At 43.3% G+C, this 112,975-nt stretch overlaps 2 protein-coding genes across 8 annotated transcripts; one reads left to right on the forward strand and one right to left on the reverse strand.

The window, feature by feature from the left end:
* Positions 1-2,529: 2,529 nt before the first annotated feature.
* BRD7 (bromodomain containing 7) lies at positions 2,530-22,439 on the forward strand. 4 transcript variants are annotated; one of them, XM_035117188.2, is made up of 17 exons: positions 2,530-2,688; positions 5,029-5,237; positions 6,658-6,787; positions 7,692-7,749; positions 9,086-9,230; positions 10,594-10,704; positions 11,474-11,652; positions 12,709-12,832; positions 13,065-13,140; positions 13,914-14,027; positions 17,074-17,206; positions 18,484-18,595; positions 19,326-19,388; positions 20,251-20,365; positions 20,464-20,607; positions 21,728-21,871; positions 22,250-22,439. In XM_035117188.2, the coding sequence occupies exons 1-17, from the start codon at positions 2,640-2,642 to the stop codon at positions 22,315-22,317; spliced, it is 1,974 nt and encodes a 657-aa protein (XP_034973079.2). In that variant the 5' UTR covers positions 2,530-2,639; the 3' UTR covers positions 22,318-22,439. The 4 variants fall into 4 exon arrangements, with proteins under 4 accessions (XP_034973079.2, XP_034973081.2, XP_034973080.2 ...); XM_035117190.2 differs by having other exon boundaries at positions 13,920-14,027; XM_035117189.2 differs by having other exon boundaries at positions 2,531-2,688; positions 22,253-22,439.
* Positions 22,440-22,496: 57 nt separating this feature from the next.
* On the reverse strand, positions 22,497-107,149 carry ADCY7 (adenylate cyclase 7). Of its 4 annotated transcripts, XM_035117184.2 has the most exons (28): positions 106,911-107,148; positions 97,327-97,391; positions 74,928-75,494; positions 73,614-73,823; positions 71,769-71,930; positions 62,224-62,373; positions 61,015-61,160; positions 59,901-60,012; positions 56,793-56,920; positions 55,516-55,674; positions 52,874-53,006; positions 47,903-48,091; positions 46,645-46,688; positions 43,381-43,461; positions 41,222-41,303; positions 39,830-39,927; positions 37,707-37,791; positions 35,754-35,891; positions 34,677-34,718; positions 33,813-33,878; positions 32,986-33,158; positions 31,741-31,822; positions 30,412-30,567; positions 29,886-30,032; positions 28,460-28,567; positions 27,832-27,946; positions 27,168-27,292; positions 22,497-26,782 (listed from the first exon to the last, which is right to left on the reverse strand). In XM_035117184.2, the coding sequence occupies exons 3-28, from the start codon at positions 75,096-75,098 to the stop codon at positions 26,645-26,647; spliced, it is 3,240 nt and encodes a 1,079-aa protein (XP_034973075.1). In that variant the 5' UTR covers positions 75,099-75,494; positions 97,327-97,391; positions 106,911-107,148; the 3' UTR covers positions 22,497-26,644. The 4 variants fall into 4 exon arrangements, 3 of the variants coding, with proteins under 3 accessions (XP_034973075.1, XP_034973077.1, XP_034973074.1); XM_035117186.2 differs by lacking the exon at positions 97,327-97,391 and having other exon boundaries at positions 33,813-33,875; XM_035117183.2 differs by lacking the exon at positions 97,327-97,391.
* Positions 107,150-112,975: the final 5,826 nt, after the last annotated feature.

Consider the following 112,975-nt stretch of genomic DNA (forward strand, 5'->3'; position numbering starts at 1 on the left):
TCAGTACACAATGTCTTGTGACGCTGCTGTCCGATGAAATCCAAAACCTGGATTCCAAAGCACTAACTAGCATTGACAAGTGATGAAGACATTGTGCTAGTTGTCACCTACAGATATTTAAAATGTATAGATTTCTGCTACAGTGGATTCAGGTTTTGTTGCTGTTGAAAGGAAACCACTGTATACAAAAAGGAGGGGAAAGGGGATTTCGATCTGGATAAGTATTCCAGCATTCTCGTGTTTACATCTGTGGCATTACTTAATGCAGGCATCCCCAAACTACAGTCCCTGGGCCAGATCCGCACACAGGGGAATACGAAGCAAGGGCGGAGGGGGGGCGGCATGCCCCAGGTGCCATCCCTGAGGAGGGCACTGCAGGGCACACACCCTGCCGCTGCTGCACATCGCGCCACCGCTGCCACGCATGGCTCGCCCTGCAAACCCACCCACCCCGGGTGCAGGCATGGCTGCCACTCCGGCCAAGCAGCTAACTCTGCCACTGGCGGGAGGAGCCGTGAGAAGGCGGCCAGATGCACCCCCCCCTCAACTCTGGAGCGTGCACCCCGGGTGGAGCAAAGCATGTGGGAATTCTCCTCCTTGGTTTAGCCGTGGTCGAAGAAGGCGGGAAGGCGAGCGGCTGAGGCGTGCCGCTGGGACGAAAGGCTGAGGCGGAAGGAGGTGACGGGAGCGGCGGGAAAGCAAATGCTGAGCGCGTTCCGGCAACGGAGAAGGCGCTTCTGCCCCCCCCCCAACCTCCCATTCCTTCATCATTCCAGGCTCACTTCTCAGGAACATTTTATGTGGAGTTGCCAGAGATTGAGCCTAGGGCATAGGAGCCAATTCCTAGGGGCCGAGGGGGCTCCTCCTTCCCCCAATAAAATATTGCACTGAATGGGCATTGCCATTCAAATGGTGGGCATGCACCATGTCATGTGATTGATTATGCAGGGCAGGCCCCCCCCCCCAATATTTTATTCAAGTTGGCACCGCTGGCCTTGGGTCTTCTTCTGCATGCAGACTATGTGCACTACCCCTGAGACATTGGCCTTTTTCATCACAAGGCACTTCTGGGTATGCGCCAAGGCACTCAGTATGATAGTTACCAAAATTCTGGGGCAATAGAAATTAATTAAATTTCTATACTGCCCTTCACCCAAATATTATAGGATGGTTTACAATATAAAAATACATGACATCCTAACAAAGCAGAAAAATAACCTGCTCCCCACAGTTAAAGGACATAGATTGCTTAGTTAGCCAAAGGCCTGGGAGAAGAGGAATACTTTTGCCAGGTGCCTAAAGATATGTAACAAAGGCACACAGGTGAGAATGAATGGGCTTAAAGGGGCGTGGGATGCAGAAAGTTCATGAAAAGTAAACTGTACACTAGGGTCAATTTATAAAAGTATTTATGAGTTGCCTATCGGCTCAAAAAGAGCCTCCAAGATAACTTATGATTTAAAGACTTTAACCTAAAAACTTTAAAATAATCTGTTCTTATCCAGACGAAAGAGCAAGCAAGCAAGCAAAACCCCACCCTGAAATCTTATCTATTTCCCACAGACTTGATTTGGTAAGACTTGTATATTGCTTTACACTTGAAAAAGAATTCTCAAAGAAATTTACAATGCACTTAATTCAAGAAAAACAATCAAAGGGCATACAAATTAAGTACTGTATATAAATTTGAAGTAAATAAATGAAAACACGAATGCACCATATAAATTGCTTGCTGTGTGTCCCCACAGCCCCTTTTGGAAACCCTAGAGCTTAACTCCTATCCCCCAAATCAAGCTTCCTCTCAGTTGCAGTCTGATATGATCATAACCTAGCATTCAGAAAATAAGATTTTAATATACCATTAAAGAACCTGCTTGAAATATGGCAACCCTACAAATTAAAGCTCTTATCAATATGGATAGGCATATATGTATCCATGCAAGATAACTGATTATATATAATTTTATATGTTATATAAATATAATTTTAGCCGTCTATCTTATACTGTATATGGTAATTGAGTCTCACCTTTGAACAGGGAAGCGGGGAAGAACAAGGCTCAACCGGCGACTGAGCCGCTGTAGTGGCGCCCTGGAGCCGCCAGGGGACACCATTCGTCTTCTCAGGCACCTTACTAGTGCCGCTCTCTGCCCCGGTCTCTTCCTTATCCTTTTTTTCTTCCTCCTCTCCCCTCTTCCCCTTCGATTCGGGCCCACTGAGATAGAGTTTTAGAAGGGCACACAACATCGGCTTCCGAGTTCTGTTACCCTTTTTTTCCTTTGGCTTTATTTGAACTGTGGTATGTCACGTTGTCAAAGCACAACTGGTCTCTGTGGGTACTTTGAGCAGCCCCACTGAAATTAGTAAGTCATGCCCCTTAACTTCAGCGGATCTACTGTGAGTAGGACGAGGTGCGGGGAGGAGACAAAGAGAGAGACGGCTGCCAATGCGAGCGCGGAAGCTGCTCACCCGGACACGGCGTTAGGCCGCTCTTCTATTTATATCTATATCTGTGCTTCCCTCTCCCTCCGCTTTGTGCTCGGCCTTCCTCTCACGAGAATAAACCAAGCGCAGCGGGCGGACGGCGAGACTTGGCGGAAAGAGGGAGGGAGCGTCTCGGCGGCGTCTGCGTTCGGGCCATGGGCAAGAAGCACAAGAAGCACAGGGGGGAGAAGTACCCGTATGAAGGTGCCGCTCCTCCTTCCTCCCGGGGCTGCTAAATAGGTTGATAATGAGGGGGCGGTGGGTTGTGTGGTGCTGTTGTGTGGTGTATATATGTGTGTGAGAGAGCGTCTGGTGTGGTTGTGGTCCTCCACCGTCCTCTGTGAGGGAACCGGATTCTGAGGGGGCTTTTTAGGGGGAAGGGGCCTCCTCCTCTTGTGGGTGTGTGGGGGGATATCTATATCTATTTTATTGCATTTGTATCCCCCCTTCCCATGAGCTCAAGGTGGCGTATACATGGTTCTCTCGCCTTCCTCATTAAAGCCACACAACAACCCTGTGAGGTAGGTCAGGTAAAAGAAAGGTATGTGTTGTGGAGACTCTCACAGGGCACCTGAGGGTCTCCCACACCCTGTACCTGTTCCTGCAAGTATTAATTAATTAATTGAATTATTTTTGCCCCAACATACGCCCACTCCCACCGCTTCAATCTGTGGATCTGGCGCCACTGCCAGTGCCACATAATGCCCCACTTGTAGGAAATCAATCTTTTCAAGTGTGGGTGGTGCCCTGCCCATTGGAACTCCCTGCCTGTTGACGTCAAGCGGTGCCTTGACTTGTACCCCTTTCAGCGCACCTTTCTTTGTAAACGGCTTTGAGGGTTGGCTTGTTTTTGCAATCAAGTGGTGCATAATTTTTATGAACAGGAAAAAAAGAAAAAGAAAAAAACATTCGGCCTACCCAGATATGTAGAATGTTGACCGTGTCTTTTGATCTGGTTTTGAGCTTATGACACAGTAGATAATATGATATTTATGCAATATAAAAATTGAATTGATTCTATGAATACAGTTATAAAACTAAGAATGACATAATAAAATACAGATTCTCATAACAGTGACAGCATAAAAAGGGAGGAGCAACCAGCAGGATATTTCTATCTTCACTTTGTAGGAAAAATTCTTGGCATGGAAGGAAATGTCCATGAGCACTCCAAAATGTTTATTTCTGCTGTAGTGGCTGTTCTGTGGTGTGGGAATATTAATATTAATATTTTATCTTTTTTTTAATTGCTGAGATAATGACCTTGGTTGCATGTAAAACATCAGGGCTAACCATGGTTTAATACAAACAAGCAAATACCCTGTTTCTCAGAGAAAGGATTGCTGCTCAAGATTTATTTCACCGCAGAGAAAACCACGAGCTGTGGCTGAGGTTTGTCCTATGGCTTAACATCTGTGGTATGCCTGGGGCACAGAACCACAAGCCTGGATTCTGGCATAACACAAAGTCACATCATGACTTAGCTCACAGCAGTGCAGCAGCAGCACAGGACCAGAGGAGCTGCAAAGGAACCTCAGCAATCTCCAGGAACTCACACAATTGCTCATTCATACAAAGCCATGGTTTAGCTTGTTGCTATATGAATTGGACCACCACAGAGTTTAGGGCTTGCCAATCAGAAGGTTGGCAATTCAAATCCCCGCTACGGGGTGAGCTCCCATTGCTCGGTCCCAGCTCCTGCCAACCTAGCAGTTCAAAAGCATGCCAGTGCAAGTAGATAAATAGGTACTGCTCCGGCAGGAAGGTAAACGGCATTTCCGTGCACTGCTCTGGTTCGCCAGAAGCGGCTTAGTCATGCTGGCCACATGACCTGGAGGCTGTCTGTGGACAAACGCTGGCTCCCTTGGCCTGTAAAGCAAGATGAGCACCGCAGCCCCAGAGTCGTTTGTGTCCGGACTTAACGGTCAAGGGTCCTTTTACCTTTTTATATGTGAACTGGACCATTGTTTTGTGAAGTGCTTTGAACACTGAAATACTTTGTATCAGGGATGAGGAACCTGCAGCCTTCCAAATTTTTCTAGATTAAATATCCCATCATCTAGAGCTGATGGGTGCAGGGAGTCCAATAACATTGGGGGGCCCAAAGGCTCTCATTTGTGTTCTGTATGAATGCTGAACAAAAGCTTCAAGACTTAGCACTGTCTTCTTAAATGCTATGTTATAACCTTTCTGTCTGACTAGTTTGTTCATTGTAGCATTGCAAAAACCAAGTATATAGCTGCTCTGTGACATTCAGATATTAATGGAGCTAAGGTCTACATGAAACTCAGTGGTTGCACGTAGAATAGCTGGCTATACAGAGAAAGATACATTTTTTCCTAGTAACTAACTGACACCATTAAAATAACCCTTAGGTCAATATTTTGGGTTCTATATATATCTTAGCTATATATTCTTGGCTGTACTTTCATCAGTTTAATTGTTAAAAACTTTTGTAAGCTGAATTTAGCTAGACTATTAGGGTATGTAGTGCAAGTTTATTTCTAGTACTTAAACCAGGTCTATTTCCTGTGCTTTTCCTAGAATATGTAGAAAAGCCCTTAAAGCTGGTTTTAAAGGTGGGAGGAAATGAAGTCGCGGAACTTTCCACTCAGAGCTCAGTACATGATTCAGCCCTATATGAAGACAAAAATGACCACGAAAAACACAAAGACAAGAAAAGGAAGAAGAGGAAAAAAGCAGAAAAGCAAGTTCCAGGAGAAGAAAAAGAAAAAAGAAAGAGAAAAGGAAAGGTAGCTTTCAGAGCAGTTGTTTTGTTTTTTAACTAAAATCTTTTCCTTGTGCTAGATTGTCTTTGGCAGGCTTCTCCAATCTGGTGTCCTCCAAATGTTTGGGCTGGAGCTGTTGGGAGTTGTAGTCCAAAACTTATGGTGGGCATCAGGTTGGTGAAGGTTGGTCTTTAGGATAATCCTCTTCAATCCTTTGGAAAGACCTGGGATGCGGCGTAAGGGGCTGAGTTGGGACTGCGGAATTAAAACAATGGGTAAAGGCAAGGGTGCCGCTGTGGGTTAAACCACAGAGCCTAGGGCTTGCCGATCAGAAGGTCGGTGGTTCGAATGCCCGCGACAGGGTGAGCTCCAGTTGATCGGTCCCAACTCCTGCCAACCTAGCAGTTCAAAAGCACATCAAGGTGCAATTAGATAAATAGGTACCGCTACAGCGGGAAGGTAAACGGCATTTCCGTGTGCTGCTCTGGTTCGCCCGAAGTGACTTTGTCATGCTTGCCACATGACCTGGAAGCTGTACGCTGGCTCCCTCGGCCAATAACGCAAGATGAGCTCCACAATCCCAGAGTCGGTCACGACTGGATCTAATGGTCAGGGGTCCCTTTACCTTTACCTTTAAAGGCACCTTGCAGAAACAGAATTGCATGTGCAGCTTTCCACTTGTTCAAATTTAGCCCATAGCTCAAAGATAAATCACCTCCTTTGCATGCAGAAGGTCCCCTGTTCAGTATTCAATTTTAAAAGGAGCAGGTAATGGGAAAGACTATGCCTAAGACCAGGCATCCCCAAACTGCGACCCTCCAGATGTTTTGGCCTACAACTCCCATGATTCCTAGCTAACAGGACCAGTGGTTGGGGAAGATGGGAATTGTACTCCAAAACATCTGGAGGGCTGAAGTTTGGGGATGCCTGCCTGGTCAAGCTACACAATACTGGGCTAGATGGGCAACAGGCTGATCTGGTAGAAGACAGCTTCCTATGGAACACATCCTTTAAATATAAATAAGCTTGTCCTGACTTAGTGTGTATTCCAGTAGGTGGAGACAGCACATAAAGAACATACAGTGGTACCTCGGGTTAAGAACTTAATTCGTTCTGGAGGTCCGTTCTTAACCTGAAACTGTTCTTAACCTGAGGTACCACTTTAGCTAATGGGGCCTCTCGCTGCAGTCATGCTGCCACCGTGCAATTTCTGTTCTCATCCTGAAGCAAAGTTCTTAACCCGAGGTACTATTTCTGAGTTAGCGGAGTCTGTAACCTGAAGCATCTGTAACCCGAGGTACCACTGTATTTGTAATGTTTTTTGTGTACCTTTAGTATTCTTACAATGAATTTCTTCACTGAGTAAACAAATCGTAATCTGAGATTTCCAACCACTGGTATGGATACTTCTCTCAACAGTTTTGCTTATATTTTATGTCCGCAGGATGATAAAAAGAAGCGAGATAGGGACCGTGGTGAAAGTGAAGGAGAAAGAGAATTGAAATGTCAGACTCCTCTAAGGCTAGACTTGCCACCTGAAAAACCATTGGCAAGCAGTTTGGCAAAACAAGAAGGTAAAAAAAAGCTGTTTTGTTGTTTCTTTTTAAGAAGTAAGTTGATCTGTTCTGCCTTGCTTCTCAATTTATGACGTTGGCCACCTTAAGTGCTTTGTTGTTGAAGAGGAAAGCTGGAATATGAATCCTGAATGTTAAAAATAAAATAAAAATTAAGATCAGTCTCAAAATAAATCTGAAATAGTGGCAGCACTGTAGCTATTAGTTCTCTCCATTACTAACATGTAATTGGCCAAAATCTGAAAAGCTCTGAAGTTTGCTTTCAAATTGTGAGAGGTTTCTTAATAGGCTGAAATGCTTCATACGCCACTGTTTCTAAAATTAAAATAAATGTATGTTTGAAACTATGAGATGAAAAAATTGAAACAGTCAGGAATACCCCACAAAGATGGTCCAAAGAGTTATGGCAAATGCATCCCATGGCTGGATGGGACACTTCTGTGGCCTTATTCTCTTGATGACAGGGTGATAGCGAGGCACACACCTGTCTTTGGCCATACAGCCTCCCTGCTGACCAGGTATAGCCAGAGTTAAAAAGACTGGCTCACTTTCCACCTCAGCTAGCTAAGCTGAAGAAGGGAGAAAGGCAGAAGTTCCAAAGGTGATTGAAGCAGCAGCTCTGAAACAAACCCCTTGCTACGGCATAGGCAGAACTAGAATCGGGGAGCGCACCACCACCTATGGAAAAGGTCTAATTTCTTTGTAGTGGGCATAGTCCTTCCCGTCAGAGCAATTGAGAGAGCTAACCAGCTTATGGAAACTCGTGCACAGAAAAAGTGTTGTTAACAGGAGAAAGCAACTCTTGATGTGTTTATTACCTTGCACAGCAGTACTTCATTTGAAAATATAGCATTTTCTATTTAGCATTTCTAATTAATATTTTTCTTTCATCTTTTTGTCCTAGAAGTGGAACAGACACCACTTCAAGAAGCATTGAACCAACTTGTGAGGCAGCTGCAAAGGTGAGTTTTTGTCAGACTCTGAGCATTTATGATACTGCTAGTAGAAATTGCTAAAGACTAGAAAATGCTGTCGAACCATTATGTTAATTTTTCTGAGCTGGATCTTTTTCTTTCTTTCTTTCTTTCTTTCTTTCTTTCTTTCTTTCTTTCTTTCTTTCTTTCTTTCTTTCTACATGCGTTTGTGTTGCTATACTGTCAACAACTGTAAAATCTGCCAAGCGAATGCATATTGAACCCAAGTTCTTTTAGTGTTCCTTCCTTTAATAATGGTTTTCACTTTTAATCATTAAATCTTTATTGAAGTGGTTCTAGAAAGTTACTGATAAATGGGTTGTGTTTCTAAAATTGCTTACTCTGGAGTAGTTATGGAATATCCTGTAGCTTTATAGGATCTTGGTTTGTGGTCTAAGTTTATCTTTCTTCAGAGGGCATTAGGTTCTCCTAATAGGAGAAATCTGTCTGAAGTATACTCTTGCTTAACCCATCTTTTCAAGCCTCATAGGGTTCATGTAACTTGACCACAGATTATATGAAGCATTGCTCCATTAGGGCAAAAATATACTTTCTTTTTTTAAAAGGAGTTTATCAGGGAAAGGGTGGAAGTAAGCAGTAGTTACTGGAGGAAGTTCAAATTAATTTTGACGATTCCAGGCCTATTCTTGTTTGTGGATTTGGCCAAAAGCTAGTGGCAATCTTCTCAGTGAGTGCAGTTGAGTTATATGTATGATTCGTGACTGGCTTGGACAACTCATCTTTTGTAGCTTTTAGGTATCTTGCATACTCATGTGGACCAGAATGAGGATTTGATGGCTTCTCTCTTAGTTTTAACTTACACTTGGTGAGGCTTGGACTATTGATGTTTGAAGGCTTTGCTCTATGTATTAACACTGCTTGGGGTTTTGGGAATGCTGCCAGTCTTAACAGGACCCTTCAATTGAAGGTGAGAGTAAGATTTTGCAAGCATTCAATGGCATTGTAAAATAAAATTGCTTTCCCTGCCATTGATATTATAATCCATTTTGGTGTTCTAAGGAGAGACCAAATGTGGTACCTGTGGTTTGGTTTAGAAATGTCAAACATGCTTTAAAAATAAAATCCCATCAAAAGTAAAAAAATAAAATAAAATAAAAAGGGAGGGTGAGACTGCTTCCAGGCAGCACCTCTACAACTTTAAAGAAATGCAAGATTGTATTATTAGGGCAAACGCTCTCTTGTTTCAGTTCAGTTCTGTGGTTTCTTTCAAGTTGGAGTCTTCTCTCCTATTTAATACTAAGCTCTGTCTGTTCTTTGTTATAGAAATGAAACATAAAGGGCTCTTCTTTTCATTTCTTAACAGAAAGGATCCAAATGCTTTCTTTTCATTTCCTGTGACTGACTTTATTGCTCCTGGCTACTCCATGATCATTAAACGCCCAATGGATTTTAGTACCATGAAAGAGAAGATCAAGAACAATGGTTACCAGTCCATAGAAGAACTAAAGGTGCTTTTAATTTATATTTTAACTGCAGAGGGGGGATTAGACATTGACACTTGCTGGTACTAGCAATTGCATTGTGCAGGTTTTTTCAATATTTTATTCATTTTGGGGCTGCACTTTCATTGTTTATGAACACATAGAATAAAAAATTGGCGCATCTGGCTTTCAGAGTTGTTCATTTGCTTTCTTTAGAGAAAGTCTTTGTGAATGTTTTCAGGAGACATTTTTCATGTTCCAGGGTGTTGGAAATTTTGTGTGTGTGTGTCAAGGAGAAAAGACTGAACAGCAGAAGTACTTGATCTTTTAAAACAAGAATGTGAAATGAACCTGGTCATTAGTTCATCTGAGTAATAAATACTTAGAGCCATAATTAAGTGACTCTTCACCATTGTACTAATAAGGTTGAGGTTTTTCTGTGTTTAAGAGAACTACTTAAATCACAGAAGCATGTAAATATATTTGTATTGTTGTTCTTGAGAAATGTAGGAAAGAAGCTTTAGCACACAGGACAGTAGTAAAAATCCCTTGCATTCTTCCAGAATGTAATACAATTGCATTACTGAAACAAATATTGTGTATATTGACTCTCACCCTCCACAAAAAAAGTTTAGGAAATTTTAAAAAATGCAACTTGCCCCTTTCCTGCCTTATATAGCACTATTTATTAAAATGCCTGCCCAAACCTTTTATCCTTTTATTTGCACATTTTAAAGAAAAACACGTGTGGTTCCCGTATTACTGTTGTCATCCTGACAAAAAGAGCCCTCTGATCTCTTGGGAGTACTGTCTGCATTGAGCATTGCCTTTATCAGCACATTAATATGAAAAGTGTAAAGTCAGATGTCTGTCATAAGCATCTTTGGTCTCAGATCAAATCTGTCATCTTTAACACACATCAACTGCTGGCCTAGTGTTTTGCAAACTAATATCTAAGTAAAAGGATACCAAATCCCAACCAGAGACTCAGCCTGTCACTCTTAAGAGCTTAGAGGCGACAGAGAATGCAGGCCTGGTGCCTCTTCTGCCAGCTAGTGCAATGATTTCTTAACCTGTCCTTTTCTTCTATCTGCAGTAGTACTGCAGTTAGAGGTGGGTCAGGAGAGAGACTATTAGAACAGTGGATAGAACCATGGAGCAGCAATGCTTCCTATCTACATGTGTATTATGATGCATCATTCCTTTATCCTCCATATCATGAGGATACTTTTTTTGGTCAGGCAGAACAAACAGTGCTTATGTTCTCAATTACTAGCACCTGCCATCTTGTCCACAGTACAAATTTCCATACATAAAGGGGCAGATATATTTTCTGGGAAACATTCCTGTCAGTTCCTACTTATGTGTCTTACTTCTTCTGTTGATACAGGAGAACTTCAAACTGATGTGCACTAACGCCATGGTCTATAACAAACCAGAGACCATTTATTACAAGGCTGCTAAAAAACTCTTGCATTCAGGAATGAAAATACTCAGCCAGGTAACTGAATTAAGGAAATCATTCAAGAGGTATTGGAGTTTTGTTGGCTTGTGTATGGTTTCATCATATTTCCATTTGTGTTGAATAGAGAAGAGGCCATTCTTTTCTAAGTAAAGACTAAGTCATTGGGTGAATTAAATAAGTAGTTCTTTCTTCTTTATCTCTCCAAGAATAGCTATAATTTAAAATTAGATTGCTTGCATGTTATTTGTATTGGAACCCTACCTAGGATCACTATGGTTGCAATCCTAAACATGTATTAGGGACTAAGTCTATTGAACTCAGTGGGACTTACTTCCCTACACCCCATTTTCTCTCCACCTCTTACCTACCCAGTGGGCAGATGGGGGAAGCACAGAGCATACTCAACAGGAATCTGAACTGATAGCTTATGGTAGGCTTTTCTCCCCATCTCCTCCATTGCTAGCACACAGTGCTGCTATTCTAGAAAAAGAGATGCCAGAACTCACCATGAACACCTCCTTCATCCTTTTAGAATGGCAATGGTACCCACCTGAGAGGTGACGGGACTGAGTTCCTGTGAGTTCTCCCTGGGGGAAAAAGCACTGGTAGTACAACTGCTTTTACAATATTTTATTAGCTCAGAATGTGGACCTTCAGTTTTGGAAAGAAAGACTGCAGATTCTGCAGCCCTCTTTCCCCCTCTGAAGACCCCATGTAACTGAAAGAAAAACACTTAATGATTAGGCAGTTTTAAAATGGGGGACTCAGATATGAAGTTTTAAACCTGCATGCTTTGTTTCCTTAGGAAAGAATCCAGAGCTTGAAACAAAGCATTGACTTCATGGCAGACCTTCAGAAGAGCAGGAAGCATAAAGATAAAACAGGTCTCCAGTCAGGTGACGATGATGATGGCTTTGGGAAAGATGCAGACTCCATGGACATAGACCTCAGAGCCTTTAAAACACCAAGCAAAGAACTCAAGAAGTAATTACTCTGCAAAGGGCTTACATATTTCTTCCATTTCAGCAAAATTAGGAGCAGGCAGCCCCAGGCTGCATTGAAAGCAACTACCGGTATCTCCAGTAGCTCTGAATAGGGATTAAACAAATACATGGAAGAAGACTGGTCTGTCAGCAGCACTTGGCCATGATGGCTACATGGAACACCTCTGTACAGAGGCATCTATAGGGATCTACCATTTTTGGGTAGCCTTAGCCAAAGATCATAGTCACCAACCCTATTCTACCACCACCCACATTTTTTCTGAGGGAAAGGTCATGTGTACCGTTGGTTACTACTTCCCAAAGGTGCACAGAATCTTCCGGCACTGGCACCCACCCACTCACCCACTTGCCTTTCCAGCTTCAGAGCAGGGGAAAGGCCTGTTGGGAGGACTTGCTAGATTAGCCATGCTTGGGTGAATTTACCACACAGCTGCCAATCAATCCTCAGCCAATCCTGGAGCTGGAGAGGCATCAAGGGTTTGCTAGAACTGCCAGTGGACAACATTTATAGTAGAAACTACAATAGTAAACACAATAGTGAAATGCAATTTAATAATAATGAAAACTACCCTATTACAGAATTGACTTGTCTCATTTTTTTTGTACTTATTTGCATTCCGGTAAAACTTCAGGTTCAAATTATGTTGTCCTGTTGTATAAGACAAATTTCAGAAACAATGGGTTGTATCCAGCTAAGTTTTACTCAGAACAAAACCATTGAAATTAATGGACCTATATTAGTAATGACCTGTAATTTCAGTGAGACTATTCAGAGAACAAACAACATTGGATACAGTCTCTTCTGCTTGAAATCATACTTTCAGACTCAAGGGTGATGACATGCACAATGAAGGAAGCAAATTACTGGCAAATGAATTCCACCTTCACTGCCAAATGTGCCACTTTATTTTAAATTGATGAAGAACTTGGAATTTACCAGTTACTGACTGCACATATTCTAAAACAAGGTTTTAGATTTCGTGGTATTAAACTCTGGGTTTTTTTTGTCTCTTTTTAATGTATGTTTGTTTTCTAGGAAAGAGAAAGAGTTACTTGAAGAAAAAATAAGGAATAGTAATTTAGAGAGGGAACAAGAACTGATTGAACATATCATCAGAGAATCAGGAGGAAAGTTAACAAAAAGACCTGCTAATGCTCAGGTAAACGGAGAAAAGGATATGGATGATGCTCATTATCTAGAACATAAATACGTTTCAGTCCCTTTCATTTGATGTTTCAATGATTGATGTGATTACAAATCCAAAGTCTCATAATATCCATTCACTGAAGCAATAAACAAAACAGCCTGCTAAATTATGTATGACTCTTGTCATCCTAGCTTTGTAGGCTGTGCACAAAAGACACATTTTAATGGCTTGATCTTTATTTCAGTGTGAGTTTGAAAGAAGAAAACCTGATGGCACAACCACCCTGGGACTTCTTAATCCAGCAGAAAATAACACAGGGGGTAATTCTTGCACTGAGTAATTTTAACAACCTTTCCCCTTGGTGGTGTATATTACTGATGGATTTCTACACTTAGTAGAGGTGCAGAGGAAGTCTCTTGAGGCTGTCCCACATTCCTCCCATGCTAGCTTTTCTTAGAATTCCCAATGAGCATCTGGCTGCTTCTGGTCCCTGCTTAAATGGTCCCTGTTTGAACAGTTAGCCCAGAGACAGTCAGAATGGGATGTCCTTCATGAGAATGCTGTTTGATTTAGGGAATAATGACCTAACATCTTTGAATATTCCATGGCATTTTAAAACAAATGCCTTCCAGAAGCATGATTCCTTATCTAGCAGAGATGGGGAACCTGTGCCTGCCCAGATGTTGCTTAACTTCCCACCCAGTATGCCCAGAGCTCAGGGATGAATGGAGTTATAGTCCTGAGCCATCTGGAGGGTCTCAGGTTTCCCATCCTTGCAATACAGCTTAATATTTTTTGTGATAAGGTCCCAAATTCAGTTCCCTGCCTTCTTCACTTGCTCAATTAAGTAAATAAAAATGGATTCGCGTGGACATTTATGTTTTAGGGTTGTTATTACAACTACCTTTTTCTTCCTTAGTGCGTTTTTATAACGTATTGTTGAATCCAGGACAAAGGTGTTTTTAAGGGACGATTTTTTCAGTGTTTATGCTCACAAAGGCTTTAGAAAAACCTAGTAAATACTCAGAAGGGAGATGTTGTGTGGATGTGGCTAACCTAAGTCCTATAACTTTCTTTTTGTTCATCTCTTGAGTGGTAGAACTCGGACATGGCTCTGCAAAATTGGGTGTCACAGCGGGAAGACTGCAGTCCGGTGTAAATACGTTACAAGGGTTCAAAGAAGACAAAAGAAACAAAGTTACTCCTGGTAAGTGTGACTTCTAATTTATGCTTAGTGGCCCTTGAATGCAACAAGGCTGGCAGAAATTACTCAGGTCAGTTATGAACCACTGACTGAGTGCCCTGTAGACCTTGCCACATTTAACTATATCTAGGCATGTACTTATATGTTACCTGGAGGTGTGGAACAGACAGATAACCTCTTTGAGTAGCCACACGTGGAAATAGCCAGCACTCTCAACAGGGTGCGGCTCCCTCTGCCCAGGCACACCCTTATGTATTAAGCTAAAAACCTGCTTCTTTCCTAGAGGAAATGAGCACTGGGAATTTAAGCTGAAATAAAGTATGAAAGTTAGAGGTTTGCTTAGCGGTGCACTATTGTAAACAGCCTTTTGAGAATTTTTCTAAAAGGTGGCCCACTTACTACAGATGCCACATAATACCTGTTCCACATTTGTAAGAACTCTATCATTTAGTGTGACAGCACCTGCACTTCGGAACTCCCTGCCTCTTGAAATCTAGCAGGCGCCTTTGCTATGCTCTTTTTTTGCACCTGCTTAAAATGTTCTTGTTCAGACAAGCCTACCTAGATGCTTCAAAAGTTGAGGTAAATTTAATCTGTTTTAGCATTTTAGCTTTTGGATGTTTTTAAGTATGGTCGTGATTTTCTTAATTTTATTGCTTTATCTTTTTCCAAATTGCTTCGAGGTTTCTTTTAAAATCAAGCAGTGTATAAATTTTATGAAATGAATAAATAAATATTACATACCAACATGCTTGCAAGTATAGTCACATATAGTACAACTTAGTCCTAAAATAGCAGGCCCTCGTTTAAACTACTACAGATTGTTTCAGTTCTGTGGGACAACTAAGAGCAGGTTTATGCTTTTAACAATTAGTCATTTTTGTTGTTTAATGTGGTTTGTAGAGGATACCAGGCTGCCTAAGAGATTCAAAGCAGAATTTATGGCATTGGCAGCCTGAGCAATTTTAGCAGTCTCGCTCCTGTACTGCAGGGGTGGACAACTCCCAAGAGACTGCAGTCGACTCACAGAATTAAAGTCTGGCAGTGATCTACCCCCTTTTGGGGGGTTCAGGTCAAAGTTGTTGAGTTATTTAAACATCATAAACAGTGTAATTGTGCAACATGGTATGTGTAAGAGACAACCAATGTGAACTTAACTTCTAGGTGGTTTTTCCTCTCATAAATATTGAAAGCTACACAGTATATCAGATCTCCGTATATCACCTAGTGCCTTCTGCAGTTGTTTGTGGTTGATGTACTAAAAACCCCATATAAAAAGGAGATTTTGCATATGTGGGAAATAAGTAGAGGAGAATCTATTGTGTAACTTGAGCTATAAAAAAACAAAAGAGATTAGAGCTAAATATTTTGCTCATTTACTACTTGGCAAGAGTTGTCGGTCCAGTCAGCAGAAAACCGAATTGTTGCTAGCTTGCCGAAACAGAAGTTTTGTTGAACGATCACATCATATGCTTTGGCAGCTGCTAGAAAAGCTCAAAAGCTTTTAACAGTATATGCACTAGACTGTTTGATCCCTGAAAATATATGGGATTTGTATCCACCATCAGAACAATTAAAAGCTTTACACATTATTAGTTTAGTCCTTAAAACTCAGCTAATCTGATCAGCTAACATAGTTCAAAGCTGAATCTGGGTGATACGCAGTTGCAGTATCCCACTTGTCCAAATGCAGCTCTCTCCTCCCCTTTGCAACTCCCTGCAAATCAGGGATTTGCAGGATGTTGGGGGACCCTCTGGAGCAAGATGGGGAGCTGCATGGGGGGGGGAGGGGAGGTCCCCTCATATCTGCTGATGGAATGTTGAATCTCGCTCTGTATCCACAGTCTTTTCTCTTTGCTGATGTATTCATTCTTGAGACAAACCACGAACTGAATCACAGAAATTAGCACCACTTGATTCATACAAGAGTTGAAACATATGACTTGAGGCTTTTAAGATATCTACACTGTGTGGCATAATAATATTTTCACACTCTTATTTAAATATTGGGGCACTGCATATAGCCACATATGTACCTGTTAAACCAATTTAGATTTGCAAAAGCAGTTTTCTTTGGGCATGTATGCTGGTTGAATCTGGGTTGACAAGCAATTAATAGAAATGCCAGTTTTAATAAACCAGTTGTTGTTGAATGTAGCTCTGGTGTGGTATGAATTCAACAACCTAGTTGTGCAAGGTAAAAGTGGATAGGTTCAGGTAAAAGACTTGCACAACCTAGATGGATGAGATTGGTCAGAATTGTGGCAATACTAGGCAGACTGGGGCTGGTAGGAGTTGTAGTATCTGGAGGACACCTCATTGGCTACCCCTGAATTATGCATTCTGTCCTCTTAGTTTGTTGTGTTTGTTAGGGCTTTGCTTCTCCCTAACAAGCCAGGTTTCATAAGCAAACAGCAAACTCTGGCTTAAAGCTGGTTAGTGTTCCTGGATTGCTAGGGAGAATCAAAGCATGGTCTCAGATTCAGATGCTGTGTGAAACTATCCCCTTCCTGCTTTGATTAGCAACTTGCATAAAGGTAGGAATGAAGCAGCAGTTCTGCCAGCCCCCAGCTCTTGCACAGTTTAGTTTATTAAGCCAAAATCCTTATGAACATGACCTTTGAGTGAATAAAACCACCTCTGAAAAAGCATTTCACACATTCCAAAAGAAATATTTAATGTCAATTGTTTCAGTTTCCCCAACACTTATATTTTTCTGTTGGAAGAAATAGTGGCTGGCAGTGGGGAGAGGAGGCACCCCCGGCCCAGGAATTAACATCTCTGGTTGCCTGGCACTAAGACAGCTGTAATTGAAACAACAGTTATTTCTTGGCACTCGTGGAACTGGGCTCTTGGAGCCCAAAGAGGCTTTCTTTACTCTGGCCAGACCAGGTGCAATAGATTTAAAGTGCTTTTAACTTTAAATTGAGAAGTTTTACCTCTTCTTCCAACAAACAGTAAACATCTGTGAAGAGCAAATTTGTTGTTCAAAGGGACATTCAGTCTAACACGTGTGAGAATATTAATTCCGGTTCTTATTTTTCATTAGTGTTGTACTTGAACTATGGGCCCTTTAGCTCTTATGCTCCAGCTTATGACTCCACATTTGCAAATATCAGCAAGGATGATTCTGATTTAATCTATTCCACCTATGGGGAAGATTCTAATCAAGGGAATTTTAAGTAAGTACTTCAACAAATGAACAGGCTTACTTTTGTCTTTATCCTGATGACTTTGAATTAAAAACCTCTTTTAGAAATGTTCACATATTGGCAGGTGGGGGGGGATGCTTCTTTTCTTGTTACTGGCATTGGCACTAACAAGAGAGTGGAACTTCACTGCAGCTTTTGTATTCTTTATTTTTGACTAGTTGATGTGGGGTTTTTCCTGGAATAACACGAACTCAACAGGGAAGCTAGTGAGTTCTCAGTAGTTCGATTTTTACATCCCATCCATTCCAACCTTTGTCCTAATACAAATTAAAATCTAAATTGTGGTATGATTCTGAGAGATGCTTTTTCTACGCACATAAGTTTCCCTTGGGGGTCTCAGTTGGATGGATCTCTTCTTGTGTCTCAGGTTTCCTGACTGGTTCATAGAGTTGGAAGGGACCCTGAGGTTCATCTAGTCCAACCCCCTGCAATGCAGGAATATGCAGCTGTCCCATACAGGGGTCAAACCTGCAAGCTTGGCATCATCACTGCCATTCTCTAACCAACCCAGTTCTCCAGGTTGCCGACATCAGCCTAAAATTTTGTGAGAGATGTAGGAATGAGTGCTGTGGTTGGGCACCTGCTGGAGTGGTATTTGGAGCGTTAGGTGTAACCACATCATAGGAACCAACTCTTAAGGGCCGAAGGGGCTTTGCGCCCCGCAATGAAATATTTGAGGCAACTGGGTCCCCCCAAAGTTGATGGGCATTGTCATTCAACTGGTGTGTGTGCACAGCATCATGTGATCAATCATGCAAGGCAGGGCTTACCTGACCCTCCCCCAATATTTTATTTGTTGGCACCCCTGAACCCCATATTCGTAGAAAGCTTCCTTAGTGTTACTATATCCTGGTTGCACCTTGCCTTTTCCAAGACAAATTCAAGTTGGCATACATTAGGGTATAACATACTCCTCTCTCCCACCACCGCACATACAATTCCCTTTGCTATCAGCCTCCCACCAAATGGAGCGCAGGGTACACAGACTGATTAAAATACCACCTTTTGCATTCAACATACATAGCTTCAGTTTTTACTATTTCTAGGAAACACCAGTGATAACTAGCACTGCAAATTTACACAAGTTATGAGCCTAGTGGTTCTGATATTACCGGTATAAAACTTTTTTAAAAAAGAGAACAAATCAAAACCTCAAAGGTAAGTACCAGTAGTGATTTTATTTTTATTATTTGTAAGATCGTTTCTTGTAAACTAATTGGCATGCAATTTGTTGCTTTTATCTTCAGCATCAATGAGTTCCTGGCAAAATCTCAAGACTACCCATACGTAATGGCAGACAGTTTGTTGGATGTTTTGACCCAAGGAAGGCATTCTCTCTCACTCAGAGAACTTGAAAAGGTGAGACTGCTTGTGTGTAAGCATCTGTATCAGGGGGAAGCAATAGGTAGTGTCCTCCAGACTACAACTCTCCTTATCCTTAACTGTTCACCCTAAAAGCTGAGGGTGGTGGGAGTTTCCCTCCCAATGTTGTTGAACTTTGGCTACTCCCAAGTGTAAATGGTGGAGTGGAAATCATGGCATTAAGGTGTCCATAGACTCCAGGGACAATTACCCTGGACTGCAAAAAGAATCTACATGACAGATATTACTTATGAGACCAGGTACTAGTTCTCCTTGAGAAAGCATGTTGGAGGTAAGGCATACCTTTAGAAATATTTCAAACTATGTTTTTATGTAAGAGCATTTAACTCAACTGGATCCCACTGGTGAAGTTGTAATTGAGAAATTTATTCCCTATAATGGGGTTAATTAGCAGAAAACTAGCTTGATAAGATGTGTGTGTGTTATAAGTTAAGCCTGAAATCATGTGCACAGGCTGCTTAAAACCCATCAGCTTTAGGTCAGATTTTTTATGTCCCTTCAGTGTCATAGGACCCACAGTAGTGTTACTCCTTCCTGTATCACTGTGGTAATATGAAAAGCCTGGGGTTACATAGGAAAAGCCCCCACTGTCCACCTCAAGCAAGTATAACCAAAATCTGGAAGGCACCCACCCTGGAGTGTTTTAAATCAGAGGTAACCAATTGAAGGGGTTGAGCAGCTTGAAAACCTTATCCTTCTTTTCCAGTTGCAGCCAGCAGAAGAAGCTGAACGTCTGTGTGAAAAGTCTGCTACAACCAAGGATGTAGAGGTGATACTCTTCTGAATTTGATTGAGTCTCTAGGCAGTGAAAGGGTCTCATGCAAGCCAGTTAGAATAATTTGTTTCAAGTGCCAAATTTTATACTTCTACATAAAACCGGAACAACTGACTTGCTCTTTACTGTGCAGCATTGGAGATAAACTTCCAGCTCTGTGTTGCGACCTTTCATTCATAGCATTAAAATCAAGTTGTGTAAAATTTACTTTATTGTTGTGCCATGGTCAGATTTTAATTGCAGTCATCTGTATTCTCCAGTCACAACTTGTACTATATAAAGAAACCTGTTTTAACTCCTTAGTACTTTGAAAGCTAAGCCCTCACAACTTCATGCTGTCGTGCAAGATAGTTGCTGCTGCCTGTTCAAAATAACTGTTGTAAACAGGAGACATTTTATGAAGGAGGTGTTCAGGTATAAATGTATTACTAAGGTATCCTCATCTGTCTCATTGGCAAATGCATGAGATTCTGCAGAATAGTTTAATTGCCTCTCTTTTGTTGTAAATGTTGAAGATGGAACATAGCCCCACATATTACAGTATAGTTGACCAGCTAATATTGGAGTAGTTCTAAGTCTATGCTTGAGGAAAAAGAGAACCAGTTGTAGTGGTTTAAACCATCCCACTTAGCATATAGCAGGGATGGGGAATATGTGGCCCTCCAGCTGTTGGGCCACAACAGCCCCAGCCAGCATGCCCAATGGACATTTGGGGGGCCACCCATTCCTGATGCCTATTTTTGATCTGAAAAAAAAGGTTGAGTCTCACCACAAATGCACTGCTTGGTTCAAATATTTTGTATAAATTTGGATTTTGCTTGATTTTTAAGAGCCTGCATTTGTTTGCCAACTACAGATTCTGGAAACGGCTCTACCCAGTAAGTTTGACTCCTCTCTTAGTAAGGAGAGGCTGACAGCACTGAGAGCAGTAACCAATTTTGGAATGCCTGTGGAGGAGTTTGACTCAGAAGGTGAGTGGCATGAGCTGTGCAGTTGTTGCTTTGCAAGGCCTCTTGGCACATTCCAGCCCAGCTGATGTCTGCCCCAAACTTCACTTTCGATTCAACAGAAGCAGAGGTCTTCCAGAAAAAACTTGACGAAACCACAAAATTGCTTCGGGAGCTTCAAGACGCTCAGAATGAACGACTAAGTACGAAACCACCTCCAAACATGATCTGCCTTTTGGGCCCATCTTACAAAGAGATGCACTTGGGTAAGTGTAGTGCTCCTGGCACATGAAACCTTTACATTTTAGACACGTCCTGGTTCTTTAGTCTAACCTCTGCCCTGCTAGTAACTTCTTTAAAATGGATGCTGGTTGTCTTGGTAACCACATTTATCAAATGGAGCAGCATTGCCACGACAATGTAGGGACATCACCTTCCTGGATGTCATAGAAGAGCGGAAGATGTGTGGTTGCTGGCGGGGATTGAAATGCTAGTTACTGCAAGCTGAAGGGGATTCCTTTGTGCCTGGCTGGCTGCTGCAGGCAGAGGGACCAAGCCTGGAAAGCTAGATGAAAGCAATCCTCCCCTGCCCCCACTATCTGAAGTCATAATGGACAGGGCAGGGCCAGCAAAGACTCTGCAGCTAGTGCACAGAGCAGGTTGGATACGGTAGCCACAACGCAAGTAAAATACATCTTACATTGCATTCTTAGAAATGCAGCAATGGGAAACAAGGTAGTGCGTTTCACTTCCTCATTGTTCCTATTGTTATAGTGTCTGGAGGACTGCATGGCTTACTGTGCATGAGGTGATTGTGCCTGCTTTGCTCCTCTGTGCTAGAGCACTGGCCCCCTAGCCACAATTCCTGGGGGCTTAGTGATATGTCAAAACCAGGGATTGTGGTTTGTTTGGAGTGAAGCAAATTAGGACCTTCTCAGTAGTAGCGCCCGCCTGGTGGAATGCTCTCCCATCAAATGTTTGATTTCTAGAAGACATCTGTTGCCAGCCCTGTTCAGGGAAACTTTTAATGGTTGATGTTTTATTGTGTTTTTAATATTTTGTTGGGAGCCACCCAGAGTGGCTGGGGCAACCCAGTCATATGGGTAGCATATAAAAAAATTAGGATGATGACCTTTGACTAGGATAGTACTAAGCCAGTGACCAGGGTTTGTTCCCATGCACCAGTAGAGAAAATGGCCCAGATAGGTGAGCGATTCATCGTAAATCATTAACTCTGCCCCACTTTACATGTCATGGAAAACCAATGTGTGCAAACTAGTTTTATATGACAAAACCCTGCATTTTTAGGCTGTTGGGGGGGGCAATTAACAGAATTTAGATAAACCTTATGAAGTCATATCAATGTTTTACTGTTAACTTTTTCAGCGGAGAGAGTGACAAGTAATCTAAAAGAGCTTGCACAACAAGTGGCTCCAGGAGATATTGTGAGCACATATGGCATCCGTAAAGCGATGGGGATTTCAGTTCCTTTACCAGATGCCATGGACAGCTTTGTTGACTTAACAGATGGTGAGTAACCACAGTGCATTTCAGCAGGTTCCCCCATAGATTGGTTGTCCTGGATGTGGTTCATGAGTTGCTCACCACATGGAGTAACTACAGTAACCATATTCTGTAAACTAGCACTTGAGAGGTACTTAACCCACAGAAGAAATAAACAGTGAGAAAGTCTGACTTCTATGTTGACCCTATCCTATTGGACAGCTGGAAGCTGTGCCTAAATCTGACTTTGGCACAATTTCCCCCTTCCCTGCAGTGAGAGCTGCTTGTTAATTCTGAAGCAGATTCTCACCATTGTCTGTCTAAATAGAGAAGCTAATATACCCCCCCCCTGTTTCCTTAGCCAAAACAAGCAAAGTAATGGGCTGTTAATGCTTTCTCCCCCAGAAGCAGAAGAACCTCCAAAAGCTCCTGTTCTCATTGGAAATGAATGTGAACCAGTTGGTGGTACATGACGCTTCTAATATTTAAACTGGTTTTAAGTCTTTCCTTTTTTAAAGATTTGCCCCAGTGCATGCATGGGCACTTTGTACACTTGTGTTATATTTGAATTCTTAATAAAAACTTTAAAACCAAACCAGTTTTATTTTCCTGACAGATCTAAGAGATGCTTCTTGAATGCAATGCAGAATGAAGGAAGTTGCAGTTTACATCAGGCATCCCCAAACTTCGGCCCTCCAGATGTTTTGGACTACAATTCCCATCTTCCCCGACCACTGGTCCTGTTAGCTAGGGATCATGGGAGTTGTAGGCCAAAACATCTGGAGGGCCGCAGTTTGGGGATGCCTGGTTTACATTCACACAAATCTTGTTACATTAGATGCTGCCTCTATTCTGCAGGCATTACTTGAGTCATACAGGACTGGGGTGACAATGGGCAAGAAAGCCTTAAATTTGACATTTAAAATGGTGCATTTATTATTACAGGAAGTCACATGACGAAGCAAAAGGAAAGCTTATGGCCACTGGAAATGGCTGCCGTGGGGAACAATGTTCAATTTAAATTGAGTTCTGGGTCTCATATACAGGAACATATGTAAATGAGTCGCCCTAGACAAGTTTTCACATCACATCAGACATAACAATGCCTTATTGAGTTTACTCACATCCAGCAGAATCCATTTAGAGATGTACACAGGGCAGCAGCCTTAGACTGGAACAGCTGACTGCTTTCCCTTGAACATGCTCCAAAAGCAAACTGGTAACATAAAAAAGAAACTAGCAAAGAGGCCTGCTTTGGGTTTTTTTTTTTATCTCAGGCAGCACAATGTCTTTCCTTTGTTGACAGTTAAATGGAGGGAAAGAGGTGCTTCATGTAATGTTGCCCATTCATTATAATAGCCTGGGTAAAGTGATCATGTAAAGCAAGAATGAAAGATTTACTTTTCTGAAACTCATTTGAAATGATACAAAAGAAGAGCAATTAGGCAACAAACGCACCCTAAATTTTTAATCTGGGAAACTTAGAATTAAAACAGAAGGTAGACAAGTTACCTTGACTTGCAGTAGAATGTGAACAGAAACAAACATTAATACTTGCATTTCTCACGAGTTTCTGCTGTTGGCATATGACGATTGATAACTGATGCCAAACAATGGCAAATAGTTGCAAAGGTGGATTAAAGATTAAAGGTGGATCCTTTGAACTAAAGCATTCTAACAAATGCACAATAAAGTAAGAACTGAAAGCAGTGTTATCATATTTCACATTAACTTGCTGCTATAACAAAATACAATCGCTTAAGTTTCCTTTTTATCCTACCTAGGACTACCCTATCTTGCTACTTTCCAGTGTGACCTACTCTAGACAGCTAAGACTTTCCTAAAGCCACAGTAGGACTTTACTAGAAGAGTTTTGTTCCTGTCATGAAACATAGGCACTTCAACCTCTGCATAAGTTAATTACACAGTAATTATAATGAACACAACAGGGCTGCATCCAGGGCAAAGAATGCCAGAAATCTTTGCACAGTTAGTCACATTCTACTCTGAAAACTTTTTAAAAAATACTAGAGTCACAGTCCTCAAGTCTTGGAATTGTTTCCATAAACTTCAGTTGGATTTCAGTTAAATTACTCGAGAGAGTGACTTGCAAATTGGAGCAGAGCCAAAGGCATTCTACAGAATCTCAATCACAGGGAAAAACATACAATTTCAAAATGTTTCATGGTATTCACATTTAAATTTATAGAACACTTCAATGCAAAGCAATTCATTTTGCTTTCCTAGGATATGCCCACATATTAGTCAACACAGTTCAGTTGTGCTCCACATAAAGTCAGACTGCAGTTCTATGTGCACTTACCTGAGAGTAAACCCACTGCCCCAGTATGACTTACTTCTGAGTACACATGCATAGCACTGCGCTGCTAAGCTTTTTTTCTCCCATGGGGCACATAAACAACTGTTTCTTCTTTTCACATTGTAAACAATTTACACCTTTTTTTCCTTGCCCCTAAGACTTAATGGTTTGTTTCTGGTTCTCCTGTGCCTGTCAGACAGAAGTAATTTTCATAAGATAAAAAAAGTTTCAAGGTTAGCCCCTGTGAATACACCTAATGGCAAGTACAGTGGATTGGATCCCAAAAAAGATTGAGCATAAGCTGATGGCCCTGATTTGCAAACAACTCAAGAGTTTACCCATTACTAAAACAGGTAGATTCTAGAGTCGTACTTAAAGCTCCTGCAACCAGCTGGAAAAGCAGATCTCAATCTTTTGCAATTTAATAAAAAAATTCCTTCAGTAGCATGCACACGAAAGCTCATACCAAAATAAAAACTTAGTTGGTCTTTAAGGTGCTACTGAAGGATTTTTTTATTTTGTTTCGACTCAGACCAACACGGCTACCTACCTGTAACTAGAATTTTGCAATTTAGTTTCTCTCTTCTTGTACAAGGCTCTACTGAAACCTGTACCTTCTGCATCTTTGGATCCAATCCCATATCATTTAAGCAGACTAAATGAGTTCTACCTGAAAAATCATTTTGTTCAGAAGCCAGCTTTCTGTGCTTTCCCTACTCCCAATTATCATGCCTCACACAGATCTTGCATGGTGGCTGGTAACAACACACTGCTGTGAGGTGTTTCCAAAATGAGTTCTGAAACCCATAGTATTTTTCCTTCCCCTAGTTAGTTATATAGGTTAGTATTCAGGTGGTCAATTTTGGAGTTGCCTTATACTGACTTAGTTTGTGCTAAATATCACTGAAGCTAGAACGAAATAAAGCATTTGAATACTCAACACAAACAACGAGGGAAAGAATAATAATTAACAAATAGGTTCCCCCCCTCAAATTGTCTAATGGGACTGGAGCAAAAACCCATAGCATAGCAAAAGGTGATAAACATACGAAGTTCAAGTCTGGCTCAGGGTGGACATTGTATTTGGTTGTGCCCTGTCTGATAATTTTTTCATAAAAATGTGGAAACAGGTGGCAGCCTCTTGCCAATGATGAAATCCAGCAATACAATAGTTTGGAAGGGAGGGAGGGGTTCACTAATTGTACAAAACTTGCACCGTGGCTGCCAATGGGCTGCCCCATGGTTTGTTACACCCACAAGAATGAGAGAGATCTGTATCCCCAGAAACTATACTTCTTTTTATCAGGAGAATTGAGGAAGACACTGGAAGTTTCCCTGTGCCATATTTTAAAAGTGTGTATCACCCAATTCTGCCTGCCATATAGTACTGCCATGCCAGCAGCGAAAACTGTATTTGAAGCTACTCACAATTATATGAGCAGGGTTACCAAGAATCTGGATTTTTACACACACACACACTGCTGATGTTAAGCGTGTTGCTGTGGGGCACTAATAGCTGCTGAAATTAAAAAGCACCCGGTGAAGTGCAAAAAAACATTACAGCACAAGCAAAAGGTGTACGAGGAGAAGCCACCCACACATTTCCACCCAGAGTGGAAAGCACATTCAAGAACCAAGGCCAAGAATGCTTCCAGACCCAGGCAACAGAATCCAGAAAAAATAAGCCATGTGAGCAAAATATAAGCAAGTTCCTCACATCACTTGTCTTCTGCTCCAGTAGGGAATAGCACAAGCATAAGCAAAAAAGATGTGTATGATATATCCGGGTATGGTTTAGCAGCAGAACAGGACTACCACCACAGAAATGTTTATAAGGACCAGGTTGTGGTTGTAGAGAAGAATACTGGCAGTGCAACAGTTCCTGGTACTGAAATCCAGTTCTAGAGCAGAGCTGCAGCTCGAAGGTCAGGTGGGAGGGTGGGGGAAGCACAACCAAATGATAAGAGCACAAGCTTTGTGTACAGTTGATCCCAGAGTCAACCCCTGACATCTCCAGTTAAAAAGTTCTCAGGCAGAGGAGTCTTCAGTCCCATTGCCTTATGAAGACTGCTGCAAACTCAAGGTGGTGCTGTGTCCATGTGCAATACTGTTAAACCAGGTCTGAAAGGAGGAGGCAGTGGAATGTTTTAATGAGGTGATTCGTTCAACTGGGGATCCATGAAAAAGGTGCAGAAGTGGAGCTCTGTCCTGTGGCCGCATGGCAGGGAAAGGAAAGAATAGTCTGCAACATGGACACCTGCAAACTCTTTTGACAGGCACAGCTGTAAAGAGCTTTCCCACAATCCTTTCTCTTGAGATAAAAGTACTAACACTTCTAGTCCGCATTCGTTTTTGTCATAAGCTCCTTTCCTTAAGGAGGCGGAGTTTCCAGGCTTTCCGGAAGGGAAGTTATTTTAAAAACAACCAAGCCCAGCAAGACACAACTTTTGACCGAACTTCTCAGCAGTTCCTTGCTCGAATCAAAGCGCTTGGGATTTGGCTGTATCCGTGCACACAAAGTAAGTCACCAGTTCTCCTTTCCCCTTGACGTTAATAAGTCCTCGGCATTCACAGGCATATCCCAGGTTCTCCAGTATTTTGCAAGTCTCTTCTGTAACCTGTGCACAGAAAACACACGAGTCCATTCACAATTCAAAGTGAGCATTACATCCCTTTCAGGCCCAGCTACTACTACTGCTAAGAGCTTGCAAAATAAATAAACAAATAACCACAAACATCAGAAAGAGGAGCAAGGAAGCCTCCACAACAGGAAGAAACTATACAGTTTCCCCCCAACCTCTTTCCTGCTGGACAGTGAAAGATCTGGGCTGCTCCTGGGGAGAAGGGACTCAAGAAGCAGGCAGGGTAGGTGTGATGAGATTAAAAGGCAGTGGAAACAGTCCCAATGACCTCCTTAGTTCTGGGTTTGGAGAGGGACTCTTCTTATGTTCTAATCATTGAACAGGTTTCCTTCGCCCCTCTGTCCACTTTTTTTTTTTTTACCTGGATTTTCCCAAGTTCGCCTGTACTCTCCATTCTACTGGCAACATTGACTGTGTTTCCCCAGATGTCATACTGCGGTTTGCGAGCACCAATCACACCAGCTACCACAGGGCCATGGTTTATGCCTGCAAGAAAAGGAAAGAGAAGGTTAAGATGAAATTTTGCTTTCAGCTCCCATGGCTTCTGAGACCCTGCTGGTCAGTTGAGGCAGTGCACAGCTAGGTGGACCAGCGGTCTGAATGAGAACAACATAGCGCCTCGTGTTTCTGTGCTCTGCTTGCAGGCCTCCTACAAGCACTTGATCAACTAGTGTGGGAAACAGGATTCTGGACCCTTGGGATAGATCCAGCAATTCTCTTTTTATGTTCTTGGTTGTTGTTCTTAAGCAATAGTGTAAATCACGCTAGCTCTGGAGGTAGTAATGTTTCCAAATACCACTTGCCAGAAAACAACGGAAAGGAGAGCACCCTTGTGCTCAATCTTGCTTGCGGGCTTCCCACAGATATTTGGTTTGCTGCTGTCAGAACAGAATGCTGGATTAGATGTTCTTCTAAGATGTAGTGATTTTTAAAAAATCACTGAATATGGAAGAAATACAGTGGTGTCCCCAAGATAATTCAGCCTGCCCTACTGCTTTTGGGTGGGGGGAGTGGATTGAACTTACCAACTCTGAGACGGAAATTGTTGAATGAGTGCCTGTTGATGCCATCCAGCTTAGTCATCAAGGCCATCGCAAATTCCACCATGATGCCAATTTGAGCATGCTGTCTTTCTTGGTCCTAAACAATATTTTGGGGCAGGGGGGAGAGTGTTATTAGTGCAGGGGTGGGGAACCTGTTGTTTCGGCACTCACAACTCCCATCAGCCCCAGCCAGAATGGGTTTTTTTAGTCCAATGACATCTTGATGGCTAGCGGTAGCTATCCCTCCACTAATGGAGTGCAGATATATTATAGGTGTATCCTAGAACTGCAGGTAAAGTCAGTGGACACCTGCATTCCTCTCTTTGCTTAAAGTAGCTGGTAACAAAACTCACATTTCTTTATTTCATTTTCTTTATTGCATTTATATCCCACCTTTTCCTCCAAGGAGTTCAAGGGGGCACACATGGTTCGTCCCCTCCTTCTTTAATCCCCACAACAGCCCTGTGAGGTAGGCCAAGCTGGGAGGTAGTGACTGACTCAAGGTCACCCAGGGAGCTTCATGGTTGAGTGGGGATTAGAACCCTGGTTTCACACACACACACACACACACACACACACACACAACCAGGTGTTTCAGCAGGTGACTTACCAGATTATTCTCTTGGCCTGGGGTAACACAGAGTCCTGATGCTGCCATGTATGTACTCCCAATAGTTTTGATTTTTTCAACACCACTGAATTTAGGTTTCAGCAACAGCTGTTTGGGGGGTAAATGAGAAAACAATTAAAATCCAGGACCTGGATGATTCTTTGTCCTGTTACAGTCTCCTCACAGGCCAGAGTTTCCAGTGGAATAAGCTAGGCAAGAGGAAGAGGCTACAGTGCTCAAGACAGGGCTGGTTTTCCAGCTACTTTTTTTTTTTTTTACTCATACTGATCACCAAGTACAAAATACATAGGAAGGATGCGTGGGTTTTAAGATTTGGTTGTGTGTTTCTGACTTCCCCAATAGGTTGATTAATATGCCTGCATGAAGACAACCACCCACACCCCTTTCATTCTGTTTTGACCCTTGATGGCAACCCTTCCAAAATAAGGTTGTAGAAGTAGGTGCGTCATCCTGCTCAAGCATGCAAGTCAAACCATGGTTCTCTGGTTCAAGGATACTTTTCTTCATATGACACACTCCACCCAACCCCCTTGAACATAGGAAGCTGCCTTATACCCAGGTCGATTGAAAGGAAAACAAGGCTCTCAATAGCTGCTAGTCAGGATGACTATAAAGTATCAGAAGCAGGATCAGAACCAGCATGCCTTTGAACATAGTTGTTGGGGAACAAGAGCAAGGGAGGGCTACTGTCCTCCTGTCCTGAATGTGAGCTTCCCTGTGGGGAAGGGAATGCGGGGCTAGTTGGACTGCTGGTCTGCTGGTCTGATCCAGCAGAGCTCTCAGTATGTAAGAACTCTCAGGCTCCATTAAGCCCAGTGTTGTGTGCTCTGACTGGCAATGACTCTCCAAGGTTGCAAGGCAGAGGTCCCTCATAGATCCTTCTTACTCAGGGGTCAAGAATTTGTGGCCTTCTACAGTTGCTGCTGGACCACAAATCCCATCCTCTCTGTCCACTGAACATGCTGGCCGGGGCTGATGGGAGTTGGGAGGACCACAGTTTCCTACACACAGGAAGCTGTTTCCTACCGAGGCAGAACATTGGGTCCATTTTGCTCAATATTTGTCCACGCTGACTGGCAGTGGCTCTCCAGGGTTTCAGATGGGATTCCCATCTGTACCTGGAGATGCCAGGGATTGAACTGGGGACCTTCTGCATTCAAAGCATGTGTTCTCCCACTGAATTATGATACACCTCTCTGCTGCGTATCCAACCAGTCACATTTTTTAAGTGCTGCCAAGGACCTTCCTAACATGACTCAAGAAGCCAATTCTCTCCTCTGTGGAGAAGATCTCTCTTCACTACACTGAAGCCTTGAGGGGAGGGGAATACTCATTTCTGGCTATTCAACACGGGGTGGAGGACCAATCCCAACACCAAGAGGCCCACACAATCCTCAAGAGGTACCTCGTCAAAATCGGCAATGATTTCATTGAGGAGTCGAAGGCACTCCAGCCCTTCCTTGTTGACATCACATTCTGTGTAGAACACCTTGAAGTCGGGTACTGAGGCAAACATGACACAGACACAGTCATAGGATTGATGGTACCAATCCTGCAGGAAATGCAACAACAGTTTGAACAATATAATTGTTCGCTACCAGCCACTTCCATCTCCCCATACAACTAAAGCAACACTCTAAGCACATGTAAATTTCAAAGAAGTGTCAGAAATCTCAGGTCTACAATTTCCAGAGTGGTTTAGACACCAACAAACGACAGCTCCCAGAAGTCTTTGGGGGAAGCCATGACTTTAAAGTGGTTGGGCACTTCAGGTGTATATTGTGAATGAGACTTAAGATTTATTTTGCTTTTTAGACCATGGGGCTTCTACTGCTTTGTCCTCATGCTGTTTTCAACATGCAATCTCTTAAAGATTAGCAGAGGAGTGAATGAAAGCACAATGGAGCAATGTGAATCTTATTGTTCTATACCTCGTTTAATTTGTCCCCAATAAAATGGGCAGCGACGTGAGCTGGGAGCACATTCTCTAGCAGCAGCCGGTTTACGTTTTCCATCGTTTCGAACGACTCGTGTTCCTGTTTAAATTTATTCTTTTGTAGGCAGTCCAGACGACAGTAATAGTCTATCTGCAAAAACAAAACAAAACAAAACCAAGGAATTACAGTATGAAACCCACCCTTAATATCAACAAGCAAGGATTCTCCACGCTGCTGCTGAAAATACTATACAAACAGCTTTGTGTACTTGGCAGCAAACTTGTTTAATGCCTTGGGGGTTCAGGGGCTCCATGACCTTTTTAATGTCCATGAAATACACTGTTCTTCCTTCAAAAGCGTGAAATCTTTTAAAATGAGGGACTTGACCGATAAGTCAAGTATTTAACCCCTGGTGCCCCAAATTGCACCCCACATTTTCTTCCCCATGCATGCCAAGCGTAGTAAGCCACAAACAAATGCCCATACTCCTCTACACGTGCAGCATTCATTAACTGTCTAACACAGGGGTCAGCAAACTTTTTCAGCAGGGGGCCGGTCCACTGTCCCTCAGACCTTGTGCGGGGCCAGTCTATATTCGGGGGGGGGGGAGAAACGAACGAATTCCTATGCCCCACAAATAACCCAGAGATGCATTTTAAATAAAAGGACACATTCTACTCATGTAAAAACATGCTGATTTCCGGACCGTCCGCGGGCCAGATTTAGACGGCGATTGGGCCGCATCCGGCCCCCGGGCCTTAGTTTGGGGCCCCTGGTCTAACATGCTCCCACAAGCCACATTTTGATTTTAAATCGTACCTACGGTAATTATCCCAATTCATTGCGCTGTGTTTCCCAGACCTGCCTCAGCTGTCATTAAGACATCATCATCACTAATAATAACCTCGCAGATTTGATCTCCGTGCAAGTGGGACTTTCCACCATTGAAAACCAACTGAGGAAGCACAACTCGCAGGCAAAGAGAGACTGTGCACTTCAGAACAAATCCTATAGTGTCTGATTTGCTACAAAATGCAGCAGATCTGGAAAACGCTGCAAAATAATTTTGCAGGGATATTATTTCCATAGCGGAGTATTAAAAAAAACCAAAAAACTCCCCACCCCCAGCTGCAGACTAAAATGGTACCATCCATTCTACCACATGAGAACTATTTATTTATTCAATCTTATTATTTTTTATTTAATCTTCCCACATATCACAGTAAGAAGAAAAAAGTTTCGGAATGTCACACCACAAATAAACTGAAGACAGAATGTTCTGGGCAAATCACACACCTATGAAGACAATACTGGGTTGCCTACCTGTTTTGACAGCAGAACCAAGGTTATGTAAAACAGAGCGAGGTATAAATTTGTCATTGTTCTTGGTTCTTTCATAAAAAACCTAAAACAAAAAGCAAACAAAAACAAAAACATTTATTACAAAAGCTTTTGCAACTATGTGTGAAACACCCATGCTTAAATGTTTGGAAATGCATCTCTAAAATGTTCAAAGTTTCAAGCGATACAGAGGACTGCAAACAAGAGTTTGCCAGATTGCACGTTGGAACCATTCGCAAGACACAAAGACACCCATCCACAGTTGAAAAGAAATTAAATTACTGTCAAATGTTGTCAAGTATTTAGCGTCTCCCGCAAGGGGGGTGGGGCAACCCTGGGTTTGTAGGGTTAAGTAAACGCCACTGCCATCCACCTCTGAGTTTGATACTCGGATAAATACTACTATCAAGGGCAAGAGGTCAAAATGGAAGACAGGCTTGCAGCATTTCCAGCTCATGAAACAAAAATTATCTGATGGGGCTTTTTCCAGTTTGAAATTTGATTGGGCAAATTCCACATTATGCACCATCTTGAACGGGTGTCAGAGAGAGAATAAGTTTGTAAACATAAAATAGCGGGTCCCCCATTACCCTCATAGCACTACAATTCCCAGAGCTCCCTGTGAAGAGGAATTGGTTGTTAAACCACCCTGGAAATTGTAGCGCTGTGAGAGGGAATAGGGGTCTCCTAATGCTCTAAGCACCCAGGATTCCTTGCAGGAAGCCATGGCTATTTAAAGTCATATCGTAGCACTTAAAATGTATGGTGCAGGTAGGCCAAGAGATAAAAGCAACTAGGTGACCTCCCAAGTTCATCACCAATGAACGCAATGATAACTAAGGAGGCCATTTATGGTCTCCTCTAGTCTGACTTGGCACAAGGCAAATTCCTGTGTTTGAATGAAAAAGGCAGAGTGCTTTAACACCTGAAAATGCTTCCCGTGGCAGGAAGAAGGTATTGTGCGACGTGTTCCAGTGACAGCAAAGGCACTGCGACACTAGTGTAATCATTATCCACACAATACCCATTACCTCAACTTTTTCACTGGTGGAAAAGGGTTCCTAACGTAGCTAAGGTCACCATGCTGCAGCATACTTTGGGTCTGCTCCCAGCTTCTTAAGAAACTGTAATCTATGAGTTCACTTCCTGGAGAAGCAGTTTGCAATTCCACTAAGCTCACCATGAGCTTACAGAGTGTTGTTACCATTGAGAAGCAAGATACCGTACCTTGTGGTGGAGTCATTGACGTTGCTGCGGCTGGAGCACAAAAGCAGGTTGCTATTAAATACAATGAAATACCCAACGACGGCTCCTGACAAAAGGATAAGCTTCAGTTCAAAGCTCATTCGAAGGAACACAGAGCATGCGATGAAACCCAGAAGACAGCAGTAGGTATAATACTGGAACAGAAGAGGAGCAGCTTTAAAAATAAATGTGTGCGTGTGTGTATGTGTGTGTGTGTGTAATATCATGGCACATTGATTGCTTATGTAGTCATGTCCTAAAAGGTAAAGGGACCCCGGACCATTAGGTCCAGTCGTGACCGACTCTGGGGTTGCGCGCTCATCTCGCATTATTGGCCGAGGGAGCCAGCGTACAGATTCCAGGTCATGTGGCCAGCATGACAAAGCCGCTTCTGGCAAACCATTTACCACCGTTTACCTTCCCGCTGTAGCGGTTCCTATTTATCTACTTGCATTTTGAAGTGCTTTCGAACTGCTAGGTTGGCAGGAGCTGGGACCAAGCAACGGGAGCTCACCCCGTCACAGGTTCTGATCAGCAAGCCCTAGGCTCAGTGGTTTAACCACAGCGCCACCTGGGTCCCTTTAAAAAATTACAAAGTCCTCATGAAAATTCATACATATTTACATGAAATTTTATCAGCCCCACCCCCACCCCTACCCAGTGGCCACATCCATTAGAAATCAAGCCAGCTCATTCTCTGCATTGCCCTAACTTGAGTTGTTTCCTGCTTTTGCACAAGTGTTAGTCTTTTTTAAGCAATTCTCTCCAGCTTGTATCTAAACCCTTATTTTAAGTTCAAATTTACTCACTGAGTAGGTCTCGGCTTCAATTCTCAGTATGTCGCTGTTTTCAGAAGAACTGTTGCCCACCTGCTGCTTTGTTAGAGCAGGAGAGAAAGAGAGACACAGAGAGAGAGACTATTGTTTGTTGTCTATGGCAGGCTAGGCTCCATCAACAGGCAGAGAAAAATGATTAATCGACAGGACTGTCTGGTGGTTGGGCTAAAGAAAACATGGAGCTGTTGTGACTTGAACCATAGTGCGCATGTCAGAATGGAGCAGCTCAAGGATGAACATCGGGACACGGGAAGCTGCCTTATACTGAGTCGAACCATTGGTCCGTCTTGCTCAGTATTGCCTACACTGATGAGCAGCAGCTCTCCATGGTTTCAGGAAGGGGTCTCTCCCTACCTGGAGATGCCAGGGATTGAACCTGGGCCCTTCTGCATGCAAAGCAGATCCTTTCCATCTAAGCAATGGCCCTTCTCCATGCCTTGATTGTGAGGTGGGCTCTCTCTCTCTCTCAAGTGTCAATTTCATTCATTTATTTTTGACCGCTGCCACCACCACACTTTTTGGGGGCCAAGGGTTCTGCACGTGGATCATGAATAATTTAAAATACAACCAAAGGATTCCAAGACTGGGAAGCTGAATAGATCGTTAGGGTATTTTTTTTAAAAAAAACCCACCTCGTTTTGTTTTATTGTACACATGAAAGGATAATTAAAATGTAACAGTCAAATGCAAAGAGAAAGGTAATAGAAAAGCTAGATGGTTAGAGCACCAGTAATGTTTAAAAAGTTTGCATTTTAAGTAAGAAATAGATCTCCAATCTTGGGCTACTAAACCAAAGGTTATTAATATAGCAAACAAAACTTGCTTTTAAAAACTCACCAGATTTAGGGTAGTACAGTTTCCAATAGTCGGGTCCGTGTACTAATTAAAAAAAATTAGAGGCTAGTTAGGAATTCAAATACTGTACATAGCTTTATTACAAAACAATGGCAGCTATCAACAACGCGTCCAGTCAGTGAAAGGATTTCCACTTGTGCCGTGGGACTTCTCCTCCCGACCTCTCCTGCCATGTGTGCCCTGCATCCTTCCCCAAATCTGCTTTGGAGAACTGGGAAAATGCCTAGAAAGATTTAGGTGGGATGTTGGGAGAGGAAGGGGGGAATTATATTGCACTACTGTAAATCCTTGCACTGATGGGACAAGTTAGTGCTACTTAGGACACAACCCAATGGATAAGAGTCTTAGCTAAAACAATCTGCAATCCTGCCCTTTATGGTGAAGTTGTTGAAGCTACTGGTCACCATCACAGCTTGTGGCAATGAATTAAGCTCTTGAAATCACTCTTAGACCCTTAGTCTTACTTGAAACGTTAAGAACATAAGAGCTTGCTGGATCAGTGGCCATCCAGAGGCCGGTGGGAAACCAGCAAGCAGGATTGGAGCACAAGATCACTCTCCCCTCCTGTGGTTTCCAGAAACTGCTTTTCAAGAGCATTACTGCCTCCAACCGCTGAGGCAGAGAATAGCCATCAAGGTTAGTAGCTGTTGAGAGCCCTTTCCTCCATGAATTTGTCTAAGGCTCTTTTAAGCCTTCTAGGTTGATGATCATCGCTGCCTCCTGTGGGAGTGAGTTCTACAGTTTAATTATGTACTGCATAGCTTAAAATTCTGCAGAAGCAGAACATTGTTGTGCAAGAGAATGCATAGGGCAGGTTGCTGGTAGCTCTGTTGCACAACAGATTGTGCAATTCCTCAGTTGCGTAATATTAAAACTCACCTGTCTGCTAGTGCAAGAGACCTTCTGCTAGCAGGCTGAGAATGCTGAGGAAGTCTATTCATTTTTTATTCTCTTTGCAAACTGCTTTTTTTTTGGGGGGGGTTGCTTTTGCCTTTAGAGTCAAGTGGTGTATAAATTTTATGAAATAATAAAGAAAAAAAGACTAGTGAAAGGAATTACCAAGTTAGAAACAGCTAGGATTAACAGAGAGCCGATTGCAATACTGGCTAGCGGGAGCCTCACGGCAGGCATCGTCTCCATTTTCTCTGAAAGCGTGCGGAGATAGCGGGCTGGGGGCCACTGCTTTGAACAGGGTCTCTGCAAACAGATGACAGAGGCACAGCATGACACATAAATGTGGTTTTGTGTTATAAGAATTTTGAGGTCATATATATACATATATACATATACATATACATATACATATACATATACATATACATATATATATATATATATATATATATATATATATATATATATATATTGTTCATAAAACATGTACATGAATGTACAGTACAGGCACATGTCTGAAGCAGCACAGGCCTGACTGACACCATTTTGACTCTCTCTCTCTGACCAGGTGTTCCTCTGCAAGGAAGAAGGGGGGTGGGGGGAACCTTCTCATTGTCTCAGGAATTAAAGTGATAATCCCTGGCATCCTGATACCTGAGTGCCAGACAAAAGGGTGTGATTAACTTGGCTGGGAAACAGGGAAATGTAAATATCTCTCTCTTTTGTTGATTAGGTTTTGGGGGCAGGGGGCAGGGTCCAGACTGCTCAGATTACTGCCACCAGACCTCCCCTTTCATGATGTACCTATGATGAATCTAGGGAGGGGGGTCTTGGGCTACACCCCTTCTGTGACATATGGATGATGCTTCTGGGGGGTGGGCTGAAACCAATTTCAATTTTTTTAAGGGCAAGACACCTTTGTTTGGGGTTCCTTCCTTGTTCTCCTGCGTGAGGGGAAGGACCCTGTTGCAACAGCGAAAATAAAGGCTTTGCTTCTCAAACTTCTCTGGTTGGCCTCTGTTATATTCTCCAACCGATGGAGAACCCAATAAGGGAATAAAGGCAGATTTTTGCCTATATCATTTTGTATAACAGAAGGGGGTCATGTGCATAGCTGCCAAGTCTCCCGTTTTTCGCGGGAAACCCCCGTATTTTAAACCGTTTCCCGCTGGCAGCCCGGATTGGGAAAAATCCCGTAAATCCCCCGGATTTCCTACCTGCCAGGGAGGCTCCATTTTGGGTCCTGGCGCTGCCCGATTTCCGGTGCCCAGACATGGGTAGCGCGGCACCGGAAGTCGCTTCTACGCATGTCCAGACATGCATAGAATAACAACAACAACAACAACAACAACAACAATAATAATAATTTATTATTTATACCCCACCCATCTGGCTGGGTTTCCCCAGCCACTCTGGGCGGATTCCAACATAAAAATGAAATAAAATAATCTATTAAACATTAAAAGCCTCCCTAAACAGGGCTACCTTCAGGGCGGCGACTTCTGGTGCTGCGCCGCTGCTGATCCCGCATTTTTCAGTGGTAGACTTGGCAGCTATGATCATGTGGCTTCCCACTGCAATATGGGAATGGGAAGACAGGTCCTTTCCCTAAGGGGTGACTTCCCCAATACCAACCACAATGGGCCCTGTGATTGGCAGGGCCTGGCCTCTTGGTGGTAGTGTCTCCAGCAGCTGCCCAACTGCAGGGCCTTCTCGGTGGTGCCTCCCTGTGTTTGTGGAATGCCTTACTTGGTGAGGTGTGCCTGCCTCCCCCACTACTGATGTTCAGGAGAAACCTAAACACATTCCCACTTAATCCGGGCAGAAAATGGCTGATAGATATTGGCCATGGCAACCTTGATATTAGTAACTGTAAATGTGGCCCTCATGGACTTGGCAGTTCTTAGGATCCAGACCAACAGCCCCACGTAGAAATATTACATGGAGATTTTTACAAGCATGGCTGGTATTAACATTTACCCCAGTGGATAAACAAATTTCAATGCAAATGCATTTAAGGCAAACACATACTATCTGGCAGCACAATTTTCTTTTCTTTTCTTTTAATGCTTTGGACATTTTTTTCGTCCTTTTCTTTTCTTTTTCTTTTTTACTTACCCAACAGTCATCAGCAAAGCACACACACAAAATTAGCCCCATTATGATAGCTACGACCCCAAATGGAATCCCTAATTTTGACGTTCTGAAAGAGAGGAAGGGGTGGGTGGAAACAGATGATGCAGAGCTTAAGAAAAACGTTATTCATGCTTCGACAGTCGTGAGTTCCTCGGGGAATATATAATCCCTTTGATAGCCAAGTTGCTTGCAGGCTTCGTTTCTGACTTTCAAAGCTAATTGAGCAGCACTTCCCCCAAACCTGAAATGTTAGAATCTCTCCAACACTCTCTGTTTAAAGCATTACATTTGCCTGCAATTAGCAAGGCTGGTGGTTCAGGATACTACCCAAGGCAATAACACCCTAGTACCAAAAAGATAAGGAGGCAAATTTCCTTGGTTCTGCATCTCCAATTACATACCGTCTCTCTACTCATTCCTGTCATCTAGAGCGGGAACATGGGCTGCTAATCGGGGCCATCTGGACTCCCATCTTGGGCACAGAACCATAATCTGGTGGAACAGTACATGCTTTGCAAGCAGACGGTGCCAGGTTCAATCCCTTGCGGCTGCTGTTAAAAGGATCTCTCACGTCGAAGCGATATAAAAGACCTCTGTCTGAAAGCTTCAAGAGCCAACTGCTGGCCAGAGGAGGCAGCCCTGAGTCTGTAACAGTAATACTGTTTGCCACTGCCTGGGCCCACTCGACCGCTTCAATCGGCGGAAGTGGAACTACTGCAGGAGGCCCCCCCATTACCCGTCTCGCCTTTGTAAGAACTCGATCATATAGTGAAGCAGGATTTGCACTTTGGAACTCCCTGCCTGTTGAGATCAAGCAGGCACTTTTGCTATACCCTTTTCGGTGCCTGCTAAACACGTTACTGTTTAGCTGTTTAAAAGGCTGAGGTGATTTTAATCCGTTTTAGTATTTGAACTTTTGTTGTATTTTGAAGGTAGGGTTTGTCCCCCTCGATTTATCTTTTTGTAAACTGCTTTGAGGATGCGGTTTTTTAAAACAAAACAAAACAAAACAATGAAGCATTGTACAATTTTCGTTAAATAATAATTAAAATCACAAGCTATAATTATGATCTCTTCATGATTCTCACAGCCACACACCCTTCTAAGATCATGCAACCTTCTAAGGTTACACAATAATAATACTGTAATAATAATATTGTTGTTTCCTTGGTCCTGGTATATCTGAAAATATGGTTTAAAAATTAGATAATAATCAATAGGGATGCATTGCAGCAATCAATGTAAATCTCCTTTCAGCTAGATGGACTGTTTTCTGCACACATACACGAGCAAATCACCTGGGGTACCTTCTACTGGAGTGAATTTTAGTTGTGTTTTCCTTGAAGTTCCGCTGTATGGAACAGAACTTGCACACCAGTCTCTTGAAACCGAAGCACCTGGCGTCTTCAGTGTTCCTACATGCTTAGCTTTGGAGCATATGGAACAACTGCCTCAGCTTGCCTAAATGTTTTTAGCAGGGGCTGAAAAGAATACAGTGGAGGAGCCTGGCTGATATCAATAGGCAGGGAGTTCCAAAGTGGTGGGTGCTGCCTCACTATATGATCCAAGTCTGGGGCCAGGGAGCAGCATTAACTACTTCAGTCTTTGGATTGGCTCCCAGTACGTTTCCGAGCACAATTCAAAGTGTTGATGCTGACATTTAAAGCCCTAAACAGCCTTGGTCCAGTATACCTGAAGGAGCGTCTCCACCCCCATCATCCTGCCTGGACACTGAGGTCCAGTGCTGAGGGCCTTCTGGCGGTTCCCTCACTGCGAGAAGCAAAGCTACAGGGAACCAGGCAGAGGGCCTTCTCGGTAGTGGCTCCCGCCCTGTGGAACGCCCTCCTACCAGAAGTCAAAGAGAAAAACAGCTACCAGACTTTCAGGAGACATCTGAAGGCAGCCCTGTTTAGGGGAGCTTTTAATGTTTAATAGATTATTGTATTTTAATATCCTTCTGGAAGCCGCCCAGAATGGCTGGGGAAACCCAGCCAGATGGGCGGGGTATAAATAATAAAATATTAATATTATTATTATTACATTAAACTGCCCCTGTAGCAGATTTGTATGCAATGTATTTTAAAAAGGAAAGAGGGGGCACTTACCCTTGGATTATGGAAATCTGTACAAGGAACATACACAGCAACACAATGCTGGCGCAGGCAAAATAACCCCTCAGTTTGGGGATCGGGATTGTGCGATACTGGAGATGGGGAAACAAAACAAAGACATTAGCTCAGATTTACATAATTTGGGTCAGCTCAAAAGGACTAGCTTCCTTGGGTGCTGTATGCAACTTCTAGACAGAAAGAGCCTTATATGAAACAAAGTTCTTTGCTACAGCCACAAGAAGACATGAATGTTAGAACCTGACAACTTTAAAAAGGCAAATTAAATGAATAGTTCTTATTCCTCCTCTCTAAAGGCATGATGAGGAAGAGAAAGGAGGAAGATCAAAAATAAAATCTATGTTGTCTCCCAGTTTGTTGTGCTATCCCTGCGAGGGTTTGGGCAGGAGGACTGAGTTCCGGTGTTGTCTTACCATCTCAGCATTTCAGAAACGAGCATTGGTGTTGGTGTGACACCAGGGACAAGCAGTGCACCCAAGACACAACGGGTACTTGTACAAGAAAGGTGGGAAAGTCAAGTGGGTGGGGCAGAGGCAGTGGGGCAGAGGCAGTGAAGAGTGGAAGTGGCAAGAAATGATGAAGACCTAAGTAAGCTTTGCTTTCTGGGGAGATTACAGAGCGAAAGAAAGGACAGATTTATTGAGTCGGAGAGCAGTCATTGTGAACACTTTGTCCTCTCTGATGAATTAAGTCCTCCCTAGGTCAAGGCTGGGAGTTTGGCTGTGTACACACTAGCCTGTTTATAGCACAAAAATGTAGTTTTTCCTCAATCCAGAATCAAATAACTGAAGAGCTGGAAGGGATCTCTTGGGCTCATCATTCTAGACCAACTGCTTGCAATGCAAAAACCACAGCTAAAGGATTCCCTGGGCCATCCAACCTCTGTTTAAAAACCTCCAATTAAGGAAGTCCACCACCTTCTGAGGGAGTTCGTTCCACCAATAAACAGCTCTTACTGTTAGTAAGGTGTTCCTAACGTTTAGCTGGAATCTCCTTTCTTGTAATTTGAGTCCATTTGTTCTGTCACTACCCTCTGGAGCAGCAGAAAACAAGCTTGCTCCCTCTTCCATGTGACAGACCTTCAGATATTTAAAGTTAGCAATCATATACTCTGAGCAGCCTTATCAGAAAAGTGGTTCTTCAGACTTCCCGAAAAGTGTTTCTGGTGGTGCTCAACCTTTCAAAGGGTAAGATGAGGAGAACCCAACAACTCGAGTAACAAGGTGATGCCCCGAGGAAGAATCAGGTTGCTTCTGTGTGGTGCCAATGAAGGATGGATGCACGGAAGTTCCTGCCTTAGGGGGGCTGGACCACCTTCCACCCCCGAGATTCTACAAACAGGAAGCCCACAATGCTTCGCTTACTAACCTCTTTCTCAAGATCCATTTCTACGAAACATAGCAAGAACCCACACAGCCCACGGAAGTCGTCTTTTTTACCACACCACGGCCTGCATTGAAGAAGAAGAAGAAGAAATGCTCGTTGAAAACATATGCACGGGAGCAGGATTAAACGATGCAGAGCAAGATGGAACCGCAAAAAGGTACGTATGGGGAGGGAACTTTGGACTCCCCAAAGCACAAACGACTTCGAAGACCCATAAATAAGATTCACCACTGCCATCAACTCAGTAGGCAGCCTTAGGAACGTGTCCCCCACTCCAGACTAAGGCTCACCCCACACCTATGTTATATGGAGTATCTTACAAGATTATTGTTGTGAAAATAACTAAGATAAGTAAAGCACTATGAATAGCCTAGAGCGGGTATCTTCCAGCTTTACAAACCCAGGACCCACTTTCTACAACTAATCCAGAATGTGGCAGCTAGACTGGTGACTGGGAGCGGCCGCCGACACCACATAACACCGGTCTGGAAAGATCTACATTGGCTCCCAGTACGTTTCCGAGCACAGTTCAAAGTGTTGGTGCTGACCTTTAAAGCCCTAAATGGCCTTGGTCCAGTATACCTAAAGGAGTGTCTCCACCTCCATTGTTCTGCCCGGACACTGAGGTCCAGCACCGAGGGCCTTCTGGCAGTTCCCTCATTGCGAGAAGCCAAGCTGCAGGGAACCAGGCAGAGGGCCTTCTCGGTGGTGGCGCCCGCCCTGTGGAACGCCCTCCCATCAGATGTCAAAGAGAAAAACAACTACCAGACTTTTAGAAGACATCTGAAGGCAGCCCTGTTTAGGGAGGCTTTTAACGTTTAATAGATCACTGTGTTTTAATATTCGGTTGGAAGCCGCCCAGAGTGGCTGGGGAAACCCAGCCAGATGGGCGGGGTATAAATAATAAATTGTTGTTGTTGTTTTAATTATTATTATTATTATTATTATTATTATTATTATTATTATACATCCGGGGACCATTTCTTAGTCTCCTGGCATACATTTGCGTGGCTGTGACCCAGTGGTGGGCCTCAATTCTTCAGTGGAAGACCAGCGCTCTAAGGCACCAAGACCATTGTTATTCTAAGTCAGGGATGGGGAACCTCTGGCCTCCTAATTTGGCCCTCAATGTGATTTTCCGCACCGCTACCCCTGGCCACACACATGTGGAGAAACAATTGAGAGCCCTAGAAAGGGCTGGCGTTTGTGCCGCTGCAAGTGGGGTTTGCCTTCACCATGTACTTAATTTGGCACCAAAAGCAAGCCCTGCTGGGGTTGGCTCTACCCAGGAGTTCTCGACTGGAGCCAATCCCTGCTGAAAGTGGGGGTCTTTGCACCCCCACCCCCTTGAACTCACAGAAGAACCCTGAATTCAGGCCAGGGCTGCAGCGGTGGGAGGAGACCTTGCAGAAATTTGCAGAGAACTCTGGAATTCCATTTGTGTACTTCTGATTTGAAGTTTGCACTGTGCAATTTTTCAAAAAGCTGCATTTCTTAGGATTACCTAGTATCGCCAGAGACAATAAGCAGCAGGCTGTCATGGGAATCCCTTGACATCTGTATTGTGTTAACCTGAAGACTCTTACTCTGAACTCGAAAGGCTTCCTGATTTCACAAGTGCTCTTAAGGAGCCGGAGTAATAAACCTCCTAATTAATAGTCATGTCATAAGAGGACATTTCTCAATTTCCTGTTTTGTCAAGCCCACTTCTGGTTTTCTACTTTTTTGTTCTTCTCAAAACTGAGCCAACCGAGGGTTTTGTAGCAGTCAGACAGCTGTGAGCTGTGTTTTCAACACAGGGTAATTCTGATTATTTAAACCAGTGTTTTTGGACTACAATTCTGGGAACCTGAAACCTATGCAAAAGTGCAGTGTTCTTTACACTTAACCCCATAACCTGTTTTCCATGTTACAGTTCACTGAAAAGGCAGCAGCAGAGGAGTGTGTTTGCTTATCACTGAAGAAAACACAATCTGTTTTCTCCCCACACGTTTATGATGAAGGCGAGGTGTTTCTAAGTAGGCCTGCACTCTCATGCTATAGAAAATAAGCATGGGGAAAATCCCTGGTCTTCTCTGCCCCACCCCTTCTGCAGATGAGGCAATTCTCTCAAGGACAGGAAGAAAAGAGTGGTTCTTTACTTGGCTGAACTGAGGCCCTCGATGGTTGACATCATTTTGTCGTTAATTTCTTCTTCCATCCTTCCTTTCTGAGAGGTATTCCTAAGGACAGGCAGAGAAACATCATCCAGATGAAACGTTTCCCCAAAATGCAGAAGAACAGGTGCACTGAGTAATCATTACATACCTTTTAATTACATTCTGAAGAAGCAAAAGCTGAAAATGCACGCTGGCCAATTTTAAATAAAGGAGGACCCAACGTATCTCAAATATTGCTTAGATATAAATATAATGCAGAGAGGAGAAAGTAGCAAGGGAGTATCCAGTTGTTCTACGGCACATAGCACACACAGAAAGCAGAAGAAAGAGAGAGAAACTCACTTATAGCTTACAACTGAAGGAGGACACAGTGGTTGTTGTCTAGACCTATCCAGACTAAGACACAAACACAGGGAAAGAGAAAGGAGAGAGAAATTTGATGTCATGCATTGATTAGAAATGATCAGATTAATCACCTATGAAAAGACTAATGTTATAGCAACCTGTCTTCATAAGGTGGAGAAAATAAAAGCAAACATCGCAAGTTTATTTATTTGGGGGGGGATCTCTGTGTTGCGTCTTGAAAAAGTGTGGAGTCCTAAAGTAATGTGCAAGAGCGTATTTGTAAAACAAAAATTTGACTTGTTTGTTGTGGACAAAATAACTAATGAGCATGGAGTAAACCTGTCTGTTTCTCACCTGAGATGATACAGCAGTTGGAAGCTCTACCTACACCTGATATTGCAGAGCAACCTTTGACCCAGAGGTGGTGCATGATCTAGGAAGGGCTGGGAGAAAGAGCTGAAGGATCTAGAACACTGTCTTTCCCTCTTTGCCCAGCCCTTGTCTGATATCACTTGATTTGCTCACAGATAATTTCATGCTAAGGGATGAAGGAGGAATCCATTTTAAACCAATTTATACACAGAACTTGGTGGTTCCAGCCTGATTGAGCTTTGCTCACATCAAACTGCCTCTCGTATTGAGACTGTGGTTATATCAGAGCCGTTATACCGGTATGTGAAGCTATACACACAAAATACAATTGTTACATAAAAGTCAAGGCTCATGCATAATTTTACAAATGTATTGCCAAATACATACACATTTTTGCATGTACTTGTCTGTGTGCCAGTTACTTCAGGAAACCTGGAGTGCATGCACATATAATAGTATACATATAATAATGTGCATGAGAGCACTGTTAATATTTATAGCTGACGCTCCAGGGGGCGAGGAGGCTTCCAATCTAAATTAATGAGCAAGATGCGATTAGAAAAAAATCTGCGCAGAAAAGCTAGATATTGAGATTTTCAGAAAATTCCATCCTTACTCATGCTTCTGCTGCCTGGCTCTGCTGAGGAGTCTAGAGTATGAGAGAGAAACAGAAACAGAAACAGAAATATAGAAATAGAAGTAGAAATAGAGATGGAAAAGAAGGGAGCAGCTTGCTAAGTGCTGTGGATTTCTTCTCTTCACTTGCCTTGGCTCACCCAGAGCTCAAAGTGATACCGCTCTGCTTGAGAGACTAAATTCCAGGACTGTGTGTGGAGTTGGGGGTGAGAAAGTGAGAAGAACCACAGCTGCCTGAACACTGGGTAAATAAAGTGACAAAAGAGCAAGCACAGGAGGAAAACACCACCCAAGTCCATTTGCTCACTTCCTCAGACACATTTGTCTGCTTCTGCCAGAGCTAGCTGCACATATAACATTTAGTCTAGCAGTTTGTTTGCAACAGTTTGCCAGGTAAATGCAGAATTGTGTGTGCTCCCCTCTTGCCTGTTAACAGCACCGGATTTTCAGGGTTATACGTACTGCCTTTGGGCTTGGTTCCATTTAGCTATTAGAGCTAAATTGGACAGACCTCATCTTCCAGGAATTTTTCTAACCACAGTGGTGCCTCGCTTAACGAATGCCCTGCTTAACGAAATTTCCGCTTAACGAAAGGATTTTTCGAGTGGAGGTTGCCTCGCTAGACGAATTCGTTTTATGAAAAATTCGTCTAGCGAATCGCAGTTTCCCATAGGAATGCATTGAAATTCAATTAATGCGTTCCTATGGGCAAACATTTTTTTAAAAAAAAATCAATGCATTCCTATGGGATTCTCTAGACGAATTTTGCGTTATAAGAAAAGACCCGTGGAACGAATTAAATTCGTCTAGTGAGGCACTACTGCATTTTAAAAGCCATCTCTGAGCCTAACTATGCAATGTAATGGAAGTAAACACTGACTGCTTGCCATTTTAGGAGTGGGGCAGATTTTCAGTGGAGAATCAAGTAAGGAGAGGTGTGCCTAACCCCTCCACAACTCACTGTAACTCCTTTCCCTCTAAGCTGCTCACTGTCCACCTGACAACTTTGTTTTATTTTGGAGGATAATGTCTAGGGAGGAAATCCAAAAGGTGGCAACCCTAGTATGGGGCGATTTTAAAAAATAAAAATAATATTTCTCGCATGAAAACCTTCATGAGGGCACTCCTCAGCTAAAAATAGTAAATCTGAAGTCAAACAGTGCAGAGAGAAGAATCAGCCAAATCTAATACAAAAGTCAAGACAATAATATGCAGCCTACTTCTGCTTAAGTCACGGAGGAGTATTGTGCAGAATAAGAAGAACATTCCAAAGAAAATGATTCAAAGACCACATGCAGTGGAGTTACCGAGCCTTCAGTAAGATCTGCAAACCAATTTATGTGCTACACAAGACAGGGCCTTCTTGACAGGAGCACCAAAGTTGTACAACTCCATCTTCACTGACCTTTCAGATGCTTAGCAAAAGGGCTTCTCTTCCAGGGAGTTCCCAGAGCTTTTTATTACTGTAAACATCTTATATTACAGTGGTACTTCTGGTTAAGAACTTAATTCATTCCAGAGGTCCGTTCTTAACCTGAAACTATTCTTAACCTGAGACACCACTTTAGCTTATGGGGCCTCCTGCTGCTGCCGTGCCGCCGGAGCACAATTTCTGTTCTCATCCTGAAGCAAAGTTCTTAATCTGAGGTACTATTTTTAGGTTAGCGGAGTTTATAACCTGAAGTGTTTGTAACCTGAAGCATTTGTAACCCAAGATACCACCGTATGTTGGTTGTGCTGGCTTAGTAGTAGTAGTAGTAGTAGTAGTAGTAACTTTCTAGCTACCTTGTTAATCACAGTTCTGGAAGGTGGGGTATAGTTCTGGAAGGTGGGGTATACACAACACCACAACACAGCAGGATCTAACATGTTTTATAACCATGCATGACTTGCCTCTCTGTAGTCCTCTGACGGCTCACCAACTGCAGAGCTATCTCCTAAGCCAGAGAGAAAAGGTAGGGGATTAATGCTTTCCCAACCCTCCCTCTTAAAGCATGTAAATATAATTTAATGAATTCAACAAGCGAGATATGTTCAGTGCTGCACAGAGGAGCCCCTGACCTGTGAGTTTCCCATAACATAGAAAGTCTATTAAACGGCTGGCTGAGTTTCTGCATCTGTAACATAAGGGGCTGGCTTCCTCTCAGGAAGTGGCATGACGGGGGAACAAACCTAAGATTCGTGTCATTTGCAAGACTGCCTAGGTAGGGAAGCAGATGCCCTATGTGACCTGACATTTATAGCTTTATTCATTTTTGCTACGAAAACATCTACTGTATATTCCTGTGTATAAGACTACTTTTTAACCCAGGAAAATCTTCTCAAAAGTCAGGGGCCGTCTTATATGCTAGGTCATATTTCTTATACAGCAAGTGTATCCCAAACTATATTTTAACTGGAAAAGTTGGGGGTCGTCTTATACACCCAGTCGTCTTATATGCCGGAATATATGGTATTTTATATTTGCTTTCTAAATGTAATTTTATGGTTGATCTTATGCTGCTCTTCGCTGTGATATTTTCTGTTAACATCCTTAACATCTTAACACAGGATTTTGTTGCAATAAAATAAAAAAATAATATATATATATATATATATATATATATATATATATATAAAATGTATAAAATAAGCCACAAGTGGAAAGGTGTTAAAAAAGGTCTGTGCTTCCGGATATATTTATTTTTACTTTTTGTACACCCTATGACTGAGACTGAGACTGGTGTCAAAAGGAGAACTGATATGTAGATGTACATTTGACCCCAGCTATTTAAATCACCTCAGAGAGGACCTGGGTGAGTGAAGTCTTCACCCAGGTCCGTTGTGACATCCCGCCCATCAGGTTGGTTGCCCCCCAATATCTCATGCGATTTCCCAGCTAGCCATGCAGGAAAACACCTTCCACTGCTGTGCTGATGCTGGGAAATGGCTGTACCCGCCCACTCCATAGCCACACTGGGCCACAAATCCCGCTTCCCATAAGTAAAGTGTGTGGGGACGGGACGGGACAGGACAGGACTTCTCTCCCTTTTTCTACCCTTTGTTTCCAATATTTAAGGTACTTCTAGCTCCTTGCAGCAGCAACCAAAAGCCAACCAAGTCCAAACTGAGGGTTTTTGGAAAGAAAGAGCAACGAGCAACAGAGCCTCACCCTCCTATGCCTTCTGTTTGGTGCAGATGTCTCACTGCTCACACTCTCTCTGTGGTTTAGGTGAGCAAAAGGCCGGGCGGCCCCCCAGGTCTCCAAGAACCTCGACATCCGGACAGAGGCCCTCATCTTCAAGCCATCGTGCACTCTGGTGGTTTGTGGGAGATGGTTGTTGGAAGTGCGCTGCTTAGACTGAACCCGGGGAGAAACAAGACAACCACGCGTACATTTTAGAAAACTGGATATAACGAACAAATGAAATTATTTATTTGACAGAATTTATATACTGCTGACTAACAGCCGTAACCTCTAAGCCAAACAGGCACCCTCTAGGATGAATAGCTAGATGGCTCAGTTGGTTGGAGCGTGGTGCTGATAACGCCAAGGATGCCGGTTTGATGCCCGTAAAGGACAGCTGAATGAATATTCCTGCACTGCAGTAGAGGGTTGGACTAAATGATCCTCAGAATGATTCTATGATACTTAAGATGTTCAAAGCTACAACTTCCACCAGCTTCAGCCAAAATGAGTTTGGAAACATCTGGAGGGTGCCAGGTTGGTGAAGGCTGTTCTAAGCGGTGACCATGAGGCGTTTGTTAAAAAATATTGGTTAAAAACTGAACGTTAAAAGCAAGCTAACAGTGTAATTTATCAGTAAAATCAGAAGTTATTGAAGAAATATACACATTAAAGCAAACGTATTTAGATTATACATCTGAGAAGTCTTACAGAAAAGTCTTAACAGGTGCCAGGCACAATCACATGGTGAAATATACAGGAAATATACAGGAAATATACAGGAAATGATACAGTAAGCCTTACAACCTATGCCTACCCAGCCCAGAGATGGGGAGCCTCTGGTACCTCTATATGTTGCTGGACTCAGTCCTTGCTTATGGGTCAGCTTGGCCACTGAGAAAACAGGAGGATGCTGGACTAGGTCAGCCTTCAGTCCAACCCAGCTGGGCTCTTCCTATGACTCCAACTCCTATCATCCCTGGCTACTGGCCATGTTGGCTGACGCGGAGGCTGAAGGGAGCTGGAGTCCGTGAACATCTGTGAGGGCAACAGGTTAGCCAACACTGACTTCAGACCGCTTTCGCCTCCTCTGACCTGCAAGGCCTCTCTAGTGCCTTATGGCAGCCAGGGGACTGTCCCATCATTTATCACTTGACTCTTTCATCTGGAGATGTAGGTGAATGAATAGGGGAAACTTCTACATGCAAAGCGTATACTCTACACCCATGGTTCCCAAACCCTTTGGGACCATCTCCCCCTCTATTCCATTAACTCCACCCCAGTGCCCTGTGCCTTACCCCATGAAAAGCAATCTTCAGAATAGTAGAGCATGAAGCTCTTAAATCTCAGGGTCATGGGTTTGAGCCCCACATTGGGCAAAAGATTGAGCCCCACATTGGGCACTAAGTGATCCTTGTGGTCCCTTTCCAACACTACAATACAATGATTCAGCTACCAACACAATAAAATTCTAAACAGCAACAATCAATTGTACTTTTATTCAAAATCCAATTTAAACTATTTAGTTTAACTGATTCAACAGATTTGATTAACTTGAGCCACTGATACCAATGATACTCATTTACACCTCCAGCGCGCGCCCCCTCCCCATCAGCTGCTTGCCTCTTAGAGCCACCCTAGGTAACCCCAGTGCCTCCTAGGGGACAGGACAGCCCACTCTGGAGACCGTTGATGTGCACACTGAGCTATGACCCTTCCTCCCAATGCAGAGGTAGCTGATGGCACTCCGGGCCGCCACTGAGGCCACCTGAGCCTTGAGAGACAGCAAAGGATCCAGGAGTACCTCCAAACTACAAACCTGCTCCTTCAGAGGAAGTGTAACCCCATCAAGAGCAGGCGATCTCCCACCCATCCGGTCTAGGGAACCACCCACTAACAATGTCTCAGTCCTATCTCGACGGAGTTTCGGTTTGTTGGATCTCATCCAGCCCATTACCGAGGCAAGACACTTGTCCACCACTTCCACTGCCTCACCTGCAGATGTGAAGGAGAAATAGAGCTGAGTATCATCAGCATACTGCTGACAACATACTCCAAACCTCCAGATAACCCCACCCAGCGGTTTCATGTAGATGTTAAACAATGTAGAAAATAGGGTTGAGCTCTATGGAATCCCACATTGAAGGTTCCACGGGGCTGAAAAGCATTTCCCAAGCAACACCCTCTGGGCTGGGAACGACCACCCAAGTAGGACTGGAACCACCACAAAGCAGTGCCACCCACCCCTAGTTTGGACAGTCGCTCCCGAAGGATATAACGGTTGATGGTTTTGAAAGCTGCTGAGAGGTCGAGAAGAATTAACAGGGACATGTTCCCCTTGTCTCTCTCTTGACAGAGGTCATCATACAGGGCAACCAAGGCAGTTTCTGTGCCAAAACCAGGCCTAAACCCCAACTGAAATGGATCCAGAAAATCAGTTTCTTCCAAAAGCGCCTGGATCTGGTCTGCGACCACTCATTTCAGAACCTTGCTCTGGCTGGTAGTTAGTTACGTTTTCCGAATCCAGGGAAGGTTTCTTAAGGAGTGGTTTTACCACTGCCTCCTTCAAACAGGCAAGGACCACCCCCTCTTGTAAAGAGGCACCCATCACCTGCCTGGCCCAACCAGCTGTTCCCTCCATGCTGGTTTTTATCAGCCAAGAGGGGCAAGGGTCTAGAGCACAAGCAGTCGCCCTGACCAATCCAAGTACATTGTCCACATCCTTGAGCCTTACCAACTGAAACTCATCCAACACAACAGGACTAGACTGTGCTCTGGACACCCCATGAGATTCATCTGCTATAACAGCAGAGTCAAGGTCTTGGTTGGATGAAAGCATTTTCCCCCTCAAAATGCTTTGCAAACAAATCACAGCGAGCTACCGTTGGTTCTATCACCTCCTTTGGGCCAGCCTGTACAACCCAGAAAAGCTCTGCCGGACGAAGAGGAGAACCATGTACGCCTCTTTGGGCTGCTTGGAGGAAAGGCAAGATACGCATGTGCTAATAAAATAATGTGCTAATAAAACAAAATAAAAACCTATTTAAAAAGTTTAAAAACAATTTTAAAAATCCAAAAGCAATCCTATACTCTCACAGTTACCAGTTTAAGGCTTCTATGGCCAGTATCTCTCAGGCATCAAATGCCTAGGTAAACAGGAATGTCTTTTTTCCTCCTTGGGGAGAGCATTCCACAAATGGGAAACCACCACTGATAAGGCCCTGTCAGAGGTCAGCACCAACCTGGCAGCAGTCAGAGGTGGCATCACCAACAGGTCCTCCCCTGTCAATCATAAGGACTCAGATGGTTGACATGGGGGAGTTGCTTCTTTGCATACTGGGGTCCCAAGCCATTTAGGACTTTGCACACTAGCACTAACACCTAAACTAGTTATTAGTGGTGAGGGATAAGGCAAGAGAGAGGCATGAGTGTGTCCAACAGGTCTCATGCCACATCCACGCCATATACTCGACACACGTTTAATCTTGGGAACCAGCTTAAGAGGGCGCTGGCCTCAACTGCAGCATGCAGTTTCGTTTGTGAGCTGAGCAGAACAAACTGGATCACCCTGGAGTACCTTTTATTTTCTCGTCGCTTTTTCTCAGAATGCCAGTGGAACTGCACTTAAAGGCAGAACGTGGGAGGCTTGAAGCGTATTCTTTTAATTACACACAGATAAAGAGCAGCCTTTTTTGGATACTTGAAGTGTTCCTTGGAGACCAAACTCTATAAGCCATTGTTTCATGGATCTGTGGACCCTGGCAACTGAATGTCTAATGCTTATTTCAACCTCGTTATGCAATTGCAGCCCTGCCTTCCCACCGTCTGTGCTCCCAGTTCTCAGTCCACAGTGGCTATCTTTCTTTGTGGTTTATTGCCTTCGCTGTCCCAGTTCCCACCCACCCCCCACCCCCACCCTGCAACTCCTTTCTCTAGCTTGAGAAACTTAAAGTAAAACAACAACAACTAACAAACATAAGCACAGCCACGCAAAATAAACTGAGGGGTTGCTTGACCAAAATTAAGCCTGCAGACTTGCTCAACTTATTTCAGCTACAAAATACATACAAAACGTGTGTGTGTGTGTGTTTTAGACTGCAGAATTAAAAAGCGAATTATTTGACTCCCCCTCATGCACAACAAAAATGTTGTCAGATATATATTATTGCGCAGGCTCATATGCACACAGAAACCCAAATGTGCCCCAGAAACCTGCAGAGAGATTTGGCTTGCTCAAATCAATGTGAAAATTCAGGCTCACTCATATCAACACTCTGCACGGTTCACTGGTCCCCAGTTCTGAGTCTCGCTCTTATATTCCATCCCTTTTCTCCCCAGGGATAAGACAATGTAGTGCCCCTTTCAAATGTTCATGGGAAACAACTCCCATAAACCCTGGAAGTTGTAGCAAAGACCATCCAGAAGGCTTTACATTGGCTATCCCTGCCCTATGCAAGGTTCTCCCTAGCCCCTCTCCCCTCCCCCACCACTACTCCGTCCTTTTGTCTCCCCCACCCATGGGCTTACTCAGCCACTCTGCTTCCGGGTTGCCCAATCTAGCTTTGTCACCACCTGCATTTCATTTGCTATCCTTGTCTGCCCAGGATTTCTATCTCTGCCCCTCCTTCCTTCCTGGGAAAAAAAAACAGCTCACAGTTATCACACCCTCAATTCCAGTACGAAGTTCTTTGCAGCCAAACTTTTAATAAATAAATAAATTCCACTTCATTCACAGATGCAACATTGTTTGCAAACATTTTACCACGGGCATCTACTTTCCAAACAATCAGAGAACGTGATGATGTCACAGCACTTCAGCCAATGGGAAGGGAGATGCCAGGCAACATTCCATTTATAACTTGCTAAAAGTAATAATAAGCCAGGCAGACAAATGTGTGCGCACACTTGTAAGGGAGTGCAATATGCACATGTATCTTAGGGTAAAAGCACACCTACCCTCGGGTCTATCACCAAGTAAGTTTTGATATTCATGGATTCAAGGTAAGGGTCTCTGAGGTGTCCATTCCCATCTTCCACTTCATAAGCTTTGCCTAGGTGACTGAGGGTTGCTTCTGTGATGTGTACACGGCTGGAGAGAGGGAAAAGACAGGAGCACAAAAGACTTGAAACATTTGCAGAAAGGTCACTGTAAGTTATTCATTTCCATATCAATGGCTGCTGTTGACAAGCCTGTGCTTCTCAACAGCTTCACGCCTTGGAAGCCAAATCCAGGATCCTGGCAGCATTGCTGTTTAACAGCTTTGCTTATTTGCAATCCATCATAGCACAATTGTTCATGCATTCCTCACTGGGCTTTGCGCAGTGCCTTCAGTTTTATTTTATTTTAATAAGGAAGGTATATAGATAGGATTTCTCTGCTGCTTAATTGTCAAAACCTCCAGGAGGTTTAAATAGATTACACATTAAAATATACCGATAATATCAGACATTAAAAGCAAGTTAACCTAAAATTTTCAAAATGAACGAGCAGTTTTCAAAGCACACATTATAAAATAAAAGTTGCACATTAAAATGCATGTCCCAGTTTGCATGTCTGGATAGGCTTCCTCCAGCAAGGACAACAAAAAGGTTTCAGCGGTATAGTACTGTACAGAGAAAGCACCTGCCTAGTTAGTATCAGTTGGCAGGGAGTACCAAAGTGCAGGTGTTGCCAGGCTGCAGGAATGATTCCTTGGAAGTGTGGAACAAATGTTATGTGGCACCCTTTCTTTCAGCAGTGTGGGAGATGAGGTGAGCAAAAATTTAGACTGTAAACCTGTTAAGGCACAGATCTGTCTCCCCCTCCCTTGTGTTTGTCTGCAAAGCACTATGTATATTCATGGCGACATGATTACTACTATTATCAGTAGATGCCGTCATGCAGCAGCATTCAGTACCGCACATGAATTTAATGCAAGCGAATGTTAATTATATGCACAGTGAATCACACATGGATTAGCTATAGCCCTAGGGATCATTATAAAATATAACACACTCTCAATACTTGTGCAAACTGCTCATCTCGTTTTCAAGGACAGCTTGCGTGTGCCGGGGAGGCCATCAACATTAATTCAAATTTATACCAAAAAACCCCCCCACTCTTCCCTCCACCACCCCTCTCTGAACAAGTTGCTGAATGGCTCTCAAAAAGGGCTGGAAGCTCTCGAGAGCAACATCTAGATATATTACACAACGCAGAACCATCCAAGAGTTTACTCAGCTGGCTAGCGTCACAGTTTCTCAGGCAGTGTTCTGAAACAACCCCAGCTGTAATGTACTAAGCTCCAAATACATATACACACGCCTTCTTTCGGTTAAATAGTTTCTTCCCTGCACCTTCCTATCGTTAGGGTTGTTCTCCAAAAGGGAACCAGCTACCCAGACATATAACCAGCAAGCTATATTTGTTTTTAAAAGCTGTGTTGATTTTTATCTGTGTTTTAAGTACAATGGTTTTATATGCATTTGTGTGGTTTTTTTAATCGGCTGGTGGATTTGACCTGTGTTTTACCTACAGGTCTTACTTATCTGGACATCACTTGGAGAGCTCTTTGATCAAGCGATTAATAAAACTCTCTAATAAATTTGTCCACCAGCAGAGGTGAGCTTCAGTGCGGGGGGAGCTGCCAACACTGTTTTAATTATGTAAATCAACATCTTATACTGCTTAATGTGATCATTTGTTTACTTAAACCGTTTCATTTGCTTGCTAGCTTCCAGTCAGTTAATTGTTATTATTTATGCACTGGGGAGGGACCCAGGTGGCGCTGTGGTTAAACCACTGAGCCTAGGGCTTGCCGATCAGAAGGTCGGCGGTTCAAATCCCTGTGACGGGGTGAGCTCCCGTTGCTTGGTCCCAGCTCCTGCCAACCTAGCAGTTCGAAAGCACGTCAAAATGCAAGTAGATAAATAGGAACCGCTACAGCGGGAAGGTAAACAGCGTTTCCATGTGCTGCTCTGGTTCGCCAGAAGCGGCTTTGTCATGCTGGCCACATGACCTGGAAGCTATACGCTGGCTCCCCCGGCCAATAATGCGAGATGAGCGCGCAACCCCAGAGTCGGTCACGACTGGACCTAATGGTCAGGGGTCCCTTTACCTTTATGCACTGGGGAAAGCTTCAGCAATGCCAACACTCAGGATTGGGGGCGGGGGCAGGGGATTATCCAATGACAGAAGAGCCTCTATGCTCATATATAAAAGAGAATCAACCCGATGGTCCTGAGCCATTTTAATGATGGATTGGGTAGGCATGGTATGGAACCATACAAACTATCAAAACCATGGTCAAATCCATGCCATGCGCTTTAAATGTAGGGTCTGGATGTGGCCTCTGTGGCTTATATGACGAGCAACCACGACAAGACATCAAATGATAAATGCATTAAAGGGAAAAAAATCAACCAGCAAATAACATCCATAGACTTTAGAGGCAATAAACAGCCCTCCTTCTGAACAGTGTGGTACAAGGCACATTACTCAAGTTTTATTCCTAGCGTTGTGAAGATTCTACACATCTCCAGCACCACGACAAAACGGGCATAATTTCTCCAGGCTTCTTTCCCAAGTGAATTACAACTTCAGGTTGGGAAATCTTTACCCAGGAACTCCCGCAGATTCCATTCGGTTAGCTAAGGAGACATCGTGAGACCAAACGTCGTACTGCCATTTCCGAAGCCCTATTACACCGCAGAGCACGTTCCCAGAGTGAATACCAACTCGCATATTGATGTCCACTCCTGTGGCTTCTCTCACTTGTCTGCAAAACAGATCAGAATAGGATTGGAAGAGGTGCCTAGTCTTTCCCCGTCTTAATGCCCACAAAATTATGCTGGTGCTTTAATTCTCTCTTAATTACTGCAAACATCAATGTGAAATTTAGGGATGTGGTCCACCCTGTGCTCAAGTCAACAGCCAAAATGAGAGAAGAAGTGGGATGGATCGAGTGTTTTAAACAAATTGGAGTAACCGTCTATACAAGCAATGGAGGACAGTGGAATATAGGAAAAGGATTCATACTGAGCCAGGCCATCAGACAATTCAGTCTATGCTCATGAGTAGAGGAGCACTGAATACAGAGAGAAACGAACCATCATCTCTGATGCTTTCACATGTTTCTTTAAATACTTGTCCTTGTTTTATCATACACATTAAACACAGTGGCTCAATGGTTTGCTGTAACCATCATTTATAACCCAAGCCATAGTTTGAACTTCCAAACACAGACTCAAATAATGCTTTAGAACTGCTTGTCTACTGTCATTTTAGGAACACAGGAAACTGCTTTATGTTGAGTCAAACCATTGATCCATCTGGCTTGGTGCTGTCTACATTCACTGTTTGAGGCTCTTCAGAGTTTCAGGCAAAAGCCTTTACCAGCCATGCATGGAGATAACAGAGAATGTACTCAATATGTTCTCCATTCAAACCATATGCTTCACCACTAAGCTATGGGCCCTCCCCAACTTTGGGCCAATTACTATGGCCTCATTCTCTACGGACTAGCTACGAGCTGTAACCATGGTTTGTCCTGTGGTTTACAGCTTGTGCTTTGTCAGCACAGGTAAACCATGAGCCCAGGTTTAGATGCTGTGCTTAACTAAACTATGATGCATCAGCAGAACTACTGGAGAGGAATAAAGAGGCCACAATCTCCTCCCCCAGAGCCCACAGTTGTCCATTAATGCTAAGCCATGGTTTGGTTTAGTGCGATGCACAAAACAGGCAGTAGACAGCAACACTTTTTTCTGTCGCCATGTTGGGGACGTATACTTTGCACACTACTATGTAACCTATTCTCATGTCTTTAGTTCTACCTTGTTAATGTTTCCAAATATTATTTAAACTCTTTTTTTTAAAAAAAAGTACCGTACATACTTTATAGCTTCGCACATGTCGAGGCCCATTTTCACACAGTTCTTGGCATGCACTGGCAAGGAAACAGGTAATCCTGAGACACAGTAATAACAGTCACCCAGAATTTTTATCCTCATGCATTCATTTTCCTGCAAAACAACAACAACATGCGAGTCATCAGAAACGCTGCAGATATGAATTAGCAAGTATCTATCTTAAGGAACACAAATTATAGGCTTTACTTTGCAGAACAAACAAATCTGACCTTATCTGGAGCTGCTGTTTTACTATCTCTGTTCTGAGGAACTCTGGGGCTCCTTGGGGGTTGTTTTTTTCAGGGACTATGAGAAATCATAAAATTACAGAGTTGGAAGGGTCCCAAATGGCCATGTAGTCTAACCCTCAGCAATGCAGGAATCACAGCTTATCAGTAATGGTGGGCAATCTTTTTTGAAATATAATTTGTCAACCATCACCAGTTTTCCCCTACGAAGCTCAGCCAGAGGGGAGTCCTGTTGTGCATGCGGAAATGGGTCTTGAAAATCAACACATAATTAGGGATGTTGGAGAATTCCAGCAAAAACAGAAATGACAGTGGAAGTTGCCAGTGTGTGCTTATTAGGCCCATGTGTGGAAGGGAAACATTCTGCTGCAGTTCGTCTTCTGCCGAAACTAACATTATCTGTCTCGCTAGCTGCTGCAACGAACAAATTATATAAATTATGTTGTCACCTTGTTATTTAACCCTACTCATTTCACTGCAAAAGAAACACAGATCAAGTGGGAAAACACAATCACTTAATTACAGGCATCTCCCCACTTACATGGGGGCATAGCTGCCAAGTCTCCTGTTGAAAAATGCAGGATCAGCAGCGGCGCGGCACCGGAAGTCGCTTCTACGCATGTTCAGACATGCGTAGAAGCAACTTCCGGTGCTGCTCTGCCCGATTTCCGGTGCCCAGACATGGGCAGAGCGGCACCTGAAACGGAGCCTCCCTGGCAGGTAGGAAATCTGGGGGATTTCCGGGATTTTTTCCCATTCGGGATAACAGCAGGAAACGGATTAAAATCTGGGGGTTTCCCGCAAAAAAACGGGAGACTTGGCAGCTATGCATGGGGGTTATGTTCCTGGGTAGCATGTATACGTGAAATCACGTATAGAGGAAAACACCACCTAAAAGGCCTATAAACGCCCTCTAAACCCCTGGAAACCCTTGAAAACCCCATGAGATTGCAGTTACAAAGGGTCCTGGGGTTGCACTAGCCATTCTCTCACATTTTTAAAAGCTATATTTGCAGTTTTTGTGTCTTTTGCAGTTTAGAATTGATGTATTTATTTCCAGGCGCCACGCATATACACGGTCATGCACAGGTTGAACACGTGTCTACATGGGAAGACGCATGTATTGTTCGCAGATTGAAAGCAGCAGCAACTGCAAATGCTGATAACGTAAGCAGCGCTGTGTGTGATGAACACAGGGCAGAATGGAAAATCTTACATCCCTCCCCATAATGGTCTGGATTTGGTTAGCCTCAATATAAATCATTTCAGAAGTTTAGCAAGGCCACCCCCTTATCCTTCTCCAGTCTCCGCAAACTTTAACAACCAACATGCAAGGAATTGTATGAGAAACAAGGAAAAATTGAAAAAGGAAGACAGAACTTTAAACATCTTAATTATGCATTTATGCCATTTTAGCACACAAGCTGTTTCAGTACGTTTAGTGATTCAATTCTACCACATCCATTAAGGCTTAATTAAGTTAACATCCCAATTGCTTCTTTGCCTTTAATGAGAGATAGTTCAGCAACAGAACACTTTTAGACCATAATTCCCTAATCATGAGCATTTATAATATTAATAGATTGGAAATGGTTGGAAATAGAACCTTCCATAAATAGAGACAGATGCTCATAAATCCCACATGCTCAGTACAGTGAACATTACTAGTACTTTGAAAGAATATAATATAGATTGAGGCCACAGATTCCGAAGACACAGAAAACTCCTTTGTGCTAAAATGGCATGTTCAACCTATCAACTGCTGTTAACTCTTATAAATATAAGAGTTTGGGAGATTTAAAACTTGTTAAATATAACTTCTCTTAATTTGCAAAATACAAAACAGAGAAGTAGTAATTTAAACATGGTTCAGATGAAACAGCCTAACCAATGTTGCATCATTGCCACGGCATCACAATTGTCAAGCTTAAGTTCTGCATTTGCCCTCCGAACAAGAACTGGAACCAATGCATGAAATCAGTTTACCAGTCAGATTTGGAGAAAACCATAGTTTGCGAATCTGGATGCAAATAGCAAATAATGGCTGTGCTTACACATTCTGTTAAACCTTGATTCAGCATGACATGCACAAGCAGGAGTGAGTTTGTATGCCCTCTTCCTCTACCTGTGCAGCAAGGAAAGTTGGGTTTGGAAACTTTCACTTTCACTTTTAACTATAGTTTGTACATTATCCAGACTAGCAAACTGGGGTTAATCCTTAAGATTAACGGAGGTTATTTTAATACATGTCAACTTCAACTTCTGAAGCTGGGCCATTTGAAAATAACATTAGCAATGGTTAGCTAAATTTCCTGGTTTGGATAATGCAGGAAGCTGCTGTTAACTTGAAGGAGAATCTTCTGAAGTCCTCTTGGCCAAACAGGAGAAGGAGAGGGGGGAGGGGGAGGAGGAGCATGCAAGCTCAAGGCTCACTGTAGCTTGTTCCCATGGTGCTAAACCATAGTTCAGTGTGACATCCAAATATAGCCAGTGGTTTGCCCAAACCCAACCACAATTTAGCTAACATGTGAACCAGACCATCACACCATTACCACATCTTATTAGTCTCGGTGTAATAATAGTTGGAAGATTTATCTATAATTACTGTATTTACTCGAATCTAATGTTCACCCCTTTTTGGCCAAATTATGTTGCAAAAATTAAGGTGCACATTAGATTCGATGGCACATTTACATTCGCCAGCAAATACTTCTTTTGGTTTCAAGGTTTTGAAAACTGAGGTATGCATTAGATTTGATGGCACATTAAGATTCGAGTAAATACGGCATTTAAAACATAATAATATTTAAAATGACAAGAGGGTCCTCTATCAAGAAGTTGCTTACCTTTGCTATTTGATCGAATTTGCCAAAGAGTTCATTCAACATCACCACCAGTTCTTTGGGAGAGCAGTCACTTGCCAAACGAGTAAATCCTACAATGTCTGCATACAAGATGCTATGCAAGGAAGCCAAAATCAATTAAATTGTTTTTCATTTTCTACATCAGCGATGTAGATATTTAAACTTCGTGGACATTAGCTAAGAACTGCGCACATATGCACCAAACTATGGGTTACATCCAATGTTAGTTCCACTCAAGAGTAGACCCATTGAAATTAATGGATGACCAACTTAGGCAAAACTAACATTGACTACAACCCTTTAATCATCTACTCTACTCCTCACTGATATGGCTCCCCTGGTTTCTGATAGCAATCGATTCACATGCAAAACTCACTTGCTCTTTTTTTAATCCTGCAATATCAACTGTCCATCATTTGGATCGTTGGGATATACAGCCTTTAAGAGTGATATATGCTCCCAAGTTTCGCATATTCCACTAAGACTAGGGATTTTAGTGTGGCAGCAGCTGCCCACTGGAATGTGCCTCTAATGGACATCAGGCAGGCACCTACGGTACTGAAGCTCACCTGTTCACCCAGGCTTTCCCTTGAGGGGTGATCCAAGTGTGTTGATCCAATATAGGCCTGCCATATGTCTGGAATATCCCGGACACAGCCAGGATTCGTCTGTCAAAAATGGCATCCGGATGGATTTTTTGGAAAGCGGCAAAAATGTCCAGGAAAACCTGGGTATATGGCAGCTCATATCAAAAGTGGTGGGTTGTTTTTTGTTTTTTTTGCAATTTTCCTAAAAAATAGTTTTAAAACTTCTTTACATATATATATTTTGCAAAAAAAAAAGCTCAACGACTCCCCCCCCCACAAAAAAGAACTCTACAACTTTGGCCCAAATATAACTTTGGCATTATATTTTCCATTTGTTTTATGCATGAAATTTTATCGATTTTATCCTGTTCTCTGCCATGTTTTGCTTAATGCCGGTGGCCCAGAATTTGTTGCAAAACAAATAAATGGCAAGAACTGGATTGGGTCTCTAGTATACTGAGGCAACAGAAAGAACTATGAACAGAACCAGAGCGAGTTACACAGCTCACCTAACATTCTGGTGCCGTTTCACATACAGGCTGTGGAAGTTGTTGTCGTGCTTCTTCCTGTCATTGGTTTCCTTCAGGCGTTCTATGATGGCTAGTTTCATTCCCATAGAGATATGAGCCGGCAGTATCGATAAAAGCAAGCTTTCCTAAGAGGGAAGAGTGGGTCTTATTCATTTTGCTTTGTTAGGACTTATGCCACACCCTTTAAGAGTAAATACCTGCAAGAGTCGAAAGCTCATACCAAAATAAAAACTTAGTTGGTCTTTAAGGTGCTGCTGGAAGGAATTTTTTTATTTTGTTTCGACTACGTCAGACCAACACGGCTACCTACCTGTAACTTGCCTCATATACAGTCTCTAAAGCACTTCAATCCGTGCAACTAGCACTGTTACAAGTACTTGTAAGAAAATGATATCTTAGTGTGGCTGCACCCACACTTTTGAATTCCCTGCCTATTGACATCAGGCAGGCCCCTTCACTGCACTCTTTTCAGCGTCTGCTAAAAACATTTTCCTTAAAGTCACATGCAGAAGGGTGAAATGAGTTTTAATTTGGTTTTAGCTTATTTTTAATTTAATTTTTTAAAAAATGTTTTAAATAGTTGTTTTTACTGATAATTCATGTTGTTGTTGTTGTTGTTGTTGTTGTTGTTGTTGTTGTTGTTGTTGTTGTTGTTGTAAACTGCTTATAGGATTGTTGGTTTTTAAGAATCAAGTGGTTTATCAATGTTACACCCACTTAAGGGGCTTCTTACAATATGTCGACCTTACAATTCCATTAAAAAAAAAAGTAGGAATCAGAATTGCAAAGAGGCAAGGTCTGCAGTCAAAAGCCACAAAAACATTGCCTACCTCTTAAAGTTCTGAGAAATGCAAAGTAACACTAATATTTAAAATAAAAATACCCTAAAAACGTCAGCATTAGTGGTGGTGAGGGTCATAGAAATGGAAAGAATAAATTGCTGTGCAGGAAAGGTGCTCATTAATTCAGCCCAAAACATGGTCCAATGTTCTCTTACAATGGAAATTTTGGAAAGAGTTCAATTATGGTTGTTTTACTCCAGCCATTTTGCTGACTCCTTTTGCACATGTATGGGTGTCCTTTGGTGAGCAGAACTTGCTGACAAAGTGATGATCTCCTGGTATGGCCAAATGATGACGTTAAAAGAGCTAGACAGTGTGTACGTATTTAAAGCATTGATTCACTCACTTGCTGCCTCTTTTCAATCTTCAGCTTCATTTGGACTTGGATGCACTTTAAAGTATATCTATACAGATCCCAAGAGGCATCCTGCATCTGATGTTTGTGGAATGCACCCATCAGGTTACCGCAGAGAAAAATGACAGCATTGGCAAGCACCTGAGGAAATAAATAAAATGCCCCAACATCACAAACTCAACATTTTATAAGTAAAATAATCTGTGAACTTTATTAAGGCTAAATCAGCTCTTTTTCTGTTCTCTTGTCCAGCACTTGACAAGAGACTCCTGGCCCAAGTTTCATTACCCAGTAAATACAACTGCACATTATATGTAAGTCTCCATATTCCTGCACCAACTGCTGTTTCCTCCAAAGTTAGCTAGATATCATGGGGTTATTTTGTTCTATTTGGATGTGTCTACGTGGTGCTAATAGTGAACTGTGAATATCCTTAAGGGCTCTAGCTTCGCTCCTTCCCTAGCACAAGGGGGAGCAACAAACCATGGTTCCTGGCTTAGTGATATGTCCTAACTAGGAATCATGATTCATTTTGCTCCAAACAAACTATGATGTGAAGTCAAGGTTTGTTCTTGGCTTACCAGTCATGGTATACTTGAGTGGACCAGAGAACATGGCCTCAAATGCTGATCTCAATGTTCGAGCAGGCTAATACTGGTGCAGGCCATTATTCAGATAATCTGGTACCATATGAAAAGCTAGTTCATAAAGGAAGTGGGAGTGATCCTTCAAAATCAGGGATGGGGATCCTTCTCTTGCTAGCAAGCCAGATCCTTATGTCCTCATCCCAGCTGGGTGGAACCGTCCCGCATCTGATATCACTGTGGAATCAGGAGATGCTGCACTCTGAAGTCCCAGGACTTCAAAGTATAGCATGAGCTGTTTGAAAACCCTTTTGCAAACATTCCTGCACTGCTGTTTGAAGCCTCTGGTTTTCACAGATTCAAGGAGCAGTCCTGAGAGGAAGAAGAGGTAGCATGTGATGGAGAAAAAAGACCCTTTGCCTAAGACCCTGGAGAGCCGCTGCAAAGCAGAGTAGACAATAGTGGCTAGGTACCAAACAGAAACTTCATGAGTTGCTTCCTACATAAGCCTCCCCCCCCCCGACAACACACACACAGACACACACACACACAGGAGAGGCCTTGGAATATGAAGGAATCAGGGAATATCAACAGACTCAATTATGCTGCTACCCATCAAACAAAGATCCTGAAAGGTTTTGAGTGTGGACGGTGACATATAATATTCCAACAAGTAGGCTTGGGGGAAAATATCAGGACTGTCTCCCCACAATTTTGCATTTTAGGGTTTTTCTGTCTTACTTCTGTGATATATTGCAATCAGAACTATCTGCTCCATGTGCCATACCTTATTTCTTTCAATATCTGTAGGGTGATGTAATTTTTTCCACCCCATTTGAACCTGAAACAAAAAAAAGCTTCTACTCTCTTCCTTGACTGGCTATAAAAGGCAAAGTTTATTTCCTTTTAACAAGCCCTTTGTACAAAAGGTGTGCTTCCTCTTGAACTCAGGTACGAATGCAACACTCATTTAGAAGTTGTGAAAGAGATAGTGCTTGTTCAGTTGAAAGGTAATTGGGGAGAAAATTAATGAGTGTATAGGCAAGCACTTGTGATGGTGAACAGTCAGGCAAGCAAGAACATTGCTTTGAGAAGGACCATGATTTAATAGCCAATATTAATAAACTGAAGCAACATCCAAGCCTAAGGAAATTAACTCATCTACTACAGTATTCTGATGAAGCTCCAATATAACTGAGGCAAAAAGGAAATTACATATTTTAATAACTTGGGCAGGTTCTCTCCCCACCCCCTTTTTATGCTGTTAGCAAAGGGGGAAATTAACCAACAAGGAAACAAAAGACATAGCAAATATTACAAAGGAAGGGTTAATAACATAAAAACCTAAGAAGAGCCTGCTGGATCTGGCCAATGGCCCATCTAGTCCAGTGTCTTGTTCTTATAGTGGCCAACCAGATGCCTGTAGGAAATCCACAAGCAGAACCTGAACACAACAGCCCTCTCCCCTCCTGCAGTTTCTAGCAGCTGGTATTCAGAAGCATTGCTGCCTCCAACTGTGTGAGCAGAGCCATTGTGGCCAGTAGCCATCAATAGCCTTATCCTCCAATTTGTCTAATCCTCTTTCAAAGTCATCCAAGTTGGTGGCCACCATTGCCTCCTTGTTCCATCTGTTGAACAACTTTTTTTTCTCCAGAAGAAACCATAAACTGTAAGCTTCCTTGGCATAAAGGAGGAGGGCAGGCTACTAATAGCTGGGTCCATTTTGCATATCCAGATGGATGGTTGCTCAGCAATAGTAGCTACAGAATTTTGAATGCAAAGGCTTCGGAATATCCCCTAGAACCATAGCTGTCAAGTTCTCCTTTTTTTTTTAAGGGAAATTCCTTATGCTGAATAGGCTTCCTCACGAGAAAAGGGAAAACTTGACAGCTATGCCTAGAACAGCAGGGGGAAGTTGACGGAGTTACACATAGGATTTCTCATTTATAATAATAATAATAATAATAATAATAATAATAATAATAATAATAATAATAATAATAATAATAATAATAATATATTATTTATACCCCGCCCATCTGGCTGGGTTTCTCCAGCCACTCTGGGCAGCTTCCAACCGAATATTAAAAACAGTAGAGCATCAAACATTAAAAACTTCCCTAAACAGGGCTGCCTTCAGTTGTCTTCTAAATGTAAAATAGTTGCTTATTGCCTTGACATCTGCTGGGAGGGCGTTCCACAAGGCGGGTGCCACTACCAAGAAGACCCTCTGTCTGGTTCACTTCTCGCAACCCTCTGTCTGGTTCACTTCTCACTACCAAGAAGACCCTCTGTCTGGTTCACTTCTTGGTTCACTACCAAGAAGACCCTCTGTCTGGTTCACTTCTCGCAATGAGGGAACCGCCGGAAGGTCCTCGGTGCTGGATCTCAATGTCCAGGCTGAATGATGGGGTTGGAGACGCTCCTTCAGGTATACAGGACCGAGGCCATTTAGGGCTTTAAAGGTCAGTACCAACACTGTGAATTGTGCTCGGAAACGTACTGGGAGCCAGTGTAGATCTCTCAGGACCGGTGTTATGTGGTCCCAGCAGCCACTCCCAGTCGCTAGTCTAGCTGCCGCATTCTGGATTAATTGCAGTTTCCGGGTCACCTTCAAAGGTAGCCCCACGTAGAGCGCATTGCAGTAGTCCAAGCGGGAGATAACCAGAGCATGCACCACTCTGGCGAGACAGTCTGCGGGCAGGTAGGGTCTCAGCCTGCGTACCAGATGGAGCTGGTAGACAGCCGCCCTGGACACAGAATTAACCTGTGCCTCCATGGACAGCTGTGAGTCCAAAATGACTCCCAGGCTGCGCACCTGGTCCTTCAGGGGCACAGTTACCCCATTCAGGACCAGGGAGTCCTCCACCCAGTAACTAATTATGAGACCAGGAAGGAATTTTCCTCCAGGCAAGTCAAACTGGCTAGCAACTCAAGTGGAGGGTTGGTTTTGTTGTTGTTATAAGTGTGTGTGTGTGTGTGTGTGTGTGTGTGTGTGTGTCTTGGCTCTCTTTTACAAGTCATCCTAAGCTTTCTGGTTTGAACCTGCCTTCTTTGCTGGTGGTACACATTGCCTAATTCACGTAGGTTGACTGGAGGGGCTGTGAAACGGACAGTTCCTGCCTTCAAAGGGTTGGCAACAGGGAGTTGACTAATGTTACTTGTAGCACTCAAGCAGGCAGGAATTAGCAACATGTGCCTATTGTTATTAATCTAGATAATAGATTAAGTTGTCAAATACAGCAACATTCATCATTTGTGATTTACAGTTTCGTAGGGAGAACATGCTACAGGTTTTAATTCTTCTCTTTCTCTCCAGTTTACAGAACTATGATGGGGCTAATTTTAAATCCCCTAAAAGCATTTTTAAAAACCCAATCATTTCCATCACTGGCACTTTGGCTCAGTTCAAACATCATGTCCAACCATGGTTTGCACGAATAGTGCTGCGAAGTTCAAAACATGGTTTAAAAATAACCCTTCTGGATCAAGCCAAAGGCTAATTTAGTCCAGCATCCTGCTTTTGACAGCGGCAAGTCAGGTGCCTTTGAAAAGCCAAGGACCAGGAAATGAGGGGAATAACCCTCTACCACTGGTGTTCCCCAGCAAATGAGGTTCAGATACACACTGTCTCTGATGCTAAAGGAGGCATATAGTCATCATGATGAGTAGCAATGTATAGCTTCCCCTGTGTATTTTTTCCTTAAACTTTTAGAAATTACGCTTTTGGAAGCTCATCTGTGGTGCTGCCCCTGCCCCCAATTTATGTAGTTACAGCTGGTGCAATCTCTTTTTGCTTTTCAACAGGAGCTGAAAACATGGTTGTTTACCTAGGCATTTACAGGATGTTAGAGTCTAGACTGAGTGCTAAGTTGTAGTTTGGCAGTGTTGATCAATTGGCTTGCTTTACCTCCCCCTTGTTTGACAGTGATTATGTTGATTGTACCCTGTCGCTGCTGGGATCCCATGTGATGAAGGTCTAGTGAGAAATCTTCAGTGGATAAATAAATTGAAAACTGCTTGCTTGGTTTCCTCTCTCTCTCTCAGCACTCTACTTCACTAGTTTACTCTTCACAAGTTTACTGTGCCTTAGGTAGTCTCTGAAGGCAGAGTGGTGGTCACAACCATGGTTTGTCAATCCACACATCATGCCAAAACTTAGTTGGTTAGTCAGCTATGGATTCCAATTCTTGTTAGCCAACTGAAAAGCATGGTTTGGCAATTCTGACATCAATGCAATCCATAGTTTAATGTCCTTAACCATGGCTTGTCATGCTTTCTGAACCAATCCTGAGCGTAAGACTATGCAAGATCTGGCCATTGGTGTGGGGTGGAATCCCCACCCCCGTGCTTTCTTTTTACCATTGAGAAATATCATTGCTTAATATCAACAGTAACACTGAATGGATGTCAATGGCAAATACAGAATTTGGTAAGCTTGTCAGTTTCAAAATTTTGTTACTTTGGTTACTAAAATAAACATGTTGAATTAGATCACCCTATGTTGTGAATTGCTCTGTGCAAATTACCCAAATTTTCAAAGGAATATTTTCCATATTATTATTTTTTCTGGAAAACCAGCACGACTGGTTCTGGCCTGTTGTTAGCAAATCAAAGAGGCAACTCTGAGAGCGAAACAAGAAGGATCAATATATTAGTGTAGTCAAGCAAAAATCCCACTCCACTTTGTAACCACAACACTTTGACAGTTAAACAATTCTTACAGCCATTCAGATGTCGGCTTAGTCTAAGTGCTTTCTGCCCCTTTAACTCTGCAGGGGCGATGTTGGTAGACTTAAGACTGAGTCAATTTGTGGTTACTAACAACTATAAAGGAAAATGTTTTATTTTATTTGATCTTATGTTTCCTCTAAATCCCGGAATGACTTTACAATGAATGGGCTGGAGAAAACTTTTAAACAAATGAGTACATGCATTTAGTGGTTCGGTGGTGTATTTGGTTTTAGAAGAAAAATCACATCATTCTCCAGGTTTGAAATCCAGCCAAAACTATGATCAGGGAACTTAGAGAAAGCTTATAGAAAGCATTCAAAGCTGAAGTAGTCCACAGTTGCCGATCCAAGCCACATTAAGCAATATGTGGATTTCTCACATATGAACTCTGTATGAATACATGTAACAGTAACCAGTTCTTCCCACCACATTCCACTCTCTAGTGCACTGATGGCAAACCTACGACACGTGTGTCAGACGTGACACGCAGAGCCCTCACTGCTGGCATGCACCCCATCGGCCCATTCACACTGTTGTTGTTGTCGTCCCCCCCCATTTGTTCTCCCGCTCTTCCTCACACTACAGCTTGTCTCCGCTGTTAAAACCCGGATCCTTTTTTGTTGTTGTTGTTGTTGCTGGTAGCCAGAGATTGGTTTTTAAACCCTTTCTGTGCTGTTTTTCTGGTGCTTTGGCAGACAATGATTGGGTGTAACAGCGTTCTTTTTTAACCCATTCTGTGCTGGGTTTTTTGGCACTTTGGCAGACTATGTCGGTGCTGAGTGTTAGTTCCAGTGAAGGTATTATTCATCATTTATTTCTGTTCTCTTCCTCCCCCCCAAATAGCACAGCAGCTTTGGGGCATCCCCCCCCCCAAAAGCAAAGCAACTTTTGCACTCCCCCCAAAAAACCTCCAAAACTTTGGTCAGCAGCTCCCCCCCCAAAGTTCAACAACTCTGGGCACTTTGTGATAAATAAAGGGTTTTTGGTTTGGTTTGGTTAAATAATTAGTTTTTGGTTTAGTAAATACAGTTATATATTACAATTATACATTTTTGTTATTTAAACTATAAATATCACAAAATTATGGGTTTTTTTCTCGAAGTGACACACCACCCGAGTTATGCTCAGTTTTGGGGCGAATTTTGACACACCGAGCTCAAAAGGTTGCCCATCACTGCTCTAGTGGAATATATGCAGGCATTCAACACACACAAAAACCCACCCCAGGCTTATAAATAACCATGCACTGGTCCAGTTAAGACAAGCAAAGAAGGGGTATGAATGAGCTTTTTGGTCACACATGCAAGCACTTTCTCCCTACATTAGGAGTGGGGAACCTTTGGCCCTCCCAACTTTGCTAAACTAAAACTCTCCATCAGTGCTAGTAGACATGGCTGATGACCAGAGGGTGATAGGAGTTATAGTTCAGCAACACATTGAGGGCCAAACGTTCCCCATATCTGCCCTACATGATGTGCCTGAATGCAACGCAGAAGAATTCAATGTACCATAGCTTCTCATGGCATCTGAATCAACAACCTTTGGTCCACATTATACATTTAAAGCACACAGCTTCCATCCAATAATCATGAGAATTGTAGTTTACCTCCCCCCAGAGCTACAATTTCCAGCAGCAACCTTAGCAAACTCCAGTTTCCACAATTCTCTGGGGGAATCCATCTGCTTTAAATGTATGGTTTGGATCTGCTACAAGTTTCAGAACAAGGCAGGGTGCTTAAATGAATTATACACACCCTCAGCCTCCTCCTCGCACTCCTGGCCAAATTTGGAGGCCAAACACTGTACACATGCACTGAAGCGGAAATTAAATAAGGAAAGGAAAACAGAATATGGCAGGAGATCCCACCTCAGAACTCTTACATAATGTGCAACTTAGCCCCAACATTCTCCAGATATCAGCCCCCAATGTATCTTCCTGGAATTCTGACACACACACACACACACACACACACACACACACACACACACACACTGTTGCTGATTGGATCCCTGAAGACCAAATATCTTGAAATGAGGAGGAAATTGTTGTTAGAACCCATTTCTTGGAAATTCTGGAACAATCAACTGTGATTCAGGGTGTCAAATGAGCATTTAATATAAAGGAAATGCTTCAAAATGTGCCAGTACAGTCATACCTCGGTTTAAGTACGCCTCAGTTTGAGTATTTTCAGTTTAAGTACTCTGCGGACCTGTCTGGAATGGATTAATCCACTTTCCATTACTTTCAATGGGAAAGTTCGCTTCAGGTTAAGTACGCTTCAGGTTAAGTATGGACTTCCGGAACCAATTAAACTCATACTTCGGGTTAAGTACGCTTCAGGTTGAGTACTCCGCGGACCCGTCTGGAACAGATTAATCCACTTTCCATTACTTTCAATGGGAAAGTTCGCTTCAGTTTAAGTACAGACTTCCGGAACCAATTGTGTTTGTAAACCGAGGTACCACTGTAATCAAAATTCAAACGAAAAGTTTTCCCGAGAAATTTGTTAAGAGATTCGTTAAAGAGAAGAAAGGAGGGCAAAGTGTTAAAAAGAAGGGCTTGCATCATTCCACTAAGTAGCAATCATTTGGGGAAGGAAATGGTTACCTCACCCTTCGAGACATGACGCACACACCTCAACTATGTGGATCCTGAATCAGAGAGGCTTTGCCCCTTTACACCGAGCTGTTTATCAGATTTCAAAAGCTTCATGACTAGACCCCTGGTGCTTGCCAAGCAATTGTGAAAATTCACTGGCAGGGTGCAACTGGCCCAGAGACCAGTGTTACAAAGCCATGAGAATTTCTCTTTCCCTTATCCAAGTAATTTAGGAACACACCCAACCCTCTTCATGAAAAGCCAAACATTCCCTCCTGGTATTTAGCACGAATTATAACATTGTGAAGAGGATTCTGGATTGCCCAGCAGGAAACATATTGCTTTAACTGAAAATAATAATTAAAAAAACGAGATACAAATGCAGGACTTATGCACTCTTTCTACGCTTCACAATCTGCTTCCCAAAACAATTTTACTGTCACTTCAGGTAAAAAAATTCCAGTGGGTGCAATTCAGTTCAGCAGGTGCTGGATTAAACCTTCTGTACTCTGTGCCCAAATTCTGAAACTCTGACAGGCAGACACACACCAGGAGGGGGGAAAAAAGTTTTACAGCCTGATTTCCTAGACTGATATTTGTTTTACTGCTTGATAAATTTGTCCAAGATTCTTTCTGGTTCCTGAAAAGAATGCCACCAGCTTTATGAAGCCAACAAATGGGAAACAGCCAATGTCTACATGGAAGAACAACAAAGAATAAATATACACCCAGAAAACAACACACTATATCCCAAGACAACAGAAAAACTCAACACAGCTATTTCTAACTACCACTTATTTTTCTAACATACAAGACCAAATGTGAATAAAAAGTTGTATTTTAATTGCTTAACTAAAGTGGCTAAAAACATTTTGATCGACTTAAAAGGCAGCCCAGTTAAACTGGGGAAGTCCTTTTGAAACCTCTTCCAAGATTATATGAGCTATGACACACATGTGCACTGATAACAAAGTATTATTCTTCTTGCTTCTGAAATTTTGTGTTTTGTCCACATGTTTAGCTAAATCAAAGTTTTAACCGCTACGGACCACCTGAAAATTGCTGAGAGCCTCAGCAATTGTATTTATCCTATTTATTTACACCCTTCAAGGAGCTCAATGGTTCTCTCCCCCTTCTCATTTAATCCTCACAGAAACACTGTGAGGTAGGTTAGGTTGAGAGGGAGTGACTGGGCCAAGGTCACCCAGTGAGCTTCAAGGCTGGGTGGGAATTTGAACCCTGGTCTCCCAGGTCCTAGTCCAGCACTCTATCACCCCACCACATTGGGTAATGGACCACAATGACTTTTCAGCCAGTTGTAGCATTTGTTAACATCTAATCCAGCATCCTGTTCTCACAATGCACCACTAGATGCCAGCGGGAAACACACAAGCAGGAAAAGGGTACCACAGCACTCAGAAGTATTGCTGCCTCCCAACTGTGGAGGCAAAGCATAGCCATCATGGCTTGTAGCCATTAAGGGAAACAAAAGCCCTCTCCGTGAATTCATCTAATCCTCTTTTAAAGTCATCAAGGTTGGTGGCCATCCCCTGGATGTCCATGGCATCTGCCTGATCAAATGCACGTGTTGTAATCACATATACAAACCTTTGCCTTACCTGACGTGGAAGAGTCGGGTGTTCCTGTTTGTTTTGTGCTACAGCGATGCTCAGGACTACAATATGGGAGAGGGCTGAAACGCTGCTGACAATCACAGCATCTCTCATTCCCAAGGGAAACATGGTATAAGCCGTGAAGATGATGAACAGGAAGAATGGCACCTGTTAAAAAGAAACGAGATCCTTCATGTTTTCCAAGTACCTGTCAAAAATTGCTGAACAAATGATAGGTTTCAAGAGAACAACGGAAGCTGTGGAGGAACCAGTACTCAAAAACGCTTTCAGGGAACTGTGTAAGAACAGCACAACTTCCACTTCTATAAATGGGTTAGGGAAACCACTGTGTTAATCAGAAACATAGGTAAAGGGCAGGTACAGGACAACAACCAATAAACTGGGACACAACCCCAGCCAAGACAGAGGTACAGACGAAGGGTACTTCATCTATCTGAGGAGTTAGCATTCTGGATAGGGTTGCATTCCATCCGGTTATTCTTCTGATCTAATGGGCAGTGTATTATAGGCCAAAGTATCTCACTGCACGGGGGTGGGGGCTTGACTCCCCTCTTACCCCACCCTCCCATCTGCTCTCCAAAGATCCAGAGAAATGTCTCCTTTTACCACACCCAAGGCATATACAGGAATGTTTTGTACATGCCCATTGAAGTCAATCAATCAAATCAAATCTCCCCACCTGCTCGTTTCCTTCCCTTTCTCTATCCAGTTTGATGAAACGTTTCTCCAAGGCACACCCACATCCATAACTCTCAATGGTACCCCTAATTGCTCATAATCGAAGCAGCATTAATTTTGCAAATAGATGTCATAATTAAATGATCCCCCCCAACAGCAGGTGATTAGCCATGGATATTTGCATAATGAGCAGTGTCTGGGGATATTCAGACAGCCCCAGATTTGAAGGCAGTTTTGTTTTGTTTTTAAACATGCATTTTTAAATGAGTGTATATAAATACGGCAGAAACACATCCCTTCCCAGAGCCAGTGAACAGAATATTTGGACTTAAACTAGAGCAGGCATCGCCAAACTGCGGCCCTCCAGATGTTTTGGCCTACAACTCCCATGAGGACCAGTGGTCAGGGATGATGGGAATTGTAGTCCAAAACATCTGGAGGGTCGAAGTTTGGGGATGCCTGAACTAGAGAAACTCAGGTTGCAATCCCATGAGGCTCACTGAGTGACCTTTCATCCATGGCTCATGTGAGAGGTTAGATGAAGACATAGGTAAAGGTAAAGGACCCCTGACCGTTAGGTCCAGTCACAGACGACTCTCGGGTTGCGGCGCTCATCTTGCTTTACTAGCTGAGGGAGCCAGCGTACAGCTTCCGGGTCACGTGGCCAGCATGACTAAACCGCTTCTGGCGAACCAGAGCAGCGCACAGAAACCCCGTTTACCTTCCTGCCGGAACAGTATCTATTTATCTACTTGCACTTTGATGTGCTTTCAAACTGCTAAGTTGGCAGGAGCTGGGACTGAGCAACGGGAGCTCACCCCATCGCAGGGATTTGAATCACCGTCCTTCTGATGGGCAAGCCCAAGGCTCTGTGGTTTAACCCAAAGCGCCTTTAAAAGCACAGGTCAAAATACAGTCCCCACCCCAAGCAGAATCCTGGAAACTTAAATGTACCCCCTTCAGCGAGCTACGTTTCTCAGCACCCTAAACGAACTACAGTTTCCAGGACTCTTTGGGCGAATGTGCTTTGAAGCTATGGGGTGCATGCAGCCCAAGATTTTGGAGGAAGCCTGATAAGGAAACCCTATTCAATGCCGTGAACAGCTTGGAGGAAGTAGTAGATGACAGATCAATAGATAAAAATTAAAATACCTGTTCCCATGCAGCAAGTTGAAGAGTCTTCCCTGCGGCAAAAATAGAGACATATCCTATGGCCAGCAAGCAGATCCAAATCACAACAGCAAACAATTTCAGCCGACACCAAAAGAAGTATTCGAAATAAACCAGAACATACATGACTATGAAAATTATGAGTGCTGTGCCGACTGTAATAAGGTAGGCAAGATGATCTCCCAGTGGTTGCTAAAAATAAATAAAACAAAAGTCACCAAAAAAAACACACACCACAGACTGTATACATGTGCTCATTCTTCCATAGCACAATCTCCCAACAATCTAAACTTTTAAAGGGATCTGAACATCATAAACTAAAGCACACTAGCAACACAAGAAGCTCCCTTTGTCTGACCTGGTACATTTGATCATCTACCCTAGGAGCAGAGAACCCTCTCTGTATGTTGTTGGGACTACAATTCCCATCATTCCTGGTCACAAGGGAAGGAATTTGTTTTAGTTCAAGCCTATGAAATGTGAACTTTCAAAAAGCAATATGAACCAAAACATCCTCCGAAATCCATACTTATCCAAATTCTGTGATGCAGTTATCCAGCCAACCAGTGTTTACAAATATATGCATATATAACGGGAAAGCATGAGAAAATGAGGATATCAGTGCAAATAACGTACAAAACTGCACTATTTTATAGAAAATTGCTTTCAAAAATGTGCACTTTAGTCAAAATTGCATATAAAAATGTGTCTATCAGGGAGAAGTACACATTTAAATGCTGTTGAGTTTTCATATGGAGAACTGAATTGAATATTGAAAAAATGAAAAACTGGGAGATCCTTCCATTTCTGCTTTGCAACTTTTAAACTGGAAATCCCACTGGCTCTGTTAGTGCAGCTCAGAACCAATCCCCCACTGCCAGGATAAAAGTATAACTCCTACTACAGCAACAAAACCTCACATTGTATAAATACTTCCAAGTATTCACAACTTGGTATTCACAAACAATCCCCACTGATAGTATTGTATTCTAGTAACAATTAGATTTAAGCCCGGTATTGGACTCTAAAGCTCCTTAGAAATGTGCAGCACCTTAGCAAAGCCTCCCTCTCCCCCTGTGTACATGGAACAGCAGAGTTTTCGACATTGATCTTAGTTTTTGTAGGTGTTTTTGGCTGCTATGAACAAATGTGCCCTGACCTGAACTAGCACAACTGGAAAATGAAGCATCTGGTGCCCCTCTTGCTACAGATCCCTTTTATAACCTAGAGCAAATTCCTTCAGGACTTCATTCCAGAGCCCGAAGAGCAAGAACAGAGGCATCCATATCTACTCACATGCTGGGTGAGGAGAACGATGATGAGGGTCGCACAAAAGGCAATGACAATGAAGAGCAGGAAGAAGAGGAGGGGATGCTGTTGGCTTGAGTAGCGGTACTTCTCATACAAAGGGTCTGTTATCTTGCAGCCTTCATTCTCGTTGAAGAAGTATTTGCCTTTTGCTGGCATCTTAATTCTGGCTGGGCCACGGGGGTGCCTCTCCCCCTCGCGATAGGCAGGGCAGGTCTGTGCTGCTCCAAGTAGCCACCTCAGTCAAGTAGCGGCTGGGTCTGCCTTGTTTGGCCACATCAGCAGACTCGCGCTCTGCGCTTGCATCTCTTCTTATAAGCATTAAGTCCTCCAGATCTCAGCATAAATTGGAAGAGAAGCACCCTCCTCCTCCTCCGCTCCCAAGCCATGTGCTACTCATCAACAGCTCCACACATGGTGTGCCCCCCCTTCTTCTTCCAGACTTGATTGCTATTTGTGTTGCGGATGGGAGGCTGCTTCTATTTCACCGTGTTCATTCAAACATCTTGCACAAGCTGTCAGTTATTCCCTCAGATTACTGCTTTGTGGGGCAAACTGCAGAGGAAAGACAGAGAGAGGGGGGTTGGGGGGCATTTTTTAAAAAATGTTTCAGTATAGCAGGTGCGTCTTTGTCTAAGAAGAGTGCATGTTCCTCAGCCCAAATAAAGTAAATATTATTTAACAACAAGGGCAAAACACACACACCTTTTCTCCTCTCAGGGTGAGTGAGTCACAACAACAATCCCTTTAAACATGATGCTCATCTTATGGTAACAAAATACTGTAACATTGTTGTCAGCGAATGATTATTACTCAACCGTTTTTCTCCTGCAATATTCAGTATTGTAGTCCGTTTCATTCATCCTGCCATTATCCACCCCCACCCGCTCCAAGTACACTGTTTAAAGGTTCGTGGGAAATATTAGAGCAGCCTTGTATTTAACAAGTCACCCAGTAGTCACAGGCAACCAGCAATTCCACGCAGCCAAGGGATTAAGGACACAAGAAGAGCCCAATTGGATCAGGCCAGCAGTGGCCCATCTAGTCCAGCATCCTGTTCTCACAGTGGCCAACCAGATGCCCATAGGAAACCCATAAGCAGGACCCGAGCACAAGAACCCTCTCCCCTCCTGTGGTTTCCAGCAACTGGCATTCAGAGGAAAGTTGGACCAAGGCAAGTAGGTAAGCAAATAGGTAAGTGGAGGAAGAAACTGCTCATTCCATCCCTCCTCCACTTGGTGACCATGCTAGCCAAGGAGGAAGGATCAACTATGACAAGCAAATTGGTGGAAGAGGAATGTCCTCCACCAATTTGCTTGACTGAAGGCAAATGTTTTCACTAGCCGACTTAAGAAGATTGTAGCCTGCATGCCCATGCTAGCTGTGGAACATGCTTCTTTTCTTCCTCTGAAGCCAGAATGAAGAAGGGGAAAATTTTTGTGGTGAGTTCCAAGGCTGTATTAGAGAGGTCACCTGGTTAAAGAAATTTAGGCTGATGAATCATGTGGTTTTAAGTCTATCCATTAATGTCTCTCTGTGTTGAAATAATAGTTTCAAATCAATGAAATAATTATTCTGGATGGTGTGTCATAGCAGACATAATCAATGAAAAGGCATTTATCCTCAAGAGAGGGGAGGATGCCTCTTCTGAGCTGGGGCTCTCCATCTGCAGTTTTTCTAGTGTGCTGTTTTTAAGTATTAGTATTTGGTAGATAAAACTAATATGCATTGGTTAAACTAAACTTAAATAACCCTTGAAGCCCTAGAAAGTACATTTATTTTCTTCTGACATTTCTATACTGTCTAGCCAACTCTGTCCTCACAACAGTTCACAATTTCATACTTTAACTATCCAGTTCTGTACTAGAAACTTAGGGGATAGACGGACTCTGTTCTATGGGATTAGCATTTAGTTCTAGGGCCCAATTCAAATTACCCATATTAGTGTTTATAGCCCTAAATGAATCAGGCCGTGAATACCTGAAAAACCACCCCCTTCCCTACAGACGTCCTCAGGTGCTAAGACTGGTAAGGGGGGGCCTCTTGCTAGTTCCTCTACCCTCAGAGGTCAGATGATGGCAGCCTGGGAGGGGGCATTCTCTGGTGCCCCCAAAGTTGTGGAATTCTCTCCTCACAGAGGTTGGTCTGGTACCTTCATTATACAAATTTCAGCAAATGCTGAAAATACACTTCTTGACCCTGGCTTTTGAAATAACAACAACAACAACAACAATAATAATAATAATAATAATAATTTTATTATTTATACTCCTTCCATCTGGCTGAGCTGCCCCAGCTACTCTGGACAGCTTCCAACACAAATAATAACATATAAAACATAATTAAAATAAAATAAAATAAAAACATAATAAAACACCAAACACTAAAAACTTCCCGATACAAGGATACATCTGAATTATTTAGGATCCACCTCATTTATGTGATTGCAGGTTGATTTAAACTGTTTCTAACCTTGTGTTTTAATTGGTGTAATCCACCCTGGAAACTTAGGGTGAAGGCTGGGTAATTAATAGTAATACTAATGAGACATCTGAGAGGATATTTCTAGTATTATTTCCATTTACATAGTGAGCGAACTGAGGTTTCCCTAAAGTTACCCCGCAGTTTATAACAAACCATCCCTGAATGCAAAAGAGAGAGGCTGGTCCCACTGGGCCTTACTCCCAAGAAAGCGTGCACAGGATTGTAGCCTACAGCACATTAAAAGATTGAATCCAGTTCCTAGTCCACTAACAGTATTCTACTCTTGATTGTAATTCTCTCCAGAATTAACATACATGTGCAGTTGACTCACAAGCCTAAAACCAGGATGGGTGGGGTTTGCCCCCAACACAGCTGTACCAGACATGAATAGCCAGACATTAAAAACCCCAAAATCTAAAACCTGAAGCTGACAGATGCAAACACTGGGAGCAAAATTACTTCCATGGCAACAGCAGCATTACACGAACAATGGACAATGAACAAATTACGGTTCTCTAGTAATAACCAATGGCTTTCAAAAGTGGGTCAATATACGAAATCCAGCATCAGGAAAGACTTCCTATAGGAAGTGAGCGAACTATAGGGAGGGGGCAAGGGAGAAAAGAGGGCTGAGCATGGCTTGGGAAGAACTTGAGGACTTGGTATTGTAACTGCAGCTGCTTTGCTACAAAACACCCATCTCCATGGCACCCTTTGGCTCCAATTCAATAGGAAGAGAGCCCCAGAAGAAAACGGGTAAGCAAAACCAGATGTAGGCCAGTTATCTGCCAGTGATAAAATGGTTACTTAAAATATACAGGAGTACACAATGAGCCCTGCTGATGTTAGCAATGGTACCTAACAGGGCAAGTCCTAAAGGCGGAACCAATTGTTTTGAGGTTTAACTGAAAACAAAAGATCTTGGTCAGGACCCGAAACCTAGTCTATGTGCACACAAAGATTTGGACAGTGGGGTTTTTGGGTCCCTCTTCCTCTCTGAATAATGAACTCTCATCCAGGAGTGCCCTTCAGATGTGGCTGGATTTCAACTCTCATCGCCCCTACCTAGAATGATCCATGGTGTGTGATGGGAGCCCTGTTCCCCCTTCCAGAATCCACCCCTCCTTCACAGGAAACTCTGAGAACTGTAGATCTGTGAAGGCAATAAGGGTCCCTTAAAAACGCTCAGCACCCTTAGTAGACTACAGCTTCTTTGGGGGAAGCCATGACTGCTTAAAGTGGTATCATAGCGGTTTTCAAAGTGGGATGGTGTGGATGCGGCCATACACCCTGGATGTGTGTGGGGTCTCGGCATTAATCCTGGCATGTCTGGGGAGAGGAGTCCCACCCATGCATGTGTCTACTTCCTCCTCTGAAACAAATGAAGCTCTTGCAGGCAGAAGCACTTCCTGCTGTTCGGAGCTTCTTGACCTCAGACTATAGGAGCCCACACAACAGCTATTTATAACGAAGCAAGGATGAAGCAGCCTGTACAGGGAGGGAGTTACCCGACTTGGTGAAATGTTTTGACATTTGATTAAAGCAAAGCCTTACTGACCTTCAGCAATAAAAAAAGCCTTGATCTTCTTACAATGCCTTGTTTTTAGTTACCCAAAGGCTCATTTATCAACACTAAATTGAAAAGATGAAAGTAAGAGGCCTCCTTTGCCTCCGTCTCTGGGAAAAGCCTCCTCCAACCCCCTTCACTCTTGACTCCTGCACCTGGACACTCAAATAAGCAGTCCTACAATAGGCAAGGACAGATAATTAAGCAGACTGATTTCATACTTGAAGTTACAGGTAGGTAGCCGTGTTGGTCTGAGTCGAAGTAAAATAAAAAAATTCCTTCAGTAGCACCTTAAAGACCAACTAAGTTTTTATTTTGGTATGAGCTTTCGTGTGCATGCACACTTCTTCAGATACTTGAAAACAGGGATGAGAAACCTTTTTTGGGCCCTGGTGGGAGAGATTTTTATCTTCTGTCCACCAGGCGAATGACAAGTGTATGGTTCCACCCTTCTGTCACAGTTGGCCAGTTGGGTGCAGGGGGAGACAGTGACCAAGCAGGATTGAACTCTCCACCCACCAGCTGAACTTCTCAAGGGAAGTCTCAGAGGCGGAGTTCACACATTATGGTAAACCATGATTAGCAGTTTACCATGAGAAACAGTGAGGTGGGTATAGCGATTCATCACAGGCAGTTGTGTGAGGGTAAGACAGAAAATGGAAGAAGCACATGCACTACCTTGAGCTTACTGGAGAAGACGTGAGTTGTAAACGCAGTAAACAAATAATAGCAAAGCAAAGAAGGAGCAGGCTGCCATGAAGCTCAGCTTAGTTAACGCCTGAACCAAGGCTGTGGCTTTTGAGTTTCTCCCTAATGAGCCATGACCAGAAAGAAAGAACAAACCTTGGACTCAGGGTTGTACTTCTTCTTAACCCAGGGTACAAAACCCTCAGTAAAACCAATCAATCAATTCTCCTGCAATTAAATATACAAGTATTCTTGCACCACAGGGAGCCATCATATTTCAGTATGCCACTGGCCTTCTCAATACAATTCGCCCCCACATGCCTTGTATATTTGTCAGACAAAATACAATACTCCACAAGTTTTAATTTGATTTCCAGCCCACATTTGAATCCATTTATCACACCAAATATTGTCCCCAATCAACATAACCAGCTTCTACATGACTCACGCTGAATTTGACCCTCTGTGGCCCTCTTACATAACCCTTGCAGAGTGCCCCCTTGCGGAATCACCTGTTTGTCACACACAGAACCTGTATCTTCAACACCAGGGAAAAAACTTTGACTCTGTTTAAAACACAAGGCACACAAGGACACAAGATGAGCTCTGTAGCATCAGGCCAAAAGCCCATCTAGTCCAGCATTCTATTCTCACAGAGGCCAAGCAGATGCCCCAATGGGAAGGTCACAAGCAACAATGCTCTCCCCACTGTGACTCCCAGCAACTGGTATTCAGAGGTACAATGCTTCCGATAGTGGAGGCTAAACACAGCTATTGTGGCTAGTAGCCACTGTCAGCTTTATCCAAGTTGGTGGCCATCACTACCTCTTGTGGGAGTGAGTTCCACAGTTTAACTATGGAATCTCATTCAGGGTCTTGGACAAGAACTTTTCCCTTTGCAAGTGCCCAATGATTGCTTTAGGCACAGCTGACTTTTGACTGCAAGGCCCTGGAGCCCACAAAAAAACACAGAATCTCTCCTGATCCAATAAGGAAGTACTGAATGAAGAAACAGATTTTTGTTTAAACGATGGGCACATGCAGGCAAAGGTTAATGCTGAGCATAAAATTCTCATAAGAAGAGATCAAAAGGAAGCACATCAGTGAAATTAAGAGATGTCCACAAATACACAATCTTCCTTCAGTTTTTTGGCTAGCCATTAAATTTACTGTGAAGAATGTATGTGTTTATATAAAATATCCTTTTTGTTCAATCAGCTGAAAATCTCAGAAATTAAATACTGGTTGAGTTCACTCTAAAGCTAATCCATGGTTTGTTACCCCACAAACAAACCATGGCTTGTTTCTCCGAAATTTCTACGTAGTTCATTTTTCAACTACTGGTTACCTTGAACTTTTTCAGCTCTGCGAATCTCTGGTGTGGATGGCTAAGCAAGCCATGGTTGAAGATGGGTGTTGGGTTTGCATGTAACGCAAAACCATAGCTAAAGAAAACCAAGGTTTGTAAGCAGTAAACAAACCATAGTTAAACTGATGGGCAGGATTCACAAATAACACCAAGCCATGGTTTAAAACCATGGATTTGTTTTGTGCATGAACCTCAGCATTCTATCACCATAAAGGGTTGTGTTTTGTTTTAATGGATTGGGGATCCCCACCAGCATTCCCAGGTGGGACAGGGGGAGGAAAAGATGTGTAACTACTACAGAAAAATTAACCCCAGATGATTCTCCATGCAACATTTCACATTCTCTGCCACTTTATCAGTAACCGGTAACTTTGGGAATTCATAATCACACACCTAACTACAAATTAGAGATATATTTCCACACAAAAAAGCAAGCACAAAAAACACACACACAAAATCAAATCAGGGGGCACACAACTAAATGTGTTATATACTTCATAAGCAGCCATAATCCTGGCTTTTTGATAGGGTTTGACTCATACAGCTGATTGCTGTCAAGACACCCAAGCATGGAGGAAGCAGGAATGGGCAGTATCCATCAGTGTCGTGGCAGAGTGCAGCTCACAGCAGCATGCCCCAGATTCAATTGGCCCAAGAACCATTCTACTGTATCTCCAAAGCAGCATGCTTCTGAACACCCATTGCTGGGAACTGCAGGTAGAGAGAGCGCTGTTGCATTCATGTCCTGCTTGTAGGCTTCCGCTAGGCATCTGGTTGGCCACTGTGAGAACAGGATGCTGGACTAGATGGTCCTTTGGCCTGATCCAGCAGGGCTCTTCTCATGATTCTTGTTATCACTGGCCATTGTTGGCCTGCAATGACCCAGGGAGTACCCCATCAAAAACCAAACTACCAAGGTTCTATTGATCTACACACAGCCAAAGTTGTTGGACGTAAGCTTCGCACCTCAAACGGAAAACTGTTCAACCTACTAACTTCACAATTTGTTCCAGGCAAGAACATTACTTTCATAACAACGATTTTCATAAGCAAGCTAGCTCCAGGGTGCACCAAAGGCTATCGGACCAGTGTGGGAGTCAAATATAATTTGTGCCTTTCCAAGCTTAAGATACACAATTTGTTCATGATCACCAGGTTCCTCATTATGCCCCATGGATAGATTTTTTTCCCCTCCAGCCAAAGCTAACTTGCAACTGATCTTAACAACTGTTTAAATCAATACCCCCAATTATCCTTTTTAAGTTTCCAGTGACCTATTTTAAAATTCTACTTCTTTGCAAACAGTGTCCTCAAAAGTGAGGTAGCCTTTCATTACCTCTCATATTCTAGAGTACAGGAAGCATATAAGGATACCAAAAAGCTTATTGTGCGATGAAGGAGAAAAGTTGCCCCCTGAAAATTGGCCCCTGAATCAAGATGTTTAACAACGCAGGGAAGTGACATGTCAGGCAGCTGCACGGGGCGACATTAGGGCCTGCCAATCCTGAGGGATGTAATTTCCCCCCAGTAATCTGCAACACAGACAGAGAAATATAACTAAGGAAATTACACAAACTGGTGTCAAGCCAGTTAAGCAGCATATAAATTAATAAACTATAATAATAACAACAGCTGGCAACCCCTGAAATAGGAGTATTGCTTACATGCTTTTCCTTGCCTATCTATGAGGAGGAGGACTATAACTGGGGGGGGGGGGTGAAAGGGCCCAGGCTTCCACAGCACATACACATCCTCCCAACACTGCCTCTGAGGTTCCTCACACAGACAACAAGTTGTCAGCTGTTCAGTGCATTAGTCAATTTTTTTCCTACCAGCATGCTATTGGGAGAAGGAACCTTTTTTGCACATTCTGCCCCGGGTGCTAAAATGACTTAAGATTGCCATCTTCCTATAAGATTATATCTGTTAGCTGACATCAGGTCAATACTTGTTGAATGTTCAGCAAACACTGGCTTATTTGCTTTAAACACTGGCATCTGGGGGCATTTATAGCAGATCTACCTTAATGTGGATGACTGATAAGAGATCCGAGGACTCCTTTTAAGGAACATAAGTTTAGAAAGCCTCCCCTTTTTAGACACAGCTGAAAGAGATGTGGAAGTTTCTGTGAACTCAAGCAAAACAGAAACAGCAAGCAGTTTGATGCTTGCTGACAGGGTGCTCCTCTGTCCCATTACCCCACCCTCGCAAGAAACATTTCTCCCTGAAAGTACTATCGCCAGCAAGTCTGTATGCCCAACGCTCGCCTTGCAAGTTAAATTCCACTATCCTGCATATTATCTTTTTGACATTTGTTTATTCCACCCTTACTCCATAAGACTCAGGGCAGCAGACATAGTTCCTCTCCCCAACCCCGCCCCTCACAACGAGGTCAGGTCAAGGGACACGTCACCCAGTGAATATCACGGCTGGGGGCAAATGAGCCATATTCGTGTAGTGATTGGAGTGGTTGGACTAGGACCTGGGTTTCCAGAGTTCAAATCCCCACTCACTTGCTGACTAGTAACTGCCTCTCAGCCAACCTCTACCTCACAGTGTTGCTATGGGGATTAAATAAGGCAGGGCATAAGCATGTACACCACTCTGAGCTCCTTGGAGAAAAGGATGGGGTATAAATGCGACATACTGTATATGATAACACTCCTGACAGTCCCTGCCACGGCCCCACTATGTGTTAGGGAAAGGCACTGCCACCTTTAGCCTTCTTTCCCTAGCTGTAAAATGGGGACAGCAGTAATCTCTTTTACCAGATTGCTTTAATTCCCCCCCCCCAAAAAATGATAAGGATCCAAAGTGTTTTGCAAAATCAAAATGTTGTGCAGCTGAAAAAGGTAGCAGCTATAAATGGTACCAACGCACTGTGATAGAAGCTGCGTTCTGTAACAGCAAAGTGTCATTTGCAGGAAAAGCCGATTTGCTAATGCACTGCCCCTTGCTGATTGCAAGTACTGTGAGGGAGTTAGGGGTGGGGAAGCAATATAAAAAGGGCCCATGCTTTCAAAGCAACTTTCCGACTTCGAAAAGCACACAAACCCCTCCTGCACACAGCAATAACCACAGGCATCTATTTCCGTGGCAACAGTTCACCCAGCCAATTTCATTCTGACTGGAGAACAGTTGACAAGTCTCATGACAAAGGCCCACACTTACGAGCAGCTACAGGCAGAGGTTGGTTTTTTCCATACTCACCAAAACCATTTACAGAGAACTGATGGCGCTCACATTCTGCCAAAATTAGATTATGCGTATATGCACACTAGGAACAGCCAGGCACAAAAATGCTTTCATTTTTGTTAATGCTGCAATCCTGTGCAGAATTACATGAGAGTAGGTCTAAATCACAGAGCCTAGGGCTTGCCGATGAGAAGATCGGCAGTTCGAATCCCCGTGACGGGGTGAGCTCCCGTTGCTCGGTGCCTGCTCCTACCCGCCTAGCTGTTCGAAAGCACGTCAAAGTGCAAGTAGATAAACAGGTACCGCTACAGCGGGAAGGTAAACGGCATTTCCGTGCGCTGCTCTGGTTTGCCAGAAGCGGCTTTGTCATGCTGGCCACATGACCTGGAAGCTGTACGCTGGCTCCATCGGCCAGTAAAGCGAGATGAGCACCGCAACCCCAGAGTCATCCGCGACTGGACCTAATGGTCAGGGGCCCCTTTACCTTTACCTTTTACATTCTATAAACATAATGGAACTAACCTCCAGGTAAATATGCATAGGATGAGATTGCACATTAAAACTTAGCCTAATAAGTGGCGGAGGTTGGGAGTTTAAAATAGGCCCCCGATTTACCTAACACTTTTCCATATGCCCATTTAATACAGCTTTCAACAAAATGAAAAAAAATTTACCCACTCCTCTGGTTGTCTATGTAAAATTAAACTGTAATCAATCTCCAGTCCTGTGGCTTTCAAACAGGTATTCTTGAAATCACCTGGATCCCTTGGAAGCTGAATGAGGTTTCCTTGGAAAGTAGGCATTGCCAAGCTTGCTTGATATTAACTTCCCTGTCATTAGAAACATTAAGTTTTATATGCTTGTTATCTGATTGCAACAAAGGAGTTTGGTGCTTCGGTAGAAAGGAGTTAAGGGAAGAATTGCTTCAAGTTCCTTATGGGTCAAGCCAACCAGCCAGTTGCAGTCATGACTCTTTCACTGGAAATCAAATTTTCGGGTGCTAAAAGGAAGCTGTGTTTCTTGCTACAAGCGACTACTAGTCAGTATGTAGAACATACAGTTGCAACCTTTGCAGGAAACCTGCTAGGGGAAAGTATGTGGCTACGGTACTACTGCTGCAAATTGCCCTGGAGATTTGAAAACCTGAGAAATGCACCTTGATACAAGTTTATAATGTTTTGCACTGCATATGTAATGCCTGTTTTTTTAAGAACATGTATTTAAATGCTTTAATATATGCTTTTAATTTTATTAAATCCAATGAATGATTTTGCTAATTATCAATTTTAAATAGTGAGTATTGTTCTGTTTTTTAAGGTAAGCTATTGTAATTGCTGCCATGTGGTTTAAATTTTATAACTTTACTTTGTGCTGCTTTGTCTCCAGCTGTTTTTGGACTACAACTTCCATCATCCCTAGCTAGCAAGGCCAGTGGCCAGGTATGATGGGAACTGGAGTTCAAAAACGGCTGGAGACCCAAGTCTGGGAAACACTGATCTAGCTTAATATTCCCTACACTGATTGGCAGCAGCTCTCCCTGGTTTCAGAGCCAAGAGTCTTCCCCATCACTATCTAGAGATGCCAGGGATTGAAACTGGGGCCTTCTGCATCCCAGACACGTGCTCCACCCACAGAGCTAATGCCTGTTCCTCCAATGTGCAGCTAGCTGTGGAGTAGTGTTGGGAGTGTTTTATGACAAGGTTTTCCGTTTACCTACTGAAGCCTAAATAAACTTGTCTAGTGCTCTGAGTAAACAAGTGTATGTCTAGCCAGTGGAAGATATACCCAGGAGCACATGTAAAGCACAGGGGTTCTGTGGCAAATGCTCAGCTGTAGATGTTGAGAGCAAATCCTGAAGTCTGCAAATGGGCCATTGGCCTGATCCAGCCAGCTCCTCTTTAAGTTCTTATGTATGATTTGAACCAGCACTAGTGGGAATTTATCTTATTTCAACCAGCATTCCCTCCTTCACAGTCTCAGGTTCCTCTTGCTTCCTACTCAAGTACAGTGGTACCTCGCAAGACAAATACCCTGCAAGACGATTTTTTCGCAAGACGAATGCGTCTTGCGATCTGATGGTGACTCGCAAGACGAATTCATTTTGCGAAAAATTTGTCTTACGAATCGCGGTTTCTCATAGGAATGCAATGAAATTTAATTAATGCGTTCCTATGGGCAAAAAAGAAATTTCAATGCATTCCTATGGGAAACTGCGATCCGCAAGATGAATTTTTCGCAAAATGAATTGACTCGTGGAACGAATTAAATTCGTCTTGCGAGGTACCACTGTATCATGCCCTGATGGTAAGCTTTATCAACAGATTAATTAATACAAACCTGCCAAAGGATAGCCAACATAAATTAGCTACTAGGGAGCTTAAGAACCTATCCAAAGAATTGGACTAGGACTCTCCTCTCGCCCTTTATCTATATATATATATATATATATATATATATATATATATATATATATATATATACACACACATATATTCACTTTAAAAAATGTTTTTAGTGTTGCATTTCAAAGGCAAACTGAACATAATAGCACTTGGCATACATCCATGACCACACATGAGTAGCTCAATCCTGCCCCCAGGCTACCTGGCACACGTCTCTTTGTTGCTCTGCCAGCATCATAAAAGAAGCTGGAAGAAGGGGAGAAGGAGAATAGACCTATTTCAGTGTCTGTGGCCTTATATCGTTTTTTTGCTGGGTCCACTGGGATTTATTTACAAGGGGCTGTATCCAGCGTTAATTCTACTTGGAGTAAAACCCACTGAAACGCGTAGACATGAATCACCGAGGTCTACCAATTTCAATGGTTTGGACCAACAGTGGGTCCAATGGTCAAGAAGGTGGTTTCTGCATGTGCTGCACAGGGAAATGAGAGGCAGATGTGGCTCCTCAACCTGGCAAGGTATCCTATCTAAGAGAAGGAAAGCTCTGGTGCTAAAACTTGGGTGCCTTGCGGCTATGCATATTCATGAGAAAGATTTCGGGAGTAAAACTCAAGGAAAAATCCATACCTGCTGCCTTGCAAGACATCTTCAGAAAAAGATAAGACTAAGGAGTAAACCCTACACAAATCCGGAGAGTTGGGTGGCTTGTTGTACCCCTTCTTCAAGAAACTTCTGCAGCCAAGCTGGTGCCAAACGTATTGCTCTGCTTTCCTTTGGACCACATCAGTGAGGCAGAGAGGGGAGTATTGTTGTCTGGGCAGCCCAGGACCTCCATACGTGCTGCCCAACCTTACACCCCAGACAGGGCACTGTGGTGCTGCTAACACAGCAAAAACAACAGGGGAGGCAGCAGTTACAAGTTAATGGTCTCTGGAGCCACAGAAAGTGCCATGATTCTCCAGCAGTTTGACTTCACCCCCAAAGATACACTCCATTGTCTTTCAAGAACGACAAATGCCAACAGCAACAACTCCTCTGAGTATACCTTACTTGGCTACAACTTGAAGTTTTTTATGCCGGCTTTTGCAGATCTTCAAAGCAGTATATTGATCTAAAAGTTCCCGTCCTCCAACAGAAGTCTTCTTCCTCTGGTGGAAGGAAGGAACCTTTTGGATCGGCCCCAGGTGACAACACAATGTCACCTGAAACACACCCGAGCAGTGCTGTAAGGCCCCTTTTAACATCTGACAACTCTAGAACTGAAGCAAAATTCACAATACGAACAGGGGGGTGGGTTTGTGGCTCTGAAACTTGGCATACAAATATCCAAAGAAATAATACATGGCACAAGGAGAGGGGTGAGAACATGGAGTAACCTGCACTCTGTCAAAATTCATTTTGTATATTAAAAAGATAGCAGCATTTCCTTCCTTTCTGCAATTGCGAACGCAGACAAATGTTGCTTAACAGAAAGTGCAGGAGAGGTTGCATCCAATCGACAGGAGGAAGTGTAATTCAAAGTGTTTCCTTTCAAAACAGAAGCCACTACTAGATCTATGTAGAGATCTGCTCTCTCCCACCACACCTCCTTGTGAATTGCAACACTAATTCATTGCTTTTCTAAAGAGCAATTAGGTCGCTTAAGCACATGCGGAAAGGAGGTTATTTCTTTTCTTCTTGTCCCCTCCGTTAACTATGACGTATTGGCAGAAGCCGTGCCAGCTGTTACAAATGGATGTTGATTCAGTGATAAGGTAGGAAATTAAGTACAAACTTTCCATTCAGCACACATCGAAAGAGGAAACACCCGAGGGCCCACGGGCATCTAGACATAATTTTCTCCAAGGAACCATAGCTACCAAACTGTTAGGTCTGAATTAAGAGAGGCACATGTTAAGAAAAGAGGAACCATTACAAGGGAGTTGCTCAGGGCTGCTTCCTGTTGCAAGAAAATAATATACTCTTGGGCTGAAATGAATATTGCAGAGGGCAATTTGCTTCCGTGGAGATGGGGGGACAATGGCCAGGTTGCACCCAGGAGAGCCAAACTTAACATTAAGGCAAGTTTCCAAGCTACAATTTGTCTGCAGAGTAAGAAATGCCCCGTCTTGTCCTAGATGTGTCCCAGGTTGCAGCAGACTTTTCACTGAATGAAAGGTAATGAAAGGTATCGTGGACACAGACAGCAGCAACATCCAAAGCCAGTTCAAGGTTCAATTCCACACAAGCAGAGGCTCAAGCAAGGGACAGTCTGAGGTTCAGGTCAGCGGACAACCAAGATCAGGTACAAAACGTAATAGCTGGCAGCCAGGTTCAATCAAGCTCCTTGTATTAATTTACAAAGTCCTGAGCAACTTAGATCCAGGGTACCGCAGGGACCGCCTGAAACCTCATATCCCAGCTCAATCACTGAGATCATCTGCAGGAGCATCCTTGGTCCTTACTGAGGCTCATTTGACAACAAGAAACCAAGCCTTTACAGTCACTGGCCCAGCCCTGTGGAAGGATGGGCCAATAGAGAAACAGCGGGCATCTTCAGTGCCAATTTTTAAACACCCGCTGAAAACTTTTCTGTTTCGCCAGGCTTATGCAGACAATCAATAATACATCTCTGGTTATCATGATTTCTAGTTTCAACTTTTTATATATATTTTTATTGTACAGTTTTAAGCACAGTTGTTGTGAACCGTTTTGATATTTCTTTATGAACTAGAAATATTTTTTTATACATTAATAAGATGTTTTTCCAGTGGCTCTCGTAGTTCATAAGCAGCAGCTGTCTGCCCACCCCCTAACACAGGCTCACCTGTATTCTGTTAAAAGTTTTGACAGAGGAGGGCCCTACTCCTGTAGGAGTCCTCTTCTGAAACCAAGTGGTTCTTCTGACTATGAGGGTCTCTCAGTCTAACCCATTCCCAAGAAGCAGGTACAGTCACACCTCAGTTTAAGTACAACCTCGGTTTGAGTACGTTCAGTTTAAGTACTCAGCGGACCTGTCTGGAACGGATTAATCCGCTTTCCATTACTTTCAATGGGAAAGTTCGCTTCATGTTAAGTACGCTTCAGGTTAAGTACGGACTTCCGGAACCAATTACACTCATACCTCGGGTTAAGTATGCTTCAGGCTGAGTACTCCACGGACCCGTCTGGAACAGATTAATCCACTTTCCATTACTTTCAATGGGAAAGTTCGCTTCAGGTTAAGTACGCTTCAGGTTAAGTACAGACTTCCGGAACCAATTGCACTCATACCTCGGGTTAAGTACGCTTCATTTTAAGTACTCCATGGACCGTCTGGAACGGATTAACCCACTTTCAATTACTTTCAATGGGAAAGTTCGCTTCAGGTTAAGTACAGACTTCCGGAACCAATTGCACTCATACCTCGGGTTAAGTACGCTTCATTTTAAGTACTCCATGGACCGTCTGGAACGGATTAACCCACTTTCAATTACTTTCAATGGGAAAGTTCGCTTCAGGTTAAGTACAGACTTCCGGAACCAATTGCACTCATACCTCGGGTTAAGTACGCTTCATTTTAAGTACTCCATGGACCGTCTGGAACGGATTAACCCACTTTCAATTACTTTCAATGGGAAAGTTCGCTTCAGGTTAAGTACAGACTCCTGGAACCAATTGTGTTTGTAAACTGAGGTACCTACTTCCCTTAAACCGAGGTACCTACTTCCCTTAAAACTAATTTGGAGCTGTTCCTCCTGAGGAAGGGCAGAAGAGCCCTGCGTCTGCAACATGCAACAACTCAAATTTGCTTAACTCATTGCACAGAAACAAGTACAACCACATTCCTAGCTAGATTTACTATTGAATATCTGTTGCCATGCTTGGAAAGATTGAATGGCTGGGGGGGGGGGTTTAGCAATTGAACACCTGGGCTTTTAAGGTTTGATCATTACAGTCCAGGCAGTGCATATTGGACTGCTTACGTACACGCACGTTGCTTTGGGGGGGGGGGGGAGAGAGATAACAAGAAGTCACAGGGGTTTTCATTTCGTTTTGCCATGAGCCTGGCCAGAACTGGATCCTGATTTGCAATTCTGGTAAAGCGAGCAAATAGAAATCATAGCTCTCTAAGATGGTAATGCTAGGAAAGATTCTCATCTAAAAGCTTGAGGAGCTACTACTGGTCAGTGTAGACAATACTAAGCTAGATAGACTAGTGGTCTGATTCAGTATAAGGCAGTGATTTACACATTCCTTTAAATTAAATCTCAAAAGATAAGACAGATATGGCATACCAAAAATAGATCTGAGCGGTCCTTCTTAAGTGAGCCAAGATGCAAAACCACCTTTTGTCACCATCTGTCACAAGGCATGGAAGATAATTATTCCACCCCTGCCATCCAGAGATCTCCATGCATGATACAATGCGTGTTGTCAACACAGTTCAATTGCCATTGTTAAGATGCAAACTAGCACGTAACAGAGATAACACGTTCTCTCAGGGCCTGCGTAAGATATCTTTTGTAGGCCTTGGGTCCTGACATCTGGCTGACATCTCTGTGTCAGCCATGATGCCCTAATCCAGACCCAGGCAACGAAGGAAAGACTCCATGGGGTCGGGTCGTTCTGACACGATGGAAGAGGATCAAAGGGGGTGTTTTGTGATTTGGAATATCTAAATCTGATTTGATATCTGGCCCCGGCCGGCCCAAGACATTTGCCACTTGAGGCAAAACAAAATGGTGCACTTTTGCCCCTCAACTCCTCCTCCTTTGCTGCCACCTGAGGTGACTGGAGGCGGCCCAAGGAAGCCCCGGTATGCTGAAGGTGGTGGAAGAGAAAAAAGGTGGCCAGAGAGGAGCAAGCAGTGGCAGGCATGCTCCTCAGGGCCCCCGATCTGGTACCCCTCCTAGCTGTGCCCAGCCTGTTGTCTCACTGAGGCTAATGCCCTGCATATGATGCTTATACAACAACACTGACCTCAAAGCGACTCACACTGATCACAAAAGCATCAAAAATTAGCAAATAGCCTTTAAATCAATATAACCACATTGAAACACACAACAGCATATAAGTAAGGCAAAGCCAAACAACTCAATTGATACATTGCTTTCAAACTATTACGTGTTTGCCATGCTGTTCAAGGCAAACACGTAATAGTTTGAAAGCAATGTATCAGAAACAGCTGCTGACTACCAGCCCAACACCAGCTAACATAGAGTCTTTGGGAAAGGGGCTTCACCACCCAGCACAGCCCCAGGCAACAGGCTTTTGCCTAGTTTTAGCTGAAAGAGAGGCACGGGTGGTCTCACTCAGACCTGAACTGGAACACACACTCCACAGCAAAGCATCAAGAATTGTGCCTCAGCCTGCCCTTTCTCTTTTTCTTTCCACCTCACCTGCAGTCCCAAAATGCCAGTTGCTGGAAACCACAGGAGGGGAAAGTGGTCTTGTGCTCATATCCTGCTTGCATGTTTCCTACAGGCATCTGGTTGGCCACTGCGAGAACAGGATGCTAGACTAGATGGGCCTTTGGACTGATCCAGCAGGCTCCTCTTATGGTCTATGCCAGGTGTGGGGAACCTGTGACCCTCCAGATGTCCCTGAACTACAACTCCCATCACCCTTAGCAAGCATGGCTGATGGGAGTTGTAGTTTGGGAACTTCTGGAGGGCCAAAAGTCCCCTACACCTGTTCTGGCCTTCACTCTGCATATGAAGCCAACTGGGAGAAACAGGCTCCGCCTCAGTACAGACATGCCATTTATTTCCTGTTTGCTCTTGGGGAAAGCTGTTTGTTTGCACATAAGAGATTAGGGTTTTTATTGCTGTTTATATTGTGTGCAGTTATGAAAACGTTTAAGAAGCAACACAAGAGTTTGGCACTAAATAGGAGATTTGTGGCCACCCCACCTGGACTCTCAGAGCATGGTGATGGGAGAAATCAAAGGAAGACATGACCGCCAATAGCACACAGATTAAGCCAGGCATCCCCAATCTGCGGCCCTCCAGATGTTTTGGCCTACAACTCCCATGATCCCTAGCTAACAGGACCGGTGGTCAGGGATGATGGGAATTGTAGTCCAAAACATCTGGAGGGCCGAAGTTTGGGGATGCCTGGATTAAGCCTTCTTTGAAAAGTAGAAGCGTAAGGGTGACATCCAACTAAGTCATACTCAGAACAGGCCCAATAAAATCAATGAAAAGGTTGCATACTGCAAAGGAACTTAGGAACTTGCCCTGTACTGAGTCGGATCCTTGGTCCATCTAGATCAGTATTATCAACACTGACTGGCAGCAGCTCTTCAGGATGTCAGGCAGGGAATCTTTCCCAATGCTACATGGAGATCCTGGGGGTTGTCCCTGGGGCCTTCTGCATGAACAGATGCCAGCCCAAGTATGGCTAATATTATGCCCAACCCTGTCGGATTTCATTTTGATTTTTTTAAATTGTCAAGGTTGGTGTCTGCGTTTGCCAGTTTTCCTCCGCCTTCCTCATGTCTTTTCCCTTTTGTATCATGTCAACAGGACTGTTAAAACTTTTGGATCATACGACACCCTGAGTGCATTACCAAGTGAGCGGTGAAGAAATGTAGTTAACAGCTAAATAAATAACAAGCAATGTAGTTTCCGTTTTCTCTTCTTGCCGAGATAGGTCCTGGCAAATCTTTTATCTTTTCTGTAACCTTGGCAAAAGCTTTTATCTTTTGTTGCCAAACAGCAGAATCATCTTATAAAATACGTTTGCATGGATGGCAGCCAAGATAGGTTTAATCCTATGTTTAAAAAGAAATGCTTGGTGCTGGTTAGATAAAGCTGTTTAGCTTCAACCACCTTTGGACTTTGTTTAAATTTGGTTTATAGGCACAATCTGTGGCAAATGAAGGCAAGGTCAGCATAAAGTTGACCTGCCTGGAATTTGATATTGTCTTATTTTCTCTTCCTTCCATTACTCCCAAAAGCTTGGAAAACTGGCACTAGAGGCAAAATAAGCTTTTCTTTCTACCAATCAGCCTTGTGGTATAGTGGTTAGATTGCTGGACTAGGACCTAAGGGACCAGGGTTCAAATCCCCACTCAGCCATGACCTTAGGCCAGTCACTCTCCTCCTAACCAGCCTCACAGGGTTGCTGTGCGGATACAGTGCTTGGAATGAACTAGTTCAGTTTAACAAAGTTAACAAAATTAGTTCAAACAACTCCTGTAAGTGGTTCCCAGGCATACTGGCTGGCTGAACTGAACCTGAATTAAGTTTGTTTGGGGGTAGAACTCTGAAGGTTTTCTAGTTCTTCAAGATCGTTCTCTTCTTCTTCTTCTTAATTTTTAATGCTTTAGTATGTTTCCGAGCACAATTCAAAGTGTTGGTGCTGACCTTTAAAGCCCTAAACGGCCTCAGTCCAGTATACCTGAAGGAGCGTCTCCACCCCCATCGTTCTGCCCGGACACTGAGGTCCAGGGCCGAGGGCCTTCTCGGTAGTGGCACCCGCCCTGTGGAACACCCTCCCACCAGATGTCAAAGAGAGAAACAACTACCAGACTTTTAGAAGACATCTGAAGGCAGCCCTGTTTAGGAAAGCTTTTAATGTTTAATAGATCACTGTGTTTTATTTTTCTGTTGGAAGCTGCCCAGAGTGGCTGGGGAATCTCAGCCAGATGGGCAGGGTATAAATAATATATTATTATTATTATTATTATTATTATTATTATTATTATTATTATTAGGGCTTTAAGCTTAAAGAACCTAATTGTTGGGGAAAATAAATTAAACGATGCACATTTCACTGCACATGCATTTTGATGTTTTCTTAGTCTTCCTAAGTATAAATTATACTTCATTATGATGCTGACCTCTGGTAAGGATGATGAGCAAACTAGTCTTCATCCCAACTTTGAAGCTGCTGAGAGCAACCATTATCCCAGCTCCTCATGGCAACCCCTACCATAAATTCAGCTGGGAGACAGGCTGGAGATCGTTTCAAAACTGTACTATGAAAAACAGTTGCAACATTTGGGACTTCTTATTTAAAGAAAAGGCGAGTGACATGATAGAAGTTTGTAAAATTATGCAGTGAATAGAGGAGTCTTTTCTCCCTCTCTTGTAACACTAGAACTCAAGGAGGTGCAATGAAACTGAATGTTGGAAGAATCAAGGCAAATAAAAAGGAAGTCCGCCTACAGCACATGAAATAAGCTTGCTAGTCCTTCAGGTGCCACAAGGCACTTTGGTTATTTTTGCTGCAAGAGATTAACATGGCTACCCCTCTGAAGAAAAAAAGAAAAGAAACATGGTGTGCCCTATGGGGCCAGGATTATTCAGGGGTGTGCGCGCACATGCAAACACAAATATCCTAGGGTAGAACTACTAAATCGATCCCCCTTCGGTTGATCTTAACACCCAAGAGGGTCTGGAGGCTATACTTCAGATATTTGGGGCCTATGCTTTTAGGGAATAGCTGTGGTTGCTTTGAGACATCTGTTGCCGTTCTGTGATGCTGGGTGACTGTTGTTATTTCCCATCTGTTTCCACCATTATGATGGCAGTGTGATTTGTTTCACACCAAACAAACCACATTGTTAAGCCACATTTCGCTATTGGCTTACCAACCATGGTTTGTTTGGAGTGAAACAAACCATGATCCCAGGGTGTGGACATAACATTAAGCTGAGGATCATGGGATTTCCCCCTTATGCCAGGGGAGAAACCTAGTAGAAATTATCTCCATATTCATAGTAAACCATTAACTATGATTTACCATGATAGGCAAACAAGACCACTGTTTTGTTTTGTTTTGCTTTGCTTGTTTAATTTTTTTTGTAATTGATATTTTTGTTTCCATTTCTCCTTGTTTAGAAATAAACTCAAGGTGAGTAACAAAGAAGAGTGTGTGTGTGTGTGTGTGTGTGTGTGTGTGTGTGTGTGTGTGTATTAAAAAAATAAACACACTTTCCATATTTCCTGTTGCCTTCATCCTCCATAACTAATTGTTCTGATTTTTTTCTAAGGAACACTTAAACATTGGAGTTATACATCTCCTTTAGAAGAAGTTGACCTTGTACACAATGCATTCTCCATAATCAAAACTGGAAGGGAAACGGCTACAATGTTAGACACTCTTATTTGAGATTAAACATAACTGAACTCAAATAAGTATGCAAAGCTTGGGACTGTATGGTTGCAACCTGCAGTGCATTTAATCTGCAGCAATACTTCCACTGATTTTAGTGAGTTGCTACTAAAACGTTTTACCTCTCTGACGAAGAAAAACAAGTTTATAAGACAGTTCATGCTTTCAGGTTTATTCTAATAAGGCAAAAAAATTGGATATAATTTTCCAGGATGTCAAAATAAACCAACATATAATGAATGACTCCATGCTTCCATACACCGCATTTAACAGACACAAAACCATGGTTACAACCCCCACCATATTTCCTAGCAATTCTTTCAATGATTTGAGTCTGCAGTAATGGGGAAACACAAGGAATGGTTCTGAAAACATGACATTACGGTTCAGACGTTTCTTTGGAATTCGTGCAAAATGTGCTAGGTACTCCATTACTCTTTTCTTCCCTGGCCTACTCAGAAATCTATGCAAACCGAGGTGGGGTGAGGAATCAGCTGCTGAAGTTCATTAAATCTTCTCCTAGTTGTAAGGCATGTTGATGGTTTTAAGTGTCTAGACATCGTTGAAATAACTGTGGCATAGTTAGTTCCTTTTTCCATCCTATACGTGAAAAATGCTGGAAGCAGATATCTTTGGTGTCATAACTGCATTATAGTAGGAATTGGGAAGTGGAAACCTCTGGGCCAAATCTAACCCCTGTGGGATTCTGTCCTTGTTAGTTTCCAAGTCAGAGCCATGAGAGGCAACAAGAAAGTTGAACCTGAAGCCCACCCACCACCACTTCCTTGGGTTTTTCCTCCAGAAAATCCAATTCCTGACTATGAGTCAGGCCATTTTATCACAGTGTGCCCTGCCTTATTCTCTCCGCCATATTACCCATCAATGAAAAAAGCACTGTACAAGTAACAAATTATACTCTGACTACCAGTAACAAATTATACTCCGACGCGGGTGGTGCTGTGGGTTAAAACACAGAGCCTAGGGCTTGCCGATCAGAAGGTTGGCGGTTCAAATCCCCGCGACAGGGTGAGCTCCTGATGCTTGGTCCCAGCTCCTGCCAACCTAGCAGTTCAAAAGCACGTCAAAGTGCAAGTAGATAAATAGGTATCGCTACAGCAGGAAGGTAAACGGCGTTTCCGTGCGCTGCTCTGGTTTGCCAGAAGCGCCTTTGTCATGCTGGCCACATGACCTGGAAGCTGTATGCCGCCTCCCTCGGCCAATAACACAAGATGAGCACTGCAAACCCAGAGTCGGTCACAACTGGACCTAATGGTCCCTTTACCTTTACCACAACCTAGCTGGAAAGCAAATATCTAATCAGTTGGTTCCTTCAAGTTTTGGAAGACTTTGAAATGGAAAGAAAGAAAGAAAAAGCAATCTCCAAATCAGTAGACGAACTAAAACTGCAGCTCACTGATGAGCAAGGACCAATATTTCTGGCGAGGAGGTGGGAAGCAGCCTTAGCCTCCCCAGCCCTTTGCACTCTCTCTCTCTCTCTCTCTCTCTCCCTGAGTGTGTTCAACCCTTTTGCATCTCAGGACATAGTAAACCATAGTATTAATGTGCCACAAGGCTCTCTGGTGTTGTAAACATGCTTACCTTTCTGGAAGCTCTTTAAGATGGGTTAGAATCCTTTTCTTTTAAAAAGAGCCATCTGTCTGGAACTGTCAGAACAAACAATGGAAGGGCACATTCTATGAAAGGTTCAGCATCCATGGAAAAGGCAGCAGACGGTGACTCCGCTATGGCTGCATGCACACTATCCCTTCAAAGCACATCTGAAGCACCTTTGTTCCCTCAAAGGATTATGGGTGCTGTAGTTTCTAATGGGTTGTTGGGAACAGTAACTGTCACAGGCAAAGTACAGAGCCCAGAATTCTTTGAGGGGGGAAACGTGCATCGAATGTACTCAAAAGGTATAGTGAGTACACAGCCTTAGACAACATTTTAAAAAACTTTTCTGCTTCTTCCCAAGAGGATCAACGAGGTTCTACCTGCCCCAACTCTTCCTTCTTCCTCACCATCTTTGAATCCTCAACAGCGTGTTAATTGTACAAGGCCTTCAAGACAATCTATTGTGCAAAGCTGTCCTACTTGTTTGTGATCATTGCATGGCAGAATTTGGAAGGGAAAGGGGTGTTCTGGCCCTCTCCCATCCCCACCTGGATTAAGGCCATAACACTCTCTCAAAGGAGAGAGGAAAAAGTCACACATTAAATTTGTCCGGCTGCAACCCTATGGACGCTCATTTGGGAGTAAAACGCACTGAATTCAGAGGGACCCTCTTCTGTGTGAACATGCACAGATGAAAAATCCCCTTAAGGTCCCCATTGTGAGACTTGCACAAAGGATAAACAGTATCTCAGGCTGCTAAAATGCCAGTTGAAGTAGAGGATAAAGGAGAACCAGCTGGAGCTTTCAATGGGCCTTTGACAAACTCCTCACAATTAGCTACTGAAGAAACCAAGTAATCAGGGAGCGAGGTAAAGCATTACTTTAAAAAAAGGGGGAGGTGGAAACTCAAAACTCAACTAGGAACACAGAAACAATGGCAAATGTTGCCGTCATCAATCTGAAGATTCAAGATGTCATATCAGAGTCAAAGCTGATTAACATGTCAATTGAAAGAGAGAGAGAGAGAGAGAGAGAGAGAGAGAGAGAGAGAGAGAGAGAGAGAGAGAAAGGTTGCAAAATAGCCTAACCCAGAAAAGGACACATTGGATTAGGGTTGATGGGACACAGGCACCTCCTTTCAGATGTCGCTACAGTGCTCCCACTGATGGTCTTATCTGATCTGCAAGAGCCTTTTTCAAATAAAGCAACTTATTGCATCACGAAAACTGCTGTGAGAGAACTGGCCCTCATTTAAGATAAGAGAGGAGCAATGACGCTATAGCATTTTAAACTGAATTCCTGAACATTATCAGCTTGAGGGTCCACTCAACTTCAGTTGACCCTGGTCCCATGCACACCATCAAAACCATGTAATTGCAGGATTGCATCCTGGCTCTTGGGGGGGACGGACGGGACACAATCACACACACAGCAACACAAAACACATTATTCACAGATTCTTCTCAGAAATTCCGCACTAGTGGTAGTTCACCTCCATCAGAGGGAGAAGAGCTGGAGGCAGGCGGCAATAGGCAGCTTTGGAAGGGGAGACACAATCCTTGAACTCAAAAAAATTGTCTCCTCTTCTCCCTCCTATTGCTGCACCCAGAGGTTCCTCACTGTAGAATTATAACCTGCAAACTTGGGATGTTTTGTGGAGAGGGGCTGCCGGGGGTGGTGCTATTTACTGAATATGGATTACCATCTTGGGACCTTATGCAATTCTTCTGCAGATTGGGGAATCAGTATCTCACTATGGAAACCCAAGTTCATATCCCCACTCAGCCTTGAAGCTTACCCAGTGACATTGAGCCAGTTACTCTGCCTCAGGCAAACCCACCTTACAATGAATTGGTGTGGGTAGGGGAAAACTTAACCATTTATGCCATCTTAAGCTCTTGGAATGAGGTGGAACGTGAATTTAATTACAGTACTTAAATTTACTTTTGGTCCCATGGCAACTCTCCCAAACCTCCCCTTGCTAGCTAGCTACTTAATTATTTCATTTGTATCCCACTTTTTTCTCCAAGGAGCTCAAGGCAGTCTAATCATCTAATCCCCACAGCAACCCTGTGAGGTAGGTTAGGCTAAGAGGCAGTGGCTGGCCCAAGGTGACTCAGTGAGCTTCATGGCCAAGTGGGGATTTGAACCCTGGTCTCCCCCAGGCTGACACTCTAACCACTGCAGTGGCAGCAAATTTCTATTTTGAATTTCCTGTCTTGAAGCAGAGGCTCTTATCCACCGTATTACCACTGCAAACCTAACTCAGTAAAATGAGAATTGAAGAGCCACCTTCGCAGAATAGAAATAGGCTTAGGAACTAGAGCATGGTGGAAGAAAACATACTCCCTATCATATTTCAACACCGATTTATATTATTCTGCTTTTTTTAAAAAAAGAAGTAGTAGTAATTATGGAACTTATCCCACAAGTATGAAGCACGCAGTTTTGTAACCAGATCTGCATATTCTCCATCCTACACTGAATAGGATGCTGTCAAGGTGACAATGTGCTGTGCAATTGCTCTTTTCTTAATAAAAAAAACTTTTTAAAAAGCTGGTTTAATGATTAATCCTGCTTCAGCTTTTATAAAAGGGTTTCTAACCATCTTCTGTATTACACTACAGCTTTTTTTAAAAAAGCGAAGTATTTAAAATTTGAAGAAGGGATACTAAAACGGGGAGGAAGCCGTTTTGCCCAATTATCTCTACATTGTGCACACCAAACACACTCCAATAGGATATTTCACACTAGAATCTAGCGACTCGTTATGGACTAGTCTCATCTCATTGTGTCCAACCAGACCTTACAAGTATACATGGCTAGCACCAGCCTACATTTCCTCAATAACATGTAGTACAGCCACAGTCAACCTTTACACACCTGGAATGCATCTTTAACTCTAATCTATACTTCACGGCACAATGACAACAAGGCCATATTGCACCACAAGCGAGTTCTTGCTGCAAGGACAGGGCATGTCCCTTTTTGCCTCCAACATTTCCCCAAGGATTTGGATCATCTTATATTGAAGTGGGCGTGAAGAAAGGCCAACAACTGTGCACTTCAGAACTCTGCAGACTTCAGAAAGATGTGTTTAACCACACGGGTGGGGGCCTCCCCCCACCTCCATAGATAATGATGCGTATCTACTGTGCCTAGATACTGCACACCCAATGATAAACCACTTCCATCCTTTGACTGTGAACTGATGCAACTTAGCCACAATCAAAGGGTTTGTTTTAATTAGAGAAACTTAGTGTTGGTCTGGTCTTCTAACAGCTGTTGCCGTCGGTCCTTCAGCTTGGTGGGAAGAGCCAATTTATAGTACAGGCTCAGTGGTCAGATCATCTGCTTTGCATGCAGAAGGTCACAGGTTCAATCCCTAGGATCTCCTGCTACATCCTCATCCTTCTGTACACGCCCAGCTTGCAACTTAGGTAAAGGTAAAGGGACCCGTGACAGTTTAGTCCAGTCGTGAACGACTCTGGGGTTGCGGCGCTCATCTCGTTTTACTGGCCGAGGGAGCCAACGTTTGTCTGCAGACAGTTTTTCCAGGTCATGTGGCCAGCATGACTAAACCGCTTCTGGCGAAACCAGAGCAGCGCACGGAAACGCCATTTACCTTCCCGCCGGAGTGGTACCGTGTTTCTCATATTATAAGACACGTCTTATATTTATTTTTTCCTCAAAAAAACACACTATGGCTTATTTTCAAGGGATGTCTTATTTTTTTCCTCCTCCTCCTGCCGCGGCCGGCATTGCTGCTGCTCCTATCACTATGTCTTATTTTCGGGGTATGGCTTATATTCCTTGAATGCTTAAAAATCCTGCTATGGCTTATTTTATGGGGATGCCTTAAAATATGAGAAACAGGGTACCTATTTATCTACTTGAACTTTGATGTGCTTTTGAACTGCTAGGTTGGCAGGAGCTGGGACTGAGCAATGGGAGCTCACCCCGTTGTGGGGATAGGCTCAGTGGTTTAGACCACAGCGCCACCCACGTCCCAGCTTGCAACTTAACCCATTTTTAAAAGGAATTGGGAAGTAGTAGCAGCAGCTGCTATGACCTGAAGGGTGTGGAATGTGATCCTTTTTGTAGACTATGGTGGTGAAGGTGTAGGGGTAGGTGTGTGTGTGTGTGTGTGTTTCATCTACCAGTCTCACAATGGCTGTTGTAAACACCTTGCAAACCAACCTGGAATTGCCTCAGCCAGTTATCATCTCTATCTTATTCTCGATCTCAGGTTTCTTGGGAGCAACATATCACCATCAGAACCACAACGAACTCAGACAGCTTTCACCAGTTTTTGCCCCCAGTCGCAAACCACTGCGTTAACATTGGCTAACATGAGGTCAAGTCTTGCATTTAGAAACAGGTTCTGGCAAGTATTGCATCCTCTCCATGCTGATATCCTGGGTGAAGTTTGTTCTGTTATTTATCATGAACCCTCACAAGCTTATCACATCATCGTGAATCACTCACCACCTGTCCATCTGGTTTACTGTAAAAGCTACAAATTCTTTAAAGGGGCACATTTCACACTGAAGGGTTCTTGTTAGTACCCTGGGAGAAAGCAATTGCTATAAGAGGAAGCTTAAACCTGGTTCTGCCTGCATAGATGAAATGTGTACGAAATAGATTGTGAATCACATGAACTTTGTTCAACTACAATTCCAAAATGAACACATGTGTAATCTACATATGCAAAGATATTCATGTGGTTTGCCTGCACAAACTCAAATGAGGCAGTTCATCTCAGAACACAGAGAACCTGTGCCACTTTTATTGACTGTATAGGTTGCATGGACTGATCAAACCATACATTAAGCCTAGAAAAGAGGAGACTGAGAGGAGATATGATAGCCATCTTCAAATATCTCAAGGGCTGTCATATGAAAGGGAGAGTAGGACTCGAACCAATGGCTTCAAGTTACAAGAAAGGAAATTCCCATTAAACATGAGGAAGAACTTTCTGACAGCAAGAGCTGTTTGACGGTGCAACAGACTCCCTCGGGAGGTTGTGGACTCTCCTTCCTTGGAGGGTTTTAAGCAGAGGTTGGATGGCCATCTGTCATGAATGTTTCAGTTGAGATTCCTGCATTTCAGGGGATTTGACTAGAGGACCCTTGCAGCCTCTTCCAACTCTACAATTCTATGATCCAAACAGGCTCGTAATGAAGATTTCTTGGAACACAGCAAATGAACTCCAAAAACCCCCAGCAATTTTTAAATTTTATTTCAGTCACCTTTAGATGCCAAGCCCTTGCATATTCTAGAAAAGCTGCTCCTAATTAGGGGTTCGGGGACCCCTGGGGGTCCACAGAACGCACCCGGGTCTGCGACACATCCCTTGCCTCCCCCCAAACTATTTCTTTGTCATTTTTGCATGGTCTGGTTTTTTTTTAAAATCCTTTGCTTATTAGGGTCTACCCCACATTTTGTTCAAATAATTGCTTTGCAGAGGTAACTACCATAAAGTTACCAAATTTTTCAAAAGTAGGGGGTCCGTGGCTTGGTTTTTGAAAAAGAGGAGGTCCTCAATACTTAGCTAATTGGGAACCACTGTTCTAGAAGGTTTGTTGAATGGGGACAAGTGCAAATATAAATCTGCATGGAACTCTGGTTGGCACTTCATACATCTGATGAAGTGGACTGTAGTCCTCTAATGCTTATGGCATAATAAGTCTGTTAGTCATTAAAGGTGCTATAAGACTCTCAGTTGGTAAAAGCATGAGACTCTTAATCTCAGGTCTGTGAGTTCAAGTCACACGTTGGGCATTCCTGCATTGCAAGGGGTTGGACTAGATGACCCTCGTAGTCCCTTCCAATTCTATGGTTCTTTGATTCTTGTTGTTTCCAGTGGGCGACAGCCTTATAAATCAATGCCAGCAGTGTAGAGGAAAAAACTGTCACTCTTGAAATAGCTCTTGGAAATCATTTCCATTCAGGAAAAAAAGACCTGTTTTCAGCAATAAGAACTATGGTCTCGAAAGGCTTAGGAACACATTTTGTTCAGACAATCATCAGCCTCCGTGAAACGCTGTTCTTTATTCTGAAAATGAACACTTTGGCTGCAGTTGGCTAATTTCCCACCTTCTCTTAACAAAAGCATTACCAAAAAAAATTTAAAAACCCTTTCTCCACTGTAGTTTTGAGACACGCTCAATATCTGTAGGCTTACGAAACGCAGAGACTGCAACACCAAAAGGAAATGAAGTTTAAAAAGGGAAATGAACAGTGCCATATTGAACAGATCACAGCACAGATTGGTCAACAGATGCAGCCCGTCGGAACAGTCACTCCCTTTCACTCCTAAAGAAACCAAATGTAAACAGAGAGCAAGAGGGCATATCAATTGTGAATGATGGAATATGCTTCACAGCGACCATTCAGGGTTCCCCCCCTCCTCCCCTGCTGCCAATAATGGGAAGCACCTGTACCTCGGGGTTGCCGCTGAAATAGTAATGATGAGCTGCTCATCTGTTAATGCATTTGCAAAGCCCCATTGCTTAATAAACGACAGTTTCCTGAAAGCTCTGGACATCAACCCAGAGGCAAGAAGCAGCGATTCACTAACACCCAAAAGTAATCCCACGATTTTCATGGATATAGCATAACGTAGGATGCTGCCTTACTGCAGGTGAGACTGGTTGCCTTTCTTGCCTAATATTGGCAGAAACTCTCCAGTTCATGGGTAGGCAAACTAAGGCCCGGGGGGCCGGATCTGGCCCAATCGCCTTCTAAATCCGGCCTGCGGATGGTCTGGGAATCAGCGTGTTCTTACATTAGTAGAATGTGTCCTTTTGTTTATTTGGGTTATTTGTGGGGCATAGGAATTCATCCCCCCCCAAAAAAAACAGTCTGGCCCCCCACAAGGTCTGACAGACAGTGGACCGGTCCCCTGCTGAAAAAGTTTGCTGACCCCTGCCTAGTATCTCATCTGAGGCAGAGATCATTCCTATCATTTGCTACCAGGCCCTTTTAAAAAAACTGGCGATGCCAATGATTGGACCTGAGACCAAGTACAAGCAAAGGAAGTGCTCTACCACTAAGTCATAGCGTCCCTCCCCTCACCTATGATTTATTGACAGTCCAGGAAACGACTTAACCACATGAAACAATGCTGAGCTGGGCCTCTGAGGGTGTGCGGAGTGCATATCTCTTAAATAACCACCGGCATCTTCTGCACCACTGAGATTAAGGGTTTTCAGCTACGACATCTCTGAGCTTTATTCAACATTATACATACTTTTATACATACTTGAAGACCTACTTCAACCACAAATCCATTAATTTCAGTAGGTCAAGCAGAATTTAGTTGGATTCAACCCTCCCCCTCTCTATATGTTTAATGTCTGTCCTAATATCAGAGTAGGATGCCTGCAATGTTTGATACCTGTTACATGCCCAGTCGATTTAGGCTATAACCCTAGCACCCTTCCTTACCGGAAAGTAAGTCTCACTGAACAGAGCGGGACTTAACTTCTGAATATGCTGTACAGTGGTACCTCCGGTTATGAAATTAATTCGTTCCGGAGGTCCGTTCTTAAGCCAAAACTGCTCGTAACATGAGGCGCTTTTTTTTGCTAATGGCGCCTCCCGCTGCTGCCACGCTGCCGGTGCGCAACTTCCGCTCGCATCCCGGTACAAAGTTCGCAACCGGGGGCATCTACTTCTGGGTTAGCAGAGCTCGTAATTCGCAGCATTCGCAAGGAGGACGGTACGTAACACAAGGTTCCACTGTATAGCACGGATGGGGAAGTTGCAGCTTTCAAGATGTTGCTGCACTACAACTCCCATCATCCCTGCCACTGGCTGGGGCTGATGGGAGCTGGAGTCCAATAATGTCTGGTGGGCCACAGGTTCCCTACAGTATTCCTACTTGTATACGACTGTACTGTTAAGTTTTGACCAGTTAAAAAGAAGTGCTGCCATGCAAGACATTTGAAGGCATAAAGCTAAAAAGACTTCATGCTTTTTTCTTCAAAGTTATTTATGCAAACCCATTTGATCAATCGACTAAATCTTTGTTTAAATAAAGCACTCTGAAATAAGGGACGTTTACATATACAATTGACCCAGAGGAGAGATTGAACAGGGAGATACCACGACTGAAGACTGCCTGAAACCTACCCTATATCTTCCCAAGAGAGCTTCTGCTTGTAGTCTATGTACCCACCATACATTTAAAGTGCACACCCACACCCTGGGAACTGTAGTTTGTTAAGGGTCCTGGCTATTGTAGCTCTGTAGTGATTAAATTACAGTTCCTAGGATTCTTTGGTGGTTGCTCATTAGAGAGGAAGAACACTCTGGATATGCTCAGAGGCAAAGAAACATAATAAGCACTGAAAAATTTTAATCAATTGGTTTGACTGAAAACTTCTTTTTAAAGTCAATTAAAAAGAGACTTTGTTAACACATTATTTAAAGAGACATTATTTTTCAGTATGAATTATAAGGAGAGTCAGTGCCATCTTAGGAGATGTGGTTCTGCTTTCATTCTCATGCAGGAGAGAATGCCTCAAATGCATCACAAAGAACCAACCAAGAATGTTCTTTTTTCCCTTTACGGAAGGACCAGGGCCGTTCTTCTGCTCCTATGCAAGAGCATGTAGATTTCATCAAACAAGTTCTTAAACTCAACCAACAACCTTAATGTTGATTTGATCTGAGCAATTACCATAATAGCATCAGATAATGGCCAAGATTCAAAATTTAGTATGGAGACAAATTTCATTACAGCTCAGCTTGCTGGCTGTAAGCCCCACTGAAGGCACAGGGTTCCTTTCTTCTGAGTGCTGCATAGGACTCTACTGGGTGCTATACATGTGTATGTGTGTGTGTGTATGTATGTGTGTGTAAATACTGTATATATAAACACACACACACACACATATATATATGTCTGTGTGTATTTCTTAACACAAAAATAATCTCAGCACATGCAAAAGGTTTTGAAAGGATGCCCCTCATCTTCCACAGTTCACAAAAAAAAAATCAAAAAAAATCTCCCCAGCCCCATTCCATCAGCTGCCAATGAGATCCACCTGGGCTACTAAAAGATGCAAGGATCAAAGCCTTCCTCCCCTACTCCACAGTTTTGTGAGGAGAGGCGGACAAAGTGGGGGCTAGAGGTGTCTGCAGACCGTGCATGCTCAGAGGCACTCTTGTTTTCTGTCTTCAGATCCCTGAGTTAAAAAAAAAAAAGGGAGAGGGGGAAGACGAAGGGGCAATGCTACCTTTTCCTAATCCCCTTATTCTATTGCCCTGGAAGCCCCAACCAGTCAATTAGCGCATCGCAACCTCTTTTTCTTCCCCGACCACAAGAACACCGACCAAACAAGCAACCTGGCCAGATATCTGGGGTCCTGCGGAGGAGGGAGGTCCGCGCGCAAAAGTTAGGAGGGGGCGGCGGCGCGTGCGCAAAGCCCTCACGACGCCCCCACCTTTTGACGCTGTGTGAGAGTTAAGCACACTTGTCCGAAGCGTCTAAGACTCTAAGGTACCGGGCGCTTCTCGCAGCGCCCACGGCGCACGGAGCCAACAGCCCCCAAACTCACCTCTGCCGCTGCCGCCGCTGCTTATCCGGCCCGGACTTCGGCGCTGTCCTCGGCTCGGGATTTTGCCTACCCTGCCTGCGTGCGTAGGTGGGTGTGCGAGAAAGAGAGGAGAGCCCAAGCCGAAGGGGTGAGTCAAAAGCGGAAAGGCGCTGCCTGCTCGACGTGCGGGTGCCGCCCCTGCCCTCTAGCGGCGTCGGCTCCCCCGGAGGCGCGGCCACACTCCCGCCTCGCCAAGCACGACTGCAGCGGGGCCAGAGAGGAGGGAAGGCGCGCTTCGCCTGCCTCTGCGGTGGGAACCGAGGCAGGTGCTTCAGGGGAGGGGCCTGGGGAAACCCCGCCTCTAGTTGCGCGTTGCGCGCCTGGCGATTGGCAGCCCGTTCCTTCCCCTTTCTATAAGCCCACGTGGAGCTGCAGAATGAGGTGGGAACACGAGGGTCGGGGCGCAGCGGTCCAGAGCTTGGAAATTTAGAGTTGTAAGCATGACCTTAGCGGGGGGGGGCAGGGAGGGGCAGCTGGCCCCCATTAAAAAAATTAATAAAAATACATAGCAAACTGAGGTTCTGCCCGCCACCTAACAAAAATCCTGGCTATGCCCATGGTTGGAAGGGACCCCAAAGCACCTGCAAACCCCTGCAGCAGAGAAATCACAAGGAAAGAATCCCTGATCAATGGCCATCCAACCTGTTCTTTTTTATTTAAAAAAAGCTCCAATGAAGGGTAGTCCACCACTTTCTGAGGCAGTCCCTTACATTGTCCAACAGCTCTTGCCTTCAGAAAGTTCTTCCTAATGTTTATGTGGAATCTCCTTTATTGTTACCAGAATCCATTGGTTTGAGCTGCAGAAAACAAGCTTGCTTCATCTTCCATGTGACAGCTCTTCAGGTATTTCAAGACAGGTATCATATCATATCATATCACTTCTCAGTCTTCTCCAGGCTAAACATATCCCTTCCTCAACCTTTCCTCACAAGGCTTGGTTTCCAGACCTTTGGTCATCTTAGTCACCCTCCTCTGCATTTGTCCTAGCATGTCATTTGAGGTTACGCCTAGATCATACTGGTACTCAGCACCCGCAGTGCATTGCCTAAGATGAGCTCTGGCCAGTTTATATGAAATTGTAGTCCAAAACATCTGAAGGGCACCAGGTTGGTGAAACCTCCTCTAAATAATGTTGTCCAACCCTGCAAAACATATAATTATTTCTTATTTAAGTCCAGGCCTTTTGTGACTTGGTTTCGTTTCTTCTGAAAATGCATCCAATTAGAAACACCCAGCTTGCTCATATCCCCAGGTAACCCCCCCCCCCATCCCCCTGAATGCTGGTGTCTATTTAACAAAGAATCCTTTTATCTGCTGGCCTTCACAACCTGATTGAGCTCTTATTTCTGTAGCAGACATTCATTCCCATGCCCATAAAAGGATAACCAGTCGTGATCAGCTTCATTTTATAACAAAAAAAAAACCCAAAACAGAAAAACACCCAACCAATATCTTGTTCTGAAATTTTCTTGCTCTAGATACCAATAGAGCCCAGCTCTCTGGAGACCCTGGCCCTTATCTCTCAAGCTAGAACTCTTATGTGTGGCAGGAGAGGTAGGCAGGGATGACTTACGGTATTGAGTGTCCTATTTCAAGGAGGGGTGGCTCATGCATGAGGCGAGGTGAGGCCATTTACTTCAGGCGGGGGAGATGGCTTCAGGCCTCTTCTGTTGCACCACTGCCAGCCCTCCCCCCCGGCTTCCCACACCACCAATACAGTGCTGTTACCCTCACCACTGCTGCTGTATTATGGCAGCAGTGCAGGCACAACCACAGGTGAGGGTACAGTTGCTGTGATGGGGTTGGCAGCAGCACAGGCACAACAGAATGGGCAGGGAGGGGGCGAGGACACTGATATGTGGCGGCAGTGGGGGGGCATTGGGGCATTTTTCCTACAGTGGCAAAACATCTCAAGCCAGCCCTGACCCTGGTCTCCTAGATTAGGCCACACCCACACCATATACAGTGGTGCCTCGCTAGACGAATTTAATTCGTTCCACGGGTCTTTTGTTATAACGAAAAATTCGTCTAGCGAATCCCATAGGAATGCATTGAAATTTTTTTGAATTTTTTTTTTGCCCATAGGAACGCATTAATTGAATTCCAATGCATTCCTTTGGGAAACTGCGATTCGCTAGACGAATTTTTCATAAAACGAATTCGTCTAGCGAGGCAACCTCGGCTCGAAAAAATCCTTTCGTTAAGCGGAAATTTCGTTAAGCAGGGCATTCGTTAAGCAAGGCACCACTGTATTTAAAGTACAGTGATGTCACTTTAAATGATGCTCATGGCTTCCCCCAAATAATTATGGGAGCTGTGGTTTATTAAGAGTGCTGAGGGCTGCTTGGAGACCCCCTTTCCCCCTCAAAGCTTTCAATCCACATAGTAGTTTAATAATCAATCCCTCTTCCCATGGAACTCTGGAACTGGTAGCTCAGGGGGCTGGGAATAGGGTCTCCTAGCAATTGTCAGCATCCTTAACAAACTTTAGCACCCAGGATAATTTGGCAGAAGTCATGACTGTTCAAAGAGATATCTTACTGCTGCATTAAATGTTGGTGTGATCGTGACCTTAGAATGACACCCATTGGACATGTGGCAGTCAGCTGGGTTGCCGGATACCGGTGACACATCATCTTCTCTAGAGTGCCTTCTGAATTTCATTAATACAAGCCGGAATACAAGGAACATTCACCAGCTGTTCTCCAAGCAAAAAGACAAAAACTGCCTTTGAGACCTCCTGCCTGAGGTGCCCTTTAGTAGGAAGGCAGGTGGTATTGATAGCCACACATAAGACAAGTTCTGCTGTGTCAGACCAAGGGTCTATTTAGTCTGGCCTGCAGCTTCCCACAGTGCCTAACCCAGGCATCCCCAGACTTCGGCCCTCTAGATGTTTTGGACTACAATTACCATCTTCCCTGACCACTGGTCCTGTTAGCTAGGGATCATGGGAGTTGTAGATCAAAACATCTGGAGGGCCGCAGTTTGGGGATGCCTGGCCTAACCAGATTCCTCCAGAAACCCACAAGCAGTTTGAAGGTAACAGCAGTGCCTGTGCTGTCACTCCCCAGCAACTGGTGTTCAATTACAGTGAAACTCAGTTATGTTCAACTTTTCACGGGCAATAGTTTTGATAGATCTGTCCTTCATGGGTTTGTCTGTTTTCCCCTATAATGCCAACTAAGCTAGTGACCATCGTCATCTCCTCTTGTGACACTGACCTTTTGCCAACTTCCGTCTGTGTTTGGGCAAGGCATAGGCAGCTTAACGGCCATTCCTTTTGCCCAGAGAACCCTAGGAAGCTATTGTAGTTTTGTGAAGGGTGGACAAGATTCTTTGATGTCCAAAAACTGGGCATGGTCACCCATGCTCTGGCAGTGTATGTGCATGCACAAACAGGCATTGGTTTTTAAAAAACCAATCAAGCAAGTGTTACAGGTAGGTAGCTGTGTTGGTCTGACGTAGTCAAAAAAATTTTTTTAAAAAATCCTTCCAGTAGCACCTTAGAGAGCAACTAAGTTTGTCATAGGTATGAGCTTTCGTGTGCATGCACACTTCTTCAGATACACTGGTGATTTCTGTTTCAGTGTATCTGAAGAAGTGTGCATGCACATGAAAGCTCATACCTATGACAAACTTAGTTGCTCTCTAAGGTGCTACTGGAAGGATTTTTTTATTTTGTTTCAATCAAGCAAGAGACAGCAGTTCCACATTGGGAAGGCAGGAGATACCAATAAAAATTGGATCAAGCTCTCTCCTCCTTTCCCAGATAAGATTAGCAACAGCAACTCCTGACAGTCTTTGACTACGTACAGCCTCCACTTCCAGACCATGCTTTTCATTTTCAGGAGACCAGCTCACTGCTGTATTCCCAAGTCTAACCATTTAACAGAGCAGAGCAGATCAGAGATGCGCGATCAGAGCAAGTTGGAGTGCTCATGAAACTGCTCCACTGTTTCCCAAGTGCTGGCAGAGAGCAGATCAAAGAACTAATTCCTGCTTCCAGAGTGCTTGGAGAGCATCCCCCTTCTGGTGATCTAGCTAAGAAATCTGTAGGAACACTGGAAGCTGCTTTCTTCTGAGTCAGACCATTAAGCTCAGTAATGTCCACCCTGTTGGAGGCAGTATGCCTCTGAATACCAGCTGTTGAGAATCACAGCTAAGTGTAAACTGTAATAAACAAATAAACAAGTAATAAAGTACTTACTGCTGCAAAGTTGCTTACCTTCTCCTCTCCCTTTGCTGGGGATGATGTTATCAAGTTAAGGGCAACCAAAATGATCAGTGCAGAAAGGTTACGCGTTTGGGCCTTTTTAGTTTATTTAAATGCAAATATTAATGTATATTTGAGTGTTATAAGAGCAGTATTTTTTTTAAAAAAAACCTATTGTTAGGTGTACTTTTCTCCAATAAATTCCTGGGGTGATGTGCTTATGTGGATGTGGTCATCTTTGGCAGTAGCTTTTCAAGGTTTCTCATAGGGCAAGAAATGTAACTTACCTGAACATGCCAATAATTTAATCTAGGGCCTTTCATATTCAGAGCAGATGCTCTACCACTGAGCTATCTGGCTTCCCCATCTGGGCAGCCACAGCAGCCAATAAGCTTTCAGCAAGAGTGTTGCATACATACAGCTGGTGCTGTGTTTTTGTTTATAAAATCACCAGCACAGAGGCAGAAACTGCCGGGGGGGGGCAAAAGAAATTAATAAAAATGCTTTGGGGACCAAACTTTGCCACTCCTGCTCCAGTGGTCTTGAATCATACAGCTCTGCAATTCTATGCTTCCATGCACTTCTCAAACTACAGTTCCCAGGATTCATCGGGTGAAACAATGAAAAAGTAACACAAAAGCACTGAAAGGGTTGTGATATATAGTGTTCACGGAGGGTGTGTATGTAGGGTTGCCAGACTCAATAGACAGGACAGGACTTCTGTGCCTTTAATTGCCCTGCTCTCTTTTGAGTCTGGAAACCTTAAAGAGAAACCAGCAGACCCTTTGCTTGGAAATTAAACAAAGGGTCTGCTGGTTTCTCTTTAAGGTTTCCAGACTCAAAAGAGAGCAGGGCAATTAAAGGCACAGAGGTCCTGTCCTCTATTGAGTCTGGCAACCCTACATGCATGCAAAAGCAAGAAAATGACGAGCACTGGAGGAGACACAAGAAACGATGGTTCTTATCTTCACCTTGGGTTTTACTGGTGCCAGCTCAGCTGCAGTTTCCCAGTGCAATTACCGTGATAAAGACATGGCTGTGTAGCAACAAACCACTTACCGTATTCATATGAAGCTTGTTTAGATTAGTGAAAAAGAAAAAAACAATTTAAGCACAAAGTGCCACTCTTTCACTAAGAACGAAAAACACCTGCTTATATTCTGATGGCAAGGGAGGAAGAAATCCAGGAAGTTACCCCTGCCCCCCCAAAACCTTTAGAAGTCCCCCCCCCACAAGAAACTTGTCACAAAGCACAGGAAATTGGGGTGGGGTGGTGAATACTGAGAGGCTGTTAGGGTTGCAAGTGGAGTTCGTGCAGAATAGGTGGACTACATTTACCACAAATAAAATTCTTAGAACCAAAGGACACTGAGTGGGAGTTTTTTTGTTTTTAATAAACTTGTGTTTTCTACCGAAATAATGAAAGCTGCATTCACAAAGGAGTTAATTTTATTTTCCTAACAGTTAATTTCCTCATTATATTTGAGCTTTCGCATGATTTAAAAGCCACTTCTGGATTTGGGATTGAAGATGACCTTAACAGATTGGAGAGCTAGGCGGAAACTAAGGAAATGAATTTCAGTAGGGACAAATCTAAGGTTCTGCACTTAGGCAGAAAGATCCAGCTGCACAAATATAAGATGGGGGACACCTAGACTGCCCATAGTGCAAGTGAAAAGGATACACACCTTCACATGAGTCAACGGTGTGATACAGCGGGGGCAGCTAATGCTATTCTAGGCTGCATCAACAGAAGTATAGTGTCTCAATCAAGGCAAGTAATAGTCCTGCTCTACTCTGCCTCGGTCAGACC

Source organism: Zootoca vivipara, chromosome 6 (assembly GCF_963506605.1).
Source record: "Zootoca vivipara chromosome 6, rZooViv1.1, whole genome shotgun sequence".
NCBI classification, from domain to species: Eukaryota; Metazoa; Chordata; class Lepidosauria; order Squamata; family Lacertidae; genus Zootoca; species Zootoca vivipara.

Excerpts from the sequence above, each read along its gene's own strand:
- BRD7 (XM_035117188.2), top strand. The coding sequence starts at position 2,640 with ATGGGCAAGAAGCACAAGAAGCACAGGGGGGAGAAGTACCCGTATGAA. Across the intron at positions 6,788-7,691 it reads CAGTTTGGCAAAACAAGAAG|AAGTGGAACAGACACCACTT; the intron begins GTAAAAAAAAGC and ends TTTTTGTCCTAG. Across the intron at positions 12,833-13,064 it reads AAAGACCTGCTAATGCTCAG|TGTGAGTTTGAAAGAAGAAA; the intron begins GTAAACGGAGAA and ends TCTTTATTTCAG.
- ADCY7 (XM_035117183.2), bottom strand. The coding sequence starts at position 75,098 with ATGCCAGCAAAAGGCAAATACTTCTTCAACGAGAATGAAGGCTGCAAG. Across the intron at positions 39,928-41,221 it reads AAATGGATCTTGAGAAAGAG|TATCGCACAATCCCGATCCC; the intron begins GTTAGTAAGCGA and ends CCCCATCTCCAG. Across the intron at positions 31,823-32,985 it reads GTCAATGACTCCACCACAAG|GTTTTTTATGAAAGAACCAA; the intron begins GTACGGTATCTT and ends TTTTTGTTTTAG.